The sequence below is a fragment of the Dinoponera quadriceps genome, unplaced genomic scaffold (assembly GCF_001313825.1).
Source record: "Dinoponera quadriceps isolate SergipeBrazil2010 unplaced genomic scaffold, ASM131382v1 scaffold106, whole genome shotgun sequence".
NCBI lineage: Eukaryota > Metazoa > Arthropoda > Insecta > Hymenoptera > Formicidae > Dinoponera > Dinoponera quadriceps.
The window spans coordinates 34,221-178,399 of NW_014554228.1; the positions used below are offsets into that span (position 1 = coordinate 34,221).

Genomic DNA, 144,179 nt, shown 5'->3' on the forward strand with positions numbered 1-144,179 from the left:
ATATAAATTAATGTATTGGCCGTGTCTTCTCTCTTTTCTTTGCTTCGCAATGCGTAACCACTCAGCTAAATCATCTGATGTAAGTATAAGTGCGAAACAACAAGTCCACGTTGATTCGATGGGACATTTCTCATTGGAATTTCTCATTGTGTCTCACGGTAAGGCTGATTTTAGAAACTTAATTTACGAGACAAGCAACGCGGATACGAATCAAACGTTAACAGTTTGTAAGTAAGACCTCTCAGAGGACTATCTACAACATCTACTACAGATCAGCCATTCAAAAGTTACCAATAATACAAATATTTTAACGTCTGACATAGATCGATGCGATAAGATGTAAATACCTGATTCCAAAGATTAACTTCGAAGGATTAATTTGCTTTCAGCCGCAAAATACACGTCTATTATTCTTCTTTGAAACGGATCGGATAACACATGTCGAGACCTTTTGCCCAATCGTGTCGGTCTCATCAAATAACCAGGAATATCATATAGTAGAAAGAGTATAAAAATATCTTTCAAAAGTATTCACTTTCCAAAAACCAATATACCGTGAAAAACACTTCTGGAGATAACGCATGCCGGAACCTTTTATATGTTAATCGTTTTGATCATTAGGGTTCCTTTTCAGGTAGTAGAAAGCATTCTTTTTTCAGGTAGTAGAAAGACATCCTTTAAAAGTGTCCGTTTTTTAACATCCGATATACCGTGAAAAACTATTCTTGGGATAACACATGTCGAGACCTTTTGTTCAATTGTTTCGGTCTCGTCAATAACCAGAAATACCAAGTAGTAAAACAGGTATAAAAACATCTTTCAAAAATGTTCGCTTTCCAAAATCCGTTTCCACTATAGAAAATATACGTCACGGTAAGATAAAAAATTTTAGAAATTTATTTTACGAGATAAGCAATGTAGATATGAACAAAACATTAACAATTTGTGGATAGGACCTTTATTTTCATTTATTTATCTTCAATATGCTTAAAACTTGTTTAAACTTGAATATTCCCCGGGTTCCTTTCCATTTCTTGATGAGTATACGATTGAAACTCTTGATTTCGAACGTCTTGCTACATCGGTCTATATCCAGCGTTAAAATATTGCTTTTATTAATAACTTTTGACTGGTTTCTATACTTAATATTTCAGATGTATATTCAGATGTGTATTTAGAAAGATCCTATCCATAAATTCTTAACTTTTGGTTCATATCTGCGTCGCTCATCTCGCAAAATAAATTTCTAAGATGAATCTTTTATTTTATCATGAGAGTACGATATACCGTTATAAAAGTTCTAAGAAAACCGCGTGGTTTTCTTATATTTTGCACGAGCATATCATTTAAATGTAGAACTTTCCAAGAAGAGATTCCGGTAAAATTCTCACGTGCAAAATTTTCAACCGTACTCAATACTAGCACTTCAAGTTATAAAATACGTAACACAAGCTATAGATTTGCAGTGAATATCGGAATATATTTTAACGTTTACCGTATCTGTCTGAAAGAAAGTATTGCAAAAACTCCCTGTTGAACAGAACAGAATACACTTCCGGTGATCATAAACAATCTGTTCATATATACATATCTTGTATAAAAAGCTTGAATGTAACGGCATGATGAACAATCGTTGCGAGTTAGTAAAAATGCGTTGTTAGTAAAAATTCCAAGGTACCAATAAATGTTACAATATTTAAATCGTGATATTAGAGAAAATGGCGATTCGCAATATAAATAGTTATTGCTCGTAACAGATTAGTGAATAATGAGTAAACGAAGTTACCTTATCGATTTGATATATGAAAGTTCGGAAAACTGACTTTCATGACGACGATTTTCATACCATTGTGCGGCGTCGGCTGCTGGATCTCGACGTCGGTTGTTGGGATTCGGCGTCGGCGTCAGTTGCTGTTGTTGCTGGAGCTCTAGAGCTTTCCGATATACTGCCAACAATATCCTCTTAATATCCCGTATACTTCCAGAAACGACACTATGTTAGTCATCTTGGCCCCGCAGCTCTCCGCGTCTCTCTCGTAACAACCAGTTGCACGCTCGAAAGTCTACAACCGAATGAAGGACGGCTTGGCGAGACGGTGGATATAACCATGCCGAAAGGTAGTTGGAGGGAATACGCATTCAAAAAGAAGGGACCGTACCGAAAGATAGTTGGAGGGGATACTCATTCAAAAAGAGAGCGACCGTACCGATACATAGTTGGGAAGTATACGCACCAAAGAGAGCGCCAACCATAGAGTTAGTATATAAATAGAGTGCCAGAGTGAGCCCAAAACCTGTCCCGTGCATAAAAAGAGATAGAAAACCGAAGGACCCCTCTGTCTCTCTCTCTAATCAGTGACGTCAGTTAGTGACGTCAGCAAATTGGTTCGAGCCAATGGCACAAATCCACTTGGTTCGGAGATCATCAACACTAGGAAATCTTTGTAGAAATGTATCAGTACATACATTAATATGAAAATATTTTTAAATTTCAAATGTAAACAAAAATACATAACCCTAGAATATACACTCACTTGTGAAAAATTATGTTTTTTGTTAAAGGATTGTGTTTCTTTTTGCAAACATAACACGACCTAACCATTTTGCAATGCTACTTTTATAACAATATTTATTTCTTAATTAACATGTGGTTGGTTACAACCTCTAACTTGGAAGAGCAGACGCCGCGTACACTCTGCCGCCGCGCACGCTCGAACCAATTTGTTGACGTCACTAACTGACTGATTAGAGAGAGACAGAGGGGTCCGTCGGTTTTCTATCTCTTTTCATGCACGGGACATTTCCACTTACACTCGTATATGGCGCTTCGGTACTCTATTTATATATTAACTCTATGGCTCCAATCAAACGTGCGCTCAGCGCTACACGTTGCAGGTGGCTCCTCTATAGGCAAGTTCCACTTAACGCTCGCAACGATTGCGAGCATCGTTCTGTCTTGATTTAACATCCAGGAGGAATGAGGATAGAATGATGCTCGCGATTGTTGCGAACGTTGAGGTCTTAGGCCGGTATTCATAATCGAATCTTATATTTAAGACCCGATTATGAATATTGGCCTTAGGATACGTTTGATTCACGCTTACTGCGTGTACTGTAAGCGTTATTGGTTAGATTCAGCGGAAATAGCTGTTCAGAGAATGATTATTGCTCTTAATTGGTATATACTTCTATTAGATCAATCTGAAAGGATTAGAGATAGTTAAAATCATCGATGTTCGCTCATTGAAGATAGTATTGCATCTAGAGAGAATGTTAGGGACTCTAGAAATTCTCTAGCCAATAGCCAATCGGCACATTCGAGAAACCCGTACGACGTATCATCAATAAATGAACATCGATGACTTTGTTCGTCCCTAAAAAGAATGCTCCAGCCTAAGTTCCGGCCTACAATAGGTGCTTTAAGCTCTAAGCCTTAAGAAATTGACCAATCGATTATTCTCCTTATATTCTCATATTCTCATATAAAACAAAAGTCTGGAGACATTTCAAAAGTGTATATTTCATTTAAAATAATCGAATGGAATTAAAAATATCATTCATAGGTTAACTTGCTGCATTTAATGTATGATAACCACGTTTAGCGGAACGTTTATTTTCGAACTGTTGGAAGTTTTCCAAGCGGCGATTGGATTATTATTTTAGATTTAGAAGAATAATCCTATTTCAGGGTAATTAACTTAGAAGGGTTGTAAAATAAACATTCTACTGAATGAAGCCAATATACTATACGTCATATTATTGTAAAATCTCATCACATATTTGTGTCATAATTTTACATCGTATTATTAAAAGTAACAAATATTAATATACTTATTTCCTACCATCATAATTATTAATAAAAATATATACATATTTTTTCAATTATTCTTTTAAAAGCAATATTCCTTTACACTTCCAAGATGTTTAAAATGTACCGCTGGACATCTGTTTCCGGAACGTCATTGACGTCACTACATTAAACCAATTTCGATTGTCTGCGATATATCGCAACTTGCTCTTTCCTGGTATCTTTTATTTAATGGGACACTGACTCTGTTGTTCACATATGATATTATAGACATAAAGGCACTTCAAAATGAAGCTTTATTGCGACCGTGACCGCTCTCAGGTAATAGTAAAAGTTTCTCTGATAATAGTAAAAAAAATAGCATAAAAAGTACATTCCCAGTAGACAAATTATTCGCAGACTGCGTGCAGATCGGCAGCAAACTTGATCGGAATCCCATACCGACAGCATAGCCATCTTTATTCACGTTCAGCTCGTGTTTTGACGATGGAGATTTATTGCCGTTCTGCAATCAAGAATTTAAAACAGATTCTACTCGAAATTTGTTTGCGCTGATTTGGCTATCTGGGTTTATAGATTAAATTTTTATATCGATTTAACTTTTAAACAGCGAGCACTGCCCTTACAAAATGTATTGTTTGCTTTGATGAATTGGCCAGTATCATGTTACTATTACTAAGCAGTTTTGTTATTCGTACGAGTAATAAAACTAAACAATAATTTATCACTGGCTAATTTATCACAACCAATATTTTTCTGTAAGGGTGCCACTGTTATTTAAATAACTTGATATTAATTATAATATTAATATTATTAATTTACAAAACGCAAAAATATATAAACTCAACATAAACTTCTAAGAGATTTCATAAAGACATCTAGAAAATAGGACGTACTTTGGACGTCTTTAAGATATTTTTTAGAAGTTTGTGCTATCTGGAAAGTTAACAGTTAATATCATATTTGTTAATTTTTTATTTATATTTAAAAATAAGCTATAACAATAAGTTCCTAATATATGGAATGCTTTGATTTTAACGAATAAACTCTACACAAATATATAGGCATAGTTACTTTTGTATCCATAATACAGATATTAAGTTATTCTTAACCAATTCATAATTATTGCATATTATGTAATAATTAATGAATTACATTTTGAATACAAAGCAGTTATAATCTTACGATTATACGTCTCTTTTTAATGCCTATATATGTTCGCAGTATTTAATGGTAAAATCTAAAGCATCCTATATATATATGTATATATATAGGACATGTCTGTATAGCAGCACATTATTGCTATATTCCACCGTAACGTTGCCATAACATTTCATTGCAATGTTTTTGAGGGTGGGCATTTTAACGTTGTCAAAATTAATCTAACGGTAGCGTTACAGTAACATTTCGCAACATAAATGGAATATTACAATGTTTCAGTATAATGTCTATACAATGTTCCTGCGACCTTTCTGTGCTGTATTGAACGATATAAAATAACTAGATAAAATGTTTATATAATCGTGTATTAATGTCTATTGTAATTATAATTTCTCCTGTCTTTTCAATTTTCAAATTAACGATAAAAAGTTAAATTTGTCGTTCAATAATTTTAAACATTTCCTTATTCAGCTGAGCGAACGTGAACGGAAAAGTGACGTTAATAAATATAGATTAAGAGTAACTTTAAACGAAATGCAAAGTCTACTTAAGCGACAAACCTATTTTTAGTAGTTTAGCGAATTTTATGAATCTCATTCTACTAATTATAAGAATGTATATATTGTGCATTGTATCTATATAAATAAATTATATAAAAAGAATATATATTTCTTAGTATTTTATATTTATATTATTATATGTGACGGATTAAAAAAGACATTTTTATTTTTACATAGTATATTTCAACGGCGAGTTATGTATTTTAAAAGTTATTAAATGTAAATAACGATAGGAGCAACATATGTTTAAATATATATATATATATATATTTACGCATATGTGTATATATATTATTCTTTGGAGGAAATTAAAACATATCCTTATATATAGATATACGTGTATCTTTGGACAACGGAATGTAATTGTATATGTACAAAATTACGCACAGAAAAGCGTACTAGAAAATTTTATCGAAATTATACCCGTTTATACGTTACACGAAGCATATGTTTCCATCATTTTGCAAAAGTCGTTTGGGCTCGATAAACGCGGTCAAAAGTGTCGAAGGAAGAAAGGATAAAGTGAACGCGTCGATATAATAATGCGCGACGCGTTTCGATTTTTTATAAGCAGAAAATGAATTGTTAAGTAAAACTAATGCTTCATAATAAATATAAATAAGCGGTAGGAACACACATCTCAATAATTGTTTCCTAGACACAATTCCAAATTCGCAATAACTGAACAGCTTTCGCCGAAGTGATCCTTTTCCTATGATCTCTCGGTGTGAGCGGTGGTTGTCGACGTTATAACCGAGGCGAGGTCGCCGCTGGACTGACTAGTGATTGGTTCTAGTGGTGGCACGCTGAAAAAAGAAGAGAACATTATTGAAAGTATGCACCTAAAATTATATAATTATTAGATATAGCACGGCAAATATTTCGCAAGTTTTTCTGATTTCACGTCGTACCTTCGACCTGAATACAAAAGTCTCGATTCCGATGCGATCGTTCGCATCCTTATACCTATAGATCTACTAAAGTTCAACGATCTCGGATATTATACGACAATAACGTAACAATTATACATTCTTATATTGCAATGAATACACACACACTCGACAAATTAAAAGTTGCAACGCTTTTTCTTTCGTGAATTTCGCAACGCATTTTGTGTCCAATAGGAGAATTTGTTTGTTAGTAATTTTCAGAAGATACATTTATTGGATAGAAGTTTGTACTAGAAATTTATCGGAAAAAAAGTGTTGCGATTTTTCATCAGTCGACTATACAAGTGTTTTACAAGTACAGCATAGTGACATCGGAAACGTCTAATCAGGTGCATTATATTTGAATACTTGTATATTACGACTGCTGCGCGCTTTGGAGTATCGTTGCCGAATAATGAGTGATAATGATTATTATTCAGTGAGTCGGCGCGAATATATGCACCTGATTAGAATGCGTCGATTTTGTACTCGCTGGGAATCTGCGGTGCGAGCAGAAGCCAGACGAGAGCGGCCCCGGATCAAACGCGGGTTTACTTCGGATTCGGACAGACGAGAGGCGAGTCAGGTATGAACTTGTGGACTTACGTAAGGGTGGTTTGGCGATTCAACACGGCGGCGGTAGGTAATGCGAGGGGCGAGTGTGCATGCGCTAATTGTGCCGTAGATGGTGTACCTACAGGAAGACAATGCTCTTCGACCCCTCCACCACCCCCACCCCCGCATGCATACACGTTCAACTGCAACGAGTCCACTGCAACGTCAACAAAAAAGAGACGTCATCGGTCACGATTACTCTGAGTCGCATACCGTGCGCTGATTGCGCGCGTGTGTGTGTGTATGTATTTTTGTATACATTAAATCTTAAAACGGTTTGAACACTTCTTTCTCGATGCGGTTTAAAACGCAGACGATAGTCCAGTGAGAGAAAACGAGTTTTTACTCATTGTTCCATCGTTCGCGCTTCGAACTGCATCGAAAAGTGTCCGAACCGTTTTGAAATTCAGCGTACTCAGGTGGAAAAGGAAATGACGATAATGTCGAAATGATGAGAAGACGATCGAAGTGAGTTTCTCACCGTCATTCCTTCAGGCAGAGCGGAAAGTCACGATAACGTCAAAATAACGTCAAACTGACGAGATGACTATGAAAAATTCACTATTCGTCGCGCGGTCGCCTCGACAACGACGAGCGTGGAACACATACCGATCACGTAGTCGTCGAGGTAGTCCCCCGTGTGTGATCCTCCCCCGCGCTCCCCCCCGCGTAGCACCCTTCGTGCGCTTGTTCCTCGGGGTTAATCCCCGCCGAGGAGAAATATCCGTCGCCGCGCGCTATCGCAGTACATCCCACGCTTCTGACCAATCCGAGACACTATCGACGGTCGTGTGTACTCTCGTCGGACCTTCCCCGAGCCCCCCTTCGTGCATGTAGCGAGCGATCGTGTGTGTTTAGTCAGCCATCACGATTGACAACGGACGACCGAACGAAACGGCCGACCGAATGACTGAAAAGACCGACCGACACGACGAGGGATTACTGACCCCGGCGATTGCGGTTCTGCCGCGAAGGACGATATTTACGGGGCAAACCCCGGCCGCTTATTCTTACACGGGGTGAGGCAATGACTGTTACCATCTTGAGTATCGTCGGAACGTGAGGGAGGAGGAAAAATGTATCCAACGGGAATTGAATTGGCACAGAAAGGAAATGATCAGATAGATAACAGAAGTAAAATTCTACTGCTGAGAAAAGCTATTGCCGGGTTTACTTCCTTACTTGTCGGTAATATCCTCGAAATGGTAATAATTGGTTATTGCCTCATCCTATATATGAATATCGATGATATTCTATGAGGGTGGTTTTTCATGCCCTTATTTGAATCGTCGATTTTAGATATAATAATGTAAATGGTGTAATAGTTCAAGGGCGATCGCGAGAATCTTATCACGTTCTGTGCGATTCCCCCCTCCCCCCGCTCTCTCTCTCTCTCTCTCTCTCTTTCTCTTTCTCTCTCACGCGTGCAGCACCGCATTTTTTCGAGCGCATATTTCGGTCAACCCCCGCGGCCTGTAGGTACACCTAATCGAAATCGCTAAATTAACGAGGATGTAAGTGATGCGAAGATAAGGGAATATACAGGGGATATGATCGAAACACTGAGAAAAAAAACGTCTTTATTATATTTTTTTTTCCTTTTTTTCTCTTTTTTTTCTTTATTAACACATTGACTGCCAAATGCGGTCTCGTAGCCGGCGTGCGAGAAAAATTACCCGTCCCGCGCGAGTTAACGCGCACGGGTCTTCCTTACGGGATTAAACTCTTATTGCAATTTTAACCGAATAATAAATATAAAATTGACTAGTATATCTCTAAGTACGTAACATTCTGATTTTTGGAAAATCGTCGGCAACGAAGTTCCCTAATGTCACTGCGACAGTCAACGTGTTGTAAGGTTTCGGCCATTTCCAACGGTCGTTGATGGAAATTGAGACACTCTCGCAGGACCTTTCACCCTGTATATTCACGCTGAGGCCATGTAAATGGAGAATGAGCTTCTTTGTCAATGACGTTGATGGCGTTAGCGAAAATAGACTGTAGAATAGACTTGCTCACCGAAGACTCACCGAGTAGATTGGGCTTTATGTCGGCCTTGTGGATACCACTGGGCCCAGGCAGGTTGCCGCTCATGTTCGTGTGACTCTTTGGTTTTCTCTTACGCGTCTGTATCCCTTCCTTTTTCATGCTAAGTGGCCTGTTCATCTGCTCATATAATAAAAGCAATACCATCGGATTAGATAAGAAATTTTGCAACTTCGATTCTTAACGCTCTCGAGATAAAGGAAGTCGCAACGAAATGCAAAACTCGAGACTTCTATTCCCCTCCTAAGGAGATCGAAACGTGCATATCATTCACAAACTCTTGCTGTATCTGTCATATAAATTGGCTCGAAGCGGATAAACAGCCCTTGAGATTCCTGATTTTTCACTGCGCTCAGGCTTGTTTGATGACGTTAGAAGCGAGGAAACGTATGCCCGAAATTCTTGCGCGATACATTGAATTCAAAGTCCAAGAAATGACATTTGTAATCGACCGAATACATTTGTCGAACTTTCCTTCTGCTCTAACAATCGATAAATAGCTATTAAATTAGCACGATACGCAACCTTCCTTTGTAGCCAATCTTTCCTCATGATTTTGTTATTCTAATTTAATAGCTATTTACTGAGATTGTTAAGTAAAGGGAAAGTTTTCGAGATATTTTGCACAGAAAAAAATGTGCTGGAATCAAATAAATTATCTGTTTTCCAGTCTTTTAAATGAAGTCATATTTTTATCATTTTAAGCATGTTTTAATAGTTTCTAGTAAATACTTACTTGAACGCAATAATCCTATAATTTGCAAATTAATTACTGAACGTAAGTATAAAATGGTGCTAAATGGTGCTAAATTTAAGAGAGCGTCCAGCAAACACCAATTAACAACAACATAACATCAATGTTATAATTTCCCACTCAACAATGTATATGCAATACAACGCGCGTTATGTAATAATTATTAAGTGAGAAATTGACAATATTGATGTTACGTTGCTATTAGTTCGGTGTTCACAGAGTATTTTTTGGAATAATGCAATACTTCTTTTCCATTGAAGAAACCTAATGGTTTCAAATCTCGATTTCTCCGTCCGGTAAATATTTTCTCAAAATAAATTCTAATATTCTCAATATGACGAATTTAATACTCGTTGCAATTGTTTTAACACGTACAAGTAAATATCTAGAAAGGAAATACGAAGGAAATATCATATATAATCAATTATATTTCTAGTTCTGGAAAATATTTGCCAGAATATCGTAGTAACCATCCCGGATAACATTGAAACGTCCTAAGACGTCGTGAAAACGTCTTTTAGACATACGTGTCGCTTGGAATTTCGTTAGGATCAAATAAATATTGCTTGAACGGTAGCATTTTTTTCAATGTACAAATATGCTCAATCGACCTCACAGATATCATTACATGGACAGATCCTTTTATTTCATATTCCACAAGAAGGGGAGGCATACATTCCCTCGTTTCTGACGTAAATGATCAAGACAGCCGCGGCGGGGAAACAGGATCCTCAAATAGACGATTTTGAAGAATAACACTACTGAAAATGACTATCAATGCGAATCCGTAAGCCCGGTCCGTTTCCGTGAACGACTTTTTCGACGTTCATGCCGCGTTCACGCGAGCGAGGGATTAAAAGTGGAAAAAGCCAGACGCGACAAACATTTCCTCCGATCGATCCTCTCGGCACGGTCGCACGTCGATCCCTGCTTTAATTAAATTTGTTGTCACAGATCCAGCGCGATAAATCGCGGCACCTCGCCAGCGGGCATTCGTCGAGACGAGGTTGTCTCACGCGCGGTAAAAACAATCAAGTCGCCGTTATCGCGGCCGATGATCGCAAAAAGGCCGATAACGATGCGCTGACCAGTCGCCGTGAGATTAATGTTAATTAAAAATGATTTACTTCGCCGCTCAGCGGTGTCTTTTTATATCAACGACAGCGGTGGGAGACATTGTGCACGGTTTCCCGGAACATTCTTGCGACACTCTTCGCGCGCGCGGAAAAATCTGCTCCTCGGGAATTGAATTACGCTCCGGGGCAATTAGCAATAAGCGGTATCTCTCTCGCGAGCCGCGCTATTATTGACACTAAGTTGTCACTTCCTTTCCGCCGTCCGATCACGCAATCCTCGCAAAAATATCGAGACGGGGATCGCGCTAGTGTGAATCAAGTCTCTTCAGACTTACGTTATGCAGTTTATAGTAAAGCCCGCAGGCGTTGCAGACCGGCTCGCCACTGTTGTTCCGTCTCCAGAGCGTGGTGTTGCTCGTCTTGCAATTCGCGCACTGCACCCCCGTCCTCCGCACGCTCGTCTGCGACATAAAGCTTTTTCATTGCCGTGTAAATGGAATAGCCCACAGAGAGAAGAGTTTTTGTTAATTCAACGAGATACCAATATCAACAATTCGATTCCGCGAGAATTTCGCGCATTTATGTTTTCTCAGTCCTGACGTCGGATGGGGAGCCTTAATCGCGCGAGTAATCGCACTCGTCCGCGGCATTTCGAGCTTCCTCTCGCGAGCGGCGCGCGAAAGTGCAGCGGAAATTCGGAGCGTGGTAATCGGTGACTCAGAATGAATCTCCGATGGCACTCTCTGTTATCTAACGAAGTTGCGGAATTAAGTCACGCATTTCGCGCGCGATATACTTCCGCGCGCCGGGCGATTTGCGAATTGGAAAACGTTGCTTCGCGGGGCCGCTCGCGAGACAGAATCGGTTGCGTCGCGTTCGGCGGGCGACGATGACGAGGACAACGGGGACGATGTTTGAGAAATCGAGACTACGAAAATGGGAGTGCTCGCAGCAAGGAAACTAGAGCAAACAACAGCCGCCAACGAGTCCCGTAGTGATTATTTGCTCGGCGAGAGATAACGCACCTCTTCCCTCTGTCTTTCGCGGCGGCGGGAGGAAACGGAGGAGAGGGACGGGTAGAGAAGAGAGAGAAGAAAAAGAAAGAGAGAGAAGGAGAGGACGTTACTTAATATCGAAGCCGTGTTGTACGTTGCTCGGGTGAGAAATTTATCAGGGCAAATATCGGCGGCCTCATTTCGGCGATGGTCAAACGGATATTCATCGACGGCTTTAAATATATATAATATATGTATATAAATGGAACGACATAGGATACGTTAGGATTGTAAGAGCCGAAAGATTTCTGCAGGAGATTTTTACTCCGTCAATTGTTCTCAGTTTGTCTCAAACCGAGTTTTAAGGAGGTATTCTGATTTTAAAGTCGCAAAAAGATATTTTTCGAGAATTTTTTTGTAGAAAAACGAAAAAACCAAATGACACGACTTGCTATCGTCTGAGCTAGAATAAATATTATAAGTTTATTAGTTGTTTTTTTAAATAAAATATTAACCAAATTTTGAGGGAAACTACAATTTTTCAATATAAAAGGCCCGCCTTTTTTTCCAGAATGGAAATATTGGCTTAATTCTAGTTCAGACAGTAGCTGTATTTCTAAATAAGAAAACTTTCGGTTTTCTTTTTTTCAAATACTTAAGACAGACTCATTTACACCGCCCGTGTGTGTCTTTTTTTCTACGAGTTTCTAGAACCAGGATATAACAGAAAAAAAGAGAATTTTTCCTAAGAAAAATAAAATAAGAATAAAGCAAGAAAATAAAATAAGATGCAAAGAACGTGCAAAGTTCAATGTTAAAAAAGAAATCCCCCAAAATATCATTTTCCTTCCAACCCTTCAAACCGGAAGAACACCCCTTTAACGCTAAATGTCCAAACGAATGTTCTCAGTCACGGTAACAGAGACGTCGATTACAAGTTTTCATTTCTCCGAGGGTTTTCATCCGGTTCCATCGCGGGAAGTGACTTCTTTTCAGCCGCGTGCCAAGCAGATTAACAGATTAATCGCGATCCGCACATTTACCGGTGTGACCGACTGCTTCGGTTTGGAGCACCTCATTGGCGGCCTGTTGATCCCGTTCATCTTGCTGTAGAGCCCACAAGCGTTGCAGAGATAATGCCCTGTGCCGTCTCGTCGCCACAAGGGCGTCATGCTGGCCGCGCAATTGACGCATTCCTTCGGCTCCGACGACATGACGGGATTGTCGAAGGTCTCTTCAGCGCCGGACAGAGGGAGCGTGGTCCAGGCGGACGGCGGCCCGTTGCCGCCGGTGACGCTGTAGCTGCCACCGGCGTACAGCTGCATGTTGGCGTCGCTCACGGAAATGGTGGTGATGCTCGGGTAGCTCGATACGTACTCCAGAGTCGGGGGCGAGGGTGTGCCGGTCGTCCAGTAAGGATCGCTCGGCGGCGGCTTCACGTATTGATAGGACGGCGGAGCCGTGTTGTAAAGCGTCACCTGCGAACCCGGCGAGCCGGGTTGCTCGTAGTGCAACGGGACTGTCCGGGAGGCGGTCAGGGATGACGCCAGCGTGGGATCGCCCTTTATGTACGTGTTGCCGGGGGATTCCACCTATCGAACGTGACATCGTCCATTTTGCACGCACGATGGGAGTTCAGGGAGAGAAAAGAAGCAGAAGATTACTATTCGAGGTTTCCCTGGTCCGCGGGATTGTTGCGTGTGGCTCCGTAGAGCCGCAGCTTTTGTGCAGCTTATCTCCAACGTCTTGTAAACGTTCCAGTTCACTTTATCTAAATCTGATGTATTGAAGTATGAAGTGAGCTGAAATGTTGACGAAACGCTAAATATGAGGGTGAAGTGGATTGAAACGAAACGTGAAGTATATAGATGAAATGTTCACAAAGCGCAAAATATGAGGATGAAGTAAGCTGAAATATTCGTAAGACATAAAGTACAAGAATAAGAATCAAATAAACTGAAATGTTTGTGTGTTTACGAAACGTCAAATACAACAATAAAGTCAACGGAAGGTTGAAAACTAATTATTTGACGAAATATCGGAGAAAAATGCACAAAAAAGCGGCTCCAGCTTGAAGAAATTACTGCCAATAGCATAGAAGTGATGGGCGATCTTTTAGAAAAAATCGATTTTTTAATCGAACTTAAATCGAAATAACTAGAATCGGTTTACTAAAAAATCGGATGAGAGAATCAATTTCCTAAAAATCGGCCTAAAAAAAATTACACGCAATAAATATTTAAACATATTCCTTCTGATTCTATAAATATATTTACTAAATCTAAAATTAATTTGGCCCTACTTATACAAGAGTGAATTTCTAGATTTTTGGTAATAATTTTCCCTTACAGCCAAACTCACCATCATTTATACAGTCCTCTGAAACGCATATCTAAAGTGATATCCTGATTATATCAGATACTGATCCCAGTGTGAATTTTTCATTAAACAAAAGAACATCGACGAATACGCATATCGACAGATAAAAAATCGACTCTCCATCTGAGAGAATGAATTTGTACGAAAATAGAGGAGAAAAGAGCCGGTTAAAAAGATCGATCTTCGGAGGAAAATGATTAAGATTGCCCATCACTATAGCGTAAGAAGATATCGACTGCGTCCAGAGGAACAAAGCGACGACGATGACCAGTCAGTGATTATTGGTCTCACCGTCAGATCCCGGAATTTAAGTCAATTACTTTGACGAATTGCTCAACAACAGTTACGCAACCGTATTGTATATTCTGAACTCAGCCAATCTCGAGATAGCGAGGAGAGCGTGTCGCTACTTACCTCGGTGGGCCTCGAGCTGAGTTGTGTCGCCGGTGGATACGCCAGTATAACCGAATCACTTGGTTTGGTGTAGCTGTACGTCGATGCCTGCTGGAAGCTCTCGTTGCCCGACAGATACTGCGTGTACTGGACAGCCTGCGTGGGCGGAATGGCGACCGTCTCCAGGGTGGTGTAGGTGTTGGAGGCTTTGATGTTCTCCGCAGCCACTGCGGCCTCGGTGTCGTACTTGACGACGGCGTTGGCGTCGGTATAACTCGTCGCCACGAGTTGCTGCGGCGGCGGTTGCTGTTGTTGCGGCTGTTGGCCGCGGATACTGTCGATCGGCGGCGAATACGGCGGCGCGGGTGACCCCAGGTGGACCGTGGATCCCGGCTGCGTCACGATCGCCGAGGTGTCGTAATCCTCCGTCGTGGCCAGCACCGGTGACGCCTGGTACCTGGTGGCATTGCTGTTACTCGTCCCGGACGCCTGATGGTTCTCGTGGGGACTGAATCTCTGGCCGTGGCCGGCCTGCTGCGCCCTCCGATGATGATCGGCCACCTGCACGGTGATCACATGGTTCTCCCTTCGCACCTCGTGACTGTCCTGATAGGCATAGATCTGCTCCACTTCCATACGATCGGGCGCGGGCGTCTCGTATCTTCGTGAACGAAAGAGTGTTCGGACGATTCTTAGACGCGATTCGGTTTAACTCGGTTAAGCTCAAGAGGCTACCGTAGATACTAAATAATGCTATTAAAAATCGATCTCTGAAGATACATTTACTCTCTCGACGACACATTCGACCCCTTGCTTATAGACGAGACATCTCGTCGCCCGAAGCGAATGTGTTTTTCTGTGCGCGCACAACAGAACTTTCTTTTCCTTCTCTTTTATCGCGTGATCCGAAAGGTTCCGTGTCAAGTTTGTCGAGCATCGGAAAAAGTTGTTAAACAGGAAGAGGAACACGGGGGTTGAAGAGATCACAATTTCCGTGGATGAAACTGTACAGCGCCTAATATAGTAGGTGTATTACAATTCTTTACCTCGGCGGTTCCTTGACCGTAAGTGTGATGGCCTCCGGGGTCTCGACCGAGACTTCGACTTGAACCTGCTGACCGTTACTGGTGGAGTAAACGACGCGTTGCTGCTGATCCGTCGCTCGTTGCTGATCGTCAACGCCTGAGTGAGGGATCGGGACGTAGTGGCCCTGCGGCTGATGAGTCTGCTGCTGCTCCTCTTGGTAACCCCGGGTTTGTTCGTGCTGCTCGCTCCCCCGCTGGTGAAGTCCCTGATGAAGATTACCAGTTAGCGAATTCGAGTCCGGCGATTCCGGGTCGACCTCGGAGCTGTCCTTGATGTGACCGGCAGTGGTGATCGTCCTCACATGCCGCCTCGTCGTGATGACGCTCTGAGGACTCCCGGCCATCTGATCTTCCGCCCCGTGAACATGAGGCGAGGTGTCGTCCGCGTGACCGTCCCACTCCATCTTGACCTCCTGCTTTACAGACGTCTCTTTCATCGCGTCCTGCACGAACCGAAGTGCGTCTACCTTAAGCGGCATGCAATCGTCTAATTGTCTTTCCTCCTCCTCGTTTTCTTATTATATTCGTTATAAGGAGAGAGAGAGAGAGAGAGAGACGCGAGTGAGAGAGAGCAACGGAGACGATCAGAACAGCGTTATCAGTATCGGAACGACGAAGCGAACGAAGTCATCTCTCGGGGATGCTCGCTCGGATAAGAAGAGACGAGATCGGTGTCTAGGTCGACAATCGTTCGGGAACTCTTGCTTTCGTCCGAGCGACTTCCGCTCCGGAAACGCGACCGTATCTATCCTGTTCGCTTCTCTCGTTAGTCATCGTAGAAGTCGAAGGAGTTACAAACATTCGACACTCTCGCTCTCGTGGAGATCAGCCCTGAGAAAGTAATAACAGGTTATACACGCGACTTCCAGTTTCGGAAACGTCGACACCGATCTCGATTCTTCTCACGGTCGATGGTGAATCAATTATTGACCCGACGACTCGCGGAGGATGTTCGAATTTAAGGTACTTGGATCCGCGTCTACTCGAGCCGAAATGTTGACCTTGTGTTAAATCTTGAATTCTAAAATACTAATGAGAGTTAAGGTAGCAAAATGAGTTCAATTTCAATTTCTAATAATATAATCTATTCCTACTTTGATCTTAATGACGTCTGAAATTTCCGTTTTCGCCGTTTTCACGCTAAATGGACTGTTCAAGGTAACATTAAAATTCAATCTGTGTACATTGAGAAGCAATATCTAAAAAATGAAAAATATTTATTCAGTAGATACTAATAACATATTTATTTAAATCCTAATTTTTTACTTAAATATAGGAAGTGAACAATTCCACTCACAAAAATTATGATTTTAAGGAACAGTATATTTTCTCATTTGAAAAAGGAAATTTTGTTCAATGTTAAACACCAGTATTGACGCAAGTAAATATATTATTAGTGTCCACCGCATGAATAAATATTTTTTTATATTTTTATGTATTTGTCATGTTAATTCAATCAATTTTTTCTTCGTGTACAGTACAATAGAAGCTATACTAACAAAATAGGTTCAATTTCAATTCTAATAATATAATTTACTCTTACATTGATCCTGATGATGTCTGAAATTGCCGTTTTAGCGTCAAAATAGATTATTTAAGACGACATTAAAATAAAATCTGCAGAATTCAAGGTTCAAGAGGAAAGTTAATAAGTATCAGTATCGTTAAAGTATCGTTAAAGTAGGTTTACCCCAGTCTATAAGCCATTTGAGTAAACGCAAACTGTCTTTAAGAGAGTCAAAATAGCATCAAAATTTCGACTTGGGATACGTCTTTAAAATTCATTTCACACACACACACACACACACACAGAGGCGATAGGTTCGACTACGTCGCTTATTAAAATTAACGATCAGGAGGATGGAGGAGGCTAACGGTCCTGCGGAGCGGCGATTAGTCATCCTTTCAGAGGAATCCTTCGGGGCACGCGACCGTTTCGGCCCGTGGGCGAAAAGTACACACACCGCTCGAGTTTAATGAGGAAGAGTGGAGGGAGAGGGAAAGGACCGGGGACACACCTCGTCCGTCTCGGGAAAAAATGCGAGAGGTGCTGTTTGCACTGTCGCGCGTCACACTTCCGCTCGGCAATGTCAAGTTTCGACTTCCGGCGCGACCGCACGCGACGACTCTCTTTTCTTTGGCAAAGACCTCGCGCGACTTCCGCCGAATCCCGAACGACGGCGACGACGACGATCTCGAGGCCCGTCCGGGGAGTACCTGCGTCGCCTCGCGGTGCGTCGAAAATTGGAGTAACGCGATGTCGAGTATGAGTCATGAACCGCGACGAAATGAACGATGAAAAAGTTGGTTAATACGTTCCATGCCACGTGAGCCGCCGGCGTAGTCGTTTGATACTTTCGCTCTTAAACGAAACATAATCGTGAAGTATCTTGTTAATTATTATAACAATTATTATTATTATCATCGCGTGTTATTCGACGAATAAAATGTGGCTCTTAATGGGAAAATGTGGGCAACCACGTGAACAACAAATCACGTAAAATTAGTTCGACACGGGACGTGTTGAACGAATCTCGTTGATCGGTGAGTGAATACTGAATCATTAAGCCGGCACTACGCGAAGAAAATATTATGCCTTCTTCCCGTATGAATTCTTTTCAATTTCGCCGTGCCTTTCGATCAATAGACTGCCTGGAATTTACCTCGCTGAGGAACATAGTGAAAATTTCATAAACATGAATATAACTTGAAAAATATATGTGGTGAACGTTTCAATAATAAATTTCAATTTCGAAAATATAAACAGCATTTGTGCATAGAAAAGAAATTTCAGTTCGTATAACTACAAGAAGATTATCGCCGGACGAAAGTCCGACGACGAGAAATGAAATCTCCGTTTGCCGCGAGACCGAAAATTCCCGTTGGAACGTACAGTTGTTTTAAAACTCGCTTGAGATAACTGAGGACAACCGACTGAATAGAAACCTCTTACAAAAATGTCAAACCGTATCCACAACCGATTTTCCGTCTGATCTTTTTCTTTCCAGTAAACCTAATCTATGTCTCGTAACGACAATGTTATCGTCGTCGTCGCTGCCTTTCTATTATATATTATACCCGCGTAACGAGTGCATAACAAAAACGACACCATCGTCAGAAATTACAGAAGCCCATAAACCACAAAAAATTCAGTTCCCAAATTGTTTCTTCCGCGTGCGATACACGCAAAAAATCTCAGTTTCTGCAACCGAACAGAAGGTGACAGGTGAAAACTCGACAACAAGAAATTATATGTCCTCGTAACTGCGACTGAGGACATTCGTGTAAACACACGGGTTTGTTCGGCTGTATTAAAGCTCGATTAAGACAACTGCATAGAAAAAAAGTTGGTATTAATTCACTCATGAGATTCACATTCTCATACATAAGCAAGAATATATATATATATATATATATATATATATAATCTTATACGAAGTTAAAACTTGCTTATATACGAAGAGAAATTCTATATGTAGTTTCATTAAAAGTATCATATCCTTGTTGTTCAAAAAATATTGTTTGTTGATTGAGATTGAGAGGAAAAAGCATCTGATATAGAAAGAACGATATCTTCAGACTGGATATAATTCTCAGTTTGGAAATATCGATCTTCCCATCCAATATTTTTTCCTCTCAGTTCGTGAAAATTATTCTCAAATAACAAGAATATATTTTCAACGGAATTATACATATAGAATTTCTCTTCATATATAAGAGCACACACACATATGCAAGCAAGTTTTATCTTCATATAAGATCATATATTCTTACTTATATGCTATATGAGAACGTAAGACTCCAATTAATTTTTTCCCATGCGACAACAATTGACCAACGAGCAAAGACTTTCCACAGAAATCGCCCTGTTCCCCCAGACGAGCTTTCGTCCGGTGCCCGGCGGCGTAAAATTCAGTCACTCCAATGGAATGATTTCTTCCGTGCGAGAAGCGCGTTCGTTTCGCGAGCGAATTTCGACGATGTTCCTCTCCCCCCGTCCAACGCGCATTAATCCTCCACATCTCTCTGCGCGTTTCTCTACGCCTCACATTTCACTCGCACACAGGAGCAAACACTCACCGATATTTCCGTAGCCACGTGTCGCATTTGTATCTTCGCGTTTCGCGCTCCTGCGTGTAAACCGCGACAACTTCGAACGCGCGAACAACCTCGTAGACAGGGCGCACAACCGTGGACGTTATATTGCACACACTGGGATGCAATTGGACAACTAGTTGATGGTAGTTACCGACGAGAGAGAAAGAGAGGGGGGGAGAAAGAGAGAGAGAGAGGGGGGAAGAGAGAGAAAGAGAGAGAAAGGGAGAACACCCACGCGAGAGACGCTTTGCCGGTGGGTAGCGCTTCCCGACTGACAGCGGCGGAGAGAGACGGCTCACCGAGGTGTCCCACAAACTGGCGGAAAGTGGAAGGAAGGTGGTGGAACCGCGTAACCGAGCCGCTGATGGATATGGGTACTTCCCTATACTACTCAAACCCGAACATTAAAGTGCTCTCTCTCTCTCTCTCTCTCTCTCTCTCTCACTGTCTCTTCTCTCGTGGCATCTCCATTATCGTGCTCTCCATTGGTGGATAATGCGAGAGGAACAAAAAGGACGACGAATAGAGATAGAGAGGAAACAGAGAGAAGCATAACAGGTAGACACGCACAGGTAATTAGAAGCAACAGGGAGCGAGACCCGACGGGGTTGGACGGCCCCTCGCACCTTATTGGCCAGTCGAGCGTGAGATTCTTCGATTGATGTTGCTTCAATTGTCGTTTTCACGAGGAATATTGGCGCGAGAGCCGACGACGACGCGCTCACCGCGGACCGTAAGTCGACGGAAAAATTCAACTCCCGTTCCCTCGCCTTCTCTGTGTGTGTGTATAGTGTGTGAAATATTTCTTATTTCGACACGTCGAATAAAACAAATTTCTCACCGATAACGCGCCTCTGTATCGACGGAATTACGGTTAGTCGTGCGCATAGTTCCGGGTAATACGGACGGAGGTGACTCCTATGTACCTTCGTGTTTGAAATCGGCCTCTTACGAAATCGCCCATCGACTCATACGGCTGTTTACTCTGGCGACGCGTATGGCGACAAACACGATGAGAAAATCCAACGGACACGACGCGTTTGTAATTCTGTCCAGTCGGACTGGGCAAATGACGAGCAATCCGGGGAGAAAAAGGTCGCGCGCGGAGGGGTCCGTTTATTTGTTCGTTGATAACGAACATGGTGGAGAGATAACAGAGAGGGACGAGGGAATGAGGCCTTGTCGACGTCGGCCATCGTTGCCAGCACTCAGCGATCGCCATTTTGTCAGCCGGCTTGACCATCGAGGGATGATTCATAACCAACACATTGACCAACCAGAATACTAAATTGAGAAAGATAGAAAGTTTCGACAGAATTCTTTCGTAGGGAACGCTTTTAGGTACAAATAGAGATGTTCTTAAACAGAGCTCGAAACAAAAGGTATAGTAAACAATTCCGGCCGCAAGAATTTACCCGGTACCGGACACCGGTATCAAATAAGATTGCTTTTCTCGTCAGATAGTAGAAATTCTTAAAATGTGTCGGGATGTAGACGTCTAGTAGAAATAGAAGGTCTAACAGAAATCTACTTTTAGGCATTTTTCCGCCTTAAAAGGTCTCTTTGTTAGAAAATTTTCTCTTAGAAAGAGATGTAGGACCCAGATAATATAAATATCTGAAAAGGAAGGTCTCTATTTTAAACGTTTATATTATATAGGTTCTTAATCGACGCAAGAATTCACCTTCCTAATTTATAATTAACTTATTTATTAGTTGAATTGCTTAAGTTGATAAAATCGCATCATATACCGGATGCGTTGCGAGAATAAAATTTTCGCGAAATAAGTCAACGGGATGTCGGTAAGTACTTCGAATACCACCTGGACTTCCACGATCGTGCGGGAGTATTCGAGACGAAGGATGCTTTGGCAGTCATAAAATTTCACCGGGTCGTAGAACCTTAACAGAGAGCCTGATTTATTGGTTCAAGACGTTTTATGTCTTAAGTAACATACAATGACTATATTAAACTAAAAAGACGTTCTGTTTGTGATTTATGACAACCTGTAAAAAATAATAAAAAAAAAGAAGTGAAAAGATGATAATTTAGATAGTAATTGAGATAAATTGACGGTGCAAAAATATTACTTTAAAATTCAGCCATCCTGCTAAGGCCTGTATGATCGATGTATACAAAAAAGAAATGCTAGAATCAATTAAGCATAATCACCTGTTTCTCAATGTCTTAAATCGAGTAATACTTTTGTCAATTTAAGTATATTTTAATAATCTGTCGTAAATACTTACTTGAACGCAGTAATACCTTAATTTACAAATGAAATACTGAATGTAAGTGTGAAATGTTTCCAAATTCAAGAGAGTATTTACTAGAATTATGTAATGCTTCTTTTCCGTTAAAGAAACCTAGTGATTCGAAATTAAGATCTCTCTCTCTCTGTCCGGTAAATATTTCCTAAAAATCGATTCTAATATTCTCAATATCATAAATTGAATACCATTGTCGCAATTGTTTTAACACATACAAGTAAACGTTTACTTGCACGAAAGAAATGTCGCGTTATATACAGCCAATTATATTTCTATACTTTCAACGAATATTTGCCAGGGAGTATTAGAGTTAACCGTTTCAACTTGGATCAAAGAAATATCACTTGAAAGGTGGCACTTTTTTTCTCAGCGTATAAATCAGCCGCTGTTGTGTCTCTCGAAGTCGCCGCGTTTCTCGAGAACCTCTGCGGACCTTTGGACGCGCACGGGATCGCCCGGGATGGCGTACGTGACGCCGCCGCCGCCGTGTATCTCTATATCGTGCTGCGATCGCGACGATACCGCGTAAGCGCGCCGCTCGATAGAAATCAAAAGCACACACACGTGCGAGCGCACACACTGTGAATTACCTCTCGAAGCAATATCCCGCTGATAAGAGCGCGCGCTGTTACGAGCCGTGACAAAAGGAAGAGAGGAGATTGTACGTAATTACAACACACCGCGAGTACGTCGGAATCGTAGCGCTGTCCCCCTTTTACGATTCCTCTTCGTCGTCGTCGATCGCCGCGAAATCATCACACCTGTGTGCGCGGTCAGTCACAAAAAGGTTGCGACGCTTTTATTCCATGAGTTTCGCGACACATCTCGTGTCCGGTAGGAAACACATTTTCCTATTGGACACGGGATATGCGTTCCAAAACTTATCAGAAAACATGCTGCAACCTTTGCGTGACTGATTGTGTGTAAATCAGAAGGGAGACAAATCGTTCTTTTCTAAGTCTTTCCCCTTCCTCTTTTCTCTCTCTTTCTCTCTGTGGTTAAAAGAATTATCGGTGCGTCATTTATAATGTGCGTACGTCTTCGTAATCCTCTGTGTCTTCAGGTTTCCGCATTGTCTGTTCTCCGTCTGGGCGACTCGTATTCGTTAATCCGCGGCCGCAAATAAGAATTATCTGAGGTTATCCCTCATAAAGTATCGATCGCGTAGGATTGCGCGTTTTCGGTGGAATCCTAAAAGCCGATCACGTCTTTTCCTGCTTTTTGTCTTTCTTTCTCTCTGCCTTGTTTTCCATGACTCGGCGGCTCGATGAGGCAACTGCGGGCTCGACACCACCCGGAAACGCATCGCGGGATTAAGTCCGAGATGCAGACGCGTTAAACCACCTGCACACAGAGCTCTCTCTCCCCCCGCCTTCGTGGGAGAACTTCGGCGATCGTACAATTTTACAATCGTGTTATGTAGCGAAGCGAGCGAGCGAGGGAACGAGCGAGCAAACAGTACGATTGGCAAACAAGACGTACCATGACGCGGTGCGATGCGTAATTGCGCGAAAGATTTCTCGAAGCCGCGTGATCGCATTTTTCGCGAACGAACTATCCGCCCCTGAAAATCGTAAAAAGGGAAGAAAACAGTCGAATTGCGTCGAACTTCAGGAACGAGTCCGACGACGGTATTCCGTTGGCCGATCTTGTATTTAAGATCGTCTTAAGTTCACCTCCAGATACTACGCGGATTGTTTTATCAGCTACGAAGATAACACTAAGACGGAAGATAAAAGATTTCTGGCAGTCAGCTGAATCAGATAACTTTCAGGCAATCAGATCGGAAACAATCGGACGACGTTTAATTAATCATCCAAATCAGATGATTTTCAGATCATCGTATTAGAAGCAATCAGATGACTTTTGGAAAATCATCTGAATCAGATGACTTTCATATCACCGGATCAGAGGCAGTCGGACAACTTTTGGTAAATCGTCTGAATCAAATAAGTTGTGAATTATCAGATCAGAGGCAATCAGACGACGTTGAGTAAATCATCCGAATCAGATGACTTTTGGATCATTAGGTCGGAGGTAATTAGACGACTTTTAGTAAACCATTTAAATCGGATGATTTTCGGATCAACAGATCAGAGACAAATAGATGACGTTTGATAAATCATCTGAATTAGATGACCCTCAGATGATCCATCATATCAATTTTCGTATCACCACACACAGGCAATCGGACGACTTCGAGGAAATTTCTTGAATCAGAGGATTTTCCGAAATCATCTGAACGATGAAACGAAGATGATTTCAAAAGCAAGATGTGGCTACGGCTATGAGTGACGCGTCGAGTTTCGATCGAAGTCTGCACATCCCCTACCGGGTTGAAGTCCAGCCTACCGATCGATATTGCGAAAATCGCGTGTGTGCCGCCTCCATATCGGGGCAGGCTCGCGGAAGGAACGACGAGACGAAGCACCACCCGGAGGAGATACCGGCGCGAGGACCGATACACAAAGCGCGCCGTCACGCTGTACATCGGCGATGGGGAGGCGCGCGCGTAAGGTGCCGCCGCACGTTGTCAAAATAAACGGCACTATCGCGATTTATCTCGTTTCCCATGATAATAAGAGATAAAACTGCATCCTTACATTAGCTAGTATATCAGCTAAAATGATAATTTCAGTCGTCGGGTCCGCCAGGAGCGCGTAGGGCCGCCGCTCCTACTCGCCCGCTTCGCGCCGAACCGTGTAAGTCTGGCCCACACCGGCGATCCCGGATTCCTCGGGGATTCGTCGCGCGCGACATGAGGCTTCCTCGAGTGCATCGCGCGCGTCTCTCGCGGACTGTGAACGAGAAGAACGAGTGCGAGAGCCGGAGGTATGCGCGACGGATCATCCGTCCCGTCCGTCTCTCTTCCCGAGGAAGTCGTCGAGATGTGATCTGATGTGTTGTCGCTGGGATTCGTCTTCTTTCTCCCGGCCGGAAGTGCGCGAACAGACCGATTTGTACGAATGATCAAGTCGACGAGCACACGTGGAGGACGTGGACACGTGTTGCTCGTTCGAAGAAGAGAGAGTGTGTCGTCGGGCTCCCCCGGGTGGTGTGACATCGGCCAAGTGTACGGAGTGCGCGGGGAATATTGCCTCTCGTTCGTCGGGAATAAAAAGCGCGAGGGAGTCTGATATTTTTCTCGTGGCGCGGCGCGCGATCGCGGGCGCAAAAATCGCGCGTAGCAACGGCGGGATTTACGCCGCGTTCGAGCGAGGCGAGAGAGCGCGCGCACACACACTCGTCGAGGCCATTTTCTTTATCAGCCACGTAGAGAGATCCCTTATCGCTGTGTGTGAGAAAAATGCGCGTGTGCACGTGAGAATCCGTATCGCCGGGCATCTAACGTGAAAGTGCTGTGTCGTTTTTACGCGTGACATCATGCAGTCCAAATAATATATATATATATTATTATAAAAATCTCGCCACGGACACACACGGATGTGTGCGCTAATTGGAAGAACGTCCCCGGCCGACCGGGCGACGTCACTCGCGATCGGAGTTTCTCGAAAGCCTCGGAGACCCTATATCTCGGAAGTCTCGGTGTAGACGAACGCTGTCGCGACGTAATCCCCGCGCAAATCTACGTGTGCTCCGCGCGACGTCTACGTGTAATTTACTACGCGTCTGTTGTTAGATACTTCTCTTCGAGATCTCTCGTATTTTTCAAACGGAGACTCGAACGATGGTTCGCTCGTCGCTACCCGAGAGGAATGAGAAAACATCTTTATTAGGCGCTCAATTTTAACGTCGATTAGACCGGTTGCACAATAGTCTGTATGTCGTTGTCAGACGTTGGAACGCAGCCAATGGTCCAATGGGAGGAAGAGTGAGACAGAAATTCTCTCATTGGACCATCGGCTGTGTTCCGACATGTGACTAATGCCCGTTTCTACCATCACGGTTTGAATAATCGACGGATTAACTCGATGGAATTGCATTGATCGGTTCAGCTAATTAGCGATTGCATTTCAACCATGATGGTGAAAACGGACGTTGTTGTGTAACAGGCCTTTTTACTCGAGTTTAAGCTTGGACAGCGCGACTGATTTTCCTCTAAGGCGGAAGAAGAAACGTGAAAAGTGAATATTCCCAAATGCCTTCAAATTGGAAGATTTTTACTTTTCACGAGTTCATGCCGGAGGAAAAGATTCACGATCGATCGCCAGAGGATCATGAATCTTGTTCCCTAGCGTGAATTCGTGAAAAGTGGAAATTTTCTCATTAGAAAACACTTGTGTGTGCATGTGGAAATTATAGTTAAAAAATTTCGGAATAGAACTATTTTTCCTCATTTTTGCGCGGATTCGGTTTCTGTCTCAAAGATACAAAAATTCACGTGTGTTCGATTGAAACCTGCCGCTTTTACTTTTTTTCCGCAAAGGAAGTAAGAAACTAAAAAAATTCACGGAAAATTAGGAAAAAACGGTTTTCTCCGAAACTTTAAAATTACAGTGGAAATATTCAGTTCTCACGTTTTCGCCTTAAGGAAAAGTTATACGATTGTTGCCCAGATTATGGTTTAATCCTTTAATGACAAGGTGAGATCGGGTTGACCCCACGGCTTCGTTTATTTTACAATGTGTACGCGCTATTTTTCTTCTTAAGGAATGTTTCATGTTATTTTTTTCTTTCTTTACCCATTTCGTATATTTATTACAAGAAAAATAGATAAAATAAAGCATGAAGTCAGAACCGACCCAACCTTCCTGGATATGTTGGAAATCTACCTCGTCATTAGAGGATCAATCGACGTTGGCGAAGTCGGGAGTGAGTCACGTAAATTTACGGCAAAATCACACAACAATGCGACATCAGAGCTCCGCGCTAATGGCAGAACAATGACGGAACGATTCGGAAGATTACAATTTTCCGAGACGTCGCACGATAATGCCGAGGTCGTACCGAATTATCCCGATATACCTGGCGACGGCACGCGTCGAAGGGGGCGAGGGGGGCCAATAAAACTTTATTACGATTCGCCATCGGCTTGCAAAAGCGCAGCACAAGTTCGTGCATCAAAACGGCAAGCCAGAAATCCTTTATGGCCCAATCGGCGCGCGTGTTTGAAGACGCGACGCGACACGACGAGACGCCTCGAGGCCCCGTGCGACGATGAAGCAAGGATGAAGAAGGTTTTACGGCGCAATTACTGAAATTTACAACGAGAGGAAACTGTCTCGATTTCAACGTCGACGGGCTTAACACCTCCCGCCACGTACGCGCTCGCGCGCGTTGTGCAAACAAATTTCTCGCTCATTGTTTTCGCCGTAAATACAGCGTGCCGTTTGTTGCGGGCTCGGAACTTGGATGATGGTGACTAAGACGTCCGGATTTTTCAGTTGCGAGACGCGCGAAAGGGTAAGGAAGGGGCGTTGAATACAAAAAAAGAAAAGAAATCACAGTGCACTCCGTCTATCCCTCTCGCAGACAATATTACGTAAAACGCGGGCGTTGTGCCGTGAAAGCCCGAGTTGAAATTTCGATGCTATTTTGACGCTTCGAAGGACAGTTTGGGCCTGTTCAGGCCTGGTTTTTTGTTTTCCGGTTAACTTGCAGTTTAGGTTTAACCTGATAAGATAGAAATGGGTTTTCTAGGAAAAGTAAAAAAACTTTTAAGGCCATAAAGAGTCAAGAACGCTTATATTAGTGCTATTAGAAGAATGAAAATTAAATAACTCGTAATAATTCAAGTTTTCCCATTCATGGTTAATCGTTCAACTTTAAAAATTATCACTACAAAAGACGATCAGTTTAATGATTAATCATGAATAAAAAAGCACAATCTGCGTTATCATCAAGTCAGATCTAAAACACAAGTTAACCGAAAAATAAAAAAATCGAGCGTAGATCTATACACAGCTAGAAATGATTCATTGAAACGATGCCATTTCGACGCTGTTAATGTTGAAAGAAGTCCATTTGCAATGTATAAATATTTTGACATTTTCGAGGGAAACAAAAATTTGCGTATATAGCGAGATGATAATGCCTTACAAATCTGATGTAAACTTATAGAAGTGTCAAGATAACATCGGTATAATGTCAATACGGTCTCGAAAAATCTTAAGAATGTGAGACTATATTATAATAAATACTAACAAATGCTATGTTGCTCATTTCAGTCGTCGAGTAAACACAATTTTCATATAATTACCATCTTAAAGCTGAGTCTCTTGTATCTATCCCAAATGTTCGAGGCTTTAGTATTACTATTCAATCGTGACCTATCGTTCTACAATCATGTACAAGCAATAGTATCTTCTGCACATAGAATTTTGGATTTTATTTATCGCTGGAACAAACATTTTAAGTGTAAATACTGTAAGATTATTATATTTTGCCTTAGTTCGTTCCAAGTTAGAACGTTGTTCCGTTAGAACGTTGTATCGTCCGAATGTCGATGACGTGTCACGATTATCAACATATCCTTGTAAAGATTAATACGCTATCCTTGCAATAGAAGAGAGAGTTATTTAATCCTATTTTCATCCTCAAGATTACTAACGATATATTAATTTCTCTAATATATTGCAGGATATTAAGCTAGATGTTTCGCCTAAATCATTAAAACGGTGCTCTCTCTTCCATATAATGTTTTATGGGCTCCGAGGCTTTTTATGGCCAATGTTCTGGCACAAATAATTTATGTATGACTACGAATGCAATCTCACATCGCGTGGATTTTTTTCATAGAACCACAACCACAGTATTTAAATGCTCTCTAAAGCACGTAATCAATTAATTATTTATTTGTTTGTCTCTACATTATCTTCATTGAATTAAATAACCTTGAGTTTTATGTTTGTTTTATCTGCGAACGAAAAAAAATATTCCGTATCAATGTATACCAAAAGATTATTTCCCGTAAATGAAGATATTGTATTATGTTATAAATATGTATACACATATGGAGTATAGAAAAATATATTGAAAATTCCCGTTAAACTCTATATATTCAGTTTTTCGTTGCTCGAAAAAATGTCGAAATTTCAGCGTCAAATTTCGAATCAACAACGTCTCGACGTTAACGACGTTGAAACGATGGCGTTTCGACGAGTCAATTCTAGCTAGGACAGACTAATAAAAACCTATTTTGGCGATATTTCACTTAATTTTTCTCTTGAACACCGTCAATTTTATAAATTTAATTTTAATGCTACTTCGAAGCTAGAAATGCTCTCGATATTTTGAAAATTAGACTTATATTATTGTTCGAAACAACTTATTTTGATGCTGAAAAGAACGGAAACGGAAATTTAAGACATTATCGTGGTCTCAAGTGAGATTAAATTATATCGTTATAATAGAAAAAAACTATGTTATAAATCTTTAATTAATTCTACAAACGGTAAGAGCTAAGCAAAATATAGCAAAATATTTTCGATTCTAATGATATAATTTGCTCGTACTTTGATCTTAATGATGTCTCAAATCGGTAATAATAGGTTGTTCAAAGTACATAAAGAAAAATATCATTCTACTGTTGAGAAAAACGATTATTCGGTTTACTTCCTTTTTTTTAAACAACAGTTATCTTCAAAAAAGGATAGCTTCTTGATAATAATTTTGAAATATACTCTTCATAAATTTTAAAAAAAGCTCATTATCACGCGCATCCGAAAGAAGTTATTCTTTTTTCAAGAATATCATAAACTTTACTAAAAAAAACAGTTAAATTCTGTTAATTTGAATAAAAAACCAAAGGTTGTCTTAATTTATTTTTCAGTGAAATACTAAAATACTTGGATTTAAAATACATTTTAAATAAATCTCATGCTTATGATGAACTTATGATATATTTGCGAGTATAGGAACTTAGGAAATACTTGAAACTAAGTAATATTTGTTCGAATGTACGTATCTTCCTGTGTGCGTATCGTTAACCCTTTGAGTACTGAATTATTTGAAGATTTTTATGCCCATGGGACGGATTTAATTTGTCGCTATATGGATTAATATGTAAAAGTAATACATTTTATGCCCAAGTAAGCAGATGACGAGTCTCACTCGTCAAATGTACCCAAAGGGTTAAATTAAAATCTGTAGAATTAAAGGTTCAAGAGGAAACTTAATAAGTGTTAATATTATCAAGGTAGGTTTTTAGGCCATTTAAGTAGGCGGAAGTCATCCTTATAAGAGTCGAAATAGCATCACAAATTTTCGACTCGGATTCGGTCACTCGCTTGCGACGACGACGACGACGAGCGAGGAGACGCGTATTACCTCGCCATAGCGATGTTTGCATTTCTGCAGCGTAGCGACGACGGGATCGAAACTTTTTATTCCAATATTTGTATTCCGATCGCTCGACCGCGAATGGAACGCCGGCGGGACCTTGAAAAAAATGATTTACGTTGGGTTCGCGTTGGGAACTAAATAACCGACGACACTCGGTTTTTTCCCCCACCTCTCTCTTTCTCCTGTGGACCGCATTTAACGATGATTGATTTTCACGTATCGAGGTCGTTAATGACATTCCCGTTGTCTCACCGCCTGATAATCCGCCTGTTCGTCTCGTGCATCGCCCGAGGCGCGCGACAAATTACACATATGAAAAAAAAGGCGAGAAAAAAATATCTTCCCGCGACACGACCGTCGTCGTTCGCGGATTCCGCGCAGTCGTGATTTCGCGTCGCGGCGCGCGCGGACGACGCGATTATCCCGAAACGAGGCATTATCATTTCCGCGCGAAATCGAACGGTCGGCCGATCGGCCGGAGTCGTCGTCGCAGCGCGGCACGGCGCGCGCGAGGGACCAATAATTAACGTGCACGACAAACAGTATTATCGTCATTGCCTGATATTATTCCCATTATCTTATATGTACGGCGGCTATGTGCTTAATGATTAATAAAATATTATCTGCGCCGCGGGTGTGTATCTCTTCCTTGCGACGGATAGTTTCGTGCCAGACGCCACGACGAGCAGCGACCTGGTGCGCGCGCGCGTCTCCGCGAGATCCGGCGACCCGGAGGGATCGAGCCGTCGTCCGACCGGGAAGTGAAAGCCGACCGGGGAAAGCGGGGAGAAAAAAGAGCATCCGATCGTGCTTCGTTTGAGTGAAAAGTTCGCCGCCACTGTGTGTGTGTGTGTGCCGCGCGTTTGACCGTTCGCTCGCGCGAATCGAAGCGGATTCGGTGGAAATCGAGCCGGACGCGAACATCGGTCGCAGGATATCTCAGTGAACGCTTTCGCAAAAACGCTCGGCAGCTTTTTGCGAGAGACCGGCCGGACCGCGCGGGAAAGTCGTTTAGCAAAAAGCCCCGGGGGCTTTTTGCGGGCCATTTGGAAAACAATGCCGCAGCACAACAATGTGACGGTCGAGCGTGAATCGGCGGCGATGATGAGCGCACAAGGTGCGAAACCGATCGGCGGCCGCAAAACGAGCGACGGGGATCCTCTCCGTCGCGAGGCGCGCCGTCGGAGCGCGCGTGTTCACAGTGCCGCGCGCGCGTGAGTTATCGATTTAATATTTGCGCTATCGAGCACAGTGCGGTAATCGAGCAATCTGGACGCCGTAGTCGTGGAGGAGGCGGTGTCCCGCCGTGCGCAGGTAGACTCGCCAAACACGGGGAATAATTAATATGCCGAGGGAACACGAGATCCGCAAATATTTTGCGACGTTCTCGCGCGGGCTGGAAGTTGCGCTAATGAGCTCGTGCGCGCGCTCCTCTCTCCGCGTAATTTTCCACGAGAGCCGTGTGCTCTCGAATTCGCCCGAGCTTTCCGATTTTTGACCAACCCGGGGGGATCGTTCGGCAAGTACGACGCCGGGCGAAATTTCGAGTGGAAGTTTTCGAGCGAGTCGAACACGGGGGGACCTTGAGGAAGAGCGAGGAAAAATGGAGCGAAGCGAAGGAAGAACGAAGAGAGGAGAAGGAGTGAGAGAGAGAGAGAGAGAGAGTGAGTGTGTGAGTGAGAGAAAAAGACAGGTGGGACGGAGTCGGCGGGGCCCGTGTCTAGATTTCGACGTCGGGACGCGTTGACGAGGAAGAGGAGGAAACGGGCTGCGCACAAAACACAAGTGTCGAAGCGAGCCGAACATAAAACACAAGTGTTCCTTTCGTGCACGCGCCGTTCGCGTTACCACGGATGCTCGCTTTCGTTCGCCGGCTCGCCCGACTTCAATCGGATAAAATCGCGCGGATCGGCCGGGCAGACGATGGGGAACACGACGATCGATCGAACGGCCGGATTGAGCCACGCCGGACCCGCTCGGAAAACGCTGTTTTTCCACGACGTCACGACTTAATTGCAACTTAATGCGTCCACCGTGCCCCAATAATCCAAGATAGTCCCGACAGTCGGTTCTTTTTCGAAGAATTTCCTGCAGTTCGGTGTACATCGGGTGCGAGACAAGTTAGAACGAAGCGAACTATACTTGTTTCGCTTTGAATTACCGCATCGGTGGAAAAGAACAGATCTTCGCAAGTCCCTCTGCTCTTACGCTCGAACAGCCGCAGTCCTAGGCGACGCGGTCTTTTGCATCAGCACTATGAAACTATCGCAATTATGCAATCGTTAACGCGTTTAGTCATTAATCGGCTATGTGCTCGCACGCACCTGACTCAAAAAGAAAATATTTGTCTCCCTCGCCAGAGTGACTTTTCCCAAAATTTCCGCTCCTCGAAACTTACGAAACCGTCGACGAGAATTCTGCGATACCCGTGGCTGGGGCAGCGAGGGCGACGAGCCAACTCGAATTGGAGGGTCTCGAGGAAGATTCACGAGGAAAGACTAGAGAGAGTGTGTGTGTGTGTGTGAGAGAGAAAGAGAGAGAGAATAAGGGGATTTTCGACTTACTTGGAGTGCGACGGGAGTTGAAGACGAATAGGAAGACGAGAGTCGAGGAAGTCCGGTTGCGTGCGTGTTCCTCTCGGAGAGCTGGCTGATGATGGCTCGTCGCGACGCTCGACGCACGACGTGCCCCGATGCGCCGTCGTCGCACGGACGACCGCCGCTTCTGCTGAGTTCGCGAGTGTTTGTGAGCGAGAGACACGCACGCGGCGCGCGCTTGACACAGGTGCGCTTCCACGAGGAGGAGTGCGAGGTGGTGGCTGCCGCCGCCGCCGCTGGCTCTTCGCGCTCGTCGTGATCGCCGGGCTCGTGGTCGCCGGCAGGGCTGCCGCCTGGTAGCGCGATATCGAAGCTTCGATTTGATCCGAGAGCCCGTCAAATATTGACTGACGACGATTAGGCTGAGACTGCTGCCGCCCGCCGCTCCGTGCCGGGCCGCCTTCCGCGGACGCCATCTTGCTGATACCTGCGTGCTAGCCCGGCGTGCCGCCGCTCTTCGCGCCCCTCTTCGTCGCAAGAGCCAACGTGGTGGTAACTGACGATGGAAGGGGTGGAACTGCCAATTCTCGCTCCCTCGGGGGCGGAGGGATCGTGCGTGCGTACGTGCGTGCGCGTAATATGCGTGTATGTGGGGTGTAGATCTCTGAAAAAAAGAACATTGCGTGTCAGTAACGAAAAATCTGTATATAGTTTATGAAAAAAGTCGGCTTGCATTAACCAGAAAGATAACGATAACTATATGAGATAATTATGCAAGAATTATAAGAATCACATTTTGAGTCTCATAAGAACCGGGAATTCGGTTTCCTTCGACCAGGACGCATCGTTTCCTTTCTGGTTGATGCAACCGGATTTTGTTTCCACGTAATGTACATATAAAGGTGTAATATAGATTTTCAATATCGGCAGTGAATATCGCAGCAATTTACGGTTTTCAGTAACAAGAGTCGCGGGCGAGAAACATTTTCCGCGTCGAGCCATGATCGGCCGATAATTTTGCGACCGGCGGCGAGAATTTACGGATCGTCGCGCATCGGAAAGGTAGATCCAAGTCCGGCTTCACGAGATGAAGAATTCTGCCCGTTAGTCGCGCGCTGACGGTTTATTACCTTCGTCCCGGGTTATTTTCATAGAGCTCCCTGCGATGAGGGAGATCGGTTTACCTTGTCGTACCATCACATACCTGGGCGATATATATAGCTACAGATATATACCCGGCTCCGGATTTTCTTATCACCTGGGGACCGAGGGAGGGGAGTGAAGCTCGAGGGCGGAGGGTTGTCGCCATGGTTACAGAGCACACACGGGGTACCGCTGCTGATAAGCCGCTCTCAGGTGAGACGCACCGTCCTTAACAAGGCGTCGCTCCGCTATGCACAATTGCCCGGAGATACACAATGGCGTAATAGCGTAAATGGGACACGTGAAGATCGCGCCGGGTCTCAGATTCCATGCAATAAACGCGTTCCAGCGTGAGTCCAGCAGCGAAACGTAACACACGAATCACGAGAAGGTCCCGTCGATTTGCATCGAACTTGCAATGAACGAGGGGCAAGACTGATCCCTGAAATACTCCTGAAAGTTTCAGATATGAAAATTGTCCAATCTGAGAGGATTTCGCGGAGATTATATCTGAAAGACGAAAGGAGCGCGCTAAGTAATAATGCGACAAGCGCGTCTAATAAGTTCCGAGATGGGTGATTCAAGTATTGATTTAAAATGATTCAGATAAATTTTTGCAACTATCTGTGATTATAAAGATTTTGTGCGCGGGGGGCGGGGGTCTTTCACTCTACGCCTTTGCCGCGGGCAAGATTACCGAGAGAGCATACGCGGCTCACACAGAGATTAAGGCGAGACACTGCATTATCGCCAAAAATACACAAGGATGAACTTTTCCCCGGCCGTTCAGTGACTCCTCGCCCCGTCAGCTGGGCAGTGTTTTCGTACCAGAGGGACGTTATATGAGGAGCCATTTCAGATAATCCACTTTGATAAGTCCAAACGGATGCATCGTTTCGCATTTGAACAACAGGGATGCAATTTGGAGAGGAGTTTTTGCGCGCATAAATAGCAATTTCTGACGCACGTCGCGTGCATCGTAAGTTATATACAAATAAATTGCACATAGAGTGATATAAAAAAAAAGTCCAATTGCCAAGTTACAAAAAAGGATCATTGATTAAACGAAGCAGCACATTTTTTAGAGCACTCTGTAATAGGATTTTGCATTTCAAGCATTTTCCGTTGTTTCCCCAAGTTTTCTAATTGTCTTCCCTATGCGTACTTAGCGTGAGCGTGTGAGGAAAGTCGGAGGTGGTATTCACCGAAGCTCTCCGACTACAATCTTAAATCCCTTTTTATTTAAAAATAACCGATATCTCTCGGTACAACACTAAAAATATATTATGTAAAGCATAATGGCATATTTGTCGGCGAGATGCAACATGTCGGTGAACTTTGTTCCAACTGAACCTTATGTGGTATAAAGTCGGTCGATAATTGATCGGATTGAAAGTAATTGTCTCACGATTATTTCATAATCATATTCTAAATATTTTATAAGATTAATCATTTTATAAAACAATTGGTCCCTATAGAAAACAAGCCGTTTGCGGCACGCATCAGCGAAAGATGCGCGTACGCAGTCGGTCATCTTCCTCGAATTGAGTCAAATATGTCAGTTAGGATGAAAATCCACCGTGACACATTAACGTGAAATAAAATAGAAAAGTATCTACGCATAGCCGTCAGATATGTTTACTCGTAGAATATACATAATCCTAAGTTTACCATTATCGTTAATATTACTAATTGTTAACTTTAGTCGCTCTCACGCGAGGTACATCATTTGCTATTAGTTGTGTTGCTACTGACAATTTTGCTTTCGCGAACAACACATTAAATGCCGAACAACGTGCCATTTGAATGGGCGACGTCGGAAGTGAAAAGTCGATTGATTATGTTTCCTTCGGCCGAGATTATCCAAACGTGCGTGCACAACGGGCGAATTTCGAAGGAAACAATCGAAATGAATTTCACCGACACGCGTGCGTGCATGCATGCACGCGCACTGTTGACATTTCTTAGAATTACGCAAGCAAATGTTGTCAACAGAGCGTGAAGATCCGCAGCAACGTGTGTTCGTCACGAATTCTTTGGTTGAAAGATTCTTTGGTTAAGAAACGTAAAAAGAGAGTAGAGTAACGAAAACAGACAATAAACGAGACGCATATCTTAATTGCAAAGTGCATCCTAATGTTCTAGATTTCTTTCTAATGACGCTATTTTCTATTTTCACTCTCGCCCGCGATAAACATACGTTGCTAGCCGGTAGCATCATGACTAATAACAAATAATAAAATACTAGAGTCTATAAATGATAAAATGTAGCAATGCTAAAAGAATATAACGAGTGAAATAATAAAATGTACATAAATATAGAATAATAAAGCTAAGATGGAAAGAATTAGTTCGGACTTGACGACTTGACGGCTTTGAAGTAAGGCCCCTTAACGTTCCTCCGTCATAACTACCGTGATTCGCGTATCACAACAAGGGGTTCCACAATTATGCCTTACGTGTATACGCAAGGCACTTCCATTATCGTTATTTGGTTCTTTCCCTCTTTCTCCCAAATATGGTCGTTTTGTGCATTCCCCAGTGAGACATTTCTAGTACACGACGTACTCTCACTGCAACTCGACCTTCGGTCTTTTCTCGTTTAAAAATATCCTTGTACCTTCGAGGAATTCGCACTAGAAAATTATATACAGTTCTACTGACCGTAGCGCCATCGGAACTTATCCTACATTATGTACACTTCCGAGAGTACAGGCTATATATGCATATATAGCATTATCGGCTCATGCGCTTCATACACTCTCTCTAAAAAGAGGAAAAAAAAATAGAAAAAAAAAGGGAAAAGAATAATAGAATAAAACGCATGAAACAGGAGGCCACGAGATATTCGGAGATTCAGTTCAGTGTTTCATTATTTACATTCCCGTCTTGGGTTCGCCTGGACTGGTCGACGGACTACTGCCTAGAGTAACGATGTGTGGCGAGGTGAGCTGGTGATGATCCGGCGACTGGCCGCGCGTCGCGCAAGGTGGAGAATCACCGCTGATCTTAGGCGAATGAGAATCCATCAATTGTTGATGCTGCTGCTGCTGCTGCGTGATCATGTCGTAATAGAGATTGGTTGACGTAGGCTGGTAGGACACGATCCTGCTGGCGGCCTGTGCGTTACTGTAGATATTCGCGTATGCCACCTGCGACACACCGCTATGTGCCATCCGAATATCGCCATAGGTATCTGCTGGAACGATGGAAAGAAGAAATGTAAAATAAGCCGAACTGTGGTCAATCGTTGCGTGTCAATCATGAGTGAATGATAAAAAGACAATAAAATGTAAAAAAATCTGAAAAAAGTTTAACAGAAAAATAGAAAATTTAATAAAATAATAACGTCTAATAAAATATTTTCCTTTTTGAAAGATATATTGAAAGTGGAGTAACAGTTATTTCCTTACTCCTTGTATAATGACAAAAGATATATACGTTATATATATATACCTGGCTCGATTTTCACGCTGTTATTGTTATTATTATTGTTGTTGTTGTTCGTGCATTGCGCAACGCTGGCGGAGAGCGGCGTGTCGCTGGTCTTCATGCTGCTACCCTTGGGTTTTCGCTTTCGCGTCTGAATGCTATCCTTCTTCATGGTGGACGGCCTGTTAACGCCGTGCAGCTTAAAGTAAAGTCCGCAAGCGTTGCAGACAGGCTCGCCCATTGCGTTGCGACGCCAGAGTGACGTCATAGTGGTCTCACAATTGCTGCAAGCGAGACCCAACCGTCTTGTGGCGGACTGCGGAAATACGAAATCTTCATTATACACGTCGGCCGCGTATCCACGGCTGAAAGGGGGATCTCGCGACGTCTCTCTCGGGAAATGAATCCGTGTAGGGGGGAGACTGTGAAAATTTCAATTTCTCGAAACATCTACGTCTTGTTCCAACGAGACAAAAGGTCCGGGCGGACATCAGTCTCGAAAGTAAAATATTATGAGAAGAGACCATTAAAGTGTCACAAAGTCGAGGCAAGCCTTTGGCCTGGGTTTGACAAGCATTTGACAAATTGCGGTCCTTGAGATCACTCGTCACTGTCAAGAAACCACGACACTGCAATTTGTCAAACATTCGTCAAAGCTAGGTCAGAGAGCAAGCTTTTCACCGCCACTAACGATCGCCTAACGACGCGAGAGGATAGCGAGGGTGGCCGCATTCAGAGAAAGAATTAGTCACGGGAGGTAAAACCTAACTGGTGACCTAACTAATATGTAATCTCAACGTATTAGCCGCGGTAACAACATTAGCTGTTGTATGGTAAAACGCATTTTCTGCAAGGTACAACTACATTGCTCGCTGTGACTCTATTGCCCGGTATTTTAGCTCGTATAGCCGATTTTTCTCTGAATTTTTCTCGCGTAATGCCGAAAAGTCAAAATGCAGAAGTTCCGAAAAGTGGCACGATATCCCGAAAACGCAATTCCGAAACTCGGGAATCAATCCCCCGAAATATTGAGACAAGTTACATTTTCTTCCAATATTTCAGGAGATTTCCCCGGTACTCAGTCTTCGGGATTGTAACTTTTCGGAACGTCGTCCTGATTTTTTCATTGCGATACTTTTCTCGGGGATACGCGTGACCACCGAGCCGGAGGAGAGGATTAAGGTCGGATTACCGTGGTTAGAAAAGTTTCGGTGCGAGGTATCGTAGAGAGACGGAGTAGGGAAGCGAGCCACCCCCGGTCACGAAGATCGCGCGAGCCTGGAAAAACTCAACAAACACAAACAATCATTCCGGTGTGATCGGAAGAGAGCCGAAACGGCGAAACGTACTTTTTTTTACGACAGGCTGCACGTGATTTCGCGAGCGAGAGTGCTCGTGGGTATAGTGGCACCTCGAAGCTACGGCGAACACGACGAGCAGTGTGTTCTCCGCTGGGATCGCACCGTCGACGACGACCCCGATCGGCGAAGACGACGGTCGACGATCGATCTCAGCGTTCGGTGTATAATGGTATGAATCGAAGAGAACTGGATGCGACGCCTTAGCGAAGTCGAGGGAGACTCGGAATTGAAGGGCTATCATTGGCCGCTCGGGGGCGGTTTCTCGGCATGGAATTTCAATGCTGAAACACGTTCTCTGTTTCCGTTCATATCCTCCCAACCGATTGATTCGTCCCGCACGCAAATCAATCGGAATTATTGCACAATCCATGCCCACGAAGCCGCACGAAGCGATCAACCTGATGCGATGAGATGAGGAGAGATACGAGAGGAGCGACGAACCGAACCAGATAATGACGATGATAATGACGAGAATGAGGGTGTATTCCGTTAGGTGTAGCGAGAATATCTCTTTTTAATTATAAAGTTGACGTATGCTTAACCAACTTTGCTTTGTTTCCTTTATGTCGGATTCCGTAATGGATCAGCTGATTGATCGTGATTCGCATCTACTTTATCCAGCAGAGAGGTATTTTACTTTATATTAAAATTATTTATTATTTATTATTATACATTATTTATTCAAAATTTTGAATAATAGATATTTTCATTTTAAATTAAGAATTTCAGAGGATTACAAAGAATAATAGGAGAAAGAGATGTATATCGTCAAAAGAGTGAATGAAACTAAAAGTCGTAAATTTTTATTATTTTTAATATATTTATATTATATATAAATTAATAAATAATATATCAAAAAAAAAAGTTCTCGAAATTCTTCATTGTCATACTTATAAATTACACTTTCGATAAAATTTCGAACTCTTACTGTTTTCTTCTGATATCATTTTCATCGTTTTATTCTCATAAATCATTTATTTCTTCATCGTTTTCGGAGTTTTCGTTTAAACTTGAAAAGAATTCGTCAAATAAAGGTAAATCCATTTTTTTTTATAAAAAATGATTGCAAGTAAAGATTGGTAGAGGCTCGTAACACAAATGTAAATCATATCAGCTGATACATTATAAAACATAGCAAAATAGGTTATGGCATTAATAACTGTAAAAAGGATATTCTCAGCATACCTAACGGAATATATTTTAAGATATAGAAAAAGAGAGAGAGAGAGAGAGAGAGAGAGAGAGAGAGAGAGAGAGAGAAAGAGGAGATGACAGGGAGAATAAGAGAGATAGAAAAACGGAAAGGAAGAGACATTGAAAGATACATTTTATAACGAGAAAAAGAAGAGAGAGTGTGAGAGAGAGAGAGAGAGAGAGAGAGAGAGAGAAAGAGAGAGAGAGAGAGAGAGCTGATTTGGGAGAATGACACCTACCAAACGACGGTTCGATTTCTCCTCCCCGAAGCCGCCCCGACGGGCGCCACTATACCCACAGAAGCCTTTGTAGAATTCGCCCTGGTCCGCTACTGAAACAGACATGAGGCCATGCGTTAGGGGTATTTTTATCTTTCTTGCGCGTGTTAAGTGTACACTCGCGTTTAATGGTGTGTTTCTTTTCTCTTTTTCTTGCGAATCGTCGTAACAACGTCGGGTGCAACGAGAGCAGCAGGCTTTGCGGTATCACGGTCGGCGATCGGAGATTCGATCGTATGGCGATTTGGCTTCGATCTCGAACAACTTACGAACAACAACAGGACAGAACAATACGGGCGAATTTCCACATAGGCTCCTGGACAGTTTTTCTCATATCTTTCTCTCTGTTTTTCTCCCTCTTTTCTCTCTATCTCTCTCTCTCTCTCTCTCTCTCTCTCTCTGAAATGCTTTCCGTGTCTACCTCGCAGCAAATCCAGTCTGTGGAACTCAACGGTTACCGAAATAATGCGATAATTTTATCATTAGGTGGACGTTAACGTTCAATGCTTCGGTGAAGGGGCTCACCGTGAAATTTCTCAAACGATTACAAGATAGGAGGAAGAAAGAAAATGTCGAGAATCCGACGATCTCCCGAATCTATCGCAATCACGACTTCCTCGGACCGTTTCGTTCCGCATTTCTGGATTGCGCGCGTTGCGAAATCTTCCTTACCAGACGGCGTGGTTGCTTGACCAGAGGCCGATTCATTCCATTCATCTTGTGGTACAGCCCGCACGCGTTGCAGAGGTAATGCCCTGTGCCGTCCCTACGCCAAAGAGGTGTGGAAATCGCGCCGCAGTTCACGCACTCACGGCCCTCCGTATAGTACTCCGCCTCGATGCTGTGTCCCACTGTTGTTTCATAACCCATCGAATTGTGCTCGTGAAAAACCAAACAGACGGATCGCACGCACACAACGCCACGCAAATCCACACATACACGCGCCTAACAGACAACAACGCCTACTTCTCTCTTACGCTTTTATATTTAGTATCTTATAATCAGGATTGGCGAAATTTCAGACGTTTTGGATCAAGTTACCAGTGATGAAAAGTGATACTTTCCGGAAAAAAAGAAACTGGTGAAAACTGATCTTTTCTTTTAAAAATGATAGAATAAATAAGAAATCTTTTTATTGATTCCGATTCACAGGCAACCCGAGGCGCCCTGAAGTCCTAGCTGTGATCCTGTGCGCAAGAATCAACACTTAAGAAACGAGTGAAAAACGCGCAATCGTGTGTTCATATTTCCGACGAATCTTTCGATGCAGCTGTGTCAAAATAATTATTATATTTATCGTTTACCGAAAGTAGTCAGTTAACAATGGGTAATTTGAAGAATATATTAAAAATTGCGTTAAGAACCACCGTAATATTGTGCTACTTTAACATGAGGAGTGTGTTAAAAAGTGCAGGAATATGTGATAAAAAGTACACAAATGTAATCTTAAATTAGCGCATTCACGTTATTAACATACATTATCAAGATGAATGCGTTAACTTAGTAGCGTTATTTTGATATACTTCTTAACACATTTCCCATGTTAAAGTAACACCAAATGGTCCCTTTTCCAGCACAAAATAATTCGCCGTGTAGCGCTTTGTATTTCTGCGAGGTCGTCATCGACTCAGCGCAGAATCTGCGAAAATTTCCCAATTATCGGCCGGTATAATAATCACGACTAGGGATGTCCGCACCGGCTGGAAGTCGGGTTGGGCGAAAACGATCGATCTTCAAGTTCGCGAGAGAGACGCGACGCAGGCATTCGCGAGCACGACGCAATGAGCACGGGGAACCACGTCTCCGTCTCACGTGTCTCCGAGCATGGAAGCAGCCGTATCTACGGTGGCCTCTTTTTACGTGACTACTCGGAAACTATTGTTTCGCCGGCTTGCGGTGTCCCCCCCCCATTTCCATTACGTGACTATGAATATGCATAGTTTCTCGGACCGCGCAACTTAGAATGCAAGCCTATTACGAAACGCGCGAAATGCTTCGTGAAAACGCGAACGACGCGACCGCTCGCATTTCGCTCCCCCCCCCCTTCCCCCTCCACCGTTTTCCGGGCCTGACGAAAACATGGAAAAATGGAGACAGTTGTTAAGGCTGTTGTTACTAATGGGGAATAATCATCATGGAAAACTAATATTCGGCGCTGGAGAAAATGGACAAGGTCGTTTTTACTAATGGGAATAACGTCATGAGAAATTAATATATCTCACGGGCTAATATTCTTTTCAAAACCTTCCTCTTGAATACCGAAAACAATATTCGTAGTCAGATTTTGTATTTCGGATCGTCTCAGATCCATCTCCAGATGTTGCATGTATCATCTCATTGGCTACTAAGCATCTGAAGATAAACTTAAGGCGATTTTAAATATAAGATCTGAATATGAATACCGGCCTAAAACCGGATGAGATTTGAAAATAGTTGAATTAATATTTGGAAACTCGACCGGCAAAATATCGGCTCCTTCCTGTCAAAGGAAGTGAATTTGAGCTTTGAAATTGCTAAGTATGTGACGAAAACGATTAAAAATGTCAAAATTGATATAACCCTAGCTATCAATTAGCGTAAATATTTACTTAACACGGCAATCCTGCAAACTTGTACATACCGAACATACTCCAATCAGAAAAATTTCAAAGAGCAAATTTTCGCATATCTTCAGCAAAATTGAAAATCTTATAAAGATACAAAAAACTTCCATAGGAGTTCCTATGCATTTTGATGAGGATTTTCCGTTAGATACGATAAAACAAAATATCGCGCATTAATCGAACTCACATTTATACGTGAAATCCGTGTACAAGAAATACAAAAAAACGGCGTGATCGTGCCAGTGATTACGTAACAAACATTTCGAGAATCGTCTCTACGTTGTCATTAGTTCCATTATTAACGTTAATGACGATTGATCATCTATTGATTGATCCGTAATTAATTTCCTTAATTTCCTAAATTCGATCACGCTCGAACGTGCAGCAGGTGTGATCAAACACGTTCCATGCGCGACAAATGATTCCCCGAAATTATCAGCTAACAGCTACGAGTCGCGCGTCGAAACGAGTTTTCTTTCCTCTCGATATTATTTTCTTCACCTGTAGGCATGAAAGGGGTACGCTCTCACGCGCCCTGAAGCGACGCTAATTGACTTTTTATAGTTTTGTAGACCGCCACAACGAAAGCGAGAGCGAGGTGCCAAGGTCGAGTGTGAAAATCACGGGAAATACGACGGGACGAGGAGCACCGACGGGAACGAGAGAAGGAAGAACGCAGGAAGTGCAAAGGCGTCGGGGAAACGATGGAGACGGACATGACGTTATCAGAATTTCCGGCGTTCGCCGATAAACCGCGCGTCGACCAGCGCGGTCGCGCTGCGCGCCCGCGCTCCAAGAGCCGTTCGTACCCTCCGAACAAATTTCTACGTTAATCACCGGCACGCCGCTCCAAAAGCGGAGAAAATCATCGTCGCACCCCGCGTTGTTTCAAACGCTGACCGCCGGCGAAAATACGTCGGCGCGAATCAGAGATTCGCGCTGAGAAATTCTTTCTAATGCCAGAGGCTGAGTTAGCTAACGAGTGAGTGAGCGAAAGAGCGAGGGTATCACTTGACGACGTACGAAAAAAAATAAGAGAATTTGTCTCGGGTTACCCGGTGAAAAAAAGAGAAGAAAAGTAAAGCAGAGAGAAGGAGAGAAGTCGCGGAGAGGTCGGCGTACGCGAGCAGCACATCCGGCAGAAACGCGACTGGGAAGCAATCGGATATTGCATGTGGGTAAGCAAGAAGCTGCTGATGCCGTATCCGAGTCCTACGAACTCTCTCTCAGAGAGAGAGAAAGAGAGAGAGAGAGAGAGAAGGGAGGCATTGCATGTATGTATATACGCGCGGGTCGAGTTGCGTTCTCGCGCCTTCGTGACGCCACCTTGACCTACAAATAGTGCCTTGTTAATCGTCAGATTAACAATCGCCGCAAGAAATCGCGCAGACGGGCGAGAACAGTTGCGAACAAGATTTACGTCCCTTCTATAAGGATTTGATCAGCTTTTTTCACTCAAGTCACACGAGATTCTGCAGACGACGCGGGAATCATCACTCTAAGAGATTAGAAACACTGACTTTATAGTGAAAGTCAATGAAGAGTAAAATTTGAATTTTTAAGAACAAAAAAGTCACTTTCGTCATAGTTACTTTCTACTTCCTCCGAACCTTTTGTTTCGTCTTTAAGAAAGCTAATTATACGATTTCGTGTGATCGAGTTTTCTTAAAAGGGCTCGGGTAAGGGGGAAAATGAAAAAGGTGCTTTCCTACCTCAACAATAAGAAAAAATGAGATATTTTTAAACAAACGAGAAGAAGTGAGTCCACTCTTAGTCCACAGGCCATTCAAGTAGGCGCGAAGAGCGTCTTAAGAGCGTCGAGGTAGGCATCGAAATTTCGGGTAATGCAGATTACAAATTATTCGGGTAATCGCAAATTCTCCGGATTTCATTGAATCAGAATCGGGGATCGAACGCGTGGCACCATAACGGCGCCCATAACGGCGCTGTTTTCCTCGATGGAAGAGCGTCCGGGTAACGAGATATGGAAGGGCGCGGGGGGTGAGAAGGAGGGGGACGAAGCGGAGAATTAAAATGCGGGCATTGAGTTACCGCCGGACCGACACGCGAGGACGAGGAGGTCAGAGGACACGAGAATCTTCGAGATAGGAGCCCGGGGCGAATCGGACTGGGAAGCAATCGGATATTATGTAAGCAAGAAGTAGCTGACGTAGCCGGCTATCCTCTCTATGGGGTCCCCGCGTACAAAGAGCGTCGCTTCGCGTTGCGCGTCCGAACTACGTCGTTGCATGTGCATTTCTCGACCTTCACGACATCCTATCTTCGCGCACGAGGAATGTCGCAGCTCTACCGTAGAGAGAGAGAGAGAGAGAGGGAGGAAAGGTACGAGCAACGCGAAAGGGCCGGGTGAAGTAACGAGAGGCGGTTTTCATCGTCTTCGGCTTCGGACGATGATAAATCAGATCGCGGATCGTTATTTTCTCGCCGGCCGATTTCACAGTCTGATGATCGCGCCGACGCCGATAATAAGCAGCGCGCGTTATCGTCTCGCATTAATATTCTCGTTCACCTGCGCTTTTGTTTCCTTCGACCTTAATCTCTTTCTCTCTCGTTCGTTCGTTCTCGGCCCTCGGCTACCCCCCGGTAGCTTATTATTTCACCTAGGAAGCTCGCGACCGCGCCAGGTGTTCAGGCGCTGTACGACGCGCGATTGCCGCTGTTATTTACGACCTCGCCTCGTTATTCCGACTTATCTCTGTCCGATCGTTGTTGTTAAATTGCGGGAGAGAAAAACCGGCGATCCCCGTGTCGTTCGGTCTATTCACCTTCGGCCACCGTGATTTCTTTCTACTCGATCGGAGAAACAAGCTCCGTCGTCGTTGTCGGTTCTACGACGGAGAAACATCCTGAGCGTACATAGGCGAGAGAGAGAGAGAGAGAGAGGGAGAGAAAGAGAGGAAGGGAGAGAGAGAAAAAGACGGGACGAAGTAGACAGGGAGCTAAAAAAAGCCGAGTTTTCGGATCGGTCGGATTAATTTGGGAGCGGCGGCCACGTGCACGGTCCTTCAGGATGATGCACGGCCTCTCGCATCGACGTACACGGACGAGAGAACCGACGGAGACCGGCTCCCCTATATAAATGGGGTGGTATCTGGCACGCTTAAAGTTAAACGCTGGTCCGGTGGTGAACTACGGCCGCGGACGAGACACTCGAGGTCGCGGTATGTTAAAAGGCTGCGTCTCTCCTTGCCGGTCTGCCGAAATGGAGTCCGGATGGTGCACGGCATGTGTAACCGCAGACTTCGGACCCTGAAGAACCACTTAAAGTCTTTAAACCTCCCCCCCCCCCCTCGCTCTCTCTCCTCTCGTGCTCTTCCGCTCGATACATCCCTCGTAAAGATAAAAATGCGTTTCTCTCTCTCTCTTTCTCTTTCTCCTTCTCTCTGTCTCTATCTCTCTCTATGTCATTTCCTATCTCTCTTGCGATATCTGCCGGCGAACGCGTCTTAATCGCTTTAATCTCTGTTGCATATCCGATTACCGACACGATGATCGCGTTATGATATAACAAGCGATAGACGGTGAAAGGCGCGCGGCGGCAGTTTCGCGCGAGGCCTAGTGTCGAAAGAAAAACGAGAGTAAAAGAGAGGAGATCGAGAGGCAAGTGTATTCGACTCGTTTGACTGCGATGGCGAATTTCCAAAATCGAGCGTCAGAGAGAGAGAGAGAGAGAGTGAGAGTGAAGTTATCCTGAAGCAAGGAAGATATCCGGCGAGAACGGCCGACATATTCCTTCAACGAGACGGATATTTTAACGGAGACAATTTAAGAAGGAGATATTTTCGACTTTGACTCATTGAACCCCGCGCGGCGAACTTTTACGTCACACGCGGATAAAGAAGTCCGGTCGACCTCTTCGTGAACTTCTCTCGCGCGCGCGAGAGGAAGGCGGCGTTTTATCGCGGCGTCACTATTATTACCTAAAATAAATGACGGGCATAGTCGTGCGACCGTCCGTCACTCCGTACGCCTCAGACGGATCGTTAACGTTCAATGTACTCGCGGCTATCGGCGACCGCGTGACCGCGGGGACGGCTTGATTATTGCCAAAAACGGGGAAAGACAGAGCCCGAGATTCGACTCGCGGTATAATGAAATCGCCGCGATATCGACCTCGGTCGTGAACTTGAGTTTGCATAAGAGCCAAAATTAATTGCGGCCGAGCACGAGGAGAGGTGTGTGAAAGAGAGAGAGAGAGAGAGAGAGATCTCGCGGTTTTAATCGTGCCGCTTTATCCGGCAGAGAGACGATAGCGCGCAACCCTGGCTGACAGCCACGGTCGTTTCGCGAATCCGCGGATCGCGAGATGCTGGACGCATCGCGATCTCAATTAATTGTCGGTCAATTATCTCGTTCAATGTATTCCGCGCGCGATTCCACTGTGTTGTTGACAATGAGAGGCGGATAAAGGAAAGTTCCCGCGCGCTGCTTTCTCCTTCTCTTTTCCCTTTTTTCCTCTCTGCCCTCCCTCCCTCTCTCTCTCTCTCTCTCTCACTCTCTAAAATGCAATTGGTATATTATCGCTGAGGAACAATCAATAGTCACTAATAGCTATAATTACAAATATAGTACTGCAAATGAATAAAATTTCGCCGCAAAAAACCTGTTAATAGCAGCGACTGTTTTCTTTGCGCACTAGCCTAGCATACAATGCACAGCAGTGAATAAAATATATTGATATAAAACAAAAAAAATATATATATATATTTCTGCTATAAGAGACGCGTGACGGCGATGTACAGTGGAATCTGTCACCGGCGAAAATCGGCGAAGTATCGGACGAGAAAGCAGAGTGGGAGCGTTTCCACGAGAAAACTCGCGAATACTCACTGATTCGATACCGATCGATCGAGAATACCGTTTCACCGATTGAATTAGCGACATCTTCACCGATTCGATTGAAGAAAGCTCCTTCCAACGAACAAAACGCGCCGCCCGCCGGGGCACCGAGAGCGGTCTATCCTATCGGCCATTTGAATATGAAACGCGCGCTGTATATTAAGCGCGCATATTTATGATCGCCTCATAAAATTGCAAAGTCCTCTTTTTCGCCCTCCCCCTTCGTCATTATATATGCATATTCTCGCGAAAGCAGCCGCGCACACGTACAATGAACCGTGTTCGCCGCGCGGCTAAGTATCGCTTCTTATCGGCGGCCCAAGGTTATTCGCGCGCGCGCATCGTTAGGTGCGATTTTCCTCCGCGATTTTTTCACGGTGTATCGCATCGACCGGGCGTTTCGTTCCATAGGAAGAGGCGGAGACAAGAGGGGAGCTCCCTCGCGGGGGATTTCGACGCCGAAAAACACGAGCCTCGATATCCCCGGCGAAACATCGACGTCGCTTGTATTTTCCGCGAGCGCGAGTCTTGTCGGCCGTTCGTCTCTCTCTCTCTCTCTCTCTCTCTCGCTCGCTCACTCACGCACGCGCGTATGTTTCTGACATCACTCTGGGATTCGATTAGATACCTAGGTGTTACCGCGCCCGCAAACACATTACGGCGAAATTATCGTAAAGCCGACGGGCCCCCGCTAGATACAGCCCTATCGTTACCTCTGTGTATCGCGCGTAGACACAACTAGATTAGGCCTACGCATTCGTCCAACCTAGGTCATGGTCGTACCAATGCCTCTTCTTCGACAGCCGCGCGACGACCGCTCTCGCTCGCGTGCCGGAGCGGAGAGGAGGATGTCCACCAGGACGACGACGATCTTTCGACTAGCGGGACTCAAGCTCGCGAAATCGTAGACGCGACGAAAATCTACTTGGAACTCGAGAGTCTCTCCATCTCTCTCTCTTTCTCTCTCTCTCTCTCTTTTTCTCTACCGTACGACAAGCGAACGACGATCGCTTCCACGAGGGCGAACACGCCGCGATAATTTGCGGCGAAATTTCGTTTAACTCAATCGATTGGTAAAACCTTTTTCTTCGGCGGCATTTCCGTATAAATGTTAATCGCACCGAGCGGATCTCGACTGGAAAGGGTTGGAGATGAACGCTGCGACCCGAATCGGCGAAAGATCGCGAACTGAGAGGCGTAGATGCGTTGTTAAATGCGCATGACCGATTGCGGACTCGGAAAAGAGTTCATTGTATTTATTAGCTAATCTGCCGACGAGGCAGGCCAATAAAACACAACAAAAGCGCGAATCCATATCACGGGATTCTCATTTACAAAGTCGACGTGTCACCGATCAGCAGCCAACGACCCGTCGCGAGCGATAAATCTTTCGTCTTGCCTGATAACGATGGAAATTCGTACGATATCGCCGTCACCTATTCCATTTGATCGTCCGCCACATTTCCATGTGCCGTGTCATTTCCCGCGGTTCTCCGATTCCCCAGGCTCGACTTCGGAGGACGAACGAGACGGTGAGAACGAGAAACGAAGAAGTGAAAAAGAGAAGGAATGACGACGACGAAGAAGCGATCAACTCGGGCGGTAACATGGTAGGCCTACGAGGCCTATACACTTTTCTCGCTTAAACCCGGTCGTACCAAACTCCGATTAAGCTGAGCGACGATTAACTTGTAGGATTGCAATATTGAAATTTCAATATTCTCTTCTTTCTCAATTTCTTGTGCGGCAGAAATTTCAGTCGGCGACTGTGTAAGAGTTAATCGCCGCTTATTGCTTGATCGGAGTTTGATGCAACCGCGTCTTACTTCCTCTTTCCACGTTTCGCGCGAGACGTTATATTACAGTCCTAATTCCTTCATTATTCAGAAAAAAAGTTGGACCCGTCTGACCACTCCTACGTAGAAAGAAGTACTGGATTCAAGTAAATAATTACAGTATTCCTTAGCAAACTTTTAATCGAATCAAATAACGGTGCTTGTGATTCAAGTGAAACATTTCCCAAATAAATTATCCAAGTAAAAGATTTACTCGATCGAAATAAAATTACTTAATCCAAGTGAAAATCTGCTAAGCAGCATTGGAATAATTATTTACTTGAAAATAAACTTGATAATTCCATAAAAACCCCTAAAACGTCAAATATCACGATTCTTATCGATCTTCATCGTGACCGAGAGACCCATGATGTTACTTCAAGATCTGCCAAGATCGCGGGTGTTATTCTCATGGTTAGCTTCGTCCGAGTTTTCTCCTTTCTTCGTTGGTCAAATCGACGCGGCGACGAACATTTCGACAGCATCCACGAGTACTTACGCGTCGTTCTCGAAAAAAGTTGCGCATGAAATATCGTCCTGAGGAGGGACACGGTGGGCAGGCAGCGAGGACCGAAAAGTAAGGGGAAACTGTAACGCGATATTCGAGTCGTCCGCCGGGACGACTCTAATTTAGTGTCGTGGAATGAATTAGTCAAAACTACTATGGCTATCGGCGGCCACACGGGTGTACGTGGCTATAAGCCCGATCTCGCCCTCGAATTGGATTTTCCCCACGACCGACGGATCATCGAATCCTACTCTTCGTTATTTACGACGGCCGTAACGCGACACGCGAGTTTCGGTTCACGTCGATTTGTCACTTGCTACGAAGAAGCACTCACGCGTCCCTCCCTCCTAGGTTCCTTCAATGAAAAAAAAATATCCCACAATTCCTCTAAATACTCTCTCAAACGTAGACTCGTTTTACATTTACATTCGGTAATTCATTCGATTGAAATTAAAATGTCACCGCGTTCTAGTGAGTATTTCTTCAGGTTATTGGCATAAATCGGCAAAAGCACTGCTTGATTCAAGATCACGGAAGCAGGTGACAATAACGTTTACTTGATTCCAGCATCTCCTTTCCCGCGTGCGGGCAGCTTCTCACAACTCGCGCGAAAATTGACGGAAAGGTCGCGCGTTCTAAGGTGAAATTGTCGCGAGCGTGCCGTCCGAGATGAGATTTCCCGGGGTCTTTGCTGTAGGTGACGAGACCAAATGCGAGCGGTGCCACACGAGATGGGTCTTGTGTACACGCAACACGCCCACCGATCTCGCGCTTTGACGATATCCACGACAGCGTGACCACGCACGTCGTTGCAGCAGCAGCAGAAACGGTCCCACCTAGTGTGGTGTTTAGCGCCGGCGCTCATTTATTTCTGTATACGGTCGCAGATGCGCTCGTCGAAGGATCGCCGGTTCAAAGAAGACCGCCCACTTCAGGGGCGGCAGACACGCCGCAGAACGTAGGAAGGGTCTCTGCTTTCCTCGAAAGGACCGACGGAATCGTCCGATCGCTCACCTACAGTTCACCTAGCCGATAAAGAAAATCCAGCCGCGCGCGCGTGCGCATTTTTCTTCCCTTCCGACTGTGTCTTGTCATCGTCGGTCCTCCGATTGGAAAACGCTGTGAATTACGCGCGGTTCGATCGTGTCTCGTTCGAGGGGATCCAAATGCCGCGAGACTGAGAGACTAAAAGTGTCTCTCGGAGATGACTTAATAAAGACGCTCGGTGATGAAATAGGGAAGGATAACGTATCGTTATCGTAGGAGTGCGCGTGCGGAAATCGTACACATCGTCGCGCGATTCGCGCCCGTTATCGCGACTACGCTCCGGTAGATTCTCGTAATTCTCGCCGGGAACACGAATCGCCGCGATTGGATAATCGAGATCGTGAGAACACGCGAGTGGCCGGAGAACGGCGCGAGACGGCCGCGTGCGAATCCTCGTTGATTTAACAAAGGAACTCATCTTTCTCGCTATCTCTACTCGGAGCCCCCGAAAGTCCGCGACTGTGAAGCTGAAGAGATATCGAAACTTCTCGGAGTGGAATCTCACTCAAAAGGCAGAAAAATCACCAGGGATATCAGAAAACGAGCTCTGTCTCTGTGATTGAGAACATTCATGTGAACGGTAAAACTCAGCCGAGACGATCGGGAACAACTGACCGAGCGGAAGCCTCCTCTCCCTGCAACCGAGTCTTCCTCTTCTGTCCTCGGGAGAAAATTCCGCCAACGGAATTGTTTTTTCCGTGCGCCGAGTCAGAATCCACTCTAAGCTCGAGCGAAACATTCGTTCGAGTGCGGCTTCGAGTGGCGGTATTTTCACCGGGTGATCGAGTGAAAATACCGCCACTTCTCGCTCGTTTTGAGTGAGATTTCACTCGGAGAAATTCCGAGGCTACAATTCGTTATTCGTCATCAACAAGTAGATCACCCGCTGAAAGTTCGCGGTGAGACAGCGTAATCCGTGCGATCCGGCTGGATTTCTTCGTTAACCCCCCGGTGCGCACGGCGACCTCACCGGGCAGGATTCGAGAAACCGCGCTGCTCGCTGATAATTAACACGGGAAAGGAAAATAGACACTCACTTGGCAAGCCCGCAGCGGTGCTGAGCTGATGCTGCGTTGTCGCGGGGTTAACGGTCTGCCGCCTCGACGGTGTGCCGTATTGCGGGGTCAGCTGATCGTTCGTCGGAGACGCATACGACCAACTGGCGTCGGCGGTGCCGCCGGGAGTTCCTGCTTGCTGAGTCGTGTACGGCGGACTGTAACGAAAACTCGACCGAGCGCCAAAAGGCTGTGACGAGAAGGCCGGCAATGACTGATGAGGCACCGTAGCTGAGGACTTGCTGTTGCTGTAATCCTCCGAAATCGGTAGCCCGGGGCTCAGGCCTGTAATCGCAAATAAAAGTCCGGTAAGAAAGAATCAAGACGACGAAAGAAATATACACCTGTCCCTTTAACCGCAGCCTTTCTCTTTTATTCAAAGATTATCTAAAGATCCTCGAGCCGAAGAGCGCAATAAATAAATGCGCCTCCATCTTTCGGCAACTTGGTCTAACAACGACAAAGGGCTCGGAGAGGACTTTCATCGTCCTTAAATATTTTCTCGAGACGGCGCATTGTGTCGGCGCGACATGTTGGCGCGACTCGTCGGTGAAACTATTGTCGAACGGCATTATGCACAGGACCGAGTAATTTGTTCCGACACAATGAGTTCCCGAAAGCCGTGTTTTTAAGGATGAGCAACGCGAGACGAAAGCGTCGCTTGTTAAGAATGCTGTCAGAGACAAGAAACATTGGTACGTCAGAAACGTACGTCCGGTTGAGTAAGTCGAACGTAAGTCGTACTTTATCGGATCATTATCTTGTGACCGATACTTACCCTGAGTGTTCCAAAGCTGAGGCGACGAGGCTAGCTCCGTCGGGCTGCTCGTCATGTAGGGGAGCGTGTAGGTTCCTCCGGTCCCCGCTCCGGTGCCCATACCGCTGCTCATCGACCGGTACAATGACGAACTGTAACAAGGAAATCGACATATTGGAAAAGAAAGGGACGAGAGGGAGGAGTCTCCGATTTCGCGACGGATTCTGGTACCTCGAACGAGATCGGAAATCGCGAGAACGTTGAGATTCTTCTCGTCCAAGGCGCGGATTTCAAGAGAATCCTGCCGTTGGCGTCGAGGATGCCCGAAGAAAACACAAATTATATGCTCGATCACTAATAATAAACTCGACCGAGTCAATAGCAACGGGCTTGCGTGCCTCATGTTTCGCGTGTGGATCACGCCTCGCGAGTAAATACGCCCCTACCCAGGGGACTTGAATCGCGCGGCTCTGCGTCGCGCGAATCGACCGTCCGAATCGACTCGATCGATGCCCTGGAGAGTCGTTCTTCCTTGCACGCGAGACGCGCCTATTTCGAGTGTCAGCTCCGAGGCGACGAAATGACGCTACCGAATAAAAATATGCAGCGAGAAAAAAATCGATCGAATTTACCTAATAATAATCATTTTTATTTACCCGGAAGAACCTCTTTATTGTGCAATAATAAGGTGAAAGTGATCGCAGAAGGACAGATTTAAAGTAAAATAAATAACTAAATAATTAATCAGATAAGATAAGATAAGATAAGAAATATAAATTTGGATTATTTGTAAAAATAAAATAAAATTAATAACTAAAATAAATAACTAAATAATTAATAAGATAAGATAAGATAAGATAAGAAATATAAATTCGGGTAATTTGTAAGATCGCACGCATTGGAAACCGTCTTAATTCAAGTAGAATGCCGTAGGAGAAATCAACTTCCCACAGGCAGAAATTCCGTCTCCTTCAGCCAATGCTTCAAGCACGCTCGATTTGTTCATTGTCGGATAAATTCAATCGAACCTTGTTTTTCCCGCGCGAAAATACAACGCAGCGGAAATTTCGAATATTCCTCGTCGTCGTCTCTCATCGTAATGCAAAAAACGCGAGACCGTTCGACTGCGACCCGACGACGACATGAGCGATTCCGGATCAAACAACAAGATCTCGCCGTGTCCGTGGTTGATTTGCGAACACGTGTCCGCAACCGATAAACAGTACATCGCCGACGGAATCAGCGTGCCATGTCGAGGGAATGTCGGAAGTAACCCTCCTCGTGGATCGAGACTCAGGAAGAACGCGCGAATGCGGGCGCGTGCCGGAAGAAGGGAAAGCACACCCTTTCGACAGTCTTCTCTCATTCTGTTTTCCCGTAGGCGATGAGTACCGCTTAAGTGAGTCGTACGACACGGCTACTCCATTACCGTTTACCACAGACTGTGTTTATTATACCTGCTCTGACGAGCAGCTGACCGCGCATTGAGAGAAATCGCACTAGAATTATAGTCATTTTCGGCAATTCAACCGTATCTTCTTCTGATTTTAATACAAAAAAAAAATAATAGTAGTAGTCAGAGTCGGGTAAGTTAATTTTCACTTTTAATTAAGTTAAATTAATAGCTAGTGGCCTTTTATAAAACTTAGTTACGTCAAAAATTATCTAAACTAATTTAATTGAAAATCAAATTAATATTAAATTAACTTATTAAAGTTAAAAATTAATTATGCAAAGCCATGTAAGCACGCACACATATATATATATATATATATGCTTTTTTACATAATTAACTTTTCAATCATAGATTAAACTTATGTTAAACAAAGAAAAAGTGGTTTATTATAAAAAAAAGTGCCGACTGTTTTATGCTCAGAATTCTATGCAAAAACATTAGCATTCGAAGGGACAAAAAAAAATTCTGCTGGCATTATTTTTAATTTCTCTTATTTTATATTGTAAGCAGCCCGCGCAATGATTTTAATATTGATAAATTATTGTGACTTATATACAAGAACAAGTTATATACGTTATATACATACAAGTGACTTATATACAAGAATAAGTTAATAAGTTAAAATTAATGCACTGAAATTAAATTAGATAACAGTGAATTAAAATAAATGCAGTCAAATTAACTAGTTTAAGTTAAAAGTTATTAACTTTTCAATTCAACTTTTAACTAAATAACTAATTATTAACTAATTATAACTAATTATATTACCCAATCCTGGTAATAATAATACGCGCGTAAAATTATTATCGCTGGCTATACCGACCTTTACTAGAAAAATAGTTACCCTATGATTCATTCACTTAGACGATTATAATTACAAGTGCCAATAACTTTTTCTCAATGCACTGGCTCGCTTATCTGAACAGAGTACGAAACATGACGCAACAATAGAAGAGATGGGGTATCGAGCAGGAATTGAAAAAATTCGGAGAAACGGTATTTTCTTCAACAACTACCGATGTACCTTCAGACGTTTTCGACAGATGGTTAAATAATCTCCGTGAATACCATTAACTATACCGGTCGCCAAAATAGCGTCTAGACGCAGCCACGGGCGCCTCGTAATCTCTGGGAAAGTCAGCCCGAATTCCGATACCTCCGGGGATCAAGACGGTCCCGACGATGACGACGACGTTCTCCAAGGTCATTTTCCCGATATCGTGCCGGCCTACTAATTAATTAACGCGCGGTAAACGGGGCCGCCACGTCACCGATGCGCCCGCGGCGTGGCACGCGCGCTCGCTCGCGCACGTGCACTTTATCTCGGGCGCATTAACGTGTTTCAAGCAAGGTAAAGAAGCGAACGGCTTAAAACAAACGAAACCGCTGCTATACACTCGCGCGGCGCGATGTGATGTCAATACGGATGCGGCCTTGAGCGGCCGCGCGCTGCCCCGGGCACGTTTCTGCGCGCCGGTACGTGTCCGGAGGCACCTTTGCCGCCGCACCCGCGATGTCGGCCCCTCTCACATGGTATCATCCAAACTCGGCCGGTCCAGAAAAAATGATAAACAGCGATAAGCGTGCGATTTCGTCGCGGGAAAGGCGCGCGACCGGCGCGATGGATCTACGCGGACGAACGCGGGAGATAAACGGATGCGCGTAAATCGCGGAGACGCGCACGTCGGCTCGATACGCGGAGGGTGTTTCATCTATCGCGAATAGACGACATTCTCCTACTTGTTTCTCCCGCCGGCTTCGATATTTCTCATTGACGTCGACTTAACCCTAACGATACATGTCAGGTCTACGGTGTTTTATACGTGTGTTCTTTCCCCTCTTTTGTGCAAGATTGCGTGCTATACTTCATCCCTATTTCTCTATTATTCAGGAAAAAAATAGATCCTTGTTCCCGTGAGATAATTGGTTTCCTGGCGGTAACCAGTCTATAAGGACAATACACAAAAATTGGTATCAAACTTGGTAATTAAAAAAAAAAAAAGGTGCAAAAAATCATGATCTTTATAATTTTTGTGATATGGGCCTGAGAAGCCTATGATGTTATTTCAACGTCAGGATCGATCTATTGAGCTTGACCGTGCCATTATATGTTCTACTCTTCTCTTGGTAAGCAGTAAACAAATTGACTAATCACAGATTATACTTCTCACGGTTGAAGAGCCATCGACTGCGATTGGTCAATTTATTTACTGCTTATCCAAGTAAGTAGTAAAAGATATAATATTGATGATGTCAGAATGATGACAAGATTATCGAAAAGAGAGTTTTTATAGTCATTTTCCTGTTATTTCGACGTCATCGTCATTTGATGTTCTAGCTAAGTATATCTTTGTGTATGCGTATGTGTGCTATGGGTTTTACTTGTTTAGGGTTAACGTCGACTTATGCGCGGAATTTAAACGACGACGTAGCACGTGCGGACGTCACGTGGAAACGACGCAGCCGGTACACGTGACCGATTAACCGAAAATTGCAACTCGGTCTCGCTAAGAAAAGGCGCAGTCGGGCAACGTATGCTCGCCGGGGGTCGATGTGTGCAACAAACAAAACGAAATTCGCAGGCCGACTCCGCGAACTCGACACCTGACGTGCGATTTGACCGTCGCGAGAAGCGCGATGCTCAGGCGATTTCGCATTTACACAACGTAGGATAGGTCGGCACACGCGTACGCGTATGTGAGGGAGAAACGAGCTGACTTCGTTTAACGACGATCAACGCCGAGAATAGCTTCGACGACGCAGGTGAGAAATCGAATTTCGTATTGCGCGCGCGAATGAGAAATTTCCGCGGCGGAGTAATTTTAGCCGCGATTTGAGCGAGACCGACGATTTCCCGTTCTTTCTCTACCGACTGGAAAATTCCGGCGTTTCGTTTCGCACTGAGAAAAAGATTTTTTGGAAGATTTTCATACTTGTAACTGTAATCGCATGAACGAAAGAATTACATAGCGAATTCGGTCATTGCGTCGAATAAGTATACATTAAAGCCGCTATACATAAATTATGCAAATGCAATGACATAACATAAACACTTTGACGATGAAATAATTCATGTATATTCTGCTAAATAACATCTGCGTGATAATATCATTATTACGTGTTTAACAATTCAAAATACTTTATACTTTTTTATTTAAATAACTGCTTTATATGCAGCAGCCTTCAGTATTCATCAATCCGATGTAGTGCCAGCGATCGAATTCGCTAAAAGTCAGGGAAATTACTTTTTTTAGTAAATTTTACTACAATATCAGAGATAATAACCCACATATAATAACTTACATGTATATTATTATTACTATTTCTTTATTAAAACGATATAGTTGAGGAACCGAAAATGATTATAATTTAGTGGGATTTCTCTCAGTGCGCGATCAACGCGAGAAATGTGATTTTGGACCGCGCGCACTGAGAGAAAAATATTTCGTATATGTCGAAATTGAATCCCTTGTTCCTAGCGCCCTATATTGAATTATTTGTTCCTTATTCGTTTGATTGTGTCTGAGCCCTAATACTGTGACTACAAACCGCAATGAAAAAATTCTAATTAGGGAAATTATTTTTCCAGTAAGTGTTAATATGTCGGTGATAACGTACGTTGCTACTACTGTTTTAACGATCAAAACGAGAAAAAGGGGCACGGTTGAGGCCGAAAGTAACTATAATTTCTATCGGCGCGCCTTTCGATCACGCGCCGGTGCATTTTGCGACGACGAATGCAAATACCGGTGAATGAGAGCCGGCTAACGGTTCCGATTGTCTAGGATGTGTCGTACGCCTGACACGAGCTCAGTAGGCACGAGGATGCGCCTTAAGTGCACCGGGTAAGTGCCGCGGAACGTCATCCGTCCGATGCAATACGAGCACGCCGCCAACGACGGGGAGGACGAAGAAAGAATAAGCGGCGCAATGCAGAGTGGACCGGGTGTATCCCCCTTCTCCCCCTGCCGTGAAAACTGGTTGCACACAGCCCGACGACGATTGTACCAGGTGCAACCGGGTACTTTGTAAAGCACTAATACGAGGAGGAAACGCGGTATTACGACCACCACGGCACGCGCTGCATGCGCGGCTGCAACGGCACGCTCGGTGCAGCGATGCGCACGATCGCCGGTCCGCTAATGCGTTTCGCGATGTAAACGACCGACAGCGGCGACTTAGTTAGTTAAACGGAAGAGAGAATGGCCCGGCGGCAACAACAACGGTACACAAAGGAGAGGTAAATAAATAAGAGACCAATGACACTTCACGTCCGCTTCGTAAATATTGACACGGACGGCGTGAACGGTGACGAAACGATCGTCGAGCGAGCGAGAGAGAGAGAGAGATGCATTTGAAAATATTATAGAAGGATAGAATAACGCTGAAATATGAGGCGGAATCGAGGTTCGAAAACGTCGAAGAAAAAGGGTGACGCTCAAACCGACGTAACGCAACGTGCTAACAGGAATCGAGAGCGTGACACGCTGCCACCGTGCGTGCACGCATATTCTACGCGTGCGTAATGAGGCAGAGCTCAATAGCATAGCTCGAGTTTCTTCTGAGAATCTCTGCCGCACTTTTAATTGCCGCCGTCGACGCCGCCGGCGTTTATAATCTCGATCTCCATTTCTTCCTCCCACGAGGCACTCGAGAGATGTAATGACCGAGACGATTATTTAAATAATCTAGAAGATCAATGAGGTCGGCCGAGCGAGGCGATTCCACCGAGATAAGTGACGAACGAACGATACGGAAATGGATACGATATGGAAGTAACAACGACCTTCGACGGGAAAATCGCATTTTCTTTCCCTCTTCCGCGATTTTCTCTTCGTCGAAGGTTGTTCCGAGTTCAGTCAAACTTTACCCTTCACGTGTGCTGTAACATTCCCTAAATTGTAACTTTCGTACCGTTACATAATTTCCAGCTTTCCACGTGACCACGTGTGTATATGAGATTGAAACTATTACAATTAGAGGAATTATAACAAATGGTTCGCGCGTTAATCGACATCGAAGAAACGCGAGGGTTGCCTGTTTTGCGCGGCCGTGGCGAGGAGTGCGAATTTCGCGAAATCCAATATAGCGAGTTTAGTGTCAACGGGGTTATAGCCCTGCTGCCTTAGTACTATCTGAATCCACCGAGCTGATAAGAGAGAGACACTTCTCACGATGGTCCGCGGAAGAAGGCGGGGTGCGGAGTAAATTTATAAAGACGAGAACGATAAGTATCCGATGGCCGAGTAAACGCGCGTGTGCGCGCGCCTCCGAAAGGGCGAAGAAAATACGCGTATGTGTTTGCCGAGGGCCGATATCGACCGCGGAAGGTCAATACAGAGCCCTAGAATTCCTCAGATAAAGTTCACTAGGTGAATGAAACTAGATCGCGATTGGATGCAGATTTTTATCGGACGCGCGATGCGATTCTCGAGTGACTTCTCCCGATCTTTCTTCCCTGTTTTTTTTCCTTCTCCCCTCCTCCCCGCCCCCCCTTTTTTTTTAAGTCCGAGTGAAGTGGACAGCCGGGGTTTTGCGAGCGAACTTCGCGATATCTAAGTTTGCCTGAGCGAAGTCCACTTGACGGTCGAGCGAAACGGTAAGATCGCGTTGCGTCTGCTTTCAATTCTTAGGGTCGATTGTCTGTCTCACAACGTAATAAGAATCCCTTCCACAAGCAAGTTCTCTTGTTTGATTGGGTAACTTTCACCATGATGAAAATATGATGTACCTCACGTGAGGTTGTTCGACGAGTAATCTCGCGTCGAATGAACATGAAACGGTGTCGTAAGGAATCACATTCTCACTTTGTTATAGTTTTAAAGTTTCGGATAAAAGCCGTTTTTTTCTTGCGGATCTCTTCGATTTCTGTCATAAGGGTACAGAAATTTGTTTGGAAAATTTCACCGGTGCTGAGTTGAAACCCGCCACGTTTACTTTTTTTTTCTGTAGAGAAGATGTAATAAATAAAAACAATTCATGGGCAAATCGCAGTGATAGAAGATTATAGTTGGTTTCGGCGCCAAATATATCTTTAACCGCGTAAATAGGCAGGAGAACCATTTTTCTAGTAAGTGTTAACGTAATGTCGGCGATAATAATCTTACATGCACGTTGCTATTACTGTAAACGTACGTTTGACGCTAAAAATAACTATAATTTTCTATCAGCGTCGAGAAAAAACGGTTTTTACGTATAGTCAATCGCGCGTATTTATTTGCATGCACAGTAAAAAATATTTTGTGCTTGTTCTACGAAAATCGGTCCTTGTCAAAATTTTGGTGTTAAATGTTTAACATACCCCCGTGTTGATTTAACATATCATGTTTATGTTATCTCAACATTTTGTGTTGTGTCGATATTCAACATATATAAGTGTTAAAACAACACATTTTATACTTCAGTATCAATTAACGTATTAATTTTGTGTTAATTTTTTACACCTTTGTGTGATTTTCCGACATGTTCATCTTGCGTGAAATCGACACGAAAATTTGAACGGACCATTTGAGACATGCGGAATGTCTTACATTTAATAGAAAATACCGTGTGAGATAAAAGTACAAGAGGTGAGGAAAAATAGAAGATAGAGAGTCGATCGGCGGGAGATGAATTCGAGGAGCGACGATGCCTCTGAGCCGAGCATCTCGCGAGGAACAAGCCCCGTTGTCCCCTCCGTCGCGGAGGGAACGCGCGATTTTCGCCAGGTGAAATATCTAGGTGAGATCTTTCGCGATACACCCGGGAGATTCGCGCCACCGCGAGAACCCCGCGAGACGGTAGATATCGCCGCGCGAAGGAGATAAGAAGGGTATATACTATTTTTTATTTGCTTAGTCGCGCGCATCGAAACTGCTCCAGATATCGTCGTTTCATGCGTGGAGTTGACACAACGCGAGAATCAATCGTGTCAGTGTGCCCCCGTTATATTTGACACAAGCGAGGCGCGCGAATCGAGAAATAAAATTGCGAGATAAAGTGAGTACTTCTGAGAATCTCTCGCGGGGAACTCCTCTGTGAGGAGGAACAACAACGAGAAGTAGACTATATGTGTGTGGATGTGTGCGATATATCGTTCTTCCCATTTTTCGAGCGGTGATATTTTCCCCGTGCATCGATCAGACCCGATCGGCGATCATCGGCTGCGGCTGTGAACGTTCGAATCGCACGGGAGGGACGTCGCGATTTCACGGCACGCTCTTTTCCCGAGCGTCCCTCACGCGCTAAACAACAAATGATGAATAATCGCGCTGTTGCAAAGGAACGCTGCGCGACACCTCCGTTCGCGACGCAATTTATTTGCGCTGCCGTCGCGCCGATTGTTATCGGCTCGTCAGCCGCCTCATTTTTATGTTAACCACCCCGGCGACGCGGCCAGGTGCTTTACGACGAGCACGCTTGATCGATAAAAAAAGAGGCGAGAATAATAAAGAGTAACGATCGGAACTAACGATATAACGCGCGACGCGAAGCGTTTCACACTTTCAGCGCTTTAACGAGTCACTTAAATCGAAATATATGGGCGGTTCGTCGAATAAATTCGGCGGGACAATCTCGCGCGGAATAATTCTCCCGTAATTGTGCTTGCCAAGTGAGGTAACTCGCGCAGGTAACAATGCCACTGTCTCGCAGGAGACACGGTGAGAAACACGTGCGGGCGGGCGCGGAAGACGAAGCAAAATTCACAAGCGAAATTTTGGATTAGAAAAGGACTCACTGCATCTGGACGGGCGCAAGTGTGCTCTCGCTCGCTCTGCCTCCCTCTCCCTTTCTCTCTATCTCACTCTCTCCCTGACGTCTCGATAACTCTTCTATCCTACCACACTTCTCCTCCCCGTGCCTCTTCTTCCTGGGTCCGTTGTTGTCCGTCTCACACGGAACGTTCCGTTTGTCGAGGAACAAGGACGAGCGACGAAACGAAGAGCAAAACAAGGAGATAGAAGAACTCGGAAGCGAGTGAAATAAAAAAAAAACAGAAGAATGTACCGGAGGCCCGTAACTGTCACCGGGCAGACGAGAACTGAACGGCATATGACCTAGCGAAACATACGAAACGTCGAGAGCCGAATGGTGCTGGAGGACCTCGAAGGTGGTCAGGAATTCCCCTCCTGCGGCCGCTCTTCCCTACTTCTCGACGACGACTTACGACGACGGACAATTATCCCCACTCTCTCCCCTCGAGTCTTCCCCCACTCCGTAGGCCCTGCCATTCCACGGCATTCAGCAGCCTTCCCTAACTTCATCTTCCCTGATCGCGCCCGTGTTGCGAGCTGCTCCCCACTCGTCGTGATCGAAACGCCCCACCATTCGTTCCCGCCAACCGATTCCCCGTCGACCGTAATCCGCAGTGGCCAGCACCACGATCCGTCCGCTTCGGCCCGGCTTCGAGCAGCCGCCGTCGCCGCGACGCCGGCACGTGTACGTTCGAAGCGGCTCGAAGTGGAACGATTAAGAAATTGAGAAGTAATCGTCTCTTTCCTAGAAGAAGACGTGAAACCTCGAACTCGAACCATCGAAACGTCAAAGTTCCTCTGCCGCGATGTTGTAATTGGCTGTCTCGATCTCGATGCCAGTTGATCGCTTCAATTCGCGGCTGTTATCGTGTAAGTTACACGTTTTGCCGATAAAGGCCCATAGGAAAACGTAAGCGGTATAAAACTTAAATAGTAAGGACGTTGATCAACCAATCAGTATATTTCTTTAGGTTTACATATTCCAAAAGACGATAGAAATGACGGTAAGTCCGGCCTTAAGCAGAAGTAATTCGAATTTCAACTTTTTTGAAATGCTAATTATTTCTGAGATTTTTTTGAAATCCTAATTAATTTTGCTTAAGGCCAAACGGCAGCGTCTTTTGGAATCGTCTTTTGGGGCGTTTTACGTAAAATTACAGAAATATTGATTGGTTAGTCAACGTCCTTACTGCTTACGTCTATAAGCCGCGACCTTAACAGAGATATATCATTTTCTCGCGTCAACGAATTTCAGTCTAGTATTTATTTAGTTACATTGAACTGAGATTCTTTTTCATGTAATAATAACACAGGCCAACAGGGGTCAAGAAACTAAAACTCTAATATACTTTTCCGAAGGTTTTTCGCGCGCTGAATCTAAATCTGGGCTCAGAATTTTTCTATCACGTCAAGTTTTCGAGATATTCTAACCTAAACGTGAAAAAAACACCGTTTTTGTCCAATTTCGAAGTTATGTAGTACCGTGAATTTTTTTTTGCAAAAATACACTTAGGGATCTTAAAGTGTCAGTTTTCAAATGCCGTTGAGTTTGCTCAAATTTCAAAGTTGACGTGTTCGTGAATTTGCCTAATATCTGAAAACCCATTAAGTTAATATAGACGCGATACAGTCGATTAATTTTTTTATGAAGAAACACAAATTGTTTAAAAATCAACAAAAACGTAATCTTTACCAAATACAGTAAATCTGGGCTAATACACTGACATTAGGCAAATTCACGAACACGTCAACTTTGAAATGCAATATCTCAGCGAAAAAAAAGATATTTGAGCAAACTCAACGGCATTTGAAAGAGCAAAACTGACACTTTAAGATCTCTAAGTGCATTTTTGCAGGGAAAAAAAATTTGCAGTACTACATAACTTCGAAATTCGGCAAAAACGGTGTTTTTTGTATTTTTAGGTTAGGATATCTCGAAAACTTGACGTGGTAGAGAAATTTTAAGCCCAGATTCAGGTTCAGGGCGCCAAAAACCTTCGGAAAAGTATATTAGAGTTTTAGTTTCAAAAAATAAATAAAATTTTGTTGGCCTGTGTAATTGGCTAAATAGCGCGCGCATCTGTGTTGGTTTAGTAATAATATAGATAGATATTTATTACTTCAGCTGTTTTGCCAAGAAAGGGACTTGGTTTACAAAACTTTCCCTATCCACGCTCATCCATCCATTCTATTAAATATAAACCTTCACAATTTAGCTTCTTATCCTAATATCCTTATGTCATATAATATCACTGCATTATATTAATATACTAATATCACAACATATATCACAAAAAATATCGTAGTACTCACAGCCTATTCCTTATAGATCTCTCAATTATTATTGTACATTTCCACCCTCTTACATAATACTTAATAAATACCTCAATACATAATCTCCTAAACAAAAAACATTTATCTTCTCCTACTCTCCCACCCTTACCGAACTATTCTATTTATCTCCTCCCCCTTAAACCCTTTTATCCTCATTTTGGTTTAGCAATAATAAAAAGAAGACTTCTCGGGCCAAAGTTAAGAAGAATCGTGTAATCAAAGCTCGAGATGGAAGTTCGATCGAAGTGCTTCGCACTGTTCGAACGGGAAATTAACCTGAACGAAGGCCCTCGACCACCCCGGCGTCGCGGAAAACGGTGTTTGTCGCGAACGGAAAATAAACAGCTCTCGTCCGTCCCTTTCGCGATACGCCGGCCGAAAGTTTTTACAGGTCGCACGGCAAATTGCCCCGAAACCGGGAGGACAGGTCCCCGCTTTGGCGGAAGGTTTCCTCAAAGTGGAATCCCGCACGTGCCACTTCCGCCGGCATGCTCGCATCGAAAGGCGACCGCACGTGGACACAGAGGGCGAAGGAAAACAAATGCTCGGAATCACCTTTGGATACGAAGACAGCTGCGTGCGTTTGCACGCGCGCCGTGATAGCTCGGAGGGTCGCGCTAAGCGTGCAATTAACACGTCGCCAACCGATCGGGTAGGTCTACCCTTTCAAGCTGATCGTCGATCGACCGATCGTCCTAAATTTTCGATGATTCTGGCGAAAAATCAGCGCTCTTACTTTTACATCTTATTACGTCGCCTGCATTCAAACAGAAAAAAACTAGTTCAATGAGCGTTCAGCGAACATTGCTTCTAATTTAGTACATTCTCTTGGATACATAAAGAATCTTAAAGAACATGCCAGTCATAGACAATAATCACCGAGCGTTCACAGAGCTTCTTTCTCTGCTGAACGCAGCCATTGACTTCCACGTTATGAGAATTTGTAAAAATTCAAGCCGAGATATGTTACTCCGTACACCGAGGGAAGAAAGTGACAAATCCAATTGAAATTCTGCTTAAATGGACATTTTTTCAAGTACAACTTTTTTAGTCCACTGAACAAATTATATATAGAAAAAAGTGTTGGATTCAAGTAAATAATTATTCCAATATTCCTCCACAAACTTTTAATTGAAGAATTTAAGTAAACTTTACTTAGATCAAATATTTTATTTAGATAATTTACTTGAAACATACTTTACTTAGATAAAATAAATATTATTTCATTCAGTTAGGAGTTAAGTAAAAATTGGTTAAGGAGTATTGGAATAATTATCACATGAACCTAACACTTTTTTCTATGTACAGTTGCTACAAAATACATAGTTGTGGCAAACGCCAATAAAGGCATTTTTTAAAAACCAATAAACGCTGTACGAGTTTTGTATGTAACGCATATAATTTAATAAATTATTTTACAGTTATTTCGATCAAGTCTGGCAAAAAATTCAGAGTTAGTTGCAATAACTATAAAATAGTTTACTAAACTATATGTGCATTAATTCTACTTCCAAAGTCGTATAGTTGTCACTTATGTTACTATATTTTTCTCTGAATGTGCAATGAGTTTATCAATTCATTCAACGATTGCGATTTGGTCAGCGACTATCAACTATATATCAACGCAACACATTATTGCGCCAACACGCAATCCATTGAGTGGACAGAATATTTTTTTTTTTAATCAAATAAGATGATCGCTAATTTTGCTGTCCTTTTTCCTTAGTATACTGTTTACGAAATGTAATTGCTTTCAAGGCTCAGTAAAGAACAACTTACGCGGTTGGCAATGTGTTAAAGAAGGAATTCACGGCAGTTGCGAAACGTCGAGTCGCAAATTACTTCCGATTATTATTCGTTACTTATTTCTTCGACGAATACCGCTCAACTCTCGCCGCGATTGAAGAGACTTTTCGCTTCACCGTGAAACGCAGTTTTTAACAGGCAGCCTTTTTCGATGATGAGCAACTAATCAAGACCGGAGTTATAGCAGTTGACTCTCACTCGACTCTCCGGACGTCGAGTGAATTCGTAATGATTTTAAAGTGCTTTACACTTTCGAGCCACTTCGAGGCGCGCGATGCTAAGGCGATTTTACGTAATCGTCGCCGAGCGATTGCATAATATAACGAACAATTTCTCTGCACTCGCGCACTTATCTCCCTCGAATCGGGCCGTAAGAAAAAAGGAGCTAACGATGCTAAAAAGAAGCGACGAAAAGTGGACTGCGATCTGCACTCGAACTTTGGATATCGTATTTCGAAGGTCGTGGCCCGTGCACGCGTACAGAGCGTGAATGTGTCAACACACAAATATGAAACTCTTAAATGCGAGCATGCGACTCTTTCTTCACTGCCCCCCCCCCCCCCTCTCTCCCTCTCTCTCTTTCTCTTTCTGTCTCTCTCTCTGTCTCGTTTTTTTCATAATTTTTCTTATCGATTACATTCATGATGGAACCGATTGCGGTCATCATATGACTGCTCTTTGTCCACGGAACGATAGTCTCTCGCTGAGATTTTATCAGTCAATCGCATTGATCGGTCAATAAACTCTTATCAATGCAGATCGAGCGCGCCAGATAAGATCGGTGCCGATCGGAAGGAACGAAACGAAATGAGAATTAAACGGAAAATGAAGCAAGGCGGGCAGAGAACGGTACGGAGAAAATGTACCGAGTAAAAGATGTTGCAGCTGAGACGTATCGAAGTAAACTTAAATATCGCTGGCGCTCGGATAACAATTCCTCTCGGTGAGTGTCCTTTTCACTTTCACGACCCCGTAACTGAATAATGCAGGGAACAGGTAGGGCTGCGAATTAATGTGTTCTCCGAAATTTATGTATTGATATGTTTTCTCTTTTTTTTGAACGTACGAGAGAACGCCGTTGAAAATGTCGCCTAAGATGAACCTAAAGATGAACCCGATCATCATTGTGTACAAGAATGCGCGCCGATAAGTGAATCAACATCGAACCTTGGATATGACGCACACTGTCTCTCTCTCTCTCTCTCGCAACGTGCTTCTCACGAGCAATCATCTCGTTCCTTTCTCGGAACGATTCCTTCCGCGAATTAGAGGGTGACGGACAATACGATCCAAGGATTACTCGGTCCGCTGAATGAACCCCTTATCTTTGGCGTTCCACGTGACGAGAAAAAGAATCGGCGAGGAGAGTTCTCGCGGCGGCGGAGTTCCTTCGCGGAGCTCGACGGGGACTATTTCGGGGGTCTCGTGCCCGAGACGATTCGACAAACACTTCGAGAGGACGGAGACAATCTTCGTTTTCACGCGAGATGTTAGCATAGGCCCCGGAACGAGCCGCATCGTTGCAGTCTCCCATCGACGGTTGCGCTTTGTTTCGAGCTTGCGTCGCCTATGCACACACGGAGTCCTTGCGCGCAGCGGAACTACCCTTAAAGGCTACGAGTAAATATTTTTTTGCGCGGCCCTCGCGACGCGCTTTGTGAACGTCTGGTCGTACCGTGCTCGAGCGAATGAGAGAGAAAAAATTATATTATTATTATACTAATGTAATTTTCTTCGCACTGTGAGAAAGAGAGAGAGAAAGAGAGAGAGAGAGAGGGATCCCAGTGAAATTGTAATCGTTTTCACAGCGTCGACTGTATCTTCTTCTGATTTCAAGCGAAAAAATATGCGAGGTTATTATTGTACTGTAGTAGTGACGTTCACTAGAAAAATGATTCTCCTGACTATAGCCGATACGCAGAAAAAAGAAGCGCTGGAATTCAAGTAAACGTAATTGCCTGTTTTTCAGCCTCTTAAATCAATTAATACGTTTATCAATTTTAATATATTTTAATAGCTCGTAGTAAGTACTTACTTGGATACAACGGTAACTTTAACAGAGAATATTTATTAGAATTATGTGTAATATTTATATTATATTTTTTCATCGGAGAAACTTAGTGGAATTTAATTTGGATTTTCTGTCCAGTAAATATTTGCCAAAAATAAATTCTGTTATTCTCAATACTGTGCGTTTAATACTTGTCGCAATTGTTTTGACATCTACAAGTAAATACATATAAGAAGAAAATATCATATTATGTATATAGTCATTTGTGTTTCTATTTCTAGTAAATATTTGTCAAGAAATATTAATCATTTTGGAATAACTGCTTGAAATATTACTTGAACGGTAGCACATTTTTCTCCTGGTGTATAGTCGGAACTTATATTTAAGATCATCTCAAGTTCATCTTTAGATAGCCTCATAGCTAATAAAATGATCCGTACAGTACCCAAAGATGAGACGATCTAAGTGTAAGGTATGACCGTGAATTCTGCGATTCTTTTATTTACCTATGCAATTATATAGAAAACTTGAGATTCATCGCGAATAAGCGACGCGAGTCGTACGATTGCGATTAATCGATCCCTCGACAGCGAGCCGGAGTTCTCTCCGAAGTCGTCGTCGTTCGAAAATCGCGGCTGCGAAGACGACGGTGTCTCTTCTCCGACTTTCTCTCTCTTTAATCTGAGCGCGAGCGCTACTGCTTCGACTCACACGTACAAATCGATGTCGAAGCGCGCGCGAGCTTCGCGGGGATACTAATTAAGTCGGCGATCGAATGACGCCGTATCGCATCTCGCGCGTCTAGGAAGCGATGGCCGAACAGATTCCCGGTAAATGCCGGCGCGCTTCGAGCGAAGCAATTTTCCGAGGCGAGAAGAGAGACCGCAAACCTCGCGGAAGACGGTGTCAACGAACGATGCCGCGGCGAAACACCGCACCGAACGATACGATTCGACGTGACGTACGGGCGGCCCCGTCGACAACAACGACCGTCGACGACCGTGATGTGTTTATCGAGATGCCCGGACGAGCGAAGACGAGCCGGAGGGACACGGCGGAAGAAACAACCCGGTTTCCGCGAGTGAACCGGCACCGGATGAACATTCGATGATGAGAAATGGAAAGTCGGCGCACACTAAGAGAAATCTTACTAACGATACAGTCGTTCTCCCGATTATATCTTCTTCCGGTCTTAACCAACAAAAAATAGTAGCGGCGATATGCATGCGAGGTACACAAAGAAAAATATTCTATTGCCAAGGAAAGCGATTAGTTAGCTTACTTTCCTTCTCTTAAGTCGGTCTTCAGTAATGGTTATCTTAATCAACAACACACAAAGAATGCTTTCCTGATAAATCTTAAAATGCGTTCAACACAAATTTCGGAGGAGGCTCATTATCACCCGTGCTCAAAAGAAGAGTTCACTCTCTCTTCAAGAATATTAACGAAATTATCGAAGAAAAGATTCGATTAATTCAAGTAAACAACCTGACTTGTGCTTTAATTTAATTATCTTGATTAAAGTATACAAACTTACTAGGATTCCAAATATATTTCGAATAAATTCGATAAACTTGAGATATATTCGCGGACGTGTAAACTTAGAAATACCTGAAGCAAGTAACACTCACTGATATGCGGTGTGTATTTTTCTCTGTGTAATTATCACCGACGCTACAATAACACTCGCTGCAAAAATAAATTCTCACTCTCGCGATTATGGTTACGAATACCAACAACGTTTTCCTCAATGTGACGAGAAGCGATATCTTTCGCCACAACTGAGAATATTCGCGCGAACATTCAGCTGAGCCGAAACTCGATCGAGACAACCTGAGAGCGATCGAAGCTCGCAGAAGTCTCCTACACACAGGAGTCTTCTTGCCCCTACACGGAAAAAGAAAGGCTGTTGAATCGATAGAACTTCCAACGGTACGCGCAATTGAAGCTAATCCGTTCGATTTAATGTCATTTGATGTGCGATAACATGTCGATTCAAACGAATACTTTGATTATTGAAACAATACACGGAAGAAAGTAGTCTCAATAATATTTATTGCAATTGCTGTTGGAAATTTTATCGATTCACTTTTCCCGCGTCGAGTTTCCGAGGGAGTTTTCCGGCCGGCCGGGGAAATTAGCTCACACCGACGAGATCGTTTTATCTCCGTTTCGCACGAACGTTCTCTCAGTCGCGGCGACACATGAATTCTCGCGTCACTAAGTTTTCAGTTCAACACTGACCGATTTATTCACTGACATTCGTCCGGCGACGGAGGATACCTCGCGAGGAGGAGGCGCATTCACGGCAGGGCGGCCGACGTTTACAATCTCGCTCGCACCTGACACATGCATCCGCGGCACGCGCCTGCGATAACGATAACGATTGTCACTAACCTGGAGAGCGGGCCGCTCGGCGAGTGCGGCGTGGAGGGGCCCTGGTCGTGCTCCTGATGATGATGCGGGGTGCCGGTCGCGTGGTGCGTGTAGATCGAGTCCATGTAGAGCTGCTCGGTGACGCGCTCCGGCTCCTGGAGCCCTGCGTGGTTGCTCTGCACCGAGGACGGCTGCATGGCGGTGAGATGCGTGAAGGACTGCAGCCTGCCCTGATCGTTCGGACTGTATCCGGCCTCTTGGACCTGGCGATGCGGCGACGACATCACCTGATCATCGTGCGGACTGTGACTGGGAGTCGGCGAGCCGGCCATCCTCACCGACGGGGAAGCGCCACCGGCGGCGCCGCCGGTAGCGCCGGCGCGGATATGATGCTGTAGGTAGGAGTCTCCCGACAGCACGTCGTCCAAGTGGTGCGAGTGATGGTGATGATTACTCGGCCCGTTGCCCGAGCCCGCGTTCGACGAATTCATGGGAAGGAGCACCCCCAAGTAATCGGCCCGGGTCCTCATGGCGATCGTGATACCGCTCACTCCTCGCTCCTCCACGTCGTCCGTCTCAATCTCGTGGTGATGCTGCTGATCGTCCATATGACGATGGGCCGACAACGCGCCGTGCTGATGCACCTCGGACAAGTGGTGATGCTGCTGCTGTTGATGATGATGATGCGGATGATGATCGCTCGTGGTCGGCGAGAGCGTCTCGGTACCGTAGCGATGCATCGTCGAGTGAGGCATGTGACTGCCGGCGCTGCTTCCCTCCGTTGCGACGGAGGCCTCTGTCGGGTGCTGCCGGTTATCCCCTCCCTCGGGAACCGGGACCTCTCTCGCCCCGAGCTGGACGTACTGCCGCGTCTGGTGGTGCGGGTGTTGCGACTGCTGCTGCCGGTGGTGGTGGTGGTGGGACGACTGGGAGACCTGTTGCTGCTCCTCCCTTATCTCGCCACCCTCGTAGCGGGGTGAGTCTTCCTCGAGGTAGCCGCTGTTTCGGGGTTAAGGACAACGCAACATTACGGATGAGAGGTTTGTGTGATCCTTCGCGCGGACGCACTCGCTAACGAACACGCGAACCGAAATTTCGATGGTTCTCTTCGCGACAACGCGCAGGTTGTTTCGGGGTGTCGTCTGCGTTGTAACAGCGCGCGAACATTTCCACGAATGGAAATCGCGCTCTCGGTAAACCGGTATTTTCGAGAGGCCGGCCCGTTCGTGGCACTCACCTACGAATGATGTTCGCGGCATGGTAGCCCAGCTGATGGAGCGTGTAGGTGGCGCTGGGATCCTCCGTGTGATCACCGGCGGCGGTGGCGGCGGCGACCGCAATAGCAACCGCTTCGGCACCGGTCGAAGCGGCTACTATGGCGCCATTTTCCATTTCCGGCTGTCCCGCCTTCAGCACGCCCACACTCTCCTTCCCGGCCTCTTCGCTCGCCACGTACGCCAGTTGACGTTGTTGCTGCTGTTGCTGCTCCTGTCGCTGCTCGACTCCGTGCTCGATGACGTCCTCGCTCTTTATCGTTACCGTTGCTGCCGCCGCCGCCTCCCTCTCTTCGCACTCGATGACCGCCTCTCGGGCGATCTGCGACGTCGGCTCCGCGGCCCCCTCGACATAGTCGAGCAACACTGCGGAAAGATTGACGTACAAGCTGAGTGATGCCGAGGGAATACTTGTGACATCTCATGTCCATTGCGGGATCGGAAAAGCCCATTCACCAGGAGTCCGTAAACGACTACGGGGTAGGGATGCTCCGATGAGTATCGGTACTTTGAAATGTCGATTCACGGATGTTAGATATTCGATATTTCGCATCGCTACTTTGAGTTTTAATATCGTATCGGTTAAAAAGAGAGTGTCCCGTTCGAATACCGTTGCAATTGATCCGCCATTAATCGTGGCCGACAGTGGTTTGATAATTTTCTAGTGCGACCAATCAATGTGGTCAATCGAGACGTGGTCAATCGATAATAACCCGTCCGTTAAAAACTGAGATATCAATTGATTCGATATAAACCAAAGCACAATTTCACTGTATTCCGTTAGCGTTCCGTTGAGTGATACTCATAAATATATTCTTATTTCAAAACGGTTTTAATATTGTCTTTCTAAATGTTGCCTCTCTTCAGATATATGTGTAATCTTTTTATTCATTAAAGGTTATTAGAGTGACACGAATCAAGCGGCACATAATGTTACCGCGCGAGATGGATGTAATTTACACGCACTTTCTCACGCTCGTTGAAAAATGCCGGTGTGACTGCTTTCCGATTTTTCTCTGATAATATATAGAATTTCGAATTTTATCATTATTCAAGGAGTAAAGTAAATATTCCAAAGACGTGTCAAAAATATGATATTCTCTAATATCGATATATTTCCAATCAACAATACAAAATATCGATATCATATGCTCTTTCGCACATTACTTACTACGGGAACATGACTATAGGGACATGATTATGGGGACATAACAGGCACCAATATTTCTCTCTCTCTCTCTCTCTCTCTCACTCACTCAACGACGTAATAAATAATAAACCTTATAACTTTAATTTTTACAATACGTTGTTTTTCAATTTAATGCTTTGTTTCTCTAAAAAAACCTGTGCTTTCCTTTTTCTTTATTCTCAGTATGTGCACACCGGCAGAAAGATCACTATTCCGCGAACGGAAATGTATGAAGAGAATGAGGAGTGCATTTTTTTTTTATATAAGAGAATTCGATTATATATTTTACTCGATACCACTTATCTTCACGAACATGCCATCTTCACGAATTTGCTACTTTGCAAACAGCGAAAATAAACATAATCGACAGCAGATTGCATAATCGAGAACCCGCAGTAAATTGATTCGCGCACATGTGGATATCTTTATGTGAGAAAACCGATATCGTTAAGACACACGCGAATATAAGTGGCAGAACGCTTTGGAAAAGAGCACTCAAGCGTTTCATTCAACTCAAAGCGCGCATCTTATCGAGATCCGTGTTGCGCTATCGAATATATTTTAGTACCCGCTTAAAAAAAGGAAGAATGTTTATCGATTTTTACTTTTTTCATGTTTCTCAGTGCATATTTTTCACATTTTATGCACGATAATCTTATGCATTCGGCACGTAGGTTCTCGTAATATCTCTTTGTCTAAAATAAATATATAATAATAACTTTACAGTTAACAATATTTGGAACAACTCACATGAACTGAAAAGTGCTACATTCAAGTGATATTTACTTAATTCAAGTAAAATAAACTACTCCAATACTTCTTAATAAATATTTATTTGAACGTAGCAATTTTTTTTCAGTGTGACATACTATTTTATTTCATATTAAGAAAAGAAATAATTACCTAACCCATTTTTGCTTAAAGTATCAGGTATCTGCTACAACGAATAAACATTACTTTTTCTTAAATCGCATTAAAGCCATTTGAGAATAAATGAAGTGGTAAATGAGAAATAAATGAGAAATAGTAAGTAATATAACAAAGTAAGTAATATAACAAAGAATAACTGTATTTTATTCTAATAATTCTTTGCAATTCGCGACTAACTGCCGAAAACGGATCGACACGGCATTGCGGCCGCATCGCGCGTCCGTTTTCCGAGGGCAGTCGGATTCATTCGTACGACAATGTCGCAAAGTATCGAGATCGATCGAGATTCGGCAGAGACGCAGGACACACACACGCTTTTGGTGTATTGATGACACCGAGAAACTGTTGCTAGCCGGTGCGTTACAAAAATAACCATGTGCTCTTATCTGACCGTCGTTGGTGGTGGCACACGCACTCACGTATTCAGCCACGGATGGACATTGCGTCGTACGAGGCACATACACAAAGGAGGGACAGAAAGAGACAGAAAGAGTGAAAGAGAAAGAGAGTGAGAGAAGGAGAAACGAGGCTAAGAGAGCAAAGAAACGAGGAGAATAGTTTCGCGAGCTGTTCTTGCGGAGATAAAAATATTATTTTTAATCGTCGAGGGTCATAGCTCGTGGCAGGACTAACCGACACGCACGGAATGTATCGATCCTAGTCTTTAATTTTATCTTCAGGAGAGGAGAGAGAAAGAGAGAGAGACTCGGGACTTACAGAATATAAATTAGTTGAACATATACACACTGGAAAAAGGATTAGGTATTAAGTATTAAAATTTGGCAAATATTCATCGACCAAATATTTTAGATTTATTCTTAAATGGCTTTGTAAATGCGATTTAAGAAAAAGTAATGTTTATTCGTTGTAGCGAATACCTGGCACTTTAAGAAAAGATAGATTAGATAATTATTCCTTTTCTTTTATTTCTTTATTGCAACCAAATATATAATTTAGTAGTAAATATGCAATATGCGGAAAAACTATATTATAGTATATAGAATACGTAGACCTAAATTATTTGTTCGAAGGAATATTTGGTCGGTAAATATTCATAAAGTTTTACCACCTATTACCAAATCCTTTTTCCTATTATTCAATCATTTTTTCAGTGCCCATTAGTTTCGACGTATATAAAATATCCCAGGTATTACCAGCTTATCTCTTGCCTCGGGTAAGACATCGCATTTTTTCTTGCGGAAAGAAAGAAAAGGGCAGACAATTAACAGGAGGAATGAAATAATTTTAACATACTTTCTTTTCAGATATTCCATCTCTGAAATGTTAAATTCCAGCGAACGTCGATTCCCAGAAATGTAGTGCGTATTTATTCGGTTGATAATTAAGGTGAAATGTGAAGTGCGTTCGCGTGTGCGTTCGCACACTTTAATAGACCAATGTGTGACCGAGAGGCGTTAATATCGACTGATCGTAACAAACACAACTAGATGCGTGACGTGATTGTCCACGCGGCCGTGAGTAATCCGCCGGCACGTACGTGCCCGACGCGCGAGGGAAAACCTCAGGAATGTCACGTGTGCCCTCCGCAAGACCGATCTGATCCCAGCTAGCGGCTGTGCTCATCCGACCAAGTTCAGTTTATCGCGGTGTATCTGACCGTATGATTAATATGTGGAGCATTTCGCAACTCTCGCGATATTATTATTAATTATGACGATAGGCTCCCCGACGGATCTCGAGTTATGACGAAAGCCATTGGAATGTAACATTTTAAAAGAATAGGACCTCTGGAAAGTACCTCGTTATTTCGTTCTCTTTCATTTGTCTGGCCTTTTCTCTCTCTCTTTCTTTGCTAGAAAAATACCTGCGATGTTTCAAAAGAAATGAAAAGAAGATAAGCACGGGGAAAAATAATTTTACTGTTGTAGCCAAAACAACCTTTTCTCTCTCATTGCTACACTGAGAAAAAAGATTAAAAAATTGACTTGTGAAATATAAGGTTTATTTCGCAGAAATAAATGTTTTCGTTTAAATACGGCGAAATAAAATTTTATGCCTAGCAAATAAACCATTTAATAAGAAAACTCAGATGTATTTAACAAAAATATATGTCCCGTCAACGCAATCCAATTTTTTTCTAACTAAAATATCGAAGAAAATGCCACGAGAAACATTTATTTCGCAAAATTTCTTCAATTTCTTTTTCTCAGTTTACCGCATATTCGTTGCGACAGTAATAACATTTAAGTAGCATAACCAAATTATCGAATCATTCGCAATTAAAGCAGAAACAGTTTTATTGCCAGGGAATATTCTGCTGAGCGGATTTGTCCTTAGGACATGTTAATTTGTTGTTAAAACAAAATAATTTGCAATTCAGCAAAATAAACCAGCGAATAGCAATTAATATTCTCAACAAATCGTTTCGTTGTTCATAGTAATCGATAGATTTTGTTGAGACAGCGTAAAATTTGCTGGGCCAGCAAATGATTTTTTTCCGCGTATGCGGAATATTTTTCCGCCACTCCGAAGGTCATGTGCAATTTTACGCGTACATCCGCGCCGATATAAAATTCCCACGTTAATGCGTTATCAGTGTACGATCCAACGATATAAAGTACGCTCCTCGCGCGAGAAATCTCAAGGGAGGTCTCTTTTAATGCATGACAGCGTTCATTTAAAGCGGTCGCGGTATCATCCCCGAAGGCGGTATATCGACCGTTTAACATTCAGCCGACCTTATTGACATTACCTAATCGAATTGGAAAGGTCAGGCTCGTTGGATTATCTGCCGTTGCGTGCGCAAATTCTATTAAAAAACATATTTTTGCATTAAAGGTCCAAGTACAGTCCGCCGGGCTTTGGGGTAACGTAAATAAAACAGTTCACACGCAGGGGTACTCCGGCGCTGATAACGCCATCGGTCGAAGATTACTTTCTGGACGTCTTAAGAAATAATGAGAGTCTCAAATAATAATGCCGAAAAGAGCGTCCGATTCGCGCGGAAAATTCCGCGAACTCCGCGCAAAATCAAATCGCTCGCTTCTTTTATGCGCATCGATACGATAATAGTAATAACAACAATAATAATAATAACAGTCTTCTCCGTCGATCAGGTGAAATAATTTTCTCAATCGGGCCCAGAGATCACATATTACGAGAACGCGATACTGTTGCTTGTTAATAATTTATATGTCTCCTTACTTTCCGTATATGCTCTGTCTCGAAGATAAATCGTTTCGGACGAGAGTGGGCGCAACGACGAAACAGTGCAATGCGCGTCACACGCGCATTATCCAAATGCAAGAGTCCGCACGAGGAACCTTCGGACAAGAGGAATTGGTCGGGGCACCGCGTTTATCTGCGACGAGGAGATGCAGAGCCGCGACCCCGATTAATCACCCGATGGAGAAAATATACGCGTCGGGCGTGGTGTACGGCTGAAGCAGACTGCGAAGAGGGACCTTCCCCCATTGTTGCAACAGTAAAACGAACAAATGGGCCGGCGCCGTTGGTCGATAAAGAAAGCCGAAGCACAATCGGCTCCGATTCCGCGCCGGTCTCCATACACTCGCGCGAGAAATTCATTTCGACATTCCGCCCCCGCCTCGCTTCTCCTCCTGTCTGTAAAATTCTACAATCTCAACCGGTGCATTCTGTATTACATTTTTATGCCTTTCTTCCTCTCACTCTCCTCTTTTTCCCGAAAAAACCTCTTCGATCCTTAGACATGGAAGAAAGAGCAGTCGCTCCGGGTCATTCTTTTTATCAATATTTCTCACAAGGGGAATCCGCGCTATCTTATCTCTGACATTAGTTCCCTGGTACAGAACGAATCGGCATCCCCCGCCTCCGCTTCTTATTCGCCTCGCGTTCCTTTTCGACGTGCTGGTATTTTTTCGGCTGTCGATCGCGCAAGGTGCGCGCGATATGACGCGCGCGGAATTATCTACAGTACGAGTGGACGACGGTGCAATGACGTTTTTTATTATCCGCTCGAGATATACGCGAGAGAAAGAGAGAGAGAGAGTAGGTGGTGAACTACTGAAACGGTAGCCGAGTAATTCCAGAGCTGCTGGACGAGCGGAAGAGGTTTCGTGCATCGGGGCAAAAGGTTGAGTCTTATCTTCCAGGCTCTCATAAAAACATTCTCTGTTACCCGCAATACGAACGAACCATGACGCATATGTATGTATGTACATATCGGTGCGGTATACGACGAGATTTTCAGAGATTGAATAGCCCCTTTATCTCTCGATCCCCGCTCCTCATCTTCCCCTCCTGCTCCTCCTTCCCTCTCTCTTCCACATTTTCCTCTAACCGTCCGAAACTCGCGGTAGCTCACGATGACGACAATAATAACGGCATTCGTGCATCTAGATACGATCCCGGAAGTATGCAAATTTCAGTGCTCCCACCTTCTCTTTTTCCCTCTCCCGATTTCGTTTTCTTCCTCCCCCCCCCCCTTAATCCTCGAATAACAAGGTTGGATCGGATCCATATTACAATGCTTCCGCGTTGGCTTATATTTCAGCTACTTTATATACGCGACATACCTTATTTCTAAATATTTCCCAACTTATTGGGAAAATAAGTGCCTGGTCGAAGAGAAATTAGTTGAAAAAAGTGCAAGACGCTACTACCGATCGGACCCACGTACGACTGCACGAGCCTTGTTATTCGAGCTATTAAACTTTACACGAAAAGCGAAATAAGGAGCGCTCGTGCGAGGCGCTGCAGCGCTCACGGAGGAACAGGGAGTGCATTGTGGAGGTAGGCGAGAGGTGGCTGTCGGATAGGTATGCCGTTGGGCTAGGTATGGGTGCGTTCTGCCTATTTCCGATAAGAAGGCCAGGTGTTCTCGCGCACATCGTTCGCGACGCGTTCCCCACGTATCGTCGCTCGCAAAGGCCGTAAGTTACAATAATCCGCGGCCGCATTCACACGCACGCCGGGTGATTCACACAGCGGGGCATAATCCACACGCTCGCGTTCACTCAAAACGTGGCACGTATGGGAGGTATGCGCGGTAGCCTATCTCACCGCGTGATACTTCGTCGTCTCTCGTATTCGATTCACCGCCTCGTACCAGCGTTCCTCCAATTTCTCTTCTGCGCAGAACGTCCTGCCGTCCTCTCGCGTTTCTTCTTTTCTCTTCCGTTCTTAATATCTTTCGGTCTGAATACCTGACCCTTCTCGTTGACACAATGACGCGACGATCTTTCCCTTTTCCCTTCCTCGTTAGCTCAAAACGTCTTTTCTCTTAGCAGAAACGCTCGTCGGCGGGTGAAACTTCTGGTCCACGGCTGGCGAAAATCCGAGGACCAAGCGCGTAGAAGAAGCTTCGTCACCGCTATACGTCGTGTACGAAACTGCTTGCGTTGCCATACTCGCCATCAGCAGCGTCGCAGTGTCTGCCGTCGGGAGCTGCACCGACGACTGCGGTCGCGGCTACACAGATTAGGCTACTATGCGACTCTTAAAAGGCGATAGAAAGCCCGCAATCGCGGTGTGTACGCCGCTCGTCGTACTACACACGCTATGATAGCTGCCGCTAGTAGAAAAAGACGATAATATAATCGGTGTATAATCGCTCATTCATCCCGCGGCTCACGATAGGGGCTAATCTCCGCTTACCCCTCGGCAGGCACGCTTGTGTGCGCGTGCGTGTGTGTTTGCGTATATTCTCATTAATTAACAGGTCGATCAGACCGTTTTACGCGCGCATTCTAACTCTTTTTCTTTCATTCTCTCCCTCCCTCCTTCTTTACCTTTCGCTTGTATTTTTACAGCGAGCTTAGTCAAGTTTGAATCGGATGTTTTGAAAAACAAACCGAAGAGCAAAGAACCTGGAGTGCAATGCGAAAGATGTGGAGGGACCTTTGTTCCTCCTACGAGGGATTCCTCCCCTGAAGGGGCAGGAGTTCGACCGAGGCCTCGACCGGGAGACAGTCTGCGTGCCGCCATAAAATGTGCAAACACCCCCGAAGTGTATATTTCCTCCAATGTGTGTTTACGTCTGGCCTCTCCGGGGGAACCGTCACTATACAATACGGAGATAAAGCATCCCCTTTATACAAAGCACAAGCCGGGAGGAAGTGGCATTCTGATTGACATAGATGCGAAGCGATGCGAGACCGCGCGAAATCGAACGAAAACTCCCGTCGTAAAGGAAATCAAAATGTCAGTTTTGCTAGAACAACTCGTACCTCTTTCGGCGAAAGAAAATTTCTGCCAGGAACATATCGCGCAAAAGCTGTAGTCACGACCCTCGTTGCTCCTAAGTATATGAATTTTCTTTCTTATTGCAATACGAATGTATAAATATATATAAATATTAATGTATACAGCGATACAAAGTTCGCGAAATAGATCGCGATAAATCATTTGTGACGTTTCGTGATCGCAGCGACAGCATAGTATCTTAACGCGCGGAGTCGTACAAAACTACTACCTCGGCCCGATAAAACGTGATAAGGCCGATAAGGTGATACGAGACGGCACGCGACCACGATACATGTTTCTCGCACTTGCACGTGCGGCCAGTGCGAAAGAAAAGAAGGAACGACCCGAGGCGTTTTAGCGCCAGCGCGTCGATTATCATCGCGGCCACCTAACATTTGCATACTCGTCTAGCGCCGAGCTGCAATAAAGGTGCTAATTAAATGAAATGAATCACGTCGCAAAATTGTGAATCGGATGGAAGTGAGACAGAGTCTGTAGAGACGGAGCGGACGAGCTTCGAAGCGCCGAGCATAGTTCCGTGAACTCTCGACGATTGGCCAGAGTTGAACCGGCGGTCTACGGAGAGAGAGAGAGAGAGAGGAGAGTGTATATATGCAATTAGAAAATGACACACCCGATGCGTTGCGGTTAGCCTATCTGTTGCGTAAGGGAACGCTTTTAGATTAAGTCTGTCTCGACGTTTTTCTCGAGATATACTTTCGCGACGCGCGACGTATAATTGTGAGAGAGAGAGAGAGAGAAATGAGACTAACCCAATTATCGTTCGCGAACAATGTGAGTCGTGGACTTTATCAGCAGTCAGTGTCTGCGGCAGTGCGGGAACAAAGACGACGATCCTCGACGACGCGGATAATAAGACTAGCAGGACAGCGCGACGTTATAATGGAAATTTAGCTACACGAAGACTGCGCTGCGCTAGGAAAAAGGAAGACTTGGAACGAGCGTATTCTACCCTCTCTCTCTCTTTCTCTTTTTCTCTTTCGATCATGCTGACCCAACATGCTGACCCTTGAACCGCAGCTGTTCTTCTCTCCCGTCTTTTGCGGTGGATGCGAGAAATTGCGCGAGTTCCGTCGCGATCAGATATATATTGTCAGATATTATATTGATGATATCGACGAATTTCTCCAATGATGCTTTTTCAATGGAGTTGATTTCTTTGGCGATTCATACCGACGGATCATCGGCAAATCCGTCTAATGGCGATTTTATTGATTTCTAAATTAATTCGTTATTTATCCCGATGTTGTTAGTACGTTTTGCATGGATTAACACGTTCATTGCCAAGCTGAAAATTGGAATTTCGTATTTTTTTTACTTTTTTATTTAGTTTTTATTGTGCTCAAAATAAGTTAATATATTATTTATATGCTTTTATTATTATGTACATAGGATTTATGTACTCTAAATATCTATTACGCGATAACGCGTGATCGGCCGTTTTGTGAGAACTCGCATCACGCGATATCGCGTGATTGGCAATGAACGTGTTAATGAACGTGTTATTTTCTGGGAAAGGTAAATCTGGAGATTAAAAGGACGTTAGAAACGGCTGTCTAAACACATTTAAGCGTAATTTATTTGGACAGATAAAAAACGAATAAATAGATCAACAAATAAGACATTAATTAGACATCAGAATCACAAATAGTTTATAAATTAGTACGGACGAACACGCGGCATCTTTGATAATAATACACGGCTTTGAGCAGCGTTTAATAATCCGGAATAAATTGCATAAGAGGCGCGTAATCGCGGCGACGAACCTGAAAGCATTTAAAACTCGGTATACCCGGCAATTTAACGATTAATTAACTCAATAAAGCCCATGGCTAGACTAGTAGTGTTAGCGAAAAACAATAATTGGAAATTGACCTGAGCGTGAAAAACGTTTCTGGAATAAAAAACACATTACAAAAATCAAATTTTCAAAGTTTCAATATAAATAGTGATATTTATTATTCTTTTTTTTACATAAACGGAGAATGATATGAGGAAAAGTTACACGCGTTTCTTGCGCAACTTTTCCCGTAGATAATCTATCAGTTCAATCAGTTATCCCACAGTCACTGTTTAATAATTTATTTATAAGAATTTTTTTGCAAAATTGATTTTTGTAACGTGCTTGTTATGTCAGAAAAGTTCCTTCACACACCAATCCTATTTCCAATTGTTTTTTTTGCTAACTTGACCGATCTAGCCATGGTCTTCAATGGGTTGAATCAGCTGCTAACCATTCAAGGTGGGTCGCACTGATAGATCAGCTTCCTCGCGAGGATATCGCTGGCAAAACACCGACACATAATCCGAGATTCTCACTGAAATTAGCTTCTCAATTTAGCGCTTGATCTGTTAATTTCTCATAAAATTACACCTCCTCCTCTAATATCTCCCATTATAGAACTGAGAGCCGCGTATCTCGACTCACAGAATTAGTGAGTCCGCTCGGGGGCGAAGAAGACCGAGCGATCGAGACTACGACTTCACCCGTGACACTAAATCATGCTACGTTCCGAAGTTAATGGGTAATAAAACGGCGAGCCCATAAAGACCACAAGACGGCTGCGGAATATCAACCGACTGCGACAGAGAGTCGACATGTTCGTCTCGTCTTCCTTTCCCCGAAATCCATTCGTACATCTTCTCGGCATCAAAAGGATTATCCGTTCTCACACAGGGACATCGATCGACTGTCGCGACCTAATCCCTCTAAAAAAAAATGCAACGCGATCTTGGACACAAAAAGTCGAGATTGTACTTGAAATCTATCTAGTCTTACAATTTCTCCCCCATTGAGAAAGACAGTGAGAGAGAGCGAGAGGAATCTTACTTTTGTCTTATTGGCCTCGAATGTTTCGTTGCAAACGCTGGAGAACGGCCGGTGCAGGAGACGGGGAAAAACACAGTATAAATCATGCACCGAAGGAGCAAGGAAAGAGTTCGTGATCAGTTCGAGTGGAGGCTCATTTCGAAGATTAATAGATGTCGCCGATGATTAAGGATCTTCGCAACCTTCGCGTCACGCGAGGAGGTTAAATGAGGAAGGGACTTGGAAGCAAGGGACTACGAACTTAATATATCGATCAGCAGATACTCGTTCGCGACCAGAATTCAAGAGATCACGGTCTACAAGTCGTTTCATTCAGGTCAGAAAGAAATCGTTTTGCGAACGAGATGAGGAAAGCAAGGGAAATATACAGTGTCTTATTATTATCACGTTAATGAAGAAAATGTTATTATGGCTCTACGTGAGAAATATTTCATCACTTTGGGTCCAGACTCGATTAAAGGACATTTCGACGAATATAATCACTAAGTTTCCAATATAAAATATCGATTATTAACGAAGTTATTGTATAAAATGTCAATGGGAGATCATAATACCGCTTTTTCCTCTATTTTTTCACGACGGATTCCCTGTCTGATCCGGTTTCACCTTTACGAAAATATCGAGGCGACGTTGAGGTGGACGTCTTCGCCGAGGGAAAGTCGAATTGTTCGACGAAGCTATCGTTCGGAAAGCAATACGGCGGAAACGGAGCACCCTGTACATAGACGGGTCACTAACCCTTATCAATCTCCGAGACTACTACTGCCTTTATCTTTCGCTTCATTACAAACAAATCTCGAGACCGAGATTAATTCATAGAGCGCTCATCGCTCTATCTAGTCCAAATACCCAACAACGGGCGAGCGACATTACCCCGAGTTCATTCACGAATTCTTGTGAGTTATTGCCACGAGTGTGGACGGCACGTCGGTCTCTCGGAGTGGAATCCGAAGAATCTTCAGAATACGATCAACGGTAATTGACAGAGAGCAAGAGAGAGAGAGAGAGAACAGACGCCGGAAGATTTATTTCCGGACAGAATAAACGTCCGTGCGCAAGTTATACGACGTTTAATAATGGCACCAGTTGAGGAACACGAGCCGCAGCCGCAAAGAACCCGCGCAGTCCTCTTTTGTATGTACGGCCCGATGCAGAACATTCCAACGAAGGAAGGTGAGCAAATATTAAAGAGCGGCGCGCGGAAAAGAAAAAAGACGCAGTGCTGTTGGGTCATTAGCGACGCCTTCGAGAAAGAAACAATGTCGACAATGTCGACCAGGTGAGAGAGACAGATAGAGAGAAAGAGAGAGGGGAGGAGGTGCCATAAACCAAACTGAAGCGGGGGTGTCCGCCGGGACCTCAGTCAGGATATTTGCCATTTCCGCGGGCCCGTGGACGTTTCCTCCTTAATCGTCCTCGCACGCCGTCTCGTCCGTGCTATTTGCTCTCCGCTCGTGAATGGAAACGGGGAATTCCGTGAGAAGAAATCCGTGATCTCGGTTCGGCTGAGCTCGATCTAAAAGGGGCCGCCGGCCTGTGCAATATTACGTGAAATACACGGCGATACCGGCCGACGCGTGTATGTCACCTATGTCCGAGTATTTCGTGCGGATACCCTCTGCGACAGTGCGACCGGGCAGTTCGTCGACAGGTTTTCCCTCCGCTCCCCTCCTTCTCGGTGACGAGTTTCAGCCGTCACGAGCCGCGAGGCAACGATACGCAGACAGCGTGGCGTAACGCGAGAAGGGCACGAATCGTGCAGCGGATCGTTTAAGCATCCACCGACCTTTTTTCTCCTCTCGATCGCCGCCCGCAAAATGTAAGCGCCACTTCGTAAAGTGACCCTTCGGTTATTGCCGCTAACAGTGCGCAGACACGCGTCGCGTTCGGTTCACGCGCGGCCGGAAAGTTTACGAGGAACGCTTATTGCTCTCTCAAGTTCTTGGAGTGAGATCTCTCACTCGAGAAGCAGAGCGACTCCATCGGGGTCACTCGAATTCGAGTGACTTTTCGCTTACGATTATTAAAGCGAATTCTCCGCTCGGAATCGTCGAGCGAATATCTTCACTCGAGATTGAAGAGCGAATCCCTCGAAGCTTGAGTGAAACGTCCACTGTTACGATTTCGAGTGGCAATATTTTCACTATCGTTTTGAAGAATTTTTTACTTGTTCTGAAGACCACTCCAAGGAATTTAGAAAGTGTTTGAGGTCGCAAACGTTCCCCCGACTTTTGCGAAGGTTACCTTACCTCAGATAATAGAGTGTATTTTAGCGTTAATCGCGCAGAATTGTACGTCCTGTTGCAATTCGCTTGCGGTAATTCTACCGTGTCTCGTTGCCATTACCGCGAAAAATAACGCATCAGAATTGTCGCGAAATTATCGCTAACGCGAGCGCGTCAAAGCAGCCGACCGTCGTCGGTGGCGCAAAGCACGAAACTCGTAACTTTTGACTTTTGTTCATGCGGAGTATCTCCTGACACGAATCTCCGCTTCCAATGTTTCTACGGCTGTAATCGTTCGGCACTTGAGCTCGGGGAAAAGTCCCTGTCGTCGATACTTACGCACGGACACCTACTTTCGCCCGATTGTATATACGAGAGCTTTCTTCTCGAGAAATATCTTAACGATTCCTCGCTGTGTCCTTTCTACGGAGAACAGCAATATTCTCGAATGTCTGCAAGAAACCGACGCACTTCAAAGTATTCGAATTTTTGACCGCTCGCGCCTTATCTGCCGTATTCGAGGAGGGTGACGAAAAATTAACAGCATGCTCAGGAGTTCGTTACACTTCTAATGGGTCACCGGCCGATTTCGCGTTATCGCGAGGGACGCGCGATGAATATCTCCAGCGCCCTCATCGCTTCCGGATTTTTACGATTTCTCCGACACGATTGTATAAATGATTTCGTCATGCCGCCCGTCATCCCGCTCGGCACGCTGCAATTACCACGTTTCGTCATAACTGTTATCTCTATGTCTACATATTGTCTCAATATTCGAATAAAATAAAATATTTTCCTACGACAAAATACTGCATGTATTGTATATAGAGAGTTTTAGAAAGAAAAATCTCTCGTGGTCCATACGGAAAAAAAGTGCTAGAGTTAAGTAAACGTAATTGTCTGTTTATCAGCTTCTTGAATCAAGCAATATCTTTATCAATTTATATATATTTTATTGGCTGTAAGCTTACTTTAACGCAGTAACATCTTAATTTGTAAGTGAATTACCGAATGTAAAAGTGAAATTTTTAAATTTAAAAGAGTATTTACTAGAATCGTGTAATATTTCTATTCCACTAAAGAAACCTTATGGCTTTAAATTTAGATTGTTTGTTCAGTAAATATTTTCTAAAAATAAATCCTGATATTCTCAATATTACAAATTTAATACTTGTCGCGACTGTTCTAATATATAAAAGTAAATGTCTTTTGGTGCAAATTTGCTAGCAAGTTAATTTAGTTAACAGCTGAGAGTTCATTTCAACTCAGTAAGCTCGATTTATTCCCGGTTGTTGCCTTCTTGAAACACGACACGCCGCCATCGGAGCTACTAATTTCGGGGTCTCGATCTCGGTGGAGATCGACGCGAAGAACCCGATCTCACGAGCGCCCTCCCCTCGGGCGCAGGAATGATTGAGTTGGAAAGAGGTCCATTTACCGATATTTTGTAAGTCATGCGTAACTTCATTTATCGAAATGGTCACGTCACACGAGCGAAGGAGAGAAGCAGGCTGTGGAAGGACGAAGAGCGAGAGCGTCGGTCGTGAGGAGGGATCGGTTTCGGGGCGAAGAGAGGCCAGTAAATCAGTCATCGAGAGGTCGCAAGGGTCGCGTGTCCCGCCCTACTATATTCACATTCACCGCTTAAGGGGTATTAAGCCGAGGGGACTTTCGGAGGCCCGAAGATCGCAGCTGAGAATAGGAGACGCCTATTAGCCCGGCTAGATATTATTTTACGTCATTTTACGAGCCTGCGTTCCCGAATATCAACGGGGTTACCACGGAGGCACTACCCTGCTTTTTACTCCCAGAGAATGTTCCGAAAAACACCGCACCTGTATGCCTCTCATACCGATCGAGTTCCCCATGATTAATGTCGAAATTTGTCGAGCGATCGTTGCATAGCGATGTTAACATTATCAAATCATAATTATGATAATATATTATATTATTATCGTAAGAAATGTACAATGTGTCCCGAAAATCTTGGAACAGTCAAGTACCTCGAAAATAAGACATTTGAGAAAAATGTGTTACCTGCAAAATTTATAAGGTTTCAACAAATGCATCAAACTGCGATACCCATTTCAACTTGAGCGCAGATATGAAAAAAGAACTCAAAGTCAATTTCGAAATCTTAAACGGAAACCCCCATTTTCCATTCGATATTCTTGTAGCTGACGTCGAGATCTTTTCATAATATTACAATAAAGCTTCAGGTACAGCCAGTTTTCAAAACTATAGGTGCAAATGCGACCGAGCAACCTCAATGCCAGCGATATCTGAACTTTGTTGTCTCATGTCTCGGAAAATATTTCACCATTTCAAGACTTTTGCGACGCACACTATAATTATATCACTATAATTATATCATATTCAAATATCATATCTCATCATATCATAATTATGATATTATATCATTATTGTGATATATAATTATAAATACGATATCATTTGTATCACACGAAGCCCGACGATTCTTTCGATGTTTATTTAGGCGAAAACGCACAAGGAGATCTAGTATAAATTTTCAAAAAACTTTGGTATAATACAAATATGAAATATTATTCGTTCGGTCAAGCATCGATCGAATTACAGCTAGGTTAAGCAAAACCTAATTCTTGATCTATTGATTGGAGTCATTTCAGAGGTTCGCTAATTTTGGGTTGGACTCAATACTTGCTTGTTTTTCTAACAACTTTTCCAAACATTTGTTGTAATGAATCACGTCTTAATGTATGGTTTACAACATGCAAGTTGCATCATAATATTGACGTAGGAAACTGGGTCGAAAAAACATGGTCATTTTCGAAGAGCATTGTCCGTTCTTCAACAAATGTGATGTCGTGTTTGTATACACGTCAAAGGGTATCGTATCGTAGACCTTTCCTTCAGGGTGAAGTCCTATCCTTAAAGAAAGGTTTATTGTTTCGCCACGAGTGACAAGTATACGAAGGAAAACAAAGAAAGGTCGAAATAGACAGAATGCAGTCTGTAATGAGTCTTACAACGTATACGATGGTTTTCGATAAATAATAGACGGCACAAAAACGGAGAAAGGAAAAAGGAGCGAAAAATGAACGAAAAAGCAAGAGACATTTTGCCGATTCGACTGTAAGTCGTTAACAAGAAGACTTGTTTCTCTTATTTCAATCGACGCGTGTCTGATCTCAAATTATTGGGTCGCGGTTGTGAGGCTCGTTGGGCGACGAACGACGAATTGATGCAGGGGCGGAAGGAGGAGGACGGAAAGGGCAGCAGGAAAGAGACGCATAGAGAGGAATATATGTTTGCGTTGCAAGCAGTCGGGCAGGTTTACGGTACTTGTTGGACTGCCAGCAGCTCTGACGTCACATCCTGCGCGGGCGGACGTCCGGTCTCGCTGCCGGACTCCCGCCCCACAGCGATAACAAAATCTATGCTTGTTAAAAAAAAAGAGAGAGAATGAAAATCAGAGGGGGAGAGAGAAGAAGGACGGAGAAGCGGATGAAAAAATGCAACAACTCCGGTAGTCCATCCCTTACGCGTCCTACAGAATCCCCGATAACAAGCACCGTGACGAAGAGATATCTATATTTAACTTAACGGGTAATCGGAAATCCTGTCGAAATTTCAAATTCTCGACGCTGCTTCTCTCAGTTCGTTGTGTTCCTCCCTTTCTTTTTTTTTTCGTCGTGACGACTGAACTGCGTTCGCGCGAACGACGATTCTCGTCGGTCAGACTCGAGCTTCCGTGAAATGTCTTGCTCTAGGTGCAACCCGGTCGGTCCTCGTCGTCGTGGGAAGTTCTCGAAGGCACTCCCACGACCACAACCGGAAATCATGGCGCATTTATTTATCAAACACGGTCGGGCCGAGCGCGTTACGCATTTCTGGTCAAACGGGTCTGACCGCCTGGCGTCGCCTCGCGTCGCCTTGAGCATTATTTACTCGTCGCTTTTCGCACGGGCACGACGAAAACACGACAATTAAGGTTCGCGTTATCAGCGCGTCGTCGGTGTCGTCGTCCCCGTTGCCTGCGTACGTGCCTTCCGCGTCGAATACTTCGATAAACCGCGCCGTGAACGAATAAGACCGGCAGATAATCCCGCTGTTTTATGCTCGAGCACCTATTACACGAATTCACCAGCCGTTCTGGTTATCGTTCAACCTATTTTCCGCAGCTAAGGAGCGGGCCGATGTCCCAAATGCGCGAGTTCACCGATCCGAGATAAGACACCCTCGTCCGCAATTGCAACTCGTAACGCTCGAATTGATCGTAGGATCTACGTTCCCTTCGAAACAAAATTTTGGCCTTACATTAGGTCTACATTAAGTCTTCAAGTGGAGAAAACGTAAGTAACTTCCCACTTATAACATCGAAAGGAGCACAATACAAAACTTTTGAAAACTCAAGGTAGAATGTGAATAGATGTGGAACTGAAATTTCGACTTTTTTTAGAAGTTTATGTCCGAGGTGTAATCGTGAAATCAGATTTTCAACTATCGAGTCCGGTACGAGTTGCGTGTCCATCGTCAGAGTATACCGAGAGAAAAAATATCTAAAAAACAGAAAAATATTTATTTTTTCGGCGGATACACTAATAAATATTTACCTCCTAGTCAAAAGTTCTAGGCCATAGCCAGTAAAAAAATAAAGTATTCATTTAAAAAATTTTATTCAGTATGTGACTCTTCAATCTCCTCTGAATCCAACAACCTAGTGCCAATGTCTTTCCCACTTCTAGCAGCGCTGATAGGTTGATTCCGGCATGGCCTTCAGTTCTCGCAGCGAATTCCGTTTTATGTCTTCAATGTCTTTAAGTCGTTTTTCTCTCAGTGGTCTTTGGAGTTTCGGGAACAGAAAAATGTTTGCCAGTGCTATATCGGGCGAATATCAGGTGGCTGCGACTGTGGTTTCGAGTGAGAAACTCGATGATACGCGTAGCCACGTGCGACGGTGCGCATTATCGTGATGAAGCATCCACAAATTGTTTTGCCACAATTCTGGTCGTTTCTTGCGGATTGCTTCGCGTGAACGACGCATTGTGCCAAGGTAGTAATCAGCATTAACTGTTGTACCAGTTGAACTCATAATGCACCATACCGTGATAATCGAGGTCGATGGGCGTCCAACTCGATCATTGTCGAACGTCGACTCTCCGCCGTCGACGAACCGTTTGCGCTACTCCTTTGCCCTGGATAATGATAATGCTCTCTCATCAAAAGTCGTTTGCAACATCCTGAAAGTTTCCGCAGTAGTTTTACCATTATTCTGGCAAAATTTAATGGCAAATCTTTTGCTCTTGTTTTTCGTCCATCGTAAAAATCGCCCAGGCAAGAAAATACAACTTCAGAAAGTAAACTATTGAATGCGTCAACGAAAGTAGCTGAACTTTTTATATGTGTCAGTTGAAATATCACTAGTCAAAACCCTATTGAGAAATTAATAAAAATTGTTATGATTCGTTGACATTAAATCATGGCCCGGAACTTTTTGACTAAGGGAGGATACTTATACTAATATACATATTTTCACACGGAACAACATTTTTTTCAAATAAGAAAATACACATTTTCTTAAATCTGTGACTTTGCATAAAAGCAATCTTTTATTCTACATTTAAATAAAAGAATTTAGATTTAGTAAATTAATATGTTATTAATATGCACCGAAAAAATATATTCTACTTTTTAGATATTTTTTCCTTCAGTATAGCAATTGTGTAATTTTTTCCCTACACGGAAAAATCTGTTGAATTAATAGAGTTTCCAGCAGCGCGCATGACTTGTGTAAATCTTCTTGATTCAATAGTGATATTATTGAAACCGATACATTATACGTATTGTTTCAATGACTCAAGTATGAGTTTCAATAACATCGCTATTGAATCAAGGAGATTTACTTCAATAATGCGTGCTGTTGAAGATTCTATTGGTTTAACGGCACTTTTTTCCATGTAGAAATGGAAACGTGAAAAGTAAAAAATTTCACGTAAACTCAACTTTAGTGGTCATGTAAATTTTCTAACAATGGAAATGAAACAAATTGTCTACTTTTCACGTAGGGAGAATCGCTTCGATTTACAGGCGTAAGGAAAAGAATACGGGAGGTTTTTAAAAATTTCCGTAATTAAAAAAAAATACGCGTCTACGGTACGAATACCTTACCAAAAAAAGCTATCAGAAACTTTTGTTATATAACCTTAGAACTATATTTTTGACCATCGAATGTCAGGTACAAGTTGACACATCCATCATTAGGGCATGATTCAGAAAAACCATCCGAGACGCCAAGGATACGGCGGGCTTGGAAAATTTTTTGCCTCTCGACAAACAAACAATTTACCCACGAAAGTTTATGATGCTTAAAGCGATGTGACGATTAGAACATTTCATGCCCTCAGTTGGCCATTCGCACAAAAGAAAGAGTGAGAGAGAGAGAGAGAGAAAGAGAGAGAGAGAGAGAGAGAAGAAAAAGAGAGAGAAGAAAAAGAGAGAAAAGAAAAAGAGAGAGAAGAAAAAAAGCGGCGACAAATATTTGCTTGATTATTATTTTACGATGGTACTTTGTTGCGCGGGATTAAGCGGCGGGTTCTGTATGAAATACGCAACGTGCGATCTGTCGGTCGTAAAGGCCTAATGGGAGGATCTCGTAGGTCTATGAAACCAGCGCAATATTACCTGTAACGTTACAGGTGCAAGAGATCCCCTTTTAGCCTCACTTTCAACCGCACTTTTGAGAACGTTCAACTCTTTTTCCCGAATTCTGCGATTATTTACATTCCACGCGAAACAAGAGACGCGATTTTGCGAGAAGAGGACGAGAATACGCGACGCATAGTGAGATTAACGGGCTTGATACTGTTGCGAGGGGTTATGAGTGATTTTCACCAAATCGGATTTTAGGAAATCAGCAGGATTTAACCTTTCGGTGGGCATGCCTTTTTTTAGTTACGGAAGCGGGCGCGTCGTAGAAAAAGTATGCCGAAGAAAATTTGAAAGGACTACGCATTTTATCGTAAAATGCCTAATTCTTTAAGTCTAGTTTAGATGGCTTGTAAATAATAATAATGAAAATATGCACGATCATACGGAGGAACTTTACTTCCGTTGATTTGTTCATTGTTACGGGAGCGTTTCTGTAATGCACATTGTACGCAGATCCAAACAATGTTATCCTCGAAAAATCTCATACATTTCGTATCTCTCTCTCTAAAGCTGCAATAACATTTCGAAACGTCGAGAAAATGGCCAAAGGAATTTCTTCGGGAGCCGGGACTAGTAGGTTACGATTTTACACAGATTCCTTTCATAAAATCGATGCGTGTATTTTTTGTACATCTACATTCCTGCCGCAAGGTTGGAATTGTCGTCAGTCAAATGTTACCTGCTCTCTGTCTTGCTAACGCAGACAGAAATAACCAACATGTCGGTTATTGTTGAAGGACAGATTACAGAACTGGCAATTTGTATCGGCAATTCTCACTGCCATTCGATTAATTTAATCTGAGTTTCGCGACCCAAATAGCAAGGTGACGATCAAACGATTTAACAACGTATTAACGACGTCTCTAACATCAATGAAACGTCATTTAAGATCACTTGGCTACTTGGGAAAAGCCACTCTGTGTCTCGATATTCGGTACCATGGCGGAATCGTTGAATTATTCGAGTGACTTACTCACCGAACGCCCCGACATCAACTCCCACGCTGAACCGAGGGAAACGCAGGACGCTCAAGGATCTCCGCTTCGTCGGCGATGTCCACGGATAATCGATTGTTTCACGCGCACTAAATCAACCGGCCGACGGCCGTTGCGAAATTTCGCGTTCGAAACTAGAGTTGCTTGAGAGTTACGCGTCGCGTTGTCGCGCCGCGAGCCACAGATGGCGCTAGCTCGCGGAACGACAAGTGCATCGCGAGCACGTCGGCGTTCGCGCAAGATCGCGCCGCGGGTGCAAGGTGCACGCGGCGATCGCCGAGTGACCAACGGTAGTTAACCCTCCGGCGCAATGCGGAGGTCAAGTGATTTCGCGCGCCTCGCCGCGAAAATAAAAGAGCACGTTGACGTTTTAATCGATTCCGCGCTTCCCACACCGCCATGTTATTTCGCCGTGTACGAGGTAAAAAAAGGAGACCGAATACGTCGCGCGTAACGTCGCTGATACGATTCCAAGGTCCGTAATAATAACTGTCGTCACGTGAGATACTCGGATTTGAATTCCGAGTCAGATCTGTGATTTCTCACTTGGAGAATTGTGTATATTTGACATCACATCTGTAAGCGCTACTCAACTGAAAAACTCACATCCAACTGTGAACGAAAATCTGAGTATCTCATCTGAAACAAGTTTCAAGTAACAACCTTTCGACCGCACACTTCTGGAAAATCACGCGCACCGCAAGCGGGGTCATATTCACCCTGTGCGATTTTCTAATTAAACTCAACGTCTGAGGACTGTAAAAGGAAAAAGGTTAACGAAATTCTAGAATAATATGTAATTCTTCTACCTTAATGTTTGATTATGCATTCATAGAAAATCAAGTTTTCAAGTGCCGAAAAAAAATTCGAATTTTTGACGCACCTCTCTTCGCTATAGTTCTTCAAACACCCACAATGCGGTCGAAAGGTTAATACGTACCTAAAAAACTTCATTAAACAATTTCGAGCGAGAAAAATTTCCTCAAAATTGTATTTTAAGACATTTTTAAAGGGATTTAACTTCCTCGAAAAATTGTGAGGAAAAATCGTTAAGAAGACACGCCTATGCGCAAAAAATTTACAACGTCGTAAACGCCTTTGCTGCATCAATTATCGCGAGATGAATAATAATTTTATCAACTATTGGAATTACCACTTGTTCGCGCGAGTTGACACGAAAGGTGCGCGTCCAATCCGCTGTCGGTGTAAGAACCTTGAGATATTTAACTCTGTCTCGAGGATTTGCGTAGCAGCAACGCGTTCCCGGCCGCGACGAATTGGAAATCGTAACGCTGACACGTAAAGGCAGGACGCGAGAAGAGCAGCCGTTTATTTTCCCGCCGGGGAACGATCCGTATTCCTCGCATTAATTACTGCCGCGAGTCGATCGCCTTTACGCCGGTGTTACGCGCGGAACAATCGCGAGTCACGACGTTTCCTTATGGAACTCATAAAATATTGCACGGTAGTTTGTTATAGTACCTCGTACGCTTTCTTGCATCCTTCTCCATCGATTTACCGTCACCTACGTCGCCCCCCCCCCCCCATCAGCGACTCTCATTTCGTCGCCGCGACAACTGTGACTTCGAGAGACCGCATCGAGATCGCGGATGTTTTTCTTTCCATTTATCCGTCTCGTCTCCTTTAACCTTTAGAATTCTCCGCGCTCCGGAATTGAATGCTCGCTGAAGATGGAATAATTTGAACTATTGCAGGCCAATCGATGAGAAAAACAACTTTATGAAATATTGTCTTGATAATTCGAGTATTAATTTCAATAATATTGTTATTGAACCGAAAAGGTTTATTCCAATTATATGACATGTAACAGGTGGCAACCGTTGTTGGTGTCGTATAAGCCAGAGAAATTCGTCAGGCGCATATGTGCGTACATGATCTAAACTGGCGTAAGTCAGACGCATATATGCGTACCCGAACGAACTTAAATCAATCGTACAAATCTTTCTTCGGCCAATGTGACGATAATATGGAGCATTGAAACATCGTCTTGTAAGACAAAAGCGAACCTCCTGCATTCACCTGTCACGATCACGGATGATCGATGACATTTGACCTAAGACCAAAAAAACAAACCTGGAAAGTTTCAAATGGCCGGCAAGATTATCGCAAACTAGATCGATAATACGGGCATGCTAATGACTGGCCCGACTAACGGTTTAGGCTTGCAGTAGGACCGTTGATGTTTTGACAGACCGTACACGTCTGGCACACGCAGATAACAGCGCGAGCACCGGGGGCGTTTTCGGGGCGGCTTTAACTCCTGAGGGACATGACGAATGTTCCCACGAGGAAGAATTCCGTTCAAGAGCGCCTGGATTATAGATACGTCTTTACTTATAAACACGCCTCCGGATCGTCGGTGTTTCAGCTACACCGCGAGAAATCCCACTAAAATTATTATCGACCTTATCTTATTCCGGTTTTAAACCTAAAAGATAATAATAACAATATGCATGTATTGCATGGATTTTTATTATATTATTATTATTATTATTGACACTACGGCAACGCTTATTAGAAAAATGATTCTCTCAAATACAATTCTTTCGATTATGCCAATTATAAATATTAAAAATCTTTTTCTCATTGTAGTAAATAGTGTAGTAAACAGTGATTTATGGTATAAATTTAATAGTCAAAATAACCTCTGCTCTAGCTTTTCTTGTCTGGGAAAAGTATAGAATTAAAAATTACCAGGAAAAGTGTAGAATTCAATATTTCCAATCTTGAAATAGAACTTGGAACTGACTCAGTGACTGAGTCAAATAAGTGGATTTTAACGAAAAGAGAAAAAAAAGAAATATTTCTTATTGTAATTCCCTTACTTTTCTGGCCCGACGCAAAAATTCCTCAAATTCACTTGTCTTCACAAACCCTTCCGACAGGTCCTTCAAAGAAATTGTTCAGTCATAAATGAGGTGTGCTATGGTTATTGTTGTGTGAACCTATTCAGGTCTTTTTTACTGCCATTTGAGGTCGTTAGGGGTGACAATGTTAAACTTCGATAAAAACGGATTTGAGGAACTTTTTCCCGCATACCTAACGACGCATACCTGGTGAGGAATATGGATAAATTACCTTAATAACCGTAGCGTACCGTTAGAAAAGTTCTCGACTGCGTCGATAACCTGCGAAATCCTTAGTTCCTAGTCGCGAGGCAGATTCACGCGCTCATTAGGATGAGTCGTGAGCAACATTCACGAAGTGGGCCGAGGTGGCTCGGCGACGAGGCGCTCTTTATGCACGATAAAACCCGCATGGGGCGCATTCGCGCTGGCCAGGCGCGACGTGCACCGTTTCCGCTCCAGCTCGCATGGGAAAATAACCGCCTTTTCTGTTCTTATCACTGGCCACGACCCCACGGAAGGCGGACAACGCGGGCTGCTCAGCTGTCTGCCCCCCTTCGACGGGAAAGAGCCGCGTTTAGAGAAGATTCAGCCGCAACCCCCCCGTAAAATGCAACCAGGTGCGAGGACGAGCCGGAGCCGCCGAAGCGATCGTCCACACACGTATGTTTCATTCTATCGATATATTTTTTTAATCAGATAAATAGAAGGCTCTGTTCGTGTTCAATCGTTAATAATATTTATAGGCCAATAAGAATGTTTTTTTTTAATTTTTATACGAGGAATGGAATTAAATAATATGCGTAACATTTTTAAAAGGAAGTTAAGCCTGCAGCTTCGCTTTCGGAAAGGATATGTCGTACGAAATAAATTTATCGCATAAAATAAAGGATTAATTGCACAAGGCATTTTAACCTGTCCTTTGCAGCCGAAAGTCGCGGAAGTGAAGTTAAAAAATGATAGAGGAAAGTCATAATTGTAATATATTCTGCTCCGTCCGCGTTATACAGTCTGTCTAATAAGAACGCGAACGACATAACTTTCAAACTATTTATCATAAAAAAATGAAAACATGTACACATGTACTACATAATCAGTACTACACTTATATTAATAAATCGTCCAATTACCACTATTGTCAATACGTCGTAGGGAAAGAATTATTTTACCTACTCATTCAAAGGTTTTCGATATAACGGTTTCCAAACAGAAGTTCACCCGATCACGTTTTTATTAAATAGACTGTACATTGATAAGATAAATAAAATAAATTCTCTTATTGGCCCATAAATGTTATTAACAATATATTTCCTTTCTATCATAATCCGATGGAGGAAAAAAGAAAGAAAAGGGGGGGGGGACGAGCTCGAAGAGTCTTGTTAGATCTGTAATGAACGTAATCGATCGGAAATCATTCCGAATACATTCGATGACGATGCGGTTTTTCCATGCTTTTAGCACGGTTGGCGTTATCGTTGTATTGACTCGATTAGAACGTTTCATGAGGTCATTATCGGCAGGACCGAGATGCGACGAAAAAGAATTTATATCGCGAGATGGTAAAGAAAAGAGAGAGAGAGGGAGAGGGAGAGAGAAAGAAAGAGCGCCTGCATAACTAAGGTGGAAGGAGGGGTATTAACAATGCAGAAGTTTATCTCCACGTCCTTGGCTAATCTCTGCCGCAAGAGATTACCCTATCAACGAGGCGAGTTATACTACGCTACTCTCGTACTACTCGACACGCGCGATTATCACTCTCACGTAAGGACCACCGTCACTCCCGAAGTCAGTGAGACAGCTCCGCGTCCTTACGCGGTCTTCGACTCGCGACTCCTCTCACCGACCCGATCTCCGCACGTCGATGGATGGTTGATCGAAAAATTCGTTGCTTCCCTCACTGATGCCAAAGGCCGTATGAAAGAAAGGACACATCTCTCTTTCACGGCCCGCTGCGATCGGGAAGATTCCCGTAGGATTTTCGGCATCGAAAGCAGGCTACTAATTGCTACTATCGATAATCGAAAAAGCTGTGTCACGGCATGTGATGACAAAGTGCTTATGACGCTCTGCTACGCATGTGATCTGTGGGAGGGGGAGGGTGCGAGAGGTGAGATTTTTAAAAGGCTTCTTCAATCTAATCGGCCCGGACACACTCAGCGTATCCTCTTGCGGCCGAACTTCGTCGAAATCTTCTCTCTCTCTCCCTCGCTTTCTGCCACGAGTTACTCACGCGCTCATACTTGCGGACGCATAAACGTCCGCGTACATTCGTAGGAACTGTAAATGCGTGGCGATGCGTTACGTACGTCGGGGCCGCGCCACGAAGCGCGCTATCGCGCGCAGCGACCGTCGAGCGATACCTTATCTGGACTAGTTGCAAGTCGACCAGTGGCTCTCAGCAACCTCACCGTCAAATGTCTTTTTTTCTTCTTTTCCTCTTTTTCCTTTTGTAATTTAGGCGGCCGGAGATATCGGTCTTCTCGGCCGAGACCTTTTACCACCGCAGGTATAATTCACAGGAAGGAAGCGACTCGTTCTTCGACGGTGATATGTTAAATCCTCAAGTGAAACGAGATTTATGTGTTATAAAGTGAGAAAAGATTTTGAAGAAAAGTAAACTTTAAAAGGTGAGGCAAACGTTAAGGAGAGAGGTAAAAATCTTAAAATGTGAGGCAGACTTAAGGACACCATTCAAAAGAAACTTTCGATTTTCGATATTCCAATGTTCGTCTGTGTTGCATTGTGTGATACAAAAGGAATATGTTAGTCACATTCTGCAGGTTCTGAGGACGAAAACGACCGGCATTTCGAAGTTCCCGAATAACAGAGCGTAGCGAGAAGTGACGTTTACTCGGTGTGCGTACACGCGATCCATAAGGTAAACAAAGAAAGTAACTATCAGTACGAAGGGGCTCGTATCGGGTGTCGAAACCCGAAGAGATTCTTATCTGAATGATAATACTTCGGCGTCTACTCGCGCCTCATCGGAGCCCCGTTGTCGTCACAAGCCCGACAGTTCCGCACATTCGCGCGTTCGCGTCGTCGTTCCGGAAAAAACGTACCAGTCCGTCCAGAAATTAATTGTTCATCGTGTTTACGCTGTCGAGCTTAATATCTCTCGTCCTATAGCCGTCATACTTGATGACACACGTAACGTCGAGCTCGGGGAGCTCATTAAGACCGGGTCTACAAGTATGTGATGTGCCTTTTGTTCTAAACTCTAAGTTATTAAACCTAATTTGCTACTCGGTTTCTCACGTGTGTCTTATGACTTAATTGATTAGAGCAAGAAATGACAATCCTATAGTTGTTCAATCTTGAATTACTGCACATGTAAACATAGGATTCGTTTCTTAAAGCGAAACTTTTTACTCCTTTCTATGTGGAATCAATATATTATCTTCTCTTATATTTTAAATTATCGATTTCATAAATAATAATCATAAATAAATGTTTCAAAGAGAGACTTGCAAAACGGCCATTTCGTCCCCTTGTCTTGTTTGGGGCACAACCGAGCACAATTAAAACCGTCACCAAATGAAATTCTTTGGAATTGATTTTCAAAAACGAAACAAATGCGGATAAATTTGAAATTTATATATTCTTCTTCAGGGTTTCATAAATATTCGATACCGGTCAATTGTGCCCGGTTGTGTCCAAACAAATAACACGGGAACAAAACAACTGCGAGTCTCTATACCTTTTGTATACTCCAAACTGTCTGTATATCGTATATGTGTGAATAAGCATATTTACAGATATTTAAACAAGTTACTGGATCTCAGACCCAGTGTGCCAAACTGAGCAGTAAAAGATAAGTATGTCAACAAAGGGTTAAGTTCCTATGGAAAGCGTTTCTCATGCTGCCTGGAGTCATCATTTTTCAGTTTGAAGTCTCAAATCCCAAGTTTCAAATTCAAGGTTTAGAAATTGCGTTTGCGATAAATTAAATCGCAGTTTAGGGTTCAGAGCAAAAGGCTGGAAACTCCTCAGAGAATATTAAAACGTCTTTGAGAGAACAAGATATCTAAACGACACCCCTAAGACGTCTTTTAGATATATATTTGTTGTATGAGTTACTACTTATTGTAGATTAAGTCTGAAGGAATTATGCGTGGTCTGCAATAAGCAGTATATTTATAAAGAGTACGAGTAAGAAATTAACTAATCATAGTCGGATGTAAGGAAAATAATCGACTATGATTGGCTAATTTCATACTCTTACTTATAAACATACTGCTCATTGTAGGCCGCGCATTCGGGTGCAAGCTCGTTAAAGCCTCGACGTATTCACGTCTGTAATCGCGTATCAGCATCACAATATGCCCTCCCCCCCCCTCCCCCGGTCGGTCTCTATATAGTTAAGGAAAACGCGTATAATAAAGGCCACCTCCGCGGTCGAAGGCTGACTGGTCGAAGTACCGCGACTCGCTTTTATTCTTCCGACTCGCCTGTAAATCATCGATACAATAATACGTGGCGAACGCCACGGATACAATACTAACGAACGCGGCGATGCGTGTCATTCGCTGTAATAATAGGAATCAAATTGGACGTGTATTAACGGACGCGATCAATTCCGAAGCAGCGGCCGGCTCGTTCTTTCCGTGTCGTTCTCAGTGATATTCAAAATCACCGCGCACGTGCACGCATTTCTACGTCTCTTCACGCACCTACAACTACATCGGTCTTTCTCTCCCCTCTCTCTCTCTCTCTCTCTTTGTTTTTCTTTCTTTCTCCTCCATTATTAACTCTGAAGGCTTTTGCACATGAAATATCGTAACTGTAAACATAAGATGTAAATTTAAGCTGAAGAGCCACAATTAGAATATTGTTTTAGATTTATATATGCTCAGTCTCGCATGAAAGTTGCAACACTTTTTACTCGGTGAGTTTCGCAACGCATCTCATATCCAATAGGAGAATATATCCCCTAAGAACTATTGAAAAAAGAAATTCTATTTGGCGTAAGATGCATTTCGAAATTTAAGAAGATAAAAACTAACGGTAAATCTGATCGTAAGCAGAAATAATTGGGATTTGGTACGTCATGTGCGAAAACCCTAAGGTCTATGGTACACACGAAAATGTAAGCAATAGGGCTTAAGCAGTAAGAAAATTGACTAATCACAGTTCTTACGTTTGAAGAACAACCGATTGTGATTGGTTAATTTGCTCACTGTTCATATCTTACTGCTTACGTTTTTCTGTGTGTCATGGGTTTAAAGCTCATAACATACAGCAAATATAAGCAATAAGACGTAAACGACGCTGAAAAAAAATTTGTGATATTTGTAACTACGATCATATAAGTGAAAGAATCACAGTAAGGGAAATCGTTTTTCTCTAAAGTATTATTATGATAGTGTAAGCTTTGCATACATTATGTTACTACTATTTTTGACGTTAGAACCAGAAGAAGATATAGCTAGAGCCGGAAATGATAATTATATGATGAGCGTAAATGATAACATAAATTTGAGTTAGGTCTATGACGGGTCTATGACACACACAAAAACGTAAGTAAGCAAATTAACCAATCACAGTCGATTATTCTCCTTACGATCGAAGAATAATCGACTGGGATTGGTCAGCCCGCCTGCTTACGTTTCTCCGCGTACCATAGACCTTAATCTCACAAAAACAATCATCATTTTCGACGCCAACTATAATTTCTCGTTCTATCAACAAAATAGAAACAACAAGGTATGCATATAAGATTATTATCACTAAACTACACTAGAAAAAACGTACTAGAAAAACGATTCTCCTAACTACAATGTTTCCCTCACCGTGCGATTATAACTACAAATACCACACAGTTTCTTCCCGCAATACATCTCGCTATTTACATTTCCGTGCGTGTACCGTGTGCCCAGATGTAACTTGAACTCTAAATCCAACGTGACTTCACGCCAGGGAATCCTTTCAATCCGAAGAAAATTGACGCGCCGTGCGCGAGCGGAGGATGCACACTGCGCGGCCCTGCTTAATAAACCGCGCGTTCCTCAAAGTCAGGTTTCGTCAAGCACCGGTATATCGTGAGATAAGTCGTATCGCGCGCGACTGGTACACACCGGGCCCCGATAGAGAGCCCACCCACCGTTTCGCGCGGCACACGGCAAGATAGAAGTGCCAGTGGCCGTGAGTGCCAGATATGGACGGACGGCGTTTCGTGCCGTCGCAGTGCCGCGTGCGTGCATTATCACGCGCTCTCGACATTACGTGAAATCAGTCGCAACGAGAATCGCCGACGTGCACACCGTCGTCTCCTCCGCTTCTTCTCACTTCCGCTCGAACGGATCGCACGGCCGGCACGCGTGACGCCCGCCTGCATTTCTTCCTCGGGGAGGTTGCGGACTTCCGGCCGCCAGGAGCCGCGGGTCTCTCTCTCTCTCTCTCTCGAGGTGGGAGAAAGCACGACGAGGCTCTCCGCGATTGCGAGAGGGACGTGCCCCGGAATTGTGTCGCCGATTTGTCTCCCGGCGAAATTGCTGCCTCTGTGAAATCGCGCCGGCTACACTGGCGGTGGACCGCACGTGCGATGACGTGAAGGAAAACCGCAAAGATTCTGTGCTCTTCTTTTCCCTTCTTTTTCGTTCTATTGCGTAGAATAAAATGGGAATAACGCATTGAGAGGGAAATATTTTGAGATATTTTTAACGTATGTTTAATGTATGTTTCAAGGATTTTTGTAAATAGCTACGAGTGATTATAAAATTGTCATAGTGAAAGAATGTGAATCCATGTGAATCCAGATAGGATATTAAAAATCCATGGAGGAATCCATATGGTGTGTGGAAATCCGTATAAGAATCCATGTTGTTTGTGAAAATTCATATAGGAATCCGCATGGATTCCTCCCTTGGATTTGGGTTTTTAGCACAAATCCCCAGGAGCAACCGTGGGATTCCCCATATGAATTCTCATATGGATTTTTTCAACAGGACGCCGTCTGACGAAGACAATGGTATTCTTTTGTGATCAATATTCTCAATATGTTACTTATTCTCAATATGTACTATTAATGATATTAATTGAATACTGTAACGGGGGTTGCAATTGCAAATGTGAGGAATAAAATATACGCTAAGAAAAAGATTTTTGATATCTGTAACTAAAATCGCACAAATGGAAGAACAGTCGGAAGAATGATTTTTTTTCACTGAAAGAAAAAAAATGTTATATTCATCAATAAATATATGCTAAGGAATATCGGAATAATCAATTTTATTTATAATATTAATATAATTACATTAATAATATATAATTATTTTATTATAGTTTTATAAAAACTCGGAAAAAACCGGCCTTTTCCCATTTTTCCGCGAATTTCTTCGGTTTCTATCCCGAGAAAAAATCGTTTAGAAAAATTTATGTGTTCAGTTAAAAGCCGACACAATTACTTTTTCTCCGTAAAGAAGATAAGAAACCGAAAAATTCCGCGAGAAAAATTGGAAAAAGCCGGTTCTTTTTCAAGCCTTCAAATTAGTAGTAAAATTATAATTTTACGTCAGTCTAAAAAAAAGACGTACAAAAGATTGAATTAGGTCTGTTCCTTCTCGCTGGGCTAGTATCAACTTATAGAACTTAAAAGAAATAAATGTAAAACTTGATGGAGAAAAGGGAGAAGAAAACTAGTGTAGCCAGTTCAGCCAAAAAGAACAGATCTATTGCCGTTTATCCGCGATACTCATTGGCTATCTCGAAATCTCGGTTTCAATGCGAGTCATTGCTTACCCGACACGCGATTTTCGCCGAATAGATTGCGTGTTTTAACAGTAATAGAGATATGTGGTCTGTTGTTTTTAGCTCCACCAGTTTAGCAGTGCAGCTAAAAAGAACAGACCAATCATACTCTCGAATTTCGGTCTAGTGCTTATTTAGTTACACGAACTGAGATTTTTTTCCATATAATTCAGTGTAGTAAGTGTTACCGTAGTGTAGTGATAATTATCTTATATCTATATCACTACTATTCATTGGGTTGAAAGCAGAAGAATATACCAGTTGAGGCCGGAAATAACTATAACCTCAGTAGAACTTCTCTCTCAGTGTACTTAGTTAGAAAACAGATGCTCTCCCGACATAGTTGCATTTACTTCTTCGACTTCTTTCGCTACGCCATCGCCTTGACCCGCATTGCGAAATAATTGCTTATCGCCAATCGTACGCGCAATAATTTCGAGTAAAATTCTACTCCCTCCTTCCGTGAGGAAATTCTTTTCTCCGTCGCGACTCAATGACGAAATATATTTACGTCGTCTTTAATTATTCCGTTTCAATATCACGCACGCGCGTCGATGAGCTCGCCCGAAGGCGTGCCGAAGGAACATCGCATGCGCAGCGCGAGATCTTCCCCGAAAACAACGAAGGTAATTTCCACTTCTACCGGGGAGATTCGGCTAAAACCCGAAGATTTATGGATTTACGTGTTTTTTTTACAGCGCAGTCCATGCGAAATGGCCGATTCGCAGTGCTAATAAACGTTCGCGAAGGTACTTCCACCGTTGCTCGATTACGCGCGCGAAGCGTGCAGGCAGTTAAACTACGCGGCAGCCTTGAGCGAAAAGCGTCGTCGCGTGTTTTACATCGGGTCGAGCGAGTTTCACTAACGGACACGAGTTTTCCAGAAAATTCCCGCAGGGACAAGGAAAGCGTCGTGCACGGGAAAAGGAATTTCGTCGAATCTATCTGAAAATAGACAGCCATACAAACGCATTTTGGTCGAAGGAAACGGAACGTCCAATTCTCACAAATCAAATTTGATTTTTTTCATAATAAAGAAATTCTGTTTTCTCCGATCAAAAAGCGCTTCTGCTTGTCCATTGTCAGTTGGACTCGATCAAACGCTTTTTCCTGTTTGGAAAACCGCGACGCGACGGGATTTTGACCGCATTCGAGGTGCAAAAACGAACGTTCATATTTTTCGAAGTGATTACATTTCGGCGTGTGATTTCCCAGCGACACCCGGTACACACCCGGCGAGCATTACGACGTTGAATGCGACGGCCCGGCGTGTTTTGTACTTGCACGAACTGCACGCCGAGAGTCGTTTCAGGAAACTCGAAAACAATAGCTACCACCGGACCCAAATGACGTAACAGCGACGGCTACCTACGACCGTCAGGAGTAACTCCATTTCTCTCGTGTCATGCCCCACGTGAGCGTTTCAGGCACTAATGGCATTTCAACAAAAATGCTACACAGGACAAAAAGGTTGAGTTCACCAGACAATGTACAGACCAGACGCGTTTTGGTCGAAGAAGACAGAATTTCTGGTTATAAGAGCCGAATTTGATTTTAAACCAGAAATTCTGTTTGCTTCGACCGAAACGAGTTTGCTTTATACATCGTCACACTGAAAAGGAAAAAATATTATCGTTCAAATAATATTTTCTTCTTATCTATTGATCCAAATAAAATGATTATTCCAATACTACTTGGTAAATATTTACTAGAAGCAGGAATATAATGGACTATGTACAATATGATTTTTCCTTCGTATGAGTAGACATTTACTTGTACGTGTTAAAACAATCACGACACAAGTGTGTTAAATTCAAAATATTGAAAATGTCAGAATTTATTTTAGAAAATATCTCTACTGGACAAAAAAATCTAAATTTAAAACCACTAGGTTCCTTTAATAGAAGAAAAATATTACATAATTCTATAGTAAATATTTTCTTATATTTGTAACTTTTTTATATTTGCATTCATTTGGAAATTAAAATAGTGCCGTGTTCAAGTAAATATATTTACTACAAGCTATTAAAATATATTTAATTTGGTAAAAATATTACTTGACTTAAGAAGCTGAAAAAACAGATAATCATGTTTATTTGATTCTAGCATTCTTATCTGCGCAGGTAAACTCAACCAAATTTTTCTTCCGTATATCCGATTTATATCTGTTTTTGTTACTTTCACTTAAGTATGAGTGAACCGTAGATAATGTCCTGTCAACATTATCTCGAGAAGCTTGCACGCTCTAGAAATTACATAATAGAAGATCGAAAGAAGAAATGGAGACTGGCTTTTTTCTCGCATAGATTTATCTCGCAAAAAATTTATTTTTGTAACTATTACCAAAATGATAAATTTGATACGTACATTATGGTTGATGATATAATATTTTACCTTCATCAACCAAATGTCTTATGGAAAGAACAAACTTTATAAATTCGTTTAAGTTAGCACAACAAAATTATTTGCTTAGTTTCTTTTTATTCCTTAAAAAGTTAAAATTCGTGCTTTTTAATGGAAAATGGCCTTATTATGAAAGATATAATATTTGAAGTTTTAAGCGATCCATATATAGAACCATATCTATATCTTTAAAGTAATCTATATGCGTTTGTTACTCGGTAGGTATAACGCTAGACTGCGGTATTGGAAGTTCGATTCCCGATAGGAGTAACTTTTTCTCACTTTTATTTTTATTAAGGAACTAAGTGTTTTGGTCGCAATAACTAAACAGTTCGTTGAGCATATATTAACTGAATTATTTGGTCCTACCTAAATCTGGTTATTACAATTAAATTAATCTTTCAGTATGTGAGATTCTCTTTTTCGTTCGCGACGGTCGGTCGTAACGCGTAGCGCCGTTAAAGTACAGAACGACAAAATAAATTCGTATCGGGTTGTTCCGGCGACGTGCAATTTGTCGGCGACGTTACGCTCGCATTAACTACTGCCCTTACGTAACGAGACGCGACGTCGAATTTCCATATGGTAACTCGATTCCTTGAACTAAATAACGAATATGCCACGGGCGACTGTGCACGGAAGCGAAGAGCTGTTGAAAATAATAATTAATTTCCCATTAAACGCCAATCTCTTCCTTCAAAAACTGTTATTTTGGTTCAATGATATAGTTTCGCTTTCTTCTCTCGAAAATCTTTCAGATGGTTATCGAGTCGAAAAACGTAATTATAAAAAATACATCGGAACGACAGGAAGCGTACAGCAAAGTATATTCCACTAATATCCCATTCTCTAAATATAGTAACATTGAAAATCTCCGATTAGGCGCGTTCGATTTTTCAATATTTGTGCATCATGGCTGCTTCGGAGAATCTTTGCCGATTAATGAAATGATCAACAGTCATGAGATGCAAATAATGCTTCTGATTGGAAATTTCCGGCGTTACTAAAACTAGGAGATGGGACAGCGTTAATAGTCTTCTGCACTACAATAGGTACTACAAATGGTATGTTGATAGCAACAAGAACCGTGTTTCAATATGGAAAAAAGGAAAACAAGGAACATATTCTACACGGCGAACCTAGATGACAAGCCGCTGATGACTAAACATTCTTTAAAAGACACTGTATACATTAAGATACATTCAAACTGAGAAACTGATCATATATCGAATGTTTTTCTAAAAAATCTCTCAGATTACAGGCGACAGCGGAAAAATTTTTGAAATAATCAGATTAACTCCACTTCGGCAAACGACTTTTCTTCGAAAACATTCACGATTTTGAGAGTTTTGCCGTCGTTGGGTGTCGCTGTTTTCTTGTCCCCATTATAATGTCCTCGTCTTCGGTTACCTATTATTGGTCGTTCCCTCGATATTAGTATAATAGCATCGACGACCGACGGGACAGCGACGGCCACTAAGCAAAAACAAGCATAATTCATGACCTTGCGATAAGAGACAGGAGGGGAAAACTTGGACGAGCCGAGGGACTAAAATGTTTCAACGTAATGCATATGGTACGTATATCGACTATATGAAATCTCCTTTCGAAAATGCTTTTTCCGAGTAACATTTTAGTTAGAATAAATACACCCATTTGTCAGAAAATTATCATACGAATGTTACTCCGATATTTCAGCGTGTATGTAGACGTGTAGAAACTATATAAAATTGTTAACGCAACTGGAAACGTAAATAAACGCCGAACTATACGAAAAGAATCAAAAAACGTTTCTATTTTAATATATTGATATAAAAATATATTAACATATTATGAGTTAAACATATTAATCTCATAAGTATATCATAAATTGTGGAATAAGTATATTGAAGCTATTAAAAGCGACAGGTTAAGATAACAGTCTATTAAAGCAGAGCGAATTTAATCGAAGGCGGAGCGAATCTAATTCTTCATAATAGGTCATCCGCCTTCCACCGCAGCGTGGGGCCAATAAGAAGTGGCCGCGTTGTCCCCCTTTTATCATAAAATCGACTTCCCCACCTCTACGACTCCTCAAACGCCTCGATAACGATAAACAATATCAATTCTAATGAACTATTGAATTCTATTCACTTGCCATATGATCATTGTTCGTCCGATAAACAATATCATCACAACCAATTGCAAAATTCACGAATTCTCGACAAAAAGAAACAACTCGACGAAAACATTGTCGTGATTCTACAATCGATATAATACATACGATTAAATTGAACGTGTCAATAATTAAAATTAAGACCAACATTGATATTACTTTCATGAAATATGTGTGTATGTGTGTGTGAGCAGGTTCTGTTCGTTGCTGACAGCGCAGTAAAAATACCTTATCTAGGGTTAATGCACCGCTGAAATCTCTTCATTGTTGTTAATGCGAGCTAATCGTTAACGTCAGTTACTAATGTCGTGCGTATATGCGAATTATAATGTCGCATGCATGATCGGCCGGTCTACAAGAAAGTAATAACGGCAGACGGACTATCGATAACATGCGACGGTGAATCATAAATTGCGGCCGGCTGCACACAATCAATTATATTATTATGATCATTATTGCTATTATTATTATTATTACTAAATTAATTTACTTTCGCGCGAAGGGTAATATAATGTAGAAGCGACGACGTGACACTACGATAACTCTCGCAGCATGCTCTCTATCGTAATTACGATAGAGATCGCCGCGTCATACACCACATTGACTATTTGGTAATTGCACGAGATACCGCTCCTGCCTGTGTTCCTATAGCGTACACACTGTGTCATATATGTCTTATCACTCCCTATATCAAGAGTTACACGATTTTCAGCCTTATATACGTAAGCATAAGGTCGAAAATCGCATAAGTAACTCCGGTTGTGATGGTGAGATATATATGATACAGCGTGCACAATCGACGTCACGTACGCTGTATAGTCAGTAGCAAAAAGGTTGCGACATTCCCTTTTTTATAAGTTTCGGAACGGATTTCGTGTCCAATAGGAGAATTTGTCCTTTGGTAATTCTCAGGAGATACATTTTCCTATTGGACACGAGATGCATTGCGAGACTCGTCGAGAAAAAAATGTTGCGACCTTTTTGTGATTGGCTATACCATTCTCTAGACCGGAAACTATACGATTTTCAGCCTTGTATATATACACACAATGCCAAGACCGTTATAATTAGAGCCATTACAATTTTATCGCGCGTTGTAATTAGAGTTATTTATACGACTTTCAGTCCTATGGGTTACACATATAGCTGAAAATCGCCTAACTTGCCGTCTGGGGAATGGCAAAGCATACATGAGACCGAATGCACTATATTGTTTACGCGAAAATGCAAATGTCACGAATTGAAGTGAGCGGCGATAAACGCGTCGTGGCAACGACGATAACGACCGATGACACGGTAACGTATGTAACGTATGCTTATCCGGGCTATAACGATGTTGTCTAGCGAGAGAGGAATTTTATCGGTCGATGAAGAATCCTTATCGTGCGGGAGCACGCGAAGAAACGCTGTTTATGTCGGTAATATCTGAATCAGTGTGTTACGTATATCTCTCGGAAGATTAATAATATACTTATGCTATAATTAAAACGTTTTATCGCGCGATACGCTCGCAGACTGCCACTTCTTCGGTACGTTCGATCGGACGGAGCGTGAGTTCGGTTAAAAAAGAAAAAGGACCGAAAAACGTGGCCCCGTTTCCATGTTGCGTTTCCATGTTCCATGAGTCGCTCTTATAATTATACGACCGTAACTATACCGAGGATTTAAAATTTAAATTTTCGGTATTTGTAACTATAATTGGAAGAACCATTTTTCTAGTAAGTATTATTAGAGTATCATTAGTGCTCCTGTATCATTGATATGGTATCATTGAAATTTAAATGAATATTGCTACTACTTTTTAAATGTCTTAGAGCGAAATCTCACTCAAAAAGTAGAGTAACCTTCGCTCGGATTCGAATGGCTTTTCGCTCGTGTAGAGTGAATTCTCCATTCTGAATCGTGGAGTGAATATTTTCATTCGGAATTAAAGAGTGAATCTGATCTTACTCCACCGTTTCACAGGAGCATATTCACTTCAATCGATTGAAACGTTCGCTCATATCGAATTAGAATCCACTCTAAACTTGAATGAAGCATTCTATCTTGAATGAAATATTCTATCGAACAGCTGATTTACGTTTACCGTTTATTATTTGTTATTTTCCGATACTTAGGCGACTGAATATTCATCTCTGTCGTCACTTATTTATTATTAAATATCATTATTTATTTATATATGTTTGCACGAGATAATATAAAACCAGCTGTACAACTATTGCCGCGCATTTTGGTCGCTCTCAACATTGCGTCTTCAATACTTTTGGACTCTGTGTAATTATTAGTGTCCAATAAAAAATTATTATTATTCAGTCTTGCGATTTCGAATGGCAGTACTTCCACTGTCGCTTCGAGTTAAAATATTGCCACTTTTCACTTGTTTTGTGTAAGATTTCATTCTAAAAAATTGTATGTCAAAATTTTAACATATCCGTGTATTAATTTAACATATTGTGTTCATATTATTTCAAAATTCTGTGCAGAGTCGATATTCGATACGTATAAGTATTTAAAAAAAAACATTCATAAATGTTAAAATAATACATTTTATACTTTAGTCTCGATTAACATATCATGAATATTAATTTTGTGTTAATTTTTGATAGAATATTTATGTTACGTTTCAACCGATTCAACCTTGTGTTAAATTAATATAAAATTTTTTATTGTGCAGTAGAAACCGAAAACGATTACAATTTTGGTGAGATTCCTCTCAATATTCGTCGCAACATATTCGCGATTGTCTTTAACGCAGAGATTCGTGATTATAACGCGTGAAATTTCGTCAGCGACATTCGAAGGGCGAGCGCGAAACGCGCGCAAGTTCGCGGTTGTTTAATTTAGAGTGTGCGGATGTGGTCTCCGCGTTTCCTCGTTGCTCTTCCCGCGCTGGACTAAACCAACCAACGCCGTACGTTTCCACCGTTTATAATAAACACAATGAAAATTCCAGGATCCAGCAGCAGCTCATCGAACGTACGAAGTAATCCGCGATCTACCAGCGTGGCGACTTAGAGAAAGAATGAATGTCGCGTGATCCGAAGGAGATTGCACAGAAGCTACACACGAGATCGAGGTGTGAATGGCAGCTATTAATGAAGAATACACTTCGTTATCAAGCAACGTTCATTACCGGATCGTGCAATCGAGGCGTGCGATGTTGTAATTTAAATCCCAAATTAATCCTCACATCCGACAGTCGTCGATAAGGTGAAATTCTACACGACGAATTATCGCCAAAAGCTCGAAAGAGAGAGAATTGTGGTATATTTCGAGTTTTTTCACTCGAAAGAAAAGTGACATTATTTTCTGTCAAAGCAATAGCGAAAATATCATCACTCGAAGTCGCAAGAATAAATGTTTCACTCGAGCTTAAAGTGAATTCTAATTTCTCATAAGCGAATGTTCCAATCGCTTATACTGAAAGAAAAAAATTCTTAATCTCACTAAAATTATAGTTCTTTTCAGCGTCAACTACATCTTCTTGTGATCTTAACAATATAATAGTAACAAGCAAAAATATAATAGTAACAATATGCATGTGAGGTTATTATCACTGACATTATATACAGAAAAAATGTAGTAGAATAAAACGTAATTATTTTTCAGCCTCTTAAATTGTTATATTTTTATCAATTTTAGTATATTTTAATAATTTGTGCAAACGTAATAACACCTTAATTTATAAATGAATTGCTGAATGTAAACATAAAATAGTTCTAAACTTAAAAGAGTATTTACTAGAATTATGGCTTTATACTTGTTTTCCATTGAGGAAACCTAATGGCTTTTAATTTAGATTTTTCTGCCTGATAAATATTCTCTAAAAATAAATTCTGATATTTTCTCAATACTATAAACTTAATACTTGTCGCAATTGTTTTTACACATACAAGCGAAGTCTACTTATACGAAGGAAATATATAGTCAATTATATTTTTACTTCTAGTAAATATTTGCCGAGGAATATTGGAATAATCGTTTTACTTGGATGGAGTAAATATTATTTGAACGATAACACTTCTTTTTCACTATAGCAATACTTGCTAGAAAAATGGTTGTCCAGACTATAAATCTTTCATTATCTGATTATAATTACAAATACGAAACAATTTTCTCAGTGTAGATATGTTCCCGTGATAGTGAAGTACCCAAAACAATTTGAATATTTTTTTATGCACTTTGGAACGCAACCGATAGCACAGTAAGAGAACTTATTTTTTGAAAAAGAAATTCTCTCACTAGGCCATCGTTTGCGTTCCGAAATGTATGAAAAAAAAATGTTCAAACCGTCTTGAAACTTATCTCGTACATCAGATTCACCGCTCAATTTCTAATGGCAATATTCACTCGACGATTCAGAGCGGAGAATTCGCTCTATATGAATGAAAAGTTATTCGAATTCGAGTGACTCAGTAGTCACTCCACATTCCAAGTGGAACTTCATCCCAGAAAATCTAGGAGTACCCATTTTAAGATTCTCCCGGATAATTTTAATTAATTACGCTCGACAGAGCTTCATCGTCGAGCGACGTTAATTTCAACCGATCGGCGATCAGCAGATGAAGACGACGAGTGGCGGATGACGGCAACGACTACTATCGATGTGAGATGCGACGAAGAGAGAGAGAGAGAGAGAGAGAGAGATGATTTAATGTACATCGGTTTATATGAACCCTGACTCTTGTGCGCTACCGTGACCTCGCCGTTGAACTTAACGTAGGCACAAGTACCCGACTGTACGGCGAATCCAGGCCTTTGGCGAAGAGAGAGGCAGAGTAGCTCCGATAGGCAACGATAACGATTGCAATCGGCTCCGAACTTTTCCACGACAGCGGCTGTTTGTGCGAAGCGGAGAATTCGAAAATGCTGCTCCTCGCGACCGGCGGGATCGCGCTGATCGAAGTTAATCGAAGCTGCATCGTAACTCGGCCAACCCGATCCCACCCCGGCTCGAATCCATCGAGATAATTAGCTCGCGTTGATTGCAGACGATAAAGTTAATCTACAGAACGAGTTTTATAATACCGTGGCCGCGATAAATACGCACAACCGCGAGGTTACTGATATCGTTTAATCGTCGTCCACTCACCGGTCTCGGTTGATACGCGTGATCGATTGACGAAGCCGATTGACAATTTTCGGGAATCGCGCGAGCGTCGAGAGATCGAGGTGATTGCGCGACCCCGCGACGTCGAGAAGACGTCATTCGTCGCGGCGAATGCTTCGCCGGGCCGAGCGCAAATTGTCGATCGGCTAGAGTATGCCGCCTCTCATGTTTTATGCATGTGTGCACTGGAATCACTTCGTGCAAATGAAGCGATTACGTCGCCTGACAGCCGGCCAATTTCACGCTGATAATTTTTTTCTTCTTCAAAACGCGATAGAGGAGCAATGTGTGCGTGCAATTGACATCACGCCGGTTTCGCCGCGACGACTCGACCGATTCCGAATTCCCTTGGCCGGCCTGTACTGAGAGGAATTATAGTTACTTTCGGCCTCGACTATATAAAGGAAAGTATGAAAAAAAAGGTTTGGTTATAAGAATAAAAATTTGGTAAACATTTGCCGACCAAATATTTGATTATCGCAACTAGATGATTTAGTTAGTATGTTGTATATACAGTACTGTACGCGTAGAAAATATTGTAATAAAAAGTGCACGAAATTTTGCAATGTTGGATCATACCGGAAGTACATCACTGAAGATTACAATATATATATATATATATATATATGTGAAATTATATCGTAAAATTTCAATTTCTTTTTTCAGTGTACACATCACTAACAATTATAACACACATAATAATTTCAGTCATAATTCCGGTATGGTCCAACGTTACAAAATTTTGTGGTAATTTTTACTACAATATTTTCTCCTTGTAGTTCCGTATATTGTATATTTAGTACACGTAACTAAATTGTTCCATGCAGTAATCAAATATTCAACAAATTTTGGTACTTAGAAAATCCTTTTTTCTGCATATCCTTCTTAAAGTTTTAACCGCAAAAACAGCAGTAGCAATATGCATGTAAGGTTATTATCATTGATATTATAATAACACAAAATGATTTTCCCGGATTATAATCCTCTCACTATGGTGATTATAATTACAAATGCCATATATTTTTCTATCAGTGTGAAAGAAGCCGTTAGCGGCCGAATAATTAGCTCATCGCCGCTATACGTCTCTTATCGCGCGCGCGATTTGTTTATACTTTGTTGTATATTTTTGATCGGTGACACGACCTTTGAGAAAGACTGAAATACATTGAAGTAAAAGAAAAAAATAAATAAAAAAAGGAAAAAAAATAGCCGAGAGTGCCGCGTTCGTGAGGGAAAAAACGCCTTTTTGCGCACTTTTATCATCTGACCAAAACTGTAAAAACATCTCTCGCACACCCGACCTGACATCTTGACTCTCGTCGTATTTACGTAAAGATAGTTACGAAATGGCCATACGAAACCGCCTGACTCGACGCGATAACATTTTTCGGAGTACGCTTTCCCCTCTCTATTTTTACGTATTATGAATATTACGTATTATAAATATCGTGTACTTATTATCGCAGTAAATGCGCCTATCAAAATCTGCGATGAACACGCGGGAAAAAGGAATATGCTGTCTATATGTGCAACCGAAATTGATTTGTCAGATCTAGTTTTTCAGCAGTGGGAGCTAATAGCCAGGTACAGGGACAAAAAACTTTGCTGAATCGACTAAATTTCAGTCGTATCACACGGACAGCTAATTTTCGCCTGAGCTAGTTTTTAGTGAATTCCTTCTTTCGATTGCGGTTGACGCAAGTCCGCGAATAATCAGTCGAAGCCGTATTCGAAGCGAAATTATACGCATGCTAACGAATGTGAGCACGTTCCGTAAAATCGAGAACTAAAAATCAACGGACAAAGGAAGCATCGCCGATAGGTTTGCCGGTAGTTTTGTCAGCTCGAGAACAAGCGGACCGCCAGGTTCGTCTCATTATATCGCAATATTAAAAGCAAACGGTTCATTTGTATGCAGCGTACGTGAATCATAAGATCCCGACTCGACGAGCGGCCGAGGTGCACGGAGGTGCGTCCTCCGTCTGTTAACATCCGAATCGTTCCGAGGATAAAGCCGTGTATTCCTGTATCGGCACAATGGTATCCCACAAAAATGATCACAATGTAATCCGTGTAATACGGATGATGTGCGCAATGTATTAATATTAATTAATGAAAAAATTATAATACATAACAAGAAAATGAATCATTTGCAAATTTATGTGAATTTCAATTTCTCTTTTATAAGGATAAGCTGAAAGAACGGCATTGATCTTCGAAGCGCAAAAATGCCTTTCGATTGCGAGTACTATCAATTATTTCTCTAACGTCGGGCACAAGTGCTTTATTAATTCTTTCTTATCATTTGAGTATCCGTTTCCCCCTGTAAAAGCAACCGGCAAATAAATTAGCGTAACAAACTGTAAACGTTTAGCACTCTTCGGCCGTCGCAGAACGGCTGAAGAAAGCAGCTCGTCTTCGGACGTCAAAATGATACGCGTTGCGAGTGACTCAGGAGACACATGACGCAGCGAGCAAGTGTTTAAATAGAAATAATGGCGACCCTGACGATCGAGCCGATAAAATTCAACGCTCGAGGGAATGGCCAAAGTAGGCACCGGTTGTTTTTGCTAAAATGAAAGGGAATAGCTTTCCATTAACTTACAAATATCGGCGCCAGTAACTTTCCCGAATACCTGGAGGAGACGAAGCTGCGTTCAGTGTCCGAGTAAACGCAGAGAAATTTATATTAAATTATTACGAAATACTAACGCGTAAGTATCGACTATTGGCGCCTTGAACGAAATATTTTCCGAGTCGGAAAATATTCCTTTGCGGAGCCACAAAGTGATTCGTAGATGATCGAGACGAAAGTTCAAATAACGCGCTACTTTCCAATTGATTCACCTGTACGGTGAATTTCGAGCAAACCGAAACAATGCCCGAAAGACGTCGAAAAGTCGGCCGAACGATCTGGAATTATCCGCGAGTCAGGTCGGACGGATAATAACCGGAGGGGACTCGACTCCAAATTTATAAGTGATCGCGCACACTTCTGTGTTTTACCCAAACATTTATGTAACATTACCGACGACTTGTACTCGCCGCGCGTCAGATAAGTAAGCAACTATTTCCACAAAACATTTCACTCCCTCCCGCCTTAACGTAACTTCCAAGTCGTACCGAATTTATTTTCTCCCCTCAATCGGCCGCTTCGTTTCCTCCTTGTGTCATCGATGTCTCTCTCGTTTGTCATGATGCGAGGTGTCTTTAAAAATATATTTCGAACAGGAAGAGAAAATGAAAGTAGCTTCTGGTGCCGGTTTCTACTACCATCATGACTTACATCCGATCGACAATTCATTCAACGGAACTGACCAATTGCATCCGCCAATTGGCTGAACTGATCAATGTGATTGGTCACCAATTCCGTTGAGTTAATCGTCGATGGACTGGATTTAAACCATGGTGGTGGAAACGGGCATAAGTGCATTAAATGAAATGTCCGAAAACGGAATATACATATCCGATTGTTTCGAAAATATTTCAAATATTTCGACAAATATTTCGAAGTGCTTTCTAATGATCTCACGCCACAAATTGTATCAATAATTTTCCCGAGGTAACCTGTTGACGCAATCCCCCTTCCCCTGTGCACTCGAGAGTTTCAAGACGGCTTGGACACTTGCCGAGACGAAATTTCGGTTCTACACTAAGCCTATTTAGTTCCACATCAAGTCTTCAAAGATCCTCTATTTAGCTCTCTTTAACGGCACAAATGGCAAGTTACATCCGCTCGAAAATGTAAACCCAATGTAGATCAAAGTGGACTTAATGTAAGACAAACACCGACTCGGGTTCTCTCGCCCGCTGCAGCCTAAGCTGCACTCTAAGCAACCAACGGGGAGAGCTGATTTTCGAAAACGAGTTCATCGCGAGCCGTCGTTCGCGTGCTTCCTCAGCACGCGCGTTCGTCACCGGCGCGAGTGCCGCCGCAGGAGAGCCCGAGAGAGCGGTCCGATTTCGCTCGGGATTCGGCCGCGCGAGGACGGATGCAACGAAGCCGCGTGCGCACGGCGGGCCATCGCTGTACCAGCCATCGGTGGCACCGACGTTACACACCGCGGGCGTTATCGCGAGACTCGGGGCGACGTTATCACTCTGATATCCAACATATATACATCCCCCACGAGCGGACCCTGGCCTCCAGTAACTCGCGGACCACCGGCCCAGTTGAACGCCTCGGTTGCACGCACTACGTGCGCGTCGACTTCCACCCACCTCTCTCCCGCCGGGTATCGCATCTCGAGCACGCTCCCGGCGACTTGCCCACCTGCCGGCCGCGAGATCGCGCGGATTCGTCACGCTGTCGCACCTCGGCGAGAAGTCGTCGTCGTCCACCCTCGAGAGCGCGACTCGACAAAGGAGAGAGAAAAAGGGAGAGAGAGAGAGAGAAAAGACTCACTGTACTCCCGATGCCGGTACTTGGTGGCTGGCTTCACGTCGTCGTCGCTCCTCCTCCTCTTCATCCCGCGTGCAATCTGACTCCTCTCGGCGGTGGCTCGCACACTCCTGTGTTCACTCACTTCCCCCTCGCTGCGACGACCCCTTCGGTCCCGCAGCGTCCGCGGTGTCACGAGCGATCACACTCTCACCGTGAGCCCTTATTCCCGTGCGCTCGACGCCGCGATCACGTCCGAACCTGTTGCCTCCGCGGGGTGTTAATCGCGCCCGCCCACCGAATAGCTGGTGTGCGTCCGCCGGACCGATCGCTGATGCACGCGGATCGACGACTAGACGAAAATTGAAGACCGCGGACTTTGCCGGCTATACGAGAACCCGCATTAGCCGCTGCTCTATGTTCGGGAGCGAGGTCCGTGTATATTATGTACATAGAGGACATACGGAGTTTATGGAGCGCGAGCGAGCGAGCGAAGGAACGAGAGAGAGAGAGAGAGAGAGAAACGCGGTGACAAAGAAAGAAACAACGCGAGTCCGTCCAGAGTGAGTCGCGCGAATGTAGGAAGACGAGACGAAGACGGAGGAGAACGAAGGAGGATAAATAAAGAGGGGGAAGCGAGCATACCGCGGCAGAGCGAGACGGAAGGAGCGCGCGAGAGAGCGAGGGTGACAGAGGATGGAGGGGAGAGGGAGAATGATAGACGCGGAGGTAGGGAAGGTTCGTGCCCCCTGGATCGGAGCAGCGGCGGTAGTGGGGCCTCTGTGCGAATCGCGGTACTGGGGGAAAAGCGAGGGGGCAAAGTCGCGCGGTATTTTATCATCGTCATGCTTCTATGCCACCTTCCGCACACAACCGTGCGCGCGCGCCTGCGCAGCGGGCATTTTCGTGACGCGCGCGGTTTCCTTATCAGCGCGAGGGGAGCCAGCTAATGACCAACCCTGTGCTCCTTCTGCCTCCCATCCTGAGCCGGCGACGAGAGGCGGCTTTCGCGTTTTCGCGCGCCACCGAGACGCCTGCATCCGGGATTTGCGCAACGAAATTTATAAACACCTCTCCCCGGGGGTTCTACGACTTTTCGAACGCGGAGGGATCTTCTCCCGAGAAGGAAAAAAATAAGTGGAAGTAGGCACAAAATCGGCGTCGGTTTCCGGCGAGGCTGTCCCTGCGACACATACGCAGGTCATTCTGTTTAACGAGTCACTTTTATCCTGCATTATTTTGGAGGGTGTGAAGAAGAAAGGCAAAGCTCCCAACAGGAATGATCTACTGCCTTACTGAATGTCAGGGGATATTTGACGTCAAAAAGAAAATAATGTCCGAGTCGAGGATATTTGACGTCAAAAAAACTAATGTCTTTTCTAACTTTGTTTTGGAACTCCATCACTCAGCTGGATTAGATGCCTATTTGGAACAAAAGGACACTGACACTGTTATTTCGAGAAAGATTAAGGACCTAAGAATTATGGAACTATAGAAGGAAACCATAGAAGGGATCTTGTTATCCCATGAGGCTTGATTTTTTTGACTCTTTTTTGCGTTTAAGGGGATGCCAAAATCGATGACTAATTGAAAGGCGTCGATAACAAAAAACGATGTTCAAAATATCATATTATATAACACTGATGGCATGATCATGTTGGTCTTTTGTATTTCTTGTACATATAGATCTTGCATAAATGCAAGTGCGATATAAATATAAATACGATGAATGTGCGTTACTCTGTTTTATCATATCTAACGGAAAATCTAACTAAATTATGTAAAAACTTTTCTGCCAATTCTCGTGTCTTTCTTAGACTTTTAAATTTAATTAGAAAGGTACGAAAACATTTTTTGGAATTTCCATGATTGGAACATTGACACATTGACACATTCATATGCATGAGCTGCAAGATTTCTGTATCAAGTAAATATTCACGCTGATCCCGATAGAAATATTGTGTTGAAAGTGAAACTATGAAATCGATGAAAAGTAAAATGAATGTTATTGAAAAATGATTGAATACATGTAAAAATACATCATAATTTTCCTTATGAAACGCAATATAATGTAATGTAATGCAATGTAAAAACGAAAATAAAAAGTTTTTATGTAAAAATAAAAATGAAAAATTTGGAAATATTAGATATCGTAATATTTACATATAACTGAAAACTGCTTGACTTTTTAAAGAAAAATTGCTGAAATATCGATTAAAGTAATTTTTTGCTAAAATATTGAAATAATAATGAAATGGAGGATTTAGGAGAAATTTTCAAATACGTTTCAGCAAATTTTTATTATATTTTCGGTCAAATATTTCCATCGGGAAACTGGCAGCTAGACCTTGAAATGTTTAATCATTTTCGCTACATAGCAATTCTCCGATTCATTTTCGCGCATACTTTTTCACGATGTAAAAACATTTATATAATTCTATGCAGATAATACGATGCAGAGGGAAGTCATCATTTTGCCGATAATATTCGCATTCCCTTAAGAAGGCAAGGTTCTCCGTTCACTAAATAAAGCTGATATTTAAAATGACAAATATCTTTCTCTCTTTCCTCCTCTGTATATGTGTATACGTATGAGGGATGATTTTATGCCGACGTACCGATGCACGTGTCGTCGAATCGGAACCAATGCTGTAACACATAAAGGGATGTAAGGTTGTTTACAAGATCGACGAAGCTGTATCATAACCAAGGCGGCTCATTGAGTGTTTCGAGAGTGCCAGGTTACAAACACTCGGCTGTCAAGGACAAGACTATCCATTCATTCGCCTGTTCCTGCGATCGATCGATTATTCGTTCATTCATTCATCCGTTCGTTCGCGTGCCCGCCAATTGTGATTATTGATATAACATCCGTACTTAAGACGAAAGAGTCAATGATCATTTCGTCGATTCACGAACGTGGAAGTTTTTGAACCTCTGTGGATATATCAAAATTGCATACGCTTTGTCGCGAACGTATCGGTTCGTTGATTAATTTTTCTCCCGAGATGCAATTGTTATCGACGTGATTCAAGTTGGATTAGATTCAGTTAAGCTAGTTTGCACAAATTAAGTTAAATAGTGATTTGTTCGTTTTAGACAAACTAAAAAGATCTCACTTTTTGCATTTAGAATGAAACAACCTACGTAAAAGAGAGACGTCAAAAGGACGATATGTTTTGGTCATAGCCAAATAGACGTTATAAAGGACCATTCAGCAATTACGTCACAGCACAAGGAGGGATCTATTAGCTTGTGTGACGACCCGTGATGGTAGAGAGGGAGGAGGAGGGGGGAGTACAGGCCATGGAACGTCATATTAGGTGGCATAACTTGTAAATATAGATGTGCGTAGTTATCCACTTTGTTTACATTCATGACACATTTGGTTACATTTGGTGAAAATTTTTAAGCTTTGACATAGTTTCGTATTAATAATCAAACTGCTAATTTTCTAATATATATTATATTAAAAACGCAACTTTTATATTCATCAAAATTAGAAAATAAAGTAATTAATTTGATGTTATAGATCTAAAAATGATTTTCGAGAAAGATAGTAGCGTGCAGTTTAATAATTATTATTCACAATCTAGTTATAAGCTATTTTCTTTTATTCTGTGTCGACAAGGGAAAGGAGTAATTCCTTGTATTATATGACATTGAGAGGAGACAAATATTTTGTAACGAAATTGTGATGAAAGGGGACGGTAAAAATATCAAAATTTAGCGTGACGTAATTGTTGAGTGGTTCCTAAGTCGGATTTTAGGAGACCCGACAATGGCATCAATATGTCACATCCACGATTTTTCATAGATATGTACCTGCAAACTGCACATTTTACACGCTTGCATTTGCATCATAAGCGAGATCAACAGCCGCGCGCTGGATAGGCATTTAAATCACCTCGAAGCGTCGTAACCTGCGCTATGTATACGTGTGCAGGTGTTGTACATTCAATTACGACGGAACTTTGTCGCATGCCTAGCAGTCGGAATTAAATCCATTTAATTGTCAATAAACCTCACCCAGCGAGCACGACTTTCAAAGGACGCCTTGAATACCCGAAGAGTCTTTTCTTCCAACCTCTGGCACGCGTTGTATCAACGAAAGAAAACCGTAGAAATCAAGTCATGTTGACTATGTGTTTTTGTTAACCGATCCTTATCTCACTAACATTCCTCTTTCAATCAATAGAAACTATACTCTACTTCGAGGTCTCGCTTTTTGAAAACATATCGAATATTTCTGCCCGATACTCTTCGACTGACTGAGAAGACATCGATTTATGCACATCGATAGCTTGTGTTGTGTCTAACAAAATATCATTATTATTATTATTTATTCGTGAGTTTGGATGTTTATGATCACACACATATACACACACACACACACACACGTGCGCGCCTACACGCACATATATACACGCGTGTGCCGTTTTTAACGATCCCCGTGCTAATTGCTCATTGTTTCCTGTAGGAAACAAGCTTGCACGCTACGACCTTAGGAATTCGATTTACTCGGTCGCGAATAATGCGACGACTCTTACATACCTCGGAGTGCCCTTTCTCTATCGCGTGCATTATGATCGTAAAAACGTTCGTTTCCCCTTATGTACATATATGCTTTACCATCCCCTAAATAAAAAGTTGCATGACTTTTTCCCTTACACATTTAGGGGAGATTCGAGTAACACCGGTCGGTAGGTAATATCGGTCACCTCTATATCTCGACTAGTCAATGCGAATTAAATTCTGTAAGTTTCTGTCCTCTGTAGAGCGCCGAAGGAAGCATCAGACAAAACACCGCTAGCTTATCATTGTTCACGGCTGAGCTATTGCGAAAAGTTTGTTCCGTCGTGAAAGATTTTCTGATGAAAGATCGCTACTAAAGCATAGTATAAGTCGATACATTTACTCATGCATTATTGTACTATTTTCTGCAATGTCACTCAAGATATTTTTCAAGATATCAAATTTTTGTTATGTCTCTTTTTTAATAAATATGTACGATTTTCAATGAAATGCGTGTCTTCTCTTCGGTTTTATGTCCTGTAAACATCGCTGACCGGCATTATTCCGAGGTCAAGATAATCCCTGTCGAATCTCATCTCTTTTTCACTTTTTCATTTGACTTCCTGGTATATATTTTTATGGAATTTTTCGCTTCAGTCTATATTATAGTAAACATCTGTAGATATCCATTGTATTAAGCAGATCTTGAATTCAACATTTCTTACCGGTTTTGTGAGAGTTTCCGTTTAAGTGATCGCCATTACTCCGTTTTACCCTATGCATGAGGCCGAAGCCGTTATAATTAAAAACCAATTTAAAAACCAATCATTATAATTGACCACAATTATGCAAGAAGGATCCAACCTATAAAATTGATTTTTTGGACTTTGTTACTAATAAGTAGTTTATATGTCCTTCTACAGAAAATAAAAAGATTCAAGCTTGGGGCGTCTAAAATTCGTTAAAAAACAGTTTTTATTTTCTACTCGATGTGCCGTTTTTTTATTAATTGCATCCTTTACCCATTTTCTAAGGATTAAGCTTGTCACTGAATACTTTTAAAGAAAAAAATAAATAAACCATGAACTCTTGACCTAGGGGATGGTATGGAATACATAACGCAGTGTGTGCACGCACAGAGTTTGTTCAACGATATATATATAACTTCGTCATATATATTACTTTATTTCTTCACACTTACAATCGTGTACAATCGGGTAGGCTCGAAGGTAGTGGTGCCATGCTGCCTTGCACACTTAGAAACTGGGTTGTCACACACCTTGCTATTTATGTTCCTTCAAAATATAAAATTATGCATCGTCTCATCGAGACGTAAATAAAGGCCATTACTACAATATTCCGTAGGAATACGGTTGAAAGTTTATGACAGTTGAGTTTACGCGGCTGTAAAAGTGCATTTTGATTTTATTAGGCCGCAATGTAAAATTTTAAATGAACATAAATTACTTTCATTTTGCTTACGATCTTATTACAACCTATCATAATGGCCCTTACAATCGTGTCTCATAAATTTACAGCCATACTCCTACGAACATTACACAATAGCTTCGACGTATGCATGCTTCTCTCCGTTGCAGAACTTGTCAATCGAGAGTGTCGTGCGGGAAAAAATGTCAGAATTTTGTATTACCTTTCGACGCACAATTTTTCTTTTTTATAGCTGAACTGGGAATGTACTAGAACTGAACTGAACTAGTGCAAACCGGAACTGACGAGTGTAAGCGTGCAGCCAAGGAATAAAGAAAGCTCTGATGCAAGAATAATACGGCACGTTTTACACCCGTAGAATTGAACAATTATCTTCAACAATAACTGGCAATAGAGTTTTAACTTATATATCTAAAAATGTTTAATGTTACATATTAAAATATAAATATTGTAAAGTCTTTTCAGTGCTGGGGAAGCTCCTGCTTCAATACCATTTAGCTTTGGTTTTGATAACTGCATAATAGACGTTTAAAAGTGTAAAACTTTTCAAAGTAGAACTTGGTGAAACCTTCAAAAGTGATAAAACGTAGCTCTCATTCATCATTCACTCAGGTATGTTGCTTCGCACGTATCGTGAACATCGGAGAGAGCGGGAGCACGATAATTTAATGGCACAACGATACAGACTATTTAATATTTCTTGCGCTTTCATTTAAATGTGCTGTTTCACGCACAACTGTTCTTGCATCGCTCGCACTGGCTCCAGAAATAGTGCGGCCGATACGGTGAATTATTGCACCAAATTCCGCTGCGAATTGCTGTGAAGGACAGCGGTGCTCACGCCAATTCTGCTACAAAGGACGCTTCAAAGCATATTTTCTGAACTAATGCAGCCAATTTAGCTATAAAGGGCAAACCTGAGGTATGCGATGCTGCATGTTTCAGTTTCGCGAATTATTTCCAGACGATGTCACGTCCGTTCGTGGCCAGAAGCAAACTATATCTACATGTACCCCGAATGTTCGACGGATATTATCCTTCCGTCGTCTGCCGTTATCTCGCCTTGTGCGCGCGCATGAGTAAGACGCACATAGCGGATACCTCTCGCGGCGCGATTATTTACACAATTTATATATTCTCTTCTAAAATTGCATCTATATTCTTGTCATGGCAAGAGCATCGGGGAAGATGAGGTAAGGTAACGAGAAAAATGTTGTCACTCGGTAACAAATCGTCGCAGATGTGCGCAAAGGGGACACGAATTATGGCCTACTCGATTGATTTTATTCCGTCCAGAAGATTTCGATCCACAGCCTTCGTTCCAACTCGTTGTGACAATAGTTACGCACACAAACATTTAACATGTACAAAATTTTCGAGATCATCGTGAAAATGAAGTCGAATGTGCAATCGTTTCATGATACAAGTAAAAAGTCTGTTACATCAAAACTAAAACAGATAGGGACAGTGTATTAAGGCTCCTGGTTCCTCGCTGCCAGTCGTCCTGTTCGATGACGTCAGAAGTGAGGGGATCTATGCCTGGAATTTTTGCGGTATTCAAATGAAAAGATATACTCACGAAATCACACTTGTGATCGATTCAACAATCTCATAAAATACTCCGCGTTCCGAATGCGTTCTTTTTGCTCGAACGATCAACGAATATCTGTAAAATTAACGCGACGGATCATGAGAAAAAAAAATAGATTAAAAAGGAAGGATGCATCGCATGTTAATTTTACAGTTATTTATTAATCGGTAGGGCAGAAAATGTGTTCGGAATATTTTACAAGTGTGCTGAATCGGCCACAAACATGTCATTTCGTGGGTATACCTCTTTTTTTGTATCGAACCGCGAGAATTTTCGGCGTTTCCTCGCTTCTGACGTCATAAGACGACTGCAGCGAGGTTGGCCGGGAGCCTCAGAGCGAAACAGAGAAATGCTGAGTCCTGGAATTCTGACTTTTAATCAAACCAACCGATCACTTCGCACAATGCTGCATCTCCAATTCAAACGTCAGACAATCATTCAGGTCGGAAAAGGATCGATGTGGCGTTTATGGATCTTCATTACGTAACCGTGGTTAGAATACGGCATTCGTGAATCCTAATTACGTAACTGTGTCCGACTGCACGGAAAGCGGAACGACCCAGATTTCTTCCGAATGCGTATCTCGTGAATGACACATATACGTATCGGTCTTAACCGATAATTAAACCGCAGCCCAATCTAAACTGCTGTTTGGAGTGATTGATCACACCGCTGAGCGCGAACGAGAATGGTAACGGTTGCAGCCTCTTTTCAAGGACCGCTCCTACTATCCAATTCGTGTCTATGCTACCTGTAACAATCCGTAAGATTGAACTGTTAGCATTAAAGAATCCGGGAAGATTTATACCAAAGTCCAGCTCAAAACGTATCGAATTACTTGAATGAAAGTCTCGACTTATCTCGAATATCGTCACAATCGGATTGGATTCACCCTATTCAGACGGTGGCAGGCAAGTGTCCGTCAATTCTCCGAGACACGATACGTCGTATGTTGCTATCGGATGTCGAAATTGCCGATGATCCAATGAGAAGAATTCGTTTCCCAAAAATAGATTTGTCATTGGACCATCGATTACTTTCCGGCATCCGGGCAGCGGCATACGATGTATTGTATTCCGGGCCTAAATTTTCCGGAGAACAAAATGTTAGCGGGGGAGTCTCGATAAAGTGAATCTATTGGATATCAGGGATCGTCGTGTGTCGGTGTGAATCTTATGTTAATGATGATGATGGATACTGTGAACAGTCAAATGCAAGAGTGTTGGGGAATATTTTGTCGGAAGGGGGTTGACGGACGCTTACCTGCTCTCGTCTAAACAAATAGTGTGAATCCCGCCTAAAGCCGAAATTCTCGAAACTCAACTATCGTCACAAGAGAATTTAGGACGAATCGGTCTACGCATTTTTCATGGTATTCAAATGTCAAACACGAATACGCACCTCTAAACACTAAATCTGCCTTCGGTAGATCGACTTGATAGGCAAGAGTAGCCGTTGACTCCGGTATTCGCGCGTTGATCTCCAACTCCACACCCACTTGCACTTGTGAACTGGCTTGTTGATGGAAACACAGGTGGCAAGCGGACGGACCTAACGGGGAAGATAATCGTGCAGAGGAAATCGCAAGAGACGCATCGTCGTCGAGAACGACGTGAAAAAGAGCTACGTACTGATGCTGCCACTGATGGTCGAGTTGCCGTGCGTGTACCTGCCAGCGGCAGACAATAACGCAACTTGTCCTCCTGGTATACCAGCTCCACGTTGATACGCGAGTTCACCACCCAAGGCGAGCGAAGGTGTTACACTGTGGAGATAATGCAAGACCATGACACCTGAAAAGACGTTTGCAAGAGTTACAGCGGGAGAAGTGGAGGGAGAGATCCGAATAATTTGCTGTTTCTCCTATTCCGTGCGCTCACCACTATTGTTTATAATATCCGGGTTGCCTAACGTCGCCGAAAAAGTGAAATTGTCACCGCGGTAATCGGACGTCAATTGCACAGCGGTGTATTTATTTCTCTGCACCTGCGCCGCAAATTTCGTCTTAAGCCTTGAGCCAAATTGGTGGAGAATACTGGCATTGAGATTTCCACTGGGGTCAATATCACCCAGTAATACCGGGTAAGCCTCCGCAGGTGAAACCTGCTTTGTACCCACATAAGTAGCACCAAATCTGACAATTTAGATGAATCAGAACGATAAATTAACGTGAGTTATGAAACGAAAAAAGTATCAATGTACCAAAGTGTCTTCATAGGTGTTCTAACTTACCTGTAACAAGATGGTACTACATTACCCATGTTAATAGTGTGCGAGATATGAAAGTGATTGCTCAATCCTTTGTTAACTACCAATTTAGCACCCTCGAAATTCATAGGAAATATATCTGCAAGATAAATATACTCAGAATATATTCAGAATAGTACAATGACAAAGCAACATAAATTCAAAGTTTGCATCATGTGTTGCTCAGAAACATTAGTTTGATTATATTTTCCTTTCTCACTTCGATACAGAGATGTAAAATACGTCAGATCATTGACATTCAAGTAAAAGTCACACAGTATGAATTATTCGTTGTTAAACAAATAATCTAACCAAGAATTTTCTGTGACAAAATAAAAAAAACATGAAAATTCCCAAGAAGATATATGAAGAAGGAATGAGGAAGGAAAGAGATGAGAGCATTTATTTCAGTCAATGGACAAGTGCTCTAAGAACAGAATTAAATACATATATGTGAATTGTTACAATGAAAAATCAAAGGCAATATCTATACAAAAAAAAGAGAAGTGAGACAATTATAAATTAACATGAAAGTAGTGTATGATTAATATTTGTATTTTGCAAAGGGGTTGAGGGAAAAATGGAAAAATAAATAAATGCGATCGAAATGTTATGCCGGAATAGTTCCGACCGTAAAATTAATCGATGAAGATTTAAGTAAAAAGAGAGAGAGAGAGAGAGAGATGGATGGACAGAGACGGAGAATGATAGCATGGAGCACGTGACGAGCATTTTCTGCGGAATACCTTTGCATTTTTTATGAAGATCCTCAATGGTACCCGGGTTTTCGATCTTAGCCTCACTGACAACCTCATTGTTGGATTCATACAACATGCTTCTCGGGTCCTGCCTTTCTGCATCCCGTTTTGCATCGTAACCCGGTGGCATGAACGGCATCGGAGGAAGTGTAGTAGAAGAAGCGGCTTGCACCACGTTTCCCATTTTTTAATTAATAGATCCGCTTCTGTCCGACCTGTCACGTGTCGATGATCAATCTCAGCCCGGTCCCCCGATCGGATAAACCGTACTCAAAGCTTGGATCTTTATTTATGTAACGATGATGGGGCCGGACTAACTTTGTGGGTTATGAGAGTCGGTATATTTCATCACGGGTTGCCATTTGCAGAGGGCGATATCATGGATACGTTTATAGCGCCAGTAGTGCCTCTTCGAACGCACTCCATAAATATGCCGGCGCCAGATACAAGAATACCAACACGAAAAGAACATCGGATGTTGCTGCGCTGGTCGAACAGTGACTGCGTTCGGCGAACACGACGGTTAGTTAGGTTCGGACGAATCAGAACCAAGTTCACTAAACTCAAGTTTAGTTGAACTTGTTCCAGTTGATCAAATTTCAATTCAATCTCAATCCTAATCTGTAGTCTGATACAGCATTACGCAACAGTGAAGAAATTTATGTTGAACGCACGTGATCAGCCAGTGCATTCTCACGTTCAATGAGCGGACGCCATTTTTCCGAGCGGTTCTCAAGTACGCCAGTAAGCACATCGCGTTGTGAACCGACAAATTTGAACCAAAAAATTATATAGATTTTCAAAGCTGGCAGTGAATTTTGGGACACAGCTTCCATAAAATCATGTAATTGTACTTCTTAGATTCCAACTTTTTTCGAGGAATACGTGGCGAGAAACTGAGTGCAGCTGAATTTCTATTAAAAATAACTTCTGAATAAAGAATATATTTCTGCGATTGAATTCGCTATAATTTATTATTGAAATGTATTATTCGAAAATGAAAGTACGTTAGACTAGTCGTTCAGTTATAAGCCGATTCATTAATAAGGACGGTGGCGGCTCGTAGCGGAAACTTTGGAACTACTTTACATCATCAGCAAAAACCATCGGGTCTGATCATTTGGTCTGTTTTTTTTAGCTAAACTGGCTGCACAGTTCAAGAAATTTACATACACATTGAAGCGTATTTACAAGATTCTTACGCTTCAGTATGTGTAAATTTCTTGAATAAGTGCAGCCAGTTCAGCTAAAATAACGAACCAATTTTCAAATCGGTGTATTGGCCTGCAAAAATAACGGGTCTAAAGGAACATTAGACCTATTATTTCTGGCGTGACGTGCATTTAGTTCCAAAGACTCCGCTACGAGCCGCCACTTTCCTGAACGACGAATTGAGTTGTGGATTTGAAAAATAATGAGGTAGTTGTGCTTGTTATTAAATAGAAATAAATACGTTTATGCGATAATCAATTACTCAACTACAAGTCTTTTTTGTACGATCTAATATAGAATAATATAGGCGTCGTTCCTTATGTCAATCGTGATATTTATATATTCCTAAGTAAAAAAAATTGATATCGTGATAGGTCGTGATAAGATTCAATGACGAATCGGAAGATACTTCACATTTTAAACAGTGTTACTTAATAATATGTCAGCCATTTTTCTACTATCTTTTCATATCTTGGAAAATAAACAAACTTTAACGGGCTGTAACTTTGGCAAAAATGATTCTATCAAAATAACTCGAAAAGTATTTTGCAGCTTGAAATCTCTAATTTTCAGTTATAATAATGCAATAATTACGTTTCACCATTTTTTGTCCAGATATATCACGTTAAATCAAAAGTGGCGCTCGTTCAATTTTCAATTTCATCTTTCTGTTGAGATTTTATGGGAGAAAATTGTTTTGTGAAAATTCAGATAAATGCTTTTTAAAGAAGGAACTTTAAGCTTTCTACTCATTAATTAAAAAACCTCGTATCTACATTCATTCGTTCATTCTTTATTAGTGATCAAAGCCAAAATATTATTTTTGCTTCAACATTGAATAACCTGAAGAAAAAATCGCACCGCAATTTGCCCACGCGCAAATTAAAAAACAACGTTTGTATTTTCAAACTGTGTGAAACTTTATTTCTACGCGAAATTCCTTTTACACAGTGTAAACAGAGAATAACTTCATAAAGAATCCGTCAAATGTGAAAATATTTTTAATTAAAACCTGTCGGGCCGCACTTAAACAAAAAATCGCATATGAATGACGTTTACATCATTTGAAACTGCGAAACTTCCCTATTATTTTGCATAAAAATAAATTACAAATACGATCTTTCTTTCGAGTTGTTTAACATTAAACCTTAACATTAAACATTAAAACTACTCACAATGAAGTACATCACTGGAGATTACAACACCACATAATTCCAATTGTAATCCCAGTATAGTCCAATAATACCAAATTTTGTGATAACTCTTACCACGATATTTCCTCCGTGTGCGATCAATGGAAATCAACGTTCGACTCATGTTAATCGAGAAATGCGTATTCGATCACTAAACTGATCTCTCCGTCCCCACCCTCCTCGTTCGGCCGTCACCTCCGCCTTCCTCGCCTTATTACAATCATTACAAAGTCTTCATACGAATGCGTGCGTACACGCACAAAGGCGCGAGAAGCCAAGACCGTTGCTTGGGGCGCGCAGCGAGGGGTAAGAGCGCAGGGAGCGCGGCCAAGGTGGATCGCAGGCGAGAGGTGACAGGCGAAGGAGGACGAAGGAGAGGGGAGGGGGGGGCAGGAGGAGGATCGAGAGTCCATCAGCCTAAAGAGCGGCTATCGTGCCCGGCTAAGGGCTATTCCATGTTAGCCGCTCTCGGCAGGCTCCTTTTTTTCCACCTCTCGATTCCCCTCCAAGACTTTTTATACCGTGGCGCAAACGTAGCGCCGCCCTCGGGGGCTCCCTTCCCCGTCGCTGGCCGATTCCGACGCGAAAGCGCTTCTCCGCCGCGCGGGGCACCTTGCTCTCGCGCGCAACTTGTCCTTCTTCCTCCGCCGCGAAGCGGATTCTCTCCCCCGTTCGTTCCTCGTCGTGCTGCCCCCTCCCCCCTCGATTTTCGGGCGGTAATTTATCGTTTTTAGTGGGTACGACGCGCGACGTTGGGCTTCCACGAAGCTCGCCCGGGGGATGCAGATTTATCGTCGGCGGCGATTCGCGCGCGACCGGAGCAAGATGTTCCCCTCCGCGTCTCTAGGATCGGCTCGATAAAGTCGCGATCGAGCGAATTACGAGCTGCTCGATCGCCGTTTTCTTTTTTTTCTCTTCTTCTCCGATGGCTCTTTATTTACGCGGAGATGCGGCGACGGGGGTGTCGGAGACGCCTTCGAACAGAGGGGGTGGTATCGGGAATAGAAGTCGCGTAAGAGAACAGACGACGACGTCCTTAGTTAGTAATGAAAAGTCGATTCGACGTCGATGAACAGTCAATGTCGAACAGTTTGACATTTTTGTCATTGTCGACCTTGTAACAGGTATTATTTTTATATCAACTGAACAATTAAAAAATATTTCTACAAGTTTCCAAGTCATATGAAAGCTGAAGAAAGTTCTCAGTTGTAATGGCAGGTGCAAGAATATGAATAAGATAGTCACGTATAGGTAACCGTCGACGTTATCGTTTTGAGTTATCATTACATTAATTTTCGTTCCATATGATTGTTCTTGTGTTATTTCCAACAATCGCTAACTATAGTGCCACTACGGTGTTTTTTGAAAGATATAAAAATACATTGTAAACATAATCTCACGTTACATTCAAAAATTTATTAATTAAATTTGTACGTTAATTGTACTCTTTGGGCTACTCTATAGGCTGTTAACGTTTTGTATATTTTATCTTTCTGATTTATGACGGTGCTTTAATATTGATATTTTTTTGTACCAAAGAGAATTTTCTTGTTTACTTAGTAAATAATAATAATAATAATTTGCCAAGGTATGAGTGACTACTACAGGATAGAAATCACGAAAGGTCTCATTGTGAGATGAGAAGATGCAAAAGATAAAGTGGCAATCTTTTTTAATTTAAACAAAATAATCTAACATTAGTTTGTGTTATCTCGTTTGTATTAACGTAATTTTGTTGCAAATAATATTTTGTAATTACAGTAACTAATGTCGATGACTGGTCGATGGTGGAAATTTAAGTTCATATTTAGGTTGAATCGACTACAAATTTCGACCGTCGATAGACCATTACAATCAACGTCGATTCGATTTTTCATTTCTGGCTCGGGTAGATCCCGGAGCGTAGCACTCTCTCTCTCTCTCTCTCTCTCTCTCTCTGGCGGGAGGAAAATAATTACAGCGGTTGGCGTTTTCTTAGGTTCTAAATTTCACGTCGAAGAAGCCACTTTTACACGGGTCTCTCTCAGATACATAACTGACGACACAGCTGCGGGTCGTCTTGCGACGTTAAAAGCTCCGTGATATACCGGCGCTCAAGTAAAAATATGAAAAATGATTATCGAAGTGGGAAAGGCGAGATTAGATACGCGCGTTGCGGACGCTCGTTTGCTGGCGAATGCAGTGAGCGAAAACGTATTTATTAGAAATAAATCCCGGCGACGCGCACAATGAAGCGGGAGTGCATTCAGTGGGGACGCGTGTCGTACGACCGATAAAGCACATGAGATCGAGTCAGAAGAATAAAATGAAAACGAATCGCCGATAACAACTGGCGAGAATATCACAGACGCGTCTGACGCTTTTCGGCGATATTCCGCGACATAAAGGAATCTACGCGCAGGTGTAACTTTTACTAAGAAGAGACAACAAGTGAATATCTCGCTTTAAAGCGTTGTTCACAAGAATCGAGGATTCCGAATCGAAATTTTGCTTTGAAAATAATCCGGCAAATTCCATCGAACTTGTTGAAGGACCGATGGAGAATCTCGAGATTAAAATTTGATACTGCAAGTGATTACTCGGGAAAAAGGCTCACTTAAGAATTATGTAATATCACTTATCTTGTTTTCTCGTTGTTAAATTTTTCAATTATTTTATAGATTGCCCGGTTTTAGGCCAAAACTTAACGTTCCTTCAAGATATTTTAGACGTTCTCTATGTGTTTCACGTGAAATGCTGTAGAACTTTCTATGCTAAATTTTTAGCTGTATTTTAGCTGTATTAATAGATTGCGTATCTTAATCAATGAGTATTCAACGAAGATGGACTTTTTCAATGGAATATGTTCAAACTTTAAAACTCCACTTACTATTATCTTTAAATCGACTCACTAATTGATTTCATATTATTTATTTCCTTTTTATGTATTGCTTATATTTACTAATTTATCGTTTGTTTCAACCTATTTTTTACTTCAGTATAAATTTATTCCGGAGTATTTTAATGTTAATTTATAATTTATCTTTGAAAGTAACGATTGAATATTCTTCTTTTGTATTCTCATAGGTATCGGACCTATTTTTACAACCAAAGGGTGCTTTCCCGTAAATAAATATTATTATTATTATTATTATATTTAGCCACATCGACATTTCATCTATATTTAATCTGTTCTCAATTTTATAATAAGCGAGATATGACCGAATATGAATTAATTCATAACAGGTTTCGTTTCAAGCTTCAACACGGAGAAAATGAGTGCAACTAAAATTTCAAGTTGAGAAGTCTCTCCGGGGGGCAAGAAAGCCACGTCGATCACTCGTCGACGCGATCCCCGAGTTCTAAAGCTTCAGAATTGAATTTTGTCCATACTCGAGATCAATCCGCGTTATTTCCGCGATATTCACGGGCAGAAACGCAAGTGTGTCAACCGTGTTGATCCACGCGAGTTCATGGCACATCTCCGTGACGCAAAGAGAAAAAGGAAGAAAAGAGAGGAAGAGAAAAGGTGAGTTCCCCGGTAGTTCCTCCTAATGGCAAATACATTGCATACTGCGTGTGCACAGAGCGAAGATACTTGAATCGTCGCGGGATAACTCTTCGGTTTATCTCGCCGATTTCGCCGTATCTATCATCGCTTGCATTTACTCGTCGGACGAATTGCGACTGGAGATTATCCTCTCGGTAATTTCTCCGCGGGGAGAGCGTGTATTGCATATTGGATCGTTTATGCACACATACGCACACGCATACACCTATGTGCGACGGATGATCGTTGAGACCGGCCGTCGCACTCACCACGGGAGTTCGTGAGCTCATAACTTAATTCAAGTTACGTGAAGGAGACAAGCGCTCTCCCTCGGCCAAGGGACCTTCCTCTTCCTCTGCGCGTTATCACCGTCGAAATCGAGATTACGAGAGTACTGAGATGCATCGGGAGGAGAGTGTATTCTGTGGACTTTTTCAAGTGGAATTTCCCTCAGTACCGGCGAAAATTCATACGATGAATTCATCTTACACTTATTTGGGGTGAGATTCTACTTGGAGAAGTTTCGAGATTAATTCCCAGAAATTAATTCTCTCATCGGACTAGCAGCTTCGTTCCAAATTGCATCGAGAAAAAAGTATCCAAACTAAGGTATACGGGAAAGTTCTTTCGACTGAATAGGAACCAAATAAAAACTCGGCGGCAGAAAATGATATATTTGTTTCTGCAACCTGAAAACACTCGTATGAACATTCAGCTGCGTTAAAACTCGGTTGAGACAGATTAAGAGCAATTGCGTAGAAATCTCCTACAGTCGAAAAATGTAAAATTCTCTCCTAAGAATTATAAAAAAAAAAAACAAATTCTCTTCTTGGACACTGGGTGCGTTTCGAAACTAACGAAAACAAAAGTGTTGCAAGCTTATCGTGACTGACCGCTGTGAAAAATGGTTTGGTTGGATCTACCTGACGATGGACAACCAAGCAGCGTTTCTGGTTACAAGGACCAAATCTAATTCGTGAGACCTGGAAATTTCGTTCCCTTCAACCAAAACGCGTTCGACTGTTTATTATCAGGTGGATCCAACTAAACTCATTCTCCAGTATATAAATAAGATTCGCTCAATTCCGCAGGGAGATATTCGCTCGACGGTTCGGAGTGGAGAATGTACTCCGCACGAGAAGCGGAGAGTCATTCGAATTCTAGTGACTCTAGCTCACTCTCCGTTCTTCAGATACGCGTGCGTATGCGTGAAATTTCATCCGAAAAACTTTCAAGAACAGTTAAACGGCCCCTCCGCGTTTGAATGCAATTCCCGCTTATCCCGCTCGCTCCCGAAACGATCCCGGCTATCGTCACAGTCAGATGAATCGCGACATATCGCGCGTTCACGCGCTCCATCCCGATCTGTCATCCGCGGAGAGCTCACTCATTTCACTCGCCGGGGACTGCGGTGATTGCATCCGGCTATTAACCCGAGACGAGTGACAGATACCGGGGCGACGCATCGGCCGACGCGAGTAGCGGGCCGATAAAAACGTCATATTTCGTCCTCGTAACTCGTCGCCACCCCCTCGTCGTCGTCGCCGAACGCGGGCTATCCGCGTGGTTTATCCCGGCGTCGAGGCGTACAACATATTGCGATTTCAGGCAAACCCACCGCGATATCAACGCGCCGTCTCATTGGCCGCGCCTTCGCGCCTCGGCTACGCGTATAGATCGCCGGGCGTTTTACGTTGGTATTTTTCAGTCGCATGCATCACGACCACGACGGCGAGGAGGTGCTCCACGAGGCGCATTATCGTGGCGACGCGTTCCATTGGTCGGCTGGCGCCTCCGCTATGTGCGAGACTCGTGCATCACGATGCACCGCGGCGATGGAAGCGCATTGGACGAGACGTCGTTGTCGGTCAAGAGGAAATGCCGCGTAATGAACATTGTAATGGGCCCAGCCAAGTGACGCATCCGTCTTCTGAAATCAGGCCTCTCTGTCGCGCGACTCGATATTTTCGCGAATATCTCTCATTGTCGCGCGACGAGCCCTCCGTCTCTACCGTGGAAAAAGGCCCGATGTCCTTTCTTTCCTTTTATCTTTAGTTACGGGGACCATCGAATTCGCGCACAAGTACTTCACGGAAACTCGCCGCTCATGTGTACGTGTGTGTGTGTGTGTGTGTCGCGTTTATGTATGCGAATTCGCGTGTCCAAGGATGGCGCCAACATTTCGACGTCGGGAGAGCATCTTGTAGTCGGCTGGTATTCCACGATGTTCGATCGTAGCTTGGTACAAGACACGTTGTCGGTCCACGTACACGTATAGGCGACCGCGCGTGTGGAGGCGCACACGAGAGTCCCGCCGAAATGAGACTGCAGGAATGCAGGCGGCTCTCGCTTAGACGCGGCGCTTCATTTCGGTGGGAGCGGCGAGATAAATTGTCGGGGGTCGTCGGGGAGAGGAATCGAGTTTGGAAAATGTTCCACGCCGCGGATTCCGCGAATCATTTTTTCTTCCTTTTTCCTCGCGAGCGGGGAGTAGATATTTGTGATAATCATTGAGATTTCCTATCCGGCACATAGCATAGTTTACACGAGGGCGGACGTGTATAAAGAAAATCAAATTAAAATGTTAAACGAAGGAAAGAAGAAAAAGAACAGAGACATGAATAATTTGCGGGTATGTATGTATAGGATCGTTTCGAATATATACAGTAAAAAAAGTTTCATATTTGTGTTAAAATCAGCCTTTGTTAAAATTCTTGCGTTAGATTTTTACACACCCGTGTGTTAGTTCAACATATATTAATTTAACATATTGTGTTATCGCAACATTTTCTGTTATGTCGATATTCAACGCGTGTAAATGTTAAAATAACACATTTTATATTTCAGTGTCGATTAACGTATTAATTTCGTGTTCATTTTTGTGTTTGTTTTTGAACACATTCGCCTTATGCTAAATTAACATAAATGGGCTGTTCGGGATATGTGAAATGTGTTAAATTTAACACAAATTTGTTTATTATGTAGCTTAATTTATAATTTAACTTTTATATTGCTACCTAGAGAGAGAGAGAGAGAGAGAGAGAGAGAGAGAGAGAGAGAGAGAGACAGGGAAGAAATTATCGGCGAGAAAGAGAAAGGTTATCGTGTTCCGGGATAACATCAGAGAAAGAGAGAGATAGAGAAGGAGAAAGAGCTAGTGAGGGGGGGGGGGATGCGATGTGAAATAATGTCGCGCGACCATTCGGCGACATGAAAAGTTCAAATTCAAAGGAACTATTACAAAAAAGTAGAAGAAACATTTTTTTCTCCCTTGTCCGAGTTTGTGTGGCCGAATTTCACGGAATCTCCAGGGAGGTCAACATTCCTGTGACGCTGTGTGGACGGCGCCAAGGAGTAGCCTTTATCGTACCTCAAAATGCCGCTTACTGTCCTTCCAAGATCCATCGGAAACCTCTCTCACTCTTCCATTTTCTCTCTCACGTGACTCGCTCGTACAAGCACTTCGCCTTAGAACGCAATAGACTTATCGTCCTGCCATTAACATTCGTCGCGTTTTTCCAGAGAGCACGTCCAACAGATTGTTACACGCTCACGCCACTCTCGCTCGTTATACTTTACAACCCCTTCGTAACTTTTCCAGCCGACGAAACACGGTTGCCGAAGTGCCGCTATCGGATAGGCCAGGTCAATATGCCGAGGGAATCTCTCTTAATCGGGCGCTCGAGTCTCACTAATAATAACTGCTCAAAAACTCGTCAAAAGTATATCGCGTTCATCTTCTGGTGAAAATTGAACCTCGTGGGTGTCTAGCCGTGAAGTCGTAAATTTGTGTCCAACGTCGCTGCCGGAGCAACTTAACGCTCACTTTTCCCGTGGCTGGATAACGGCTAGATAAATAAGTTAACTGATGGGTGAACAAAAGAAGTTACAGTCACAAGATGAAAAATCACAACTAATTGCGGGGCAATAATGTGAAGCTCACTTCGACTGTTTTAACATTTTCGTGGAATAATGTATCTTCAATTTTGATTTGCTACGTTATTTTTAAATGTTAATGTAGGATATACAGCAACTATATTTTTTTAGAATAGAAAGCGCCATATTCTATATTCTATCATATTTTATATGTAATAGCAACATTGAAAAAAAAGCGATATCGTTCGAGTTTTCACTTCACCCAAGTAAAATCATTACTCCGATACTCTGGTAAATATTTACTATAAGTAGAAATATAATTGACTATATAAAATAAGACATATTTCCTTTGCATAAATAAATACTTACTTGTATGTGTTAAAACAATTGTTACGAGTATTAAATTCATTATACTGAAAATGTTAGATTTCATTTTTATGAAATATTTACTGGGCGGAAAATTTTTAATTCAAACCCGCCAGATTTTTTCAATGAAAAAGAAGTATTATATAATTAAAGAAGTAATATATAATAAATACTTTTTTTTAATTTAAAATCATTCTACACTTACATACAGTAATTCGTTTACAAATTAGCACTTGTTTTGTGTAGACAACGGTTAGATCGCAAAGCCGATTTTACATTTCAGTGAACAATCAGCCAGTAACGAACCGAATAACGCACGTGGAAAATTTAATCTAGCCTACGCTAGCTGCACGAAAGAAAGCTACACGAGAGAAATATTGTAGTAAAAATGTTTTGTAATATTGTACCGTACCGGAATTATGATTAGAATGATTACATGTATTGTAATCCTTAATAATAATGTTACGCCCGTGTCTTGATGCCCGCGCTTTTAGCGCCCTGAACATACAGCTGATTCTCTTGGCAACGAGTCGTAAACAACAGATGATCGGCGTTGACGGATAAACAACGGGTTAAAGAGATTTCTCTCTGGAGCGGTCGAGTCGTCGTGACGTGCGCGACGGTCTTTAACGAAAGAGAAAGCTTGAGCCTGCGAGTTACGCGTGCTTCCTTGTAAATAGCAAATATAGTTGAAGTTGTTTTCCTGTTAACGTTGTCTCGTTTTATTTCCCCGCGCGAGCGTAACATTTCGGGGGCTCGTCCCTTAATAAAAACATCCGGAATCTGTGAGACAAAGCCGTCGGGAAACGATCGTCCGAGATCCGCGCGACGGAAAATTTGAGATACATGACCGCGTGTGAAAAGTGAAGGGTGAGAATTAAGTGGAATGGCAACAGTGCATTCTCCGGTGGAGACACGGAGTCAAGCGGCGGCGTTGGCGTCAAATGAGGGTGGAGATGCGGGAGGAGCAGCTGCGCTTACGCGGGCATCAAGACACGGGCGTAACAATACGTACAGTGAAGGGATTTCATCACTAAAGATTACAACATACATCATAGTTTCGGTTATAATATCGATATGGTCCAAATTCTCTCATCATTTTTACCACAATATATCCTCTATGTAGCTACTAGTTTTCGACTCAGGCCGATTGGATGCAACTCGGGTGACTGCGAGTGCGCGCGAATCTTTCCCACCGGGATCTCGCGGTGCGAGCAGTTTGGAATGAAAGGCTGCGGGGAATATTAACGGCAGATTTAGTGCGCGAGCCGACGTTGTTTCATCCCACTTGATCGCGTCGTTATTGCTTTCATTTATTCGACACGAACGTTCTTATAATTACCAGCGTTATCGACGCGATTGTTGAACGGCGCGCTCGCGCGCGGACACGCAACCCGGCGCTGGAAAAAGCGGTGCTTTCCTTTTCCTCTCGTGCGTTCTTTCCATTTTTTCTGTTTCCTTCTTTTTTTAATATACCATCCGCCGCTCCGATTCGCCGGCGACGACCATTTTGCGGCTCCAAGGGCGAAGGGATATCTTCATCTCTCCGTTCTTTTCGTGTCGCTCGCGCATTAGCCATTTTCGTGTTCGCCGTTCGTTTTCCGTGCTGCATCGCCATTTACGATAGAAATCTCGTTCGGGACGTTAAACCGGCCGATTGTCCACTACAATAGAGTTCGATTCCGATCGATCCGAAAGGCTAATATCGCCGATGAAACTTCCACAAAAACGCTTATCCTGTATCAATGCGCCGTGCTTGATGCATTTCTTGATATTTTACTGGATTTTTCATATCAGCCCGAAATTAATAATACGTTGTTCGCGAAAAAGACATTGCAATTTCTATGGAACGTGCGTCTATAAATCCCCGTCATTTCTTTACGCTGGATAAATCGTGTCCAGATTTGAGTGGAAATTTTAGTTCTGCATTAAGTCTTCGAAGAGGCACTGTTGTGCTCCTTTGATGTTATAAGTGGGAAGTTATTACCTCTCTCAAGTCGAGAGATTTTCTCAAATTGAAATTTTAGGTCTATTTTAAGACTAACACAATTCTGCGCTAAGTGTTCAAAGGTCTTCTATTGCGCTCCTTTGATGTTAGAAATGAGAAAATTACTGCCGTTTTTTTCAACTTAAAGACTTAATGTAGACCTAAAATTTAGACTTTAGAGGTCTCAATTCCCACTTAAATACTATCAGTGTTCCTTTTACGTTACAAATAGAACTTACTTTCGTTTTATTCAACTTGAAGACTTAATGAATAATTAAAAATTTTGATTTGGGCTTCCTCTACCTTGGAGACTACTTTGGAGACTTAATATAGAACTAAGGAGAAGTAGAATAAGGTGAAATAAGGTGATAAGATATAATGAATAAGGTAGAACTAGAATTTCGACTCGGGGAGAGAGAGAGAGAGAGAGAGAGATACGAATCGGGAAAACGGCGATCGGGGAAAATGGAGCGTCGGTGAATTTTCAGTGGCAAACGACCACGAGAATTAAGGCGTCTTGGTGAAATTGATTAATTAAGACGCATCGATTCGCAAGATAATTCCGAGGGCGAAAGCGACTCCGTTCAGGCACCGAGTCGGCCGCACCAAGCCGCCATTCCGTCGGCGAGCTCTGCGGCGTTGATCACGAATGGCTGCCTCTGACGATCGCCTCGCTTTTGTCTCGGAAGTTAATCCTCAAGGATAAACTATGAATCATCAAGGATAACTATGCATGACGCATTGACGAGTGTATGTGTAAGAAGTACACGGCCGAGATAACGTATGTCGTCTATCCGTTTTCCCGCCTTTCAGTGCGCGGCGGGCGACGGCGATGGTGGAGTTAGAGATCGGTATTCATAGTCGGATTTTATTTTTATTCAAGACCAAGCGTCAAGTTTATCTTCAGATATTGTACGGCTTATTTCATTGGCTGCGAAACATCTGAAGATGAACGACGGTCTTAAATCAATAAGATCCGACTATGAGTACTGCCCTTAGAGGACTCGATCGTTCCGTTTTCCTGACGTCTCAGTCGAGTTTCTCGCCGCTTATTCGAATTTCTCGGCGTGATATTAATTATTATATTGCTTATACAGTTGTTATTATTATATCATACTTGCGGGAAATAATTCTCATTAGAACATTGGATCGTACAAAAATTACACATGGAAAAGTGACAGTAACACATTCAAATAAATGTTTGCCAAAGAGCATTGGAATAATTATTTTATTTAGACATATATTATTTGAATGTGCCATTTTCTTTTCTTTCAGTGCACTACATTCAAATAATATTCCCTTAATCCAAATAAAATAACTACTCTAATACGTCATAGTAAATATTTCCTTAAACGTAGCCATTTTTTTCTTTCAATGTATTCAATTGCAACTGAGTTTTTACCGTGTGTGAACATTTAGCTGCAAGCTTAAAGCTCGGTGAAACAACTGGGAGCGACTGACCGAGGGGAAATCTGCAAAAATCTTTCCGTTTCTACAATGGAGCTCCCGTCTGGGTTCCCGAGCAGCAGAAAATTCAGTTGCATTAAAGAACTCTTTTCTTCCATGCGTACTTGTGAAACAACAAGAAGTGCATATCATAAGAAGCAAATCAAGTTACCACTGCCGAAGATGAAGATGTCGACGAAACGGAGGTCTTTCCGATCGTGGTTGTCGAGCGTGGAGTATGCGAATTTGACGCTCGAAAATATAATACGCGCCATTGACAAACGGGTGGAATAACAATAAAGGGTATTCCCGATAAGGGAGTTGAGTCACTTACTATTAATATTCATACGTCGCTTCGACGGTTATCATTGCGACGGACAAGCACTTATCGTGCGGCGCGCAACATAAGTCCGCGGGAATATCGCGGAGATACGCGGCTAACATTGTGCGTGACGGGCTGCAGCTCGAAAATTGTTAACAATTTTCGATAAAATGGCGACGGCATGCGTTCGTGCAAATGTCACCGAACGCGAGACTGATCGATCCGCGTCTCTCCTATGACAAATTAACACGAACAATGTCAGATCGCTGCCAGGCTATTTACGAAAACGATAAAACGACAGCCCGTTCGGCGATTCTCCGCTGCGCAATTCTTTCGCGCTCATATATACAAGATGTCCCAAAATTCCCGTATGCGGAGCGTACAGGGAGACTCTTCATACCGGAGTAAGTAACTCTTTCCTTGACGGAAATCTCGGGAAAGGTCAATATTTGTAGTGACTTTTCAATTTTCAACATATCTTCGAAGCTGAACCTTAGATCGGAATTCTGTTCAAGTAAAGTCTGCTTGATCGAAGAAGAGAATTTGCTACCCATTTGTTCGCCTGAAGCTTAGCCCGCGAAAAGCCTCATTTTTCCAATTTTGTTTACCGTATATATACTATCCCGAGTTGAAATTTTGGTCCAACTTCAAGTCTAATTTAGTTCTATTAATTTTTCGATTAATTTTTCTATTGTGTTTTTTTAATACTACAAAATGTGGGAGTTATTGCCGTTTTCTCCTCTCGAAGAATTGTTATAGAAGCAAAATTTAAACTCTGGAGATCTCAGCTTCCATTTGTAGCATTAAAGAAGCATTTATTATGCTCCTTGGTGGTTACAAATGGGAGCTCAACTCGTTCGAGAGCAATTTCAGCAGAAGAGAAGATCCCTTCCTTCGGTGTCCAAAACCTTCCCGCACGCGGATTCCGAGACACCCGATATATATATTTAGCGCGACGCATAGACGGACTAAATCGCGCGAGCGGTCGTAAATCGCGCAAAATGCACGCGTAACGCGCTCGTTTGCTCCTGCGTTCCCGACGATTTAAGACGAGCAATTTCAATCTAACGTCAGAATTTTCCTCGAATTTATCGGACGGGATCGCGCTAAACTTTCCGATCGCGCCGCAATTGAAGCAGCCGAACGCGCGTGCGCTGCTCATTATCGTCGGTCATTATTAATTATTGCCTTCCTTATGGCAGGAAAGGCGCGCCGCTCGTCGCGAAAAATGGCTTGTTATAATCGAGCTTGCGCCGTTCGATCTCGCTCGGGCGATCGTTTTAATCGCGCGCGTTCGCCAGCCGAAATGCGGACCCGGCGGCGCATGTTTATCGCCTCCGTAAGAGTCGCTCGTACCGCGCTTTTTGCAAATTAAACCGCCACTATCGCGCTATACGCGCATTTCTTGATAAAGCTGATGATGCATTCATTAACTTCCAACGGCGCGGTGCTCCGGGTGATAAGCCCGCGCTCTCGTCTCGGGAACGCGGCTGATAGCGAAACGCGCGCTCGCGATAACGCGCTCGCGATGACAAACGCAGCGCGGTTCCCGTGGATTCCGCGAGCGGAATAGGATCATCCGGCCGGCCGTCGCTCTCTATTCGATACCGTTGTTATATCGTTCGCTTTTGTTGTCTGATTATTCTCAACACACGCCGGGAAACCCGGGTGGCGCTCTGAGGACTCTCCGAGCACATTCCCGGTTGCACCCCTCGAATTTTTGTCGGAAAGATTTCGGGAATCGCTTTGTTCCTCTCTTCGGGAGAGCCGTTGGGTCCGTCCAAAAATTCGGCTCCACTTGAAAATTCGATTTCCTCGGTAAAATATTTTACTTGGAAGCAAATAAATACTTCTTGATCCGAGTAACAATTTGCTAAGGAATATTGGAATAATTATTTACTTGAATTTAGTACTTTTTTCCCGTGCGCCCATCGAAAATATATT

The 144,179-nt window shown here is 42.9% G+C and overlaps 3 protein-coding genes across 8 annotated transcripts; all 3 read right to left on the minus strand.

Annotated features, from left to right (window-relative positions):
• Nucleotides 1–5,831: 5,831 nt before the first annotated feature.
• Nucleotides 5,832–33,188, minus strand: LOC106745386 (box A-binding factor-like). The gene is made up of 8 exons (XM_014620990.1): nt 32,978–33,188; nt 15,763–16,244; nt 14,738–15,377; nt 12,988–13,536; nt 11,285–11,410; nt 9,104–9,239; nt 7,065–7,230; nt 5,832–6,335 (listed from the first exon to the last, which is right to left on the minus strand). The coding sequence occupies exons 2-8, from the start codon at nt 16,236–16,238 to the stop codon at nt 6,242–6,244; spliced, it is 2,187 nt and encodes a 728-aa protein (XP_014476476.1). The 5' UTR covers nt 16,239–16,244; nt 32,978–33,188; the 3' UTR covers nt 5,832–6,241.
• Nucleotides 33,189–35,318: 2,130 nt separating this feature from the next.
• Nucleotides 35,319–119,870, minus strand: LOC106746592 (box A-binding factor-like). 6 transcript variants are annotated; one of them, XM_014623743.1, is made up of 8 exons: nt 117,769–119,870; nt 71,977–72,379; nt 70,761–71,738; nt 53,045–53,175; nt 52,249–52,551; nt 40,320–40,408; nt 37,550–37,841; nt 35,319–37,292 (listed from the first exon to the last, which is right to left on the minus strand). In XM_014623743.1, exons 1-8 carry the CDS (start codon nt 117,830–117,832, stop codon nt 36,970–36,972), a joined length of 2,583 nt encoding a protein of 860 aa, XP_014479229.1. In that variant the 5' UTR covers nt 117,833–119,870; the 3' UTR covers nt 35,319–36,969. The 6 variants fall into 6 exon arrangements, with proteins under 6 accessions (XP_014479229.1, XP_014479131.1, XP_014478946.1 ...); XM_014623645.1 differs by having other exon boundaries at nt 40,320–40,411; XM_014623460.1 differs by lacking the exon at nt 40,320–40,408 and adding an exon at nt 41,031–41,209 and having other exon boundaries at nt 35,319–37,289.
• Nucleotides 119,871–124,970: 5,100 nt separating this feature from the next.
• Nucleotides 124,971–128,687, minus strand: LOC106747018 (mitochondrial import receptor subunit TOM40 homolog 1). Its single transcript, XM_014624291.1, has 6 exons — nt 128,293–128,687; nt 127,532–127,646; nt 127,180–127,433; nt 126,931–127,092; nt 126,701–126,850; nt 124,971–126,050 (listed from the first exon to the last, which is right to left on the minus strand). Exons 1-6 carry the CDS (start codon nt 128,486–128,488, stop codon nt 125,911–125,913), a joined length of 1,017 nt encoding a protein of 338 aa, XP_014479777.1. The 5' UTR covers nt 128,489–128,687; the 3' UTR covers nt 124,971–125,910.
• Between the last annotated feature and the right edge of the window lie 15,492 nt (nt 128,688–144,179).

Bases quoted from the DNA above. Each gene is read 5' to 3' on its own strand.
- LOC106746592 (XM_014623381.1), bottom strand. From the start codon at position 117,832: ATGAAGAGGAGGAGGAGCGACGACGACGTGAAGCCAGCCACCAAGTAC. The intron at 71,739-71,976 runs GTGAGTGCCACG...ACCCCGAAACAG, and splicing joins GCCGCGAACATCATTCGTAG to CGGCTACCTCGAGGAAGACT. The intron at 53,176-70,760 runs GTTAGTGACAAT...TCCTTGTTACAG, and splicing joins CCGAGCGGCCCGCTCTCCAG to TTCGTCATTGTACCGGTCGA.
- LOC106745386 (XM_014620990.1), bottom strand. From the start codon at position 16,238: ATGAAAGAGACGTCTGTAAAGCAGGAGGTCAAGATGGAGTGGGACGGT. The intron at 13,537-14,737 runs GTAAGTAGCGAC...CACGTTCGATAG, and splicing joins TCAGCTCGAGGCCCACCGAG to GTGGAATCCCCCGGCAACAC. The intron at 6,336-7,064 runs GTAAGTCCACAA...TTCTTTTTTCAG, and splicing joins AATCGCCAAACCACCCTTAC to CGTGCCACCACTAGAACCAA.
- LOC106747018 (XM_014624291.1), bottom strand. From the start codon at position 128,488: ATGGGAAACGTGGTGCAAGCCGCTTCTTCTACTACACTTCCTCCGATG. The intron at 127,093-127,179 runs GTGAGCGCACGG...ACGTCTTTTCAG, and splicing joins GGATATTATAAACAATAGTG to GTGTCATGGTCTTGCATTAT. The intron at 126,851-126,930 runs GTACGTAGCTCT...CTTCCCCGTTAG, and splicing joins GACCATCAGTGGCAGCATCA to GTCCGTCCGCTTGCCACCTG.